A 121,896-nucleotide genomic window follows, 5' to 3' on the forward strand; every position below is an offset into this window, starting at 1 on the left:
CGTCTCTCGCTCTCGTCTCGCTCTCTCGCTCTCTCTCGCTCTCAAGGCCTTTCGGGGTGCAGAGGCCAACCTCCACCGGCCTCGCCCTGGAAACCCTTCTCTCCACATCCCCAGGGCGTGCCAGCCTGCTTCCTTTTGGATAGAGCCTTGCCCACAGGTATGGAGGAAGAGGGTGTGTGTGAGGATGGAACGAGTATGTCGTCTGCCTTTTTCCCCTTTGATTCCTTCCTTCGTCCCGTTCAGTCTGGCCTGAGGCTTTCCTTCTTCCTTGTCTGTTCTGGCCGGTTGTCTCTTTCCCTTTCTCTCCAAATGGATTGACCCCCCTGGAGTGCGCCCGATTGGGATCCCCATCCATGTCTGCCAAGGCGCGGTGCTGACCCAACCCACCCCACCGACCAAGTCAGCCCCTTCCCAAGGGGGCCAGAAGGGAGCCCGGGAGCCCTTTCTTGGGATCAGGTCATAGCGCAGCTTGCATAGGCCCGGCCTGCCTCTAGCTCACACCCTCTCACCGGTGCCTAGAAGGAAGAGAAGAGCCTCCCAAGGAAAGGCAAAGGGGGTTCCTGAGCCCTCGGAGAGACTCTGCCCCGCGCTTGGCACCGCTGCTCTCCCTGAGAGCTCCGTCCGTTTTGGCCCCTGCCGTGCACGCCTCACGCCTCGCAGGCACAGTGCGCGCACCCCGAAACCCAGGTCACGCTGGGCTTCCCAGTGGAACAGCTCAAGCACCAAACCAGGAAGGAGAACCCAAAACACCACCCAGGTGACACGTGGGGGGAGGCCTGAATCCACGCGGCCCGTATCGGAGAGCCAGACGGCATCCAGCGCCGGACAAGCACACCATCCCTGATTCCTAGAGAATCCAGTCCCAACGAGGCCGAGGGTCCTCTTCAGCCCTGTCCCGTGGCCACGCTTAGGAGGCCTTTGATGACAGCCCTGGCGGGAGTGTGGCAAAGAAGGTGCCCTCCCACGGGGTGGGTGTGTCGGCCTTTGGTCAACGCCTACGGACCCCAAGGTCCACGGCATCCCCAAAGAACCCTGGAATGACCATCAGACCCAGCACTACCCCTCACGGCCCTGTCTCCAAAAACACGTCCTCTTCCAAACTTAAACGCCCCCACTAGGTTCAGGCAGCCCTCTCCCGGAGCAACGCAAGGAAACACATTCGATGTCCATGGACAGATGATCGGACTAGGAAGCAGACGTCCCCAGACACAACGGAAGTGGATACAGCCACCCAAGTGCGCAACACAGGGGCCGGTGGCAACCACACTGTCGGACAGAGAAATGCTCCCACGGAACCAAATAGGTCTGTGAGAAGACACATACCATGTGCACCTCCGTCCCCTCGAATCGTACCGATGGCACCCAGGAACCTTCCTACAGGAAAGAAACCCTTGGACTGCCATACCGATGGGGGTTGCCACATGGGAGGGGGGGGCGGTGGAGTGCTGGGATTGGGGAGGTCCTAGATCCAAACCCTTGCCCTTGCAGTGGGTCCCAGGGACATCCTGCTGTGCAACAGAAGGGACGACATCTAGTCACTGTCCTTGGAACCCAAGGGAGGAGCATGGGAGAAAAACAGGAGGATGACATGTCCGATGGGATCACTCTGGGGCGAACCTGCAAAGGATGCCCTTCGAGTCGCGGACAGTCCAGAAAGAGCCAGACAAACAAAACCCCAAGAAAGCATCTCAGCCTTCACCGAGGAAGGCGTCCGGGTCGAGACGGCTGCCCTCGCTCGGCAAAAGAGACAGACCGAGGACTCCGCCGATTCGGTCAAGCTCTCCAAGCCTAGCCACATCGGACCCGACCTAACGACCGGGCGTGGATGAAGTCACGAGAGGAGAGACGTGATTCCCTTTGAACTGATTCACTCGCCGAGTTATCTTCCTGCACACACGTGCGGCAGCAGATCACTCTGCTCTGCCAAAGGCTCCACTCCTACGTGGAATCCCCAGCCTGGCACTTCAAACCCACTCACACCGAGGCATTGTGTCAGCAGAGATTCGGGATCGATATATCTATCCATTTCCTTAGCTATTTCTCCTATGTGTGTGTGTGTGTGTGTGTGTGTGTGTGTGTGTGTACATCATGAAGAGAGAGAAGCGAGAGAGACTGAGAGAGTGTGAGAGAGAAAGAGAGACTGACATGGACGCATGTCTTTATCCATTCAGCTCATTGGTTGCAATCGCTTCTCTTCTTTTCCCATTGATTTGGGGGCCCCCTGACACACGGAGTTGCGGTCTGGCCAGTGCTCTATCACCCAAGCAGCCCTGGCCCCCGCCACAGCACTGACCGGAGAGACCCTTCAGCCTGGCAGCCACGTGGGAACTCCCTGAGAGCTTGCTGGAGGAGACCAATCCACCACAGTCCTTAACTCATCAGACCTGGACTCGGCCAGGCCTCCATAGCCTGGTGCCCTCCTGACAAGGAGGATCCTCCGGAGAGGCGAGAAGGACATTTCCCTCAGCCTCCCGAGTGCACCCATGCACGGGGCTTAGCCCAGCTGCCCACGCTCTTGCCACCGAAGCCCCCCCCCCCATGCAGTCCTCGGCACCCTCCTCCTTCTCACTTACCGACGCAACCCCTGATGGGAGGGCTTACCAGGGCCAGCTTCTCACGGTCCAATCCCGAGGCTGTGCGGGTCTGGGCGCCTGCCTCGAGAGGACCCCCGGCACGCCAACACCCAGGACATGCTTCAAGCCTTCGAAACCCACTGCCACCCCACCAGGCTGCCCATCCACCGCCAAATCCGGAAGGCACACCTCTGCCCTCCGCCTGACAGGAGGTGTCTTGCAGGAGAGAGTCCCTGGGGCCCAGGACACAGCCGCACATCCTCTGGGTGCTTGCCGTGGGTGCGCTCCGCTCAACACTCCATCCGCCCCAAGGCGGGGCCTGCCCATTTGGAGCCTTGCAGCTTCACCGTTCCAGCTCCTCCTCGGAGCCGCACCTGGGGCCAGAAGGGGCTCGGCGCCCTCGTGTGGACATCTGCTCGAACAGCCCCTCGCAGGCTTTCCTCTCTCTGGCTCAGCAGTCCCTGGGGCTGCATTGTCTGGGGCCCAGAGGAGGTGGGCTCTCCTTTCCCCCGCTCTCGGAAAGACCAAGAAGGGCCCTGCCACGTGGCTCGCTCTCTCGCGCTCTCTCGCTCTCGCTCTCGTCTCGCTCTCGCTCTCTCTCGCTCTCAAGGCCTTTCGGGGTGCAGAGGCCAACCTCCACCGGGCTCGCTCTGGAAACCCTTCTCTCCACATCCCCAGGGCGTGCCAGCCTGCTTCCTTTTGGATAGAGCCTTGCCCACAGGTATGGAGGAAGATGGGTGGTGTGAGGATGGAACGAGTATGTCTGTCTGCCTTTTTCCCCTTTGATTCCTTCCTTCGTCCCGTTCAGTCTGGCCTGAGGCTTTCCTTCTTCCTTGTCTGTTCTGGCCGTTGTCTCTTTCCCTTTCTCTCCAAATGGATTGACCCCCCCTGGAGTGCGCCCGATTGGGATCCCCATCCATGTCTGCCAAGGCGCGGTGCTGACCCCACCCACCCCACCGACCAAGTCAGCCCCTTTCCCAAGGGGGCCAGAAGGGAGCCCTTTCTTGGGATCAGGTCATAGCGCAGCTTGCATAGGCCCGGCCTGCCTCTAGCTCACACCCTCTCACCGGTGCCTAGAAGGAGAGAAGAGCCTCCCAAGGAAAGGCAAAGGGGGGTTCCTGAGCCCTCGGGAGAGACTCTGCCCCGCGCTTGGCACCGCTGCTCTCCCTGAGAGCTCCGTCCGTTTTGGCCCCTGCCGTGCACGCCTCACGCCTCGCAGGCACAGTGCGCGCACCCCGAAACCCAGGTCACGCTGGGCTTCCCAGTGGAACAGCTCAAGCACTCAACCAGGAAGGAGAACCCAAAACCCCAACCCAGGTGACACGTGGGGGGAGGCCTGAATCCACCGGCCCGTATCCGGAGAGCCAGACGGCATCCAGCGCCGGACAAGCACACCATCCCTGATTCCTAGAGAATCCGATCCCAACGAGGCCGAGGGTCCTCTTCAGCCCTGTCCCCGTGGCCACGCTTAGGAGGCCTTTGAATGACAGCCCCTGGGCGGAGTGTGGCAAAGAAGGTGCCCTCCCACGGGTGGGTGTGTCGGCCCTTGGTCAACCGCTACGGACCCCAAGGTCCACGGCATCCCCAAAGAACCCTGGAATGACCATCAGACCCAGCACTACCCCTCACGGCCCTGTCTCCAAAAACACGTCCCTCCACAAACTTAAACGCCCCCACTAGGTTCAGGCAGCCCTCTCCCAGGAGCAACGCAAGGAAACACATTCGATGTCCATGGACAGATGATCGGACTAGGAAGCAGACGTCCCAGACACAACGGAAGTGGATACAGCCACCCAAGTGCGCAACACAGGGGCCGGTGGCAACCACACTGTCGGACAGAGAAATGCTCCCACGGAACCAAATAGGTCTGTGAGACAGACACATACCATGTGCACCTCCGTCCCTCTCGAATCGTACCGATGGCACCCAGGAACCTTCCTACAGGAAAGAAACCCTTGGACTGCCATACCGATGGGGGTTGCCACATGGGAGGGGGAGGGGGTGGGAGTGCTGGGATTGGGGAGGTCCTAGATCCAAACCCTTGCCCTTGCAGTGGGTCCCAGGGACATCCTGCTGTGCAACAGAAGGGACGACTCTAGTCACTGTCCTTGGAACCCAAGGGAGGAGCATGGAGAAAAACAGGAGGGATGAGCATGTCCGATGGGATCACTCTGGGGCGAACCTGCAAAGGATGCCCTTCGAGAGCGCGACAGTCCAGAAAGAGCCATGACAACAAAAACCCCAAGAAAGCATCTCAGCCTTCACCGAGGAAGGCGTCCGGGTCGAGACGGCTGCCCTCCTCGGCAAAAGAGACAGACCAAGGACTCCGCGGATTCGGTCAAGCTCTCCAAGCCTAGCCACATCGGACCCGACCTAACGACCGGGCGTGGATGAAGTCACGAGGAGAGAGACGTGATTCCCTTTGAACTGATTCACTCGCCGAGTTATCTTCCTGCACACACGTGCGGCATGCAGATCCACTCTGCTCTGCCAAAGGCTCCACTCCTACGCTGGACATCCCCAGCCTGGCACTTCAAACCCACTCACACCGAGGCATTGTGTCAGCAGAGATTCGGGATCGATATGTCTATCCATTTCCTTAGCTATTTCTCCTAGTGTGTGTGTGTGTGTGTGTGTGTGTGTGTGTGTGTGTGTGTGTACATCCATGAAGAGAGGAGAGCGAGAGAGACTGAGAGAGTGTGAGAGAGAAGAGAGACTGACATGGACGCATGTCTTTATCCATTCAGCTCATTGTTGCAATCGCTCTTCTTACTTTTCCCATTGATTTGGGGGCCCCCTGACACACGGAGTTGCGGTCTGGCCAGTGCTCTATCACCCAAGCAGCCCTGGCCCCCGCCACAGCACTGACCGGGAGAGACCCTTCAGCCTGGCAGCCACGTGGGAACTCCCTGAGAGCTTGCTGGAGGAGACCAATCCACCACAGTCCTTAACTCATCAGACCTGGACTCGGCCAGGCCTCCATAGCCTGGTGCCCTCCTGACAAGGGAGGTCCTCCGGAGAGGCGAGAAGGACATTCCCTCAGCCTCCCGAGTGCACCCATGCACGGGGCTTAGCCCAGCTGCCCACGCTCTTGCCACCGAAGCCCCCCCCCCCATGCAGTCCTCGGCACCCCCTCCTTCTCACTTACCGACGCAACCCCTGATGGGAGGGCTACCAGGCCAGCTTCTCACGGTCCAATCCCGAGGCTGTGCGGGTCTGGGCGCCTGCCTCGAGAGGACCCCCGGGCACGCCAACACCCAGGACATGCTTCAAGCCTTCGAAACCCACTGCCACCCCACCAGGCTGCCCATCCACCGCCAAATCCGGAAGGCACACCTCTGCCCTCCGCCTGACAGGAGGTGTCTTGCAGGAGAGAGTCCCTGGGGCCCAGGACACAGCCGCACATCCTCTGGGTGCTTGCCGTGGGTGCGCTCCGCTCAACACTCCATCCGCCCCAAGGCGGGGCCTGCCCATTTGGAGCCTTGCAGCTCTCACCTGTTCCAGCCTCCTCCGGAGCCGCACCTGGGGCCAGAAGGGGCTCGGGCGCCCTCGTGTGGACATCTGCTCGAAACGCCCCTCGCAGGCTTTCCTCTCTCTGGCTCAGCAGTCCCTGGGGCTGCATTGTCTGGGGCCCAGAGGAGGTGGGCTCTCCTTCCCCCCGCTCTCGAAAGACCAAGAAGGGCCCTGGCCACCGTCGCAACTCGCTCTCGCGCTCTCTCGCTCTCGCTCTCGCTCTCGCTCTCTCTCGCTCTCTCTCGCTCTCAAGGCCTTTCGGGTGCAGAGGCCAACCTCCACCGGGCTCGCCCTGGAAACCCTTCTCTCCACATCCCCAGGGCGTGCCAGCCTGCTTCCTTTTGGATAGAGCCTTGCCCACAGGTATGGAGGAAGATGGGTGTGTGTGAGGATGGAACGAGTATGTCTGTCTGCCTTTTCCCCTTTGATTCCTTCCTTCGTCCCGTTCAGTCTGGCCTGAGGCTTCCTTCTTCCTTGTCTGTTCTGGCCGGTTGTCTCTTTTCCTTCTCTCTCAAATGGATTGACCCCCCTGGAGTGCGCCCGATTGGGATCCCCATCCATGTCTGCCAAGGCGCGGTGCTGACCCAACCCACCCCACCGACCAAGTCAGCCCCTTTCCCAAGGGGGCCAGAAGGGAGGCCCTTTCTTGGGATCAGTCATAGCGCAGCTTGCATAGGCCCGGCCTGCCTCTAGCTCACACCCTCTCACGGTGCCTAGAAGGAAGAGAAGAGCCTCCCAAGGAAAGGCAAAGGGGGGTTCCTGAGCCCTCGGGAGAGACTCTGCCCCGCGCTTGGCACCGCTGCTCTCCCTGAGAGCTCCGTCCGTTCTGGCCCCTGCCGTGCACGCCTCAGCCTCGCAGGCACAGTGCGCGCACCCCGAAACCCAGGTCACGCTGGGCTTCCCAGTGGAACAGCTCAAGCACCAACCAGGAAGGAGAACCCAAAACCACCAACCCAGGTGACACGTGGGGGGAGGCCTGAATCCACGCGGCCCGTATCCGGAGAGCCAGACGGCATCCAGCGCCGGACGAAGCACACCATCCCTGATTCCTAGAGAATCCAGTCCCAACGAGGCGAGGGTCCTCTTCAGCCCTGTCCCCGTGGCCACGCTTAGGAGGCCTTTGAATGACAGCCCCTGGGCGGAGTGTGGCAAAGAAGGTGCCCTCCCACGGGGTGGGTGTGTCGGCCCTTTGGTCAACCGCTACGGACCCAAGGTCCACGGCATTCCAAAGAACCTGGAATGACCATCAGACCCAGCACTACCCCTCACGGCCCTGTCTCCAAAAACACGTCCCTCCCAAACTTAAACGCCCCCACTAGGTTCAGGCAGCCCTCTCCCGGAGCAACGCAAGGAAACACATTCGATGTCCATGGACAGATGATCGGACTAGGAAGCAGACGTCCCCAGACACAACGGAAGTGGATACAGCCACCCAAGTGCGCAACACAGGGGCCGGTGGCAACCACACTGTCGGACAGAGATGCTCCCACGGAACCAAATAGGTCTGTGAGAAGACACATACCATGTGCACCTCCGTCCCCTCGAATCGTACCGATGGCACCCAGGAACCTTCCTACAGGAAAGAAACCCTTTGACTGCCATACCGATGGGGGTTGCCACATGGGAGGGGGAGCGGTGAGGGTGTGAGCTAGAGGCAGGCCGGGCCTATGCAAGCTGCGCTATGACTGATCCCAAGAAAGGGCTCCCTGGGTTCCCTTCTGGCCCCCTTGGGAAAGGGGCTGACTTGGTCGGTGGGGTGGGTTGGGTCAGCACCGCGCCTTGGCAGACATGGATGGGGATCCCAATCGGGCGCACTCCAGGTGGGGTCAATCCATTTGGAGAGAGAAGGGAAAGAGACAACCGGCCAGAACAGACAAGGAAGAAGGAAAGCCTCGAGGCCAGACTGAACGGGACGAAGGAAGGAATCAAAGGGGAAAAAGGCAGACAGACATACTCGTTCCATCCTCACACGCACCCATCTTCCTCCATACCTGTGGGCAAGGCTCTATCCAAAAGGAAGCAGGCTGGCACGCCCTGGTGGATGTGGAGAGAAGGGTTTCCAGAGCGAGGCCTGGTGGAGGTTGGCCTCTGCACCCCGAAAGGCCTTGAGAGCGAGAGACAGAGAGAGCGAGAGAGAGTGAGAGAGAGCGAGCGCGAGAGCGAGCACCTACGTGGCCGGGCCCTTCTTGGTCTTTCCCGAGAGAGAGTGGGGGAAGGAGAACCCACCGTCCTCTGGGCCCCAGACAATGCAGCCTCAGGGACCTTTGAGCCAGATAGAGGAGGAAAGCCGGAGAATTTCTGTTCAAGCAGATGTCTAGAAGATGTTTCCATCGTAGCTCCTGCTCCCCCGTGTACCTGCCAAGGCTGCAGGTACATGCTCAGTGGTGGAGTTGAGTGTTTGTTGATAGGAATCCACAGCAAGCACCCAGTGGTCATTGGCTTGTTTCTTGGGCACCTGGGACTCTCTGGTCCAATAGGCCTCATGTCAGGTAGAGGATGCACACGTCCCTTTAGCATCTGGAATGGGCTTGTCAGCCTGGTTTTTGGGAATGTGCTTAGAATGCTTGAAATATTCATTGGGTGTCAGAACGCTTTGTGTTCCTCCAGACGCAGGAGCAGAGACCCCCCAACATCTGTGGTGTAATGGGAGCCGGTCATTTTCAAACCCCTGACTGTCAATGGTTGAGGTAGGTGGAGAAGGAGGCTGTTGTTGCTGCTTAATTAATGGTGGACCTAACCCTAACGAAAAAAGTAACCCTAACCTAAACCTAGCCCTAAGCCTAACAAAAACTTAAACCTAAGTCTACTCCTAAATGTAGCCCTAAGCCTAACACTATACCTAACCATTCCCTAAGCCTAAGCCTAACGCTAAAGCTAACCATAACACTAACCCTACAACTAAAACAAAACCTAATCCTAAACCTAACCCTAACAATAACCCTAATGCTGACACTAACCCTAACACTAACCCTAACCCTAAACCTAGGGATAACCATAACCGTAGGGCTAAAGCTAAACCTAAACCTAATCATAACCCTAAACCTAAACCTAATCCTAGCCCCAACCCTAAGCCTACACGAGTCCTAAGACTAACCCTGACCGTAAATATAGACCTAACCCTAACCCTAAACCTAACCCTAAGCTTAAACCTAAAACTAATTCTAAACCTAACCCTAGCCATAAGACTAACCCTAAACCTAAACCTGACCCTAACACTAAATCTAACCCTAAAACTACCCCTATCATAAAACTCTCTAATCCTAAACCTAAACCTAACCCCTAAACCTAAAACTAAACCAAAACATAACCCTAAACCTAACCCTAAAAATAACTGTAACCCTAATCTAAGTCTAACCCTAACCCTAAACATACCTACCCCAACCCAAAACTTAACACTAGACCTAACACTAAGCATAAACCTAACACTAGCCCTAAGCATATCCCTAGATCTAACCCTAAACCTAACCCTATTTCTAGGCCTAAACCTAAGCTTAAACCTAACACTAAGCCTAGCACTAAACCTATCCCTAACCTTAAACCTAACCTAGACCTAAGACTAACCATGACTCTCTAACCTAGACCTAAGACTAACCCTGACTCTCTAACCATAGATGTAAGCCTAAAGCTAATCCTAAAAGTAAATCCTAAAACTAGACCTAAGACTAACCCTGACTCTCTAACCATAGATGTAAGCCTAAAGCTAATCCTAAAACTAAACCTAAAGCTAATCCTAAAACTAAACCTAAACCTAACTCTAACACTAGCCATAAAACTAAACCTAAACTTAAAAATTAACCTGAACATAAACATACCTTAACCCATAAATACCATTAAACCTAAACCTAAATATCTAACCCTAACCCTAAACCTAATCCTATCCCTTAACCCTAGCCATAAGACTAATCCTAACAATAACTCTGACCCTGACTTTAATCCTAAACTTAAAAATACCCCAACCCTAAACCTAACCCTAACTTTCTAACCAGAAACCTAAACCGAATCCTAAGCCTAACTCTAAACTTAACCCTAAACCTAGCCCTAACACTATAACCCTATCCCTAACAATAACCCTCAATTTAACACTCTATCCCTAACCCTATCCTTAACCCTAATCCTAACACTAACCATAACACTGTAAACTGAACCCGAAACCTAAGCCTAAACATAACTGTCTAACCGTAAGAGTAACCGTAACATTAAATCTAAAACTAACTCCCTAACACCAACCACTAACCCCTAAACCAAACACTAACACTAACTCTAAACGTAACCCTAAACAATCCCAAAACCTAACACTAAATAGAAACCTAACCAGAACCATAGACATAAACCTAACACTAACTTGAAACATAACATGAAACTTAACACTAAACCTAACCCTAAAAAATCCTACATGAAAGCGTAATCCTAACCATAGCCCTAAGCCTAAGCCTAACACTAAGCCTAACCCTAGCCCTAAGCCTAACCTAAAACTAACCATAACACTAAACTTAAATTGGGCGAAGCCCTAACCCTAACAGTAACCCTAGACCTAGCCCTAACCCTAACACTAACCCTAAGCCTAAGCCTAATCTGAACCCTAAAACAACACTAAGCTAACAATAGCCCAATGCCTAACCCTATCCCTAAGCCTAAACCTAGCCCTAACCCTAAGCCTAACCCTAGCCCAAAGCTGAAATTTAACACCAGCCCTAAGCCTAACCATAGCCATAAGACTAATGCTGACACTAAAACTAGCCCTAATCTTAAACCTAGACCCAAATTGAACCATCACCCTAGCACTAAGACTAACGCTACAAATAAGCATAAGCCTCACCCTAGCCCTAAGACGAACCCTGAGCCTAACCCTAGACCTAAGGCTAAAACTAACCCTAACACTACCCTAATTCTAGGTATAAGAAAAAACATGACCCTAAGGCTAGACCTAAGCCTAAACCTAACCCTAAACATAACACTGAACATAAATCTAACACTAAAACTAATAAAACCCTACACTTAAGTCTAAGCGTAACCCTAACACTAACCCTAACCCTAAACCTAGCACTAACCTTAACCATAACCCTAGGTCTAAACCTAAACTGAAACCTAACACTAACCCTAAACCTAAACCTAATGCTAGCCCTAACCCTAAGCCTACATGAGTGCTAAGACTAACCCTGACCCTAAACCTAGACCTAAGTCTAAGCCTAACCCTAAACCTAACCCTAAGCCTAAATCTACACCTAACCCTAACTCTGAACCAAAAACTAGCCATAAGACTAACCCTAAACCTAACCCTAAACCTGACACTAACCCTAAACCTAACCCTAACACTAGCCATTAGACTAACCCTAAACCTAACCCTAAGCACTAACCCTAAACCTGACCCTAACCCTAAAACAAACCCTAAAACTACCCCATCCCTAAAAGTTACCCTTTAATCCTAAACCGAAACCTAATCCTAAACCTAACACTAACCATAACACTAATTTAAGACTAAACCTAACCATAACCCTACCCTACCCTAACCCAAAATCAAACACTAAAACTAACCCTAACACTAGCCATATCCCTAGCACTAAATCTAACCCAAACCTACCCTAAACCTAACTAAACTAAACCTAACCATAAACCTTGCCCTAAGTTAACCCTAACCCTAAAATTAAGACTAAAACTAACATAACCCTAATGATAATACTAAACCTAAACTAAACCAAACCCTAAATATAGGCCTAAACCTAAACCTAACAATAAAGCAAAACCTAGCCCTAACCCTAAACCTACCCTAGCCCTAAGAATAACCCTGACCCTATCCCTAGAACTAAGCCTAAGGCTAAGCTTAAAACTAACCCTATGCCTAAGACTAACCCTAAACCTAATTCTAATTCTAGTATTAGCCGTAAGACTAAACCTGAAACTAAACATACACTTGACCCTAACCATAACACTAACCCTAACCCTAAACCTAAAATAACCATCTAACCCTAACCCTAAGCTAACCCTAACCCTACCCTAAACCTAATCCTAAAACTCAACCTAACCCTAACCCTAAGCTAACCCTAACCCTACCCTAAACCTAATCCTAAAACTCAACCTAAACCTAATGCTAACCCTAACACTAAACCTAACCCTAAACCTAAATCTAAGCCTAACCCTAACCCTAGCCATAAGAATAATCCTGAAACTAACCCTAAACCTAAACCTAAAACTACCCCTAAGCCTAAACCTAACCCTCTAACCCTAACCCTCTAAACGGAAACCTAAACTAACCTTAACCCTAACCCTAAAGCCTAAGCCTAACCCTAAACTTAAGCCTAAAACTAACCCTAAAAGTAACGCTCTAACCTGAACACTATAACCCTAAACCTAACCATAAAGCTAAACCTAATCCTAAACCTAAACATAACCCTAAACCTCTAACCCTAACACTATAACCCTATCCCTAACCCTAACACTCAAATTAACAGTCTATCCCTAACCCTATCCTTAACCCTAATCCTAACACTAACCCAAGCCCTGTAACCTGAACCCTAACCATAAGCCTAAACATAACTGTCTAACCATAACAGTAACAGTAACCGTAACACTAAACCTAAAACTAAACCCCTAAGCCAAACCACTAACCCCTAAACAAAACACTAACACTACACTAACCACAAGCCTAACCCTAACCCTATCCCGAAACCTAACCCCAACCGAACCTAACAGGAAACTTAACACGAAACATAACCCTAAAACTAACCCTAAATTTTACCCTAAGCCTAACAAAATACTACCCCAAGCCTAAGTCTAACCATAGACCGAAGCCTAAGCCAAACCATATGCCTAAACTAATCCTAACCATAACACTAAAACTAAACCTAGACTTAGCACTAAACCAAGCCCTAATGCTAACATTAACCCTAAACATAACCCTACCCTAAAACTAACCCAACACTAATCTTAGCCCTAGCCCTAAGCTAACCCTAACCTGAACCCTAAAACAACACTAAGCCTAACAGTAGCCCTATGCCTAACCCTATCCCTAAGCCTAAACCTAGCCCTAACCCCAGCCCAAAGCTGAAATTTAACATCAGCCCTAAGCCTAAACATAGTCATAAGACTATGCTGACACTAAAACAGGCCTAAGCTTAACTCTAGATCTAAATCGAACCCTAACACTAGCACTAAGACTAACCCTGAACCTAACAAGAGACCAAAGCATAAATATAATCCTAACCCTAAACCTAAGCCCTAGGCCTATCCCTAGCCATAAGCCTAATCCTAAGCATAACATTAAGCCTAACCATACAAATAAACCTAAGCCTCAACCTAGCCCTAGGACAAACCCTGGGCTTAACCCTAGACCTAAGCCTAAACCTAACATTAACACTAACCCTAACCGTAGACATAAGACTAAACCTGACCCTAAACCTAGACCTAAGCCTACACATAATCCTAAACCAACACTAAGCATAAACCTAAACAAAGGCCTAAGCTTAACTAAACCCTACACCTAAGTCTAAGACTAACACTCGCCCTAAGCCTAACCCTAAACCTAACCATACACTAGCCCTAAAACTAAACCTAAACCTAACCCTTAGCCTAAATCTAACACTAACCCTAACCCTAACCGTAACCTAACTCTAGGCCTAACCCTAAACCTAAACCTAACCCTAACCCTAAGCCTACATGAGCTCTAAGACTAACCCTGACCCTAACCCTAAACATAAGCCTAAGCCCAAACCTAACCCTAAGCCTAAACCTGACACTAACCCTAAATATAACCCTAATGCTAGCCATAAGACTAACCCTAAACCTAATCCTAAGCCCAACCCTAACCCTAACCCTAAAACTACCCCTGTCCCTAAAACCTACACTCTAATATTAAACTGAAACCTAATCCTAAACATAAACTTAAACCTAACCGGTAAAACTAAACCTAAACCTAACCCAAACCCCAAAACTAAACCTATCACTAATATAAGTCTAATCCTAACCATAACCCTATGCTATACTAACCCAAAATTAACAATAAAACTAACCCTAACCCTAACCCTAAACTTATCCCTAGCCCTAAATCTAACCCTAGCCTACACTAAAACTAACCAAAACCCTACCCCTAACCATAAACCTAACTCTAACCCTAACCGTAACCCCTAACTCTAACCCTAACCTAAACTTGACACTAAACCTAAAACTAACCCCAGCCCTAAACCTATCCCTAGCAATAATTTTAAAGCTAACCATACCCTAAATCTAACCCTAACCCTAACCATAATCGTAAACATAACCATAACACTAAACATAACCCTAACCCTAAACCTTGCCCTAACTCTAACCCTAATGCTAAAATTAAGCCTAACCTTAAGCCTAACCCTAAGCTTAAAACCTAACCCTAACACTAAAACCTAACCCTAACCTTAAAACTAAACCTAACCCTAAACCTAACCCTCAAACCTTAGCACTATAACCCTAAACCTAACCGTAAACCTAGCCCTAACCCTAAGCCCTAAGAGTAACCCAAACCCTAACCCTCGACCTAAGCATAAGCCTAACACTAAAATTAGCCCTAAGCCTAAAACTATCCCTAACTCTAACACTAACCATAGCAATAGACTAAACCTAAACTTGAACCTAACCTAAAACTACACCTATCCCTAAAACTTACCATCTAATCCAAAACCTAAACCTAATACTTACCAAAAGCAAACCCCTAAAACTAACCCTAACACTAACCCTAACACTAATCTAAGTCTAACCCTAACCCTAACACTACCATACACTATCCCCAAACCTAACCCTAACCCTAACCCTAAAACTAGCCCTAAACATATCACTAGATCTAACACTAACCCTAACACTACTCTAAACCTAACCCTAAACATATCCCTAACCCTAACCGTAATCCCTAACCTTAACCTAAACATAACCCTAACACTAAAGCTAAATCTAACCCTAGCCCTAATCCTAGCCCTAAACCTATCCCTAGCCCTAACTCTAACCCTAACCCTAGACCTAAGCCTAAGCCTAACCATAAAACTGACCCTAAACCTAACCCTAAACCAAATCCTAACCCTAACCCTAACACTAAACCTAACCCTAACTCTAAGCCTAGACCTAACCCTAAACCTAAGCCTAACCCTAACCCTAAATCTAACCCTAGCCATAAAACTAATCCTAACCATAACTCTGATCCTGACCCTAACACTGAAACTAAAACTACCCCTAACCATAAACCTAAACCACTAACCCTGCCCATCTAACCAGAAACCTAAAACTAATCCTAACGCTAACCCTAACGCCTAAGCCTAACCCTAACATTAAACCTAACCCTAAACATAACCCTCTAACATTAACACTATAACACTAAATATAACCCTAACCCTAAACCTAAACCTAACCATCTAACTCTAACACTATAACCCTGTCCCTAACCTAACCCTCATCTTAACACTCTAACCCTAACCCTACCCTTAACCCTCATCCTAACACTAACCCTAACCCTGTAACCCAAAACCTAAACCTAAGCCTAAACATAACTGTCCAGCCGTAAGAGCAACCCTAACACTAATCCTAAAACTAACCCCCTAACCCTAACCACTAAACCCCAAACCAAACCCTAAACCTAACACTAACCAAAAACCTAACCATATACTAAACCTAAACCTAAACGTAACCCTAGCCCTAGCCCTAATGCTGACCAAACCCTAAGCCTAAGCCTAAGCCTAACACTAAACCTAACCCTAACCCAAAACTAAGCCTAACAATAGCCCTCGGCCTAACCCTATCCCTAAGCATAAACCTAGCTCTAACACTAAGCCGAACCATAGACCTAAGCCTAAACCTAACACTAGCCCTAAGGCTCACCATAGCCATAAGACTAATGCTGACACTAAAACTAGCCCTAAGCTTAACCCTAGACCTAAATCGAACCCTCTCCCTAGGCCTAAGACTAACCCTGACCCAAACAATAGACCAAAGCCTAAACATAATCCTAAGCCTAAACCAAAGCCCTAAGCCTATCCCTATCCCTAGCCTAACCCTAAGTCTAACATTAAGCCTAAACCTACAAATAAGCCTAAGCATCACCCTAGGCCTAAGACAAACCCGGAGCTTAAACCTAGACCTAATCCTAAACCTAACCCTAACACTAACCCTAACCCTAGCCATAAGACTAAACCTGACCCTAAACCTAGACCTAGCCTACAGCTAACCCTAAACATAACACTAATCCTAAACCTAACCCAAGCCCTAAGCCTAAAAAAACCCTACACCTAAGACTATGCCTAAGCCTAAGCCTAATAATAACCATAATGCTAACCCTAAAACTAAACCCAAACCTTAGCCTAAGCCTACCCAAACCGTAACCCTAGAGCTAACACTAACCCTAACACTAATGCTAACACTAAACCTACCCCTACCCTAGCACTAAACCTAAGCCTACATGAGCCCTAAGACTATCCCTTCCCTAACGCTAGAAATAAGCCTAAGCCTAACACTAAAACTAACTGTAAGCCTAAGCCTATCCCTAACTCTACCATAACCAAACCATAAGACAAATCCTAAACCTAACCCTAAAACTAACTAACCTTAAACCAAACCCTAAACCTAACCAAATAACCCTAAAACTATAACCCTATCCCTAACTCTAACCTTCATCTTAACACTCTATCCCTAACCCTCTCCTTAACTCTAATCCTAACAAAACCCTAACCCTGTAGCCAGAACACTAACCCTAAGCCTAAACATAACCATCTAACTGTAACAGTAACTCTAACACTAACCCTAAAACTAACCCCATAACCCTAAAAGCTAACCCATAAACCAACACTAACACTAATCCTAATCCTAACCCTAACCTATCCCGAAATTAACCCTAAATCAAAAAATAACCCGAACCCTAAACCTAACCCTAACTGGAAACCTAATATGAAACTTAACCTAAAAATAAACCTAACACTAAGCCTAAAAAAATCTACACCTAGCCTAAGCCTAATGAGAGCCCTAAGCTTAAACCTTACACTAAGCCCAATCACTACCCCTAAGCCTAAACCTAAGCCTAACCTAAACTTAACACTAAAACAAACCTAAACCTATCCCTAACACTAACCCTAACCCTACCCTAACCCTAATCTTAGCCTAACCTTAACCCTAAATCCAACCCTAACCCTAAGCATAACCCTAGACCAAAGCCAAAACCTAAAACTAGCCCTAAGCCTAACCATAGCCATAAGACTAATACTGACACTAAAACTAGCCCTAACCCTAGCCCTAAGCCTAACCTAACACTAAGCCTAAACCTGGCCCTAAGCCCAAGCCTAACCCTAACCATAACACAAGGCCTAAAACTAAACTTAAACCTAACCTGAAGCCTAACCCTAACCATAACCCTAATGCTAACACTAAACCTAACACTAACCTAACCGTAAAACTAGACCTAACTCTATCCCTAACCCTAGGACTAAACCTAACCCTAACCATAACATTAACCTTAACCCTAACCCTAGCCCTAAGACTAACCCTGAACCAATACCGAGACTTAAGCCTAAGCCTAACCTTAAAACTAACCCTAATCCTAACCTTAACCCTAAATCTAACCCTAATCTTAAAACTAAACCAAACCCTAACTCTAACCCTAGACCTAAACCTAAACCTAAGCATAACCCTAACCCTAGCCATAAGACTAATCCTAAACCTAACCATAACCTGAACCCTACCCTAACCCTAAACCTAACCCTTTAACCCTAACCCTCTAACCCAAAACATAAACCTAATACTAAACCTAACCCTAACGCTAAAACCTAAGCCTAACCCTAATCTTAACACTAAACCTAAACATAAACTGAACCCTCTAACCTTAACAATATAACCCTAAACCTAACTGTAACCCTAAACCTAACCCTAAACTTAATGGTAACCCTAACCCTCTAACTCTAACATTGTAACCCTATCCCTAACCATAACACTCAAATTAACACTCTATCCCTAAACCTATCCTAAACCCTAATACTAACACTAACCCTAATCCTGTAACACGAACTATAAATCTAAGCCTACATATAAATCTCCAAACTTTACTGTAACACTAACACTAACCCTAAAACTAACCCCCTAACCCTAACCACTAAACCCTAAACCAAACACTAACACTAACAATAAACCTAAGCCTACTCCTAACCCTATCCCGAAACCTAAACCTGAATCGAAACCTAACCTGAACCGAAACCTAACCTGAACCTTAAACCTAATCCTATCCAGAAAACTAACACGAAACTTAAACCTAAAATTACACTAAACCTAACCCTAAGCCTATCAAAATCCTACCCCTAAGCCTAAGCATAACCCTAGCCCTAAGCCTAAGCCTAACACTAAGCCTAACCCTAGTCCTAAGCCTAAACTAATCCTAAACCTAACACAAACCTAAACCTATACTAAGCCATAACACTAGCCCTAAACCTAACACAAAATCTAAACCTAACGCTACCCTAAAGCTATGCCAAACCCTAACCCTAACCCTCACCCTAACTCAACACTAAGCCTAAACATAGCCCTCTGCCTAAACCTAGCCCTAACTCTAAGCCTAACCCTAGACTTAAGCTTAAGCCTAAACCTAACACATAGCCCTCTGCCTAACTCTATCCCTGAGCCTAAACATAACCCAAAGCCTAAGCCTAACCATAACCCTAACCCTAAACCTAACCCTAAACCTCTAACCATAACCCTCTAACCAGAACATAAACCTAATCCTAACCCTAACCCTAAACCTGACCCCTAAGCCTAAACCTAATGCTAACCCTAACTCTAAGCCTAACCCTAACCCTACACTAACACTAACTGTAACCGTAATGATAGCCCTAAACCTAACCCTAACCCTAAGCTTAAAATTAACCCTAACAATAACCCTAACACTAGCTATAAGACTAAACCTAAACCTAAGCCTAACCTTGAGCCTAACCCAAACCCTAACCCTAAAACTATCCCTACCCCTAACCATAAACCACTAACACTAACCATCTAACATGAACCCTAACCCTAACTCCTAAACCTAACCCTAACGCTAAACCTAACACTAACCATCTGACCCTAACACTATAACCCTATACCTAACACTAAACCTGAACTTAACACTCTATCCCAAACTCTATCCTTAACCCTATACTAACACTAACCCTAACCCTCTAACCCTAACACTAACACTAAGCCTAAACCTAACGATTAAACCTAACAGGAACCCTAACCCTAACCCAACCCTAAACCCTTAACCCTAAACACTAACCCGTAAACCAAAACCTAAAAAAGCCCCTAACACTAAGCTAACGCTAAGTAGAACCCTAATCATAACCCTAACCCTGAACTTATCCCGAAACCTAACCCGAACCCTAAACCTAACCCTAACCAGAAACCTAAACCGAAACTTAACCCTAACACTCACCATAACCCAACACTAAGCCTAACAATACCCCTATACCTACCTAACCCTATCCGTAAGCCTAAACCTTGCCCTAACCCAAAACCTAACCCTAGACTTAAGCCTAAACCTAATACGAGCCCTAAGGCTCATCATAGCCATAAGACTAATGCTGACACTAAAACTAGCCCTAAGAATAACACTAGACCTAAATCAAACCCTAACCCTAGCCTAAGACGAACCCTGACCCTAACACTAGACCAAAGCCTAAATATAATCCTAACCCTAAACCTAAGCCCTAAGCCTATCAATAGCCCTAAGCCTAATCCTAACAATAAGCCTAACACTAACCCAAAACCTAAACCTAACCCTAACACTAGCCCTAGGCCTAATCCTAACCCTTACCCAAAGCCCAAGCCTAAGCCTAACCCTAAGCCTAAACCTAATCGTAAACATAAGACTATCCCTACCCTAACCCTGATCCTAACCCTAATCATAACCCTAAAATGACCCCAAACCTTAACTTAACCCTCTAACCCTAACCCTCTAACCCGAACCCTAAACCTAATCCTAACCCAAACCCTAAGAGCTAAATCTAAGCCTAACCGTAAACCTAACCCTATACCTAATCCTAACCCTGTAACCCTAACACTATAACCCCAACACTAATCCTAAACTTAACACTCTGTCCCTGAACCTATACCTAACCCTCTAACCATAAACCTAACCCTAAACCTAAACCTAACATCCTAACCCTAACAGGGACCCAAAACCTAAACATAACCCTAACCCTAAGCCTAACCCTAACCTAAGTATAAACCTAACCCTAAGCCTAACCCTAATCCTAAACCTAAACATAAGCATAAACCTAACCCTCTAAGCTTAACACTATAAACCTAAACCTAAACGTAACCCTAAACATATCCCTAAAACTAACCCTCTAACCGTAACAATATAACCCTATTTTTACACTAATTCTCAACTTAACACTCTGTCCCTAACCCTATCTGTAACACTAATCCTAACAATAACCCTAAACCTATAACCAGAAACCTAACCCTAAGCCTAAAATTGTCTAACTGTAAGAGTACCATAACACTAACCATAAACCTAAACCCCTAACCCTAACAACTAACCCTTAAAACAAAGCCTAACCCCAAGCCGAACACTAAGCCTAGCCCTAACACTATCATGAAACTAAACCCTAAATCGAAACATAACCTGAAAGCTAACTCTAACCCTAAACGGAAACCTAACATGAAACTTAACAATAATCCTAAATCTAACCCAACACTAAGCCTAACCATAGCCCTCTGCCTAACCCTATCCATAAGCCTAAACCTAGCCCTAACTCTAACCCTAACCCTAGACCGAAGCCTAAACCTAACACTAGCCCTAAGCCTAACCATAACCATAAGACCAATACTGACACTAAAACTAGCCCTAAACCTAAACCTAGACATAAATCAAACCCTAACCCTAGCCATGAGACTAACCCTGACCCTAACACTAGACATAAGTGTAAATATAATCAAAACCCTAAACCTATACACCAAGCTTAACCCTAAGCCTAACACTAAGCCTAACCCTACCAATTAGCCTAAGCCTAACCTAGCCCTAAGACTAACCCTGACCCTAACCCTAACCCTAATCATAACCATAATCATAAGACTTTGCTGACAGTAAAACTAGCCCTAACCCTAACCCTAGAACTAAATCGAACCATAAACCTAGACCTAAGTGTAACCCTGACCCTAACACTAGACCTAAGCTAAACATAATTCTAAACCTAAACCTAGCACTAAGCCTAACACTAAGCCTAAGCCTAACCCTAGCCCTAAGAAAAACCCTGAACCTAAACCTAGACCTAAGCCTAACACTAACCATAACCCTATACATAGAACTAAGCCCTAAAACTAAGCCTAAGCCTAACCCTAGCCCTAAGACTAACCCTGAACCTAAACCTAGACCTGAGCCTAACACTAACCCTAACACTAACAATAACCCTAGCCATAGGATTAAACCTGAACTTAACACAACACCTAAGCCTAAAACTAACCCTTACCTAACACTAATTCTAAACCTAACCCTAACCATAAGCCTAACACTAACCTTACCCTAACCCTAAACCTAAGCCTAGCCCTAGCCATAACCCTAAAAGTAACACTAACACTAACACGTAAACCTAACCCTAACCATAAACCTAAACCTAACCCTATGCTAAAACTAAACCTAAATCTAACCCTAGCCCTAGCTCTAACTGTAACCCTAACACTAAGCCTAACCCTAACCCTAACCATAGCTATAAGACTAACTCTAAACCTAACCTAACAATCCAACCATAACCCTTGAACACTAACACTAACACTCAATCCTAACCCTAAAACTAAACTTACTTAACCCTAAACCTAACCCTCGAACCCTAACACTATAACCCTAAACCTAACCCTAAACCTAAAACTAGCCCTAAACCTAATCCTAACCATAACCATCTAACCCTAACACTATAAACCTATACCTAACACTAAACCTGAACATAACACTCTATCCCAAACCCTATCCTTAACCCTAAATTAATACTAACCCTTACCCTCTAACCCTCACACTAACACTATGCCTAAACATAAACGTCTAACCATAACAGGAACCCTAATACTAAGCCTATTCCTAAACACCTAACCCTAACCAACACCTAAGCCAAACAATAACACTAACCCTAACACTAAGCCTAACCACAAGCCTAAAGCTAACACTAAAACTAACCCTAACCCTAAACCTAAGCCTAACACGAGACATAGCCCTAACCCTAACCTAAGTCTAACCCTAACCCTAACACTAAACCTAACCCTAACCCTAGCCTGAAACCTAACCTTAACCCTGACACTAACCCTAAACCTACCCTAAAACTAATCCTAACCCTAATCCTAAACCCAATCCTAACCCTATACCTAACCCTAACCCTATACCTTGCCCTAACATTAACACTAACCCTAAGCCTAACCCTAACACTAAACCTAACACTAACCCTAAACCTAGCCCTTAAAATAACCCTAACGCTAAGCCTAAGCCTAAACCTAAATCTAACCCTAAAACTAACCCTAATCCTAAACCTAAACATAAGCATAAACCTAACCCTCTAAGCTTAACACTATAAACCTAAACATAATCCTAAACCTAACATAACCCTGAACCTAAACCTAACCATAAACCTAAAAGTACCCCTAACCCTAAACCTAACCCTCTAACCCTAACAATCTAACCCAAACCATAAACCTAATCTTAACACTAAATCTAACACTAACCACTAAACCTAACAATAACCTTAAAACTAAGCACTAAGCCTATACCTGGCCCTAAGCCTAAGCCTAAAACTAGGCCAAACCCTACCAATAAGCGTAAGCCTAATGCTAACCCTAAGACTAAACCTGACCTTAAACCTAGACCTAAGCCTAACCCTAACCCTAAACCTATCCTTAAGATTAATCCTGACTCTAACCCTAGACCTAAGACTAAACCTAACCCAAAAACTAAAACTAACCATAAACCTAACCCTGACCCAACAAAACCCTACACCTAAGCCTAAGCCTAACACTAAGCATAAACTTAGCCCTAAACATAAGCATAAGCCAAATCTGAAGCCTAAACCTAAACCTACCCTGCCCTAACCCTGGCCCTAAGCTTAACAAACCCTACACATAAGCCTAAACCTAACTCTAAGCGTGAACGTAGCCCTAAGGCTAAGGCTAAGCTTAAGGCTAAACCTAAGCCTAAATATAACACTAACCCTAAAAACTAAACCTAACCCTAAACCCGAACCCGAACCCTATCCCTAACCTTAGGCCTAGCCCTAACCCTAAACCTAACACAATCCCTAAGAATAACCCTGAACCTAACCCTAGACCTAAGCCTAAACCTAAACATAACCCTAAGCCTAAGCAAAACCATAAACATAACCCTAACCCTAGCTTTAAGACTAACACTAAACATAACCCTAAACCTGACCCTAACCCTAACCCTAAAACTACCGCTAACCCTAACCATCTAACACTAAACCTAATCCTAAAACTAACACTAACCCTAAACCTAAACATAACCCTAACACTATAACCCTATAAATAACCCTAAACCTCAACTTAACCCTCTATCCCTAACCATAAATTTAACATAAACCTAACACTAACCCTAACACTCTAACCTTAAACCTAACACTAAGCCTAAACAGGAACCCTAACCCTAACAGGAACCCTAACAATAACCCTAACCCCCTAACCCTAACCACTAACTCCTAAAACAAAACCTAACACTAACCCTAAACCTAAGCCAAACCCTAAGCCTAAACCTAACCCTATCCAGAAACCTACCCCTAAACAGAAAACTAACATGAACCCTAAACAAAACACCATTTGGAAACATAACCCAAAACTTAACCCTAAACCTAACCCTAAACATAACCCTAAACTTAACCCTACCCAAAACTAGGCCTAACCATATCCCTATGCCTTACACTATCCCTAAGCCTAAACCTAGCCCTAACCCTAACCCTAGACCGAAGCTGAAACCTAACAATAGCCCTAAGCCTAACCATAGCCATAAGACCAATGCTGACCCTAAAACAGGACTAAGCCTAACTCTAGACCTAAATCGAACCCTAACGCTAGCCATAAGACTAACCATGAACCTAACAATAGACCTAAGCCTAAACATACTCCTAACCCTAAATATAAGCCCTAGGCCTATCCCTAACCTAAGCCTAACCCTAAGCTGAAGCCTAACACTAAGCATAACCCTACCAATAAGCCTAAGCTTAAGCCTAGCCCTAAGACTAACCCTGATCCTAACCCTAGACCTAAGCCTAAACCTAACCCTAACACTAACCCTAGGCCTAAGGCTAACAAAAACCCAGCCCTAAGTCTAAGCCTAACACTCAGCCTAACCCTTGCCCTAACCCTAACTCTAACCCTAACGTGAATTCTAATGGTAATCCTCACCCTAACACTAGCCCTAATCAAAACACTAACCCTAACCCTAACCATAAACCTAAATGTAAACCGAACCGTAAACCTAATCCTAACCCTAACACTATAACCCTAACCCTTAACATAAACATAAAATTAACCATAAACCTAACCCTAACCATCTAACCCTAATCTATAACCCTATACCTAACACTAAACCTGAACTTAACACTCTATCCCAAACACTACCCTTAATCCTAAATAACACTAACACTAACCCTCTAACACTAACACTAAGCCTAATCCTAATCATCTAACACTAACAGGAACACTAAACCTAAGACTAACTCTAAACCTGTAAACCAAACCCTAAACCAAAACCCAACCCTAACCCTACCCCTACCCCTTCAGCTAACCCTAACCCTCTAAACGTAACATCTAAACAGAACCCTAAACCTAATCCTTACCATAAACCTAACCCTAAACCTAAACCTAACCCTGACCCTAACCGTAAACCTAACCGAAAATCTACCCCAACCATAAACGAACCCTCTAACACTAACCTTCTAACCCTAACCTGAAACCTAACCCTAACCCTAAGCCTAACCCTAACCCTAACCTATATATAATCCTAAGCCTAACACTAGCCCTAAGACTAAAACTGGCCCTAACCCTAAGCCTAAACCTAAGCCTAAACCTAAACCTCTAACCCTAAAAGTAACCCTAACACTACCGCAACACGAACTCCCTAACATTAGCCCTAACCCTAAGCCTAACCCTGACCAAAACCCTAAACATAACCCAAATCCAGGAATAGCCATAGCCGAATCATGCAAATCCTGAAGGCTAAACCTATCCCTAAACCTAAGACTAAATGTAGACCTAAGCCAAAACCTAACACTGGCCCCAAGACTAACCATAGCCATAAGAATAATGCTGACGCTAATACATAAACCTAACCCTAACCATAATGCTAAACTTAACCAGAGCCCTAAACCTAACCCTAACTCTAGCCCTAAGACTAACCCTGAACCTAACCCTAGACCTAAGCCTAACCCTAAAAATAAAACTAACCCAAAGCCTAAGCCTAAGCCTAACCATAACCCTAACCCTAACCATAACCGTAAACCTAAACACTAACCTAAACCTAAGCCTAACCCTAATCCTAACCCCAAACCTAAACCTAGCCCTAAGCCTAAACCTAGTGCTAAGATAACCCTGGCCCTAATCCTAGACTTAAGCTCATACCTAACCCTAAACGTAACCCTAAGCCTAACAAAAAACAACCCCTAAACCTAAGCCTAACAAAAAACAACCCCTAAACCTAAGCCTAACACTAAGCCTAAACCTAGCCCTAAGCCTAAGACTAAGAAACTAACCCTAACCCTAAACCCTAACACTAACATTAAAACCTAACCCTAAACCAAACCTTAAACCTAGACCTAACCCTAATCTTAGCCCTAAGACAAAGCCTAAGACTAGACCTAACCCTAAGCCTAAGCTTAAACCTAACCCTAACCTTAACCAGAGCCAAAATCTAACCCTAAACTGAGCCATAAGCCTTACCCTAACCCTAAACCCAACCCTAAACCTAAGACTAACCAGGACCCTAACCCTAGACATAAGCATAACCCTAACAATGACTCTAACCCTAAGCCTAAGCCTAAACCTAACCCTAGCCCAGCCATAAGACTACCCATAAACCAAACCCTAACACTGACCCTAACCCTGACCCAAACCCTAGCCATAAGACTAGCCCAAAACCTAATGGTAGCCCTAACCATAAAACTACCCCTAAACCTAAATCTAACCCTCTAAACCTAACATTCTAACACTAAACTGAAACCTTACCCTAACCCTAACCCAACACTAAGCCTAATCATAGCCCTAGGCCTAACACTACCCCTAAGCCTAAACCTACCCCTAACCCTAAGCCTAACCCTAGACAGAGGCCTAAACCTAACACTAGCCCAAAGACTAACCATAGCAATAAGACTAATGCTGACACTAAAACTAGCCCTAAGGCTAACCCTAGACCTAAATCGACCCTAATTCTAGCCCCGAGATAAACCCTGACCCTAACACTAGACCTGAGCCTAAACATAATCCTAACCCTAAACCTAAGACCTAAGCCTATCCCTATCCCTAAGCCTAACCCTAAGCCTAACCCTACCATTAAGCCTAAGCCTAACCCTAGCCCTAAGACTAAACCAGAACCTAATCCTAAACCTAACCCTAAAACTACAACTACCATAAACATAACCCTCTAACCCTAACACTAAACCTAAATCTAATGGTAGCCCTAACCCTAAACATAGCCCTAAAACTAACCCTGACCCTAACACTAGACCTAAGCCTAACCCTAACCCTAAGCCTAACTCTAAACATAACTCTAACAGAGGCCATAAGACTAACTCTAAATCTAACCCTAAGCATGACACTACCATAACCCTAGGCCTAAAACTTCCCCACCACTAAACCTAACCCTCTAACCATAGCCCTCTAACCCTAACCAAAAACCTAACCCTAACTCAAATCCTAAACACAGCCATAGCCCTAGCCCTAGCCCTAACTCAAACCCTAACCCTAAACCTAACCTTAAACATATCCTAACCTAGCCCTAAGACTACTCTGACCCTAAACTAGACCTAAGCCTAACCATAGACCTAAACCGAACCATAACCCTAGCCATAAAACTAACCCTATACCTAACCCTAACCCTGACCCTAACCCTGACCATAAAATTACCCCTAAACCTAAACCTAACCCTCAAACCCAGCACTTTAACCCAAACCCTAAAAATAATCCTAACACTAAATATAACCCCTAAAACTATCCCTAACCATAACCCTAAACCTAATCCTAAACCAAACTGTAACCCTAACCATCTAACCATAACACTATAAGCCTAACCCTAACCCTAAACCTAAACTTTGCACTCTAACCCAAACCTTATACCTAACCCTCATACTAACACTAAACATAAACATCTAACCCTGAAGCTAATCCTAAGCCTAAACCTAACTGTCTAAACCTAAGAGTAAAATTAATATTAACTCTAAACCTAAGAGTAAAATTAATATTAACCCTAAACCTAACTCCCTAACCCTATCCACTAACCTCTAAACAAAACCCTAATCCTAAGCCTAACACTAAGCCTAAACCTAACAATATAACCAAACCTAACCCTAAACTGAAAACTAACCTGAACCCTAAACCTAACCTAACCAGAAAACTAACCAAAACCTAACCCTAAAGCTAAAACTACACATAACCCCCTCTAACCCTAACCTTCAAAACCTAAACTAAATCCAAACCCTAACCCTAAATATAACCTTAACCCTAACCCAACAATAATCTAAACCTAGTCCTATGCCTAACCCTATCCCTAAGCTTAAATATAGCCCTAACCCTTAGCCTAAACCTAAGCCTAATCCTAGACCTAAGCCTAAACCTAACAGAGCTCTAAGCCTAACCATAGCCATAAGACTAATGCTGACATTAAAAGAAACCCTAAGCTTAACCTTACAAATAATTCGAACCATAACCCTAGAACTAAGACTAACTGTGACCCTAACCCTAGCACTAAGCCTAACAAAACCCTGCCCCTAAACCTAAGCCTAAACCTAGCTCTAAACTAAGACTAACACTAAGCCTAAACCTGGCCATAAGCCTAATCCTAACCATAAACATAACCCAAAGCCTAAACCTAAACCTAATCCTAACCCAAAACTTAACCCTAAGCCTAATCCGAAACCTAACCTAGCCATTGGACTAACCTTACCCTAATTTAGCCCTAATCCTAATCCTGAACCAAACCCTACTAAACCTAAACCTAACACCAACACTAAAATTAACACTAGACCTAAAAATAACGGTAACCATAGCCCTAAGACTAACCATGACCCTAACCCTAAAACTAAGCCATAACAATAGCCATAAGACTAATGCTGACAGATAAAAGAAGCCATAAGGATAACACTACACCTAAATCGAACCATAACCCTAGACCTAAGACTCGCCCTGACTCTAAAACTAGACCAAAGAATAAACAAAATTCTAACAAAACCTAAAACCTAATACTGTACCTAGACATAAGCCTAAGTATAACACTAAGCCTAAACCTACAAATAAGCCTAATCATAACCCTGGACCTAAGAGTAAACATGACCCAAATCATAGAACTAAGACTGAACCTAGACCTAAGTCTAAACCGAACACTAGCCATAAGACTAACCCTGACCCTAACCCTAGACCTAGCTGAAACTTAACTCTAAACATAACCCTAACCCTAAACCTAAGCCTAGCACAGAACCTAACAAAACCCTAGCCCTAAAACTAATCCTAACCCTAACCCAAAGCCTAAGCTAACACTAAGGGTAAACATAGGCTTAAGCCTAAACCTAAACCTAACCGTACCACTAACTATAACCCTAACCCTAATCCTATAACACTAACTCTCTGTGCCTAACCAGAAACCTAACCCTAACACTAACCCAAACCGAACACTAAGCCTAATAATAGCCCGAAGCCTACCACTATCCCTAAGCCTAAACCTAGCCCTAACTCTAATACTAAAACTAGACCTAAGCCTAAACAAAATTCTAACCCTAAACCTAAGCCCTAAGACTATACCTAGCCCAAATCTAACCCTAAGACGAAACCTAACACTAAGCCTAACCTACAAATAAGCCTAAGCCTAACCCTAGACCTCAGAGTAAACCTGACCCTAATCCTAGACCTAAGACTGAACCTAAACCGAACCCTAAACCTGACCCTAGCCATAAGACTAACCCTGACCCTAACCCTAGACCTAAGCATAAACCTAATGCTAAACTAACACTAGGCCTAAACCTAAGCCTAGCCCTAAGCCTAAACCTACCCCTACTCCTAACCCTAACCCTGGCCATGAGACTAACCCTAACCCTAACCCTAAACCTCAAGCTAACCCTGACCCTAATCCTAACCCTAACCCTAAATCTAGCCCTAACCTAGATCTAAACCTAAGCCTAGCCCTAATCCTAAATGTGAACCTAAACCAAACTGTAAAATAACCCTAGCCCTAACCCAAACCCTAACCCTACCCTAAGACTAAACATGACCCTAACCCTGGACCTAAGCCTAACCCGAAACCTAACACTAAGCCTAATACTAAGCCTAACCCTAACCCTAAACCAAACCCTAACAGTAAAGCTAACGATAACCCTGACCTTAACCCTAAACCTAACCCTAAAAAGAACCCTAACCATGAACCTAATCCTCTAACATTAAAACTCCAACCCTAACCCTAAAACTAATTGTAACATTATCACTAAACCTAATCCCTAACCTAACCCTAAACCTAAACCTAACACTAACACTAACCTTAAACCTAACAGTAACCAAAGCCTAAACCTAACCCAATGTCTGACCCTAAGCCTAAGCCTAACCCTAACCCTAACCCTATCCCTAGGCCCTAGGTCTAACAAAATGCTACCCCTAATCCTAAACCTAAACATAGCTCTAAGCATAAGCCTAACCCGAACCCTAAATAAACACTAACCAGAAACCTAACCGGAAACCTAAGACTAAACCTACCCTAACCCTAACCCTAACAATAACCCAACACTAATATACCCATAGCCTTAGGCCTAACCCTATCCCTAAGCCTAAACCTAGCCCTAAACCTAAGCCTAAACCTAACACTAGCCCTAAGCCTAACCATAGCCATAAGACTAATGCGGACACTAAAACTAGCCCTAAGCCTAAACCTAGACCTAAATAGAACCCTAACCCTAGCACTAAGAATAACCCGGACTCTAATATTAGAACTAAGCCTAAACATAATCCTAATGCTAAACCTAAACCCTAAGCCTATCCCTAGCCCCAAGTCTACACCGAAGCCTAAGACTGACACTAAGCAGAAACCTACCAATAAGCCTAACCCTAACCCTAACCCTTGCCATAAGACTAACCCTGACCCTAACCCTAGACCTAACCCTAAACCAAACCCTAAGCCTGAGACTAAACCTAAAACTAAACCTAGCCCTAAGCCTAAAATAACCCTAAGCCTAAGCCTAACACTAAGCCTAACCCTACAAATAAGCCTAAGTCTAACCCTAGACCTCAGAGTAAACCTGACCCTAATCCTACACCTAAGACTGAACCTAAACCGAACCCTAAACCTGACCCTAGCCATAAGACTAACCCTGACCCTAACCCTAGACCTAAGCATAAACCTAATGCTAAACCTAACACTAGGCCTAAACCTAAGCCTAGCCCTAAGCCTAAGGCTACCACTATGCCTAAACCTACCCCTACACCTACCCGTAAACCTAACCCTGGCCATGAGACTAACCCTAACCCTAAACCTAAACCTAACCCTAACCCTAAACCTAAACCTAACCCTGACCCTAATCCTAACCCTAACGTTAAAACTACCCATAACCAAAACCAAGCACTCAAACACTATTCCTCTAATCCTAACCTGAAGCCTAACCCGAATCTAATGATACACTAAGCCTACCAATAGCCCTATGCCTAAGCCTAAACCTAACTCTAACCCTAAGTCTAACCCTAGACACAAGCCTCAACCCAACACCAGCCTTAGCCTATATAGCCATAAGACTAAAGTTGACACTAAAAATAGCCCCAAGCATAAACCTAGACTTATGTAGAACCGTAACACTAGCCCTAAGACTAACCGTGACCCTAAAAGTAGACCTAAGCCTAATCCATACCATAAACCTAAGCCGGAAGCCTATCACGAGCTCTAAGCCGAATGCTAAGTCTACGCTAACACTAAGCCTTAACCTACCAATAAGCCTAAGCCTAGCCCTAGCCCTAAGACTAATCCTGACCCTAATCCTAGACCTAAGCCTAACCCTAACCCTAGATATAAGACTAACCCTAACCCTAACACCAAACCTGACTTTAAAACTACCCATAACCCTAAACCTAACACTCTAAACATCACCATCTAATCCTAACCCGAAAAATAACCCTATACCTAACCCTAACCATAACACAACACCATAGCCCTATGACTAACCCTATCCCTAGGCCTAAAACTAGCCCAAACCCTAAGCCTAACCCTACACCTGAGTCTAAACCTAACACTAGCCCTAAGACTAACCATAGCCATAAACTAATGCTGACACTAAAACTAGCCCTAAGCCTAAACCTAGACCTAAATTGAACCCTAACCTAGCCCTAAGACTAACCCTGACCCTAACATTAGACCTAAGCCTAACATAATCCTAAACATAATTCTAAGAGTCAGCCAGGATACTCACCCCACACCCTGAAATCAATGACACCACTTTGTAAGTCATGTGAACAGACCCCTCATTGATCAGCACCATTCAACCCTGGGACCCAGCATGAAACCAAGGACCATCAAGCCTTTATATACCTTGTCCAGTTTTAGGTAGCTAGCTACCTTGCAACAGGTGTCTGGCAGAGGAGGAAGAGGCTTGGGGGCAGGGAAAAATGCTTGAGGAGATCTCTAGAGAGAAAGAGAAATGGTATGAGCACAGCCTGCCCCCCCTAAACCACTGTGTTGACACAGTCCGTTCACAAACAGGAGGCCTACTTTCCAGAAGTACAAATCCACATGGACCAGCCTGATTATAGCAAAGTGTAGGGAAAAATCCCAGCCAGATATTTCTGGGTCCAGAGTTTTGCATTCAACCCATTATGGGGACTCAGACTAGAGAGAGCCTGTCAAATTCTCTAGCAGTTGGGCCACCAGACCAAGGACCCATCTCCAAACTTGCCTCCAAGCCTGAAGGTGAGGTCTGGGACCTGTGATGGGGGCAGGGGGATCTCTTGTGCTCTGGTGCCAGATGGTGCTAATCTGCTCTAACAGCAACTCTCAGCATTTCCTCTGCCTCCACATAGTAACCTTGGCCTGCACTGGCCTGGAACACTTGTCAGTGTGATGTTCTTACCCCTCTCCCTCTCATCACACACAAATACACATGGGAGTGACTTACTCATAGCGGGCCAGGCCACTCACCATACCCAACTTTATGCCAATGCCTGAAGTCAGCAACACTCCTATTTAAGTCAGGACAGCAGGCTTAGAATCAGCAGCCTTCCACCCCATGACTCTGCTTGTAATCCTAAACAACCCAGCCGTGATTCATGATTCACCTTACATGGTTTTAGAGAGCTTCCTTTGAATGGGTGTCCTTCAGAGGCTGAAGAAGCTCAGGTGCAGAGGGAAGATGAAGCTCGTGGACATCTCTGGAGAAAAAGAGCTCAGCCATGAGCACAGCCCACCCAACCCCCAAAATGCAACAGCGCAGACACACAATATTCATCACCTGAAGCCCAGCTTTCCAGAAGCCAAACTCCCCACCAGGCTTATTCTAGAAAACTGCACATCCAACATTCAAGCCAGGTGGTTCCGGATCCAGAGTTCTGCTTGCAAACATGCAAAGGACTCTCAGACCACAGACTGCCTATCAAACTCCGTAAACTTGGGGCCACCCAACCAGATAGGAATTGAATTTGAGATTTAATGGCAGAACTCTGTCACCTCACTGAGTCGAGGCAAATTGGGCCACAGGGTCAGAGGCACCATGAATACAACAGCAGGCTCTGGGCACCCCCTTGAGGTTCCATGGGTCCAACTTCAATCCCCTTCTGAGCCTGGAGATAGAAACAGGGAACTGCAGAGTGGCTCTGCTGTGCTCTGGCGCCCTCTTGTGGACACATGCCCTAACAGCAACTCTCAGCCGTTCCTCTGCCTCCCACAGCAAAAGTCTGGTCTGTACTGATCTGTGCACTTGCCAGCATGATGTCTTTACTCCTCTTCCTCACAGGCGCACTGAAATACACTATGGGGCAGGAGTATAGCTTCTTCACAGTCACCCCATATACATAGCCCACACCCTGAAGTCAATGACCCATCTTTGTAAGTCATTTTAGCAAGCTTGGAATCAATGAACACCCTTCAGCCCTGGGACCCAGATAGAAACCAAGGACCACCCAGGCTTTATTCATGTTACCTAGTTTCAGGTAGCTTCCTCTGAACGGGTGTCTGGCAGAGGAGGAAGAGTCTCAGGTGGGAGGGGGAAAAAGCATGAGGAGATCTCTAGCGAGAAAGAGCACGGCCATGAGCACAGCCTGCCTCCTAAAAAGCACCAGCTTGAGAAAGTGCATTCACCACCAGAAGCCCACCTTTCCAGGAGCTCAACTCTGCATGAGCCAGCCTGATTCTGGCAAACCGTACAACCAACATTCCAGCCAGGTAACTCTGGGTCCAGAGTTGTACATGTAAACAATCAGGAGATTCAGACCCCAGACAGACTGTCAAATTTCCTAGCCATTGGGCCACAGGACCATGCAGGAATTGAACCAGAGAGGAGCTGGCAGAACTATGTCCCCTCTCCTGAGATGAGGCCAATTGTCCAGAGACTGGAAGGTGCCCAGTAACCCAGCCTCAGATCTGGGCCCTTCTTTTGGCTTCCACTAACCCATCTCCAACCATATATTTGAGTTTGAAAGTACAGTCATGGAGATGCAGAAGGGGTTCTGCTAGTGCTTAGGCACCATCTGGTGGGCAAGGGCATTCACAGCAAGTCTCAGCCCTTCCTCTACATCCCACAGAGGAACCCTGCTCTGCCCTGGCCTGGGCCTCTTGCTAATGTGATTTGCATACCCATATCCCTCTAGGCCCACTTAGATGCACTGTATCTGGTGGAGTGACAATCTCACAGTCAGTCAGGCCATTCGCTAAAATCAGCAACCCTCCTATTTAAGTCAGGAAAGCAAGTCTTTATTCAGTAGCCTTCCTACCTGGGACTCAGCTTGGAATCCTAAACAACCCAGCCATGAATCAACTTACATGGATTTAGACAGGTTCCTTCAAATGGGTGTCCTGCAGAGGCTGAAGCATCCAGGTGCAGAGGGAAGACAGAGGCTGTGGAAATCTCTGGAGAGAAAGAACTGAGTCATAAGCACAGCTCACACTCTGAAAGTGTGGACCTACTCATGGACATGCTGCAGTAACACTCCAAAGCCCAGCTTTCTAGAATTCAAATTCCTTCCCAGGTTGATGCGAAAATTGCACATCCAGGATTCGAGCCAGGTTTCTCTGGGTCTGGAGTTCTGCCTCCAAACAGCAAAGGATACTTAGACCCCAGAGAGCCAGTCAAACTCACTCATATTTTGGCCAGCTGACTTAGAGGAATTGAATTAGACATGTGATGGCAGAATGCCATCCCCTCACTGAATTGAGTCAAATTGGCCCACATTGTCAAAGGCACCACGAAAACAAACACCAGGCTCTGTGCATCTCCTTGAGGTTGCATGGGTCCATTTCCAATCCCCTTCTGAACCTGGAGATACAAACAGGGAGATGAAGGGGGCTCTGCTGGTGTGCTGTCGCCCTCTGGAGGACATGCGCTCTAACAGCAACTCTCATACATTCCTCTGTCTCCCACAGCAAAAGTGTGGTCTGCCCTGGCCTGGGGCAATTGCCAGCATGACGTCCTTTCTCCTCTCCCTGTCAGGCACACTGTCACAGTCAGCCAAGACCCTCACCCAACACAACACAACCCCACACTCTGAAATCAATAACTCCATTTCGTAAGTCATGAGAGCAGGCTCCAAATCAATCAGCACCCTTCAGCCCTTGGATCCAGCTTGAAACCATGGATGACCCAGGCTTTATATAAGTTACCCAGTTTCAGGGAGCTTCCATGCAACAGGTGTCTCCTAGGGGAGGAAGAGACTCAGGTGTGAGGGAAGAAGTTTGAGGAGATCTCTAGAGAGAAAGAGCATGGGAATGAGTGCAGCCTACTCCCTAAAATGCACTGGGTTGACACAGTACATTCCCAACCAGAAGGCCAGCTTTCTAGAAGCTCAGCTCTATGAGGACCAGCCTGATACTAGCAAACTGTTTAGCCAAAATTCGTACCAGGTAATTCTTGGTCCAGAGTTGGGCCTTCAAACAAACAAAGGGGACTCAAACTCAAGACAGCCTATCAAACTCTCCAGGCATTGGGACACTGGACAATGAGGGAATTGAGCCTGAGATGTGATGGCAGAACACACTCCCCTCTTCTGAGATGAGGCAAATTGCCCAGAGACTTGGAGATGCCCTGTAACCTGGCCCCAGCTCTGGGCACCTCTTTTGGTTTCCACCAACCTATCTCCAACATGGATTTGAGTCTTAAGTTGCAGCCAGGGAGCCCCAGAGTATTGGGCAAGGGGAGAGGTGTTAGGCTGGTGCTCTGTCACCATCTGATGGACATATGCTCTAATAGCAATTCCCAGCCCTTCCTCTGCCTCCCTCAGCACAACCCCGCTCAAATCTGGCCTGGCACTCTGTCCAATGAGATTTCTTTATTCCTCTCACCCTCTGTACTGAAATACACTACAGGTGTTTTATGACTATCTCACAGTCACCAGGGCAATTACCCTCCCCAGGTATGACACAACCCCCTTCCTGAAATCAGCCACACACACACCCCTATTGAAATCAAGTGAGCGGTCTTTGAATCAGTCAGCAACCATCAACCCTGGACCCAGTTGGAAATCAAGATTACCCATCCTTCTTCACATTACCTGGATTTGGGTGGGTTCCTTGTCACTGGGGTTGGTAGAGGCTAACATGGGAGGGAAGGAGGTGTTTTGGAGGAGATCTCTGAGAGAAAAGGCACACAGACCAGTACTGTCCATCCCAAAATAACCTCCGTTTTGAAACTCTGGTAACATTCATAACCAGAAGCCCACCTTTGCAGAAGTCAAGCTGCACTCCATAGTGATTCTAGAAAACTGCACACCCAAGACTCAAACCAGGTATTTCTGGATCCAGAGATCTGCCTTCAGACTGTCAAAGAGCACTCAGAACCCAGAGCAGTCTGTCAAAGTCTCTAGCCTTTGGACCAACTGAACATGAAGGAATTAAACCACAGATGTGATGGCAGAATTATTTCCCCACTCTCAGAGGAGGCAAAATTGGCCAGAGGGTCAGGGGCACCATGTACCAAAATGGAAGGCTCTGGGCACCTCTGTGGGGTGCCAAGAACCCATCTCCAACTTTGCCTCTGAGCCTGAAGGTGAAGTCTGGGAGCTCAGGGGGAGGGCCTCTGCTGGTACTCTGCCCCCATCTGGTGGTAAATCTGCTCTAACAGCAACTCCCAGGCCTTCCTCTGCCTCCCACAGCAGAACCCCGGTCTGTACTGGCTTGGGTAGCTTGCCAGCCTGATTTCTTAACTGCCTTGCAGTGCACTGAAATGCATGATGGGCAGGGGTAGGACTATCTCAGAGTCAGCCAGAGCACTCACCCCAACTGAGACCATCCCACTCCCTGAATCAGACACCCCACTTGGTAAGTCAACAGAGCCGGCTGGTCTCAATCAGCACCCCTCAGCCCTGCACCTGGCTTGAGATCCTGGATCCCAGGCCTTATACACTGTATCTGGATCAAGGTAGGCTCCTTGGCACAGGGGTCCCCTGAAGAGGAGTAGGCAGCTCAGGTGGAGCAGGAAGAAGGAGGATGTGGAGATCTCTAGAGTGAAAGGGCACGGGAGAAGGTGAGACCTGCCCCCAGTATACAACTGCATTGATACGCTGCATTCATAACAAAAAGCCCAGGTTTCCAGAATCCAAATATTACAGCATCTTGATTCTAAAACACTTCATGACACAAGATTGAAGCCAGGGATTTCTGGGTCCAGTGTTGTACTTCAAACCAGCAAAGAGCACTCAGGCCCTAGTAAGCCTAACAAACTCTCTAGCCATTGGGCCACATGATCATGCAGAGATTGAACCTGAGATGTGGTGGCAGAACCTTAATCCTTCTCCGAGTTGAGGTACATTGGGCCACAGGGTCCATTGTACCCAAAGGGAAATATCTGCGTACTTGTTGGGCCTCCACCAATCATTTTCCACCCTGAATCTGAGCCTGCTGATGCAGCCATGGAGCTGCAGAGGGGTGGTGGATGGGCAGGGAAGAAATGCTGCTGTCATTCTGGCACTGTCTGGTGGCCAGGGGCCCTAAGAGCAAATCTCGGCCCTTCCTCCGATTTCCACAGCAGAACCCTGCTCTGCACTTGCCTGGAGCATTTGCAAGCGAGATTTTCTTACTCCACTCCCACTCCACACACTCAAATGCATGCTATACAGGGATGTGACTCTCTCACAGTTGGCCAGGCTACACAACCCACCTGACTTTACCCCACTCCCTGAAATCAGCAACCCTGCTATTTAAGTCAAGGCAGCAGCCTTTGAATCAGCAACCTTCCTCTGTGGGTCTCTGCTTAGAATCCTAAACAACCCAGCTGTGACTCACCTTACATGGCAGTAGACATCTTCCTTCAATTGTCTGTGCTGAAGAGGCTGAAGAAACTCAGATGCAGTGGGAAGAAGAAGCTTGTAGAGATCTCTGGAGAGAAAAACCCAGCCTTGATCACAGCCCACCCCCCACAAGACCACCACAGGGACACCACAGCTTCATTCATGACCAGAAGCCCAGCTTTCCAGAAGCCAAACTCCCCACTGGGATTATTCTAAAAACTGCATGTCTAACATTCAAGCCAGGTGTTTCTGAGTCCAGAATGGCCTCCAAACAAGCAAAGGACACTCAGCCACAAGCAGCCTATTTCTCTCATCTTGTAGCCACCTCACCAGACAGGAATTCAATTAGACTTACGGTGGCAGAACTCTGACCCCTCAATGGGTTGAGGCAAATTGGGCTACAGGGTGAGAGGCACCAAGAACACAAACACCAGGCTCCAGGGACCACCCTTGAGGATCCATGGGTGAAACTCCAATCTCCTTCTGAGCCTGGAGATCCAAATAGGTGGGCACAGGGGGCTCTGCTGTGCTCTAACAGCATCTCTCAGACATTCCTCTGCCTCTCTCAGCCTAAGCCTGCTCTTATCTGGCCTGGGGCATTTGCCAGCATGATGCCCTTATTGCTCTCGCTTTCAGAGCAATGAAATACACTACAGGCTGGGATATGACTATCTCATATTCCGGCAAGACACTCACCCCCCCAACGACATCACACATCCTGAAATCAATGACCCCCCTTTATAAGTCATGTGAGCAGGCTCTGAACAAATCAGCACCCTTAAGCCCTGGGAACCTGCATGAAACCCAGGACCACCCAGCCTTTATTCACATTATCCAGTGGCAGGTAGCTTCCATGTAACAGGTGTCTGGTAGAGGAAGAAGAGTCTCAGGTGGGAGGGAAGAAAAGGCATGAGGAGATCTGCAGAGAGAAAGAGCGTGGGTTTGAGCATAGCCTGTCCCCCAAAACAACTGGGATGAGACAGTGCATTCACAACCATAAAGCCAGATTTCTGGAAGCTCAACTGCACATGGACCAGCCTGAATCTGACAAACAGTATGGGCAAAATTCCAGCCAGGTGTTTCTGGGTCCAGCTGTTGTGCTTCCAAACAATCAAAGGAGGAGTTCCCATTGTGGCACAGCAGAAACAAATCCGTAACAATGTAACAATGGTGTTGTGGGTTTGATCCCTGGCCTTTCTCATTGGGTTAAGGATCTGGCATTGCTTCAAGCTGTAGTGTAGGCCACAGACATAGTTTGGATCCCATGTTGATATGGCTGTGGTATAGGATGGCAGCTATAGCTTCAATTTGACCTCTAGCCTGGGCACTTCCATAATCTGTGAGTGCTGCCTTAAAAAGGAAAAAAAAAAAAAAAGAGAGAGACTCAGACCCAAAACATCTTGCTACATTCCCTAACCACTGGGTCACCGGACCATGCAGGATTTGAACCTGAGATATGATGACAGAACTGTGTCCCCTTTCCTGAGATGAGACAAATTTCCCAGAGACTTGGAGGGGCCTGTAACCCAACACCAGCTCTGGGCCCCTCTTTTGGCTTCCCCCAACCCAGCTCCAACTTCATATTTGAGTCCAAATGTGCAGCCAGGGAGGTTGCAGATGGGACTCTGCTGGTGCTCTAGTGCCATCTGTTGAGACTTGGGCTCTAACAGCAGCTCTCGGCCCTTCCTCTGTCTCCCTCAGTGGAGCCCTGCTCTACTCTGGCCTGCTGCTACTTCCAGTGCAATTTCCTTCTCCCCCTCTCTGCTGACTGAAATACACTATAGGCAGGGTTATGACTATCTCAAAGTCACCAAGGCAACTACCCCCACTACGACCCAAACCCACTCACTGAAATCAGACAAACAAACCCCTTTTGAAATCACATGTGTAGGGTCTGAATCAGGAAGCACCCTTCATCCCTGGGCTCAGCTTGAAATCCAGGATCACTCAGCATTTCTACACATTATCTGGATTTGGCTGGGTTCTCTGTCACTGGGGTTGGCAGAGGAGGAAGAAAGTCAGGTGGGAGAGAATAACGAGGTTGTGGGGAGACTTCTGGAAAGAAAGGTCACAGGCCATCCCAAAATAGCCACAGCTTGTAAACTCTGGTACCTTTCACAACCAGAAGCCCAGGGTTCCAGAAGTCAAACTGCACTCCTGCCCAATTCTAGGAAACTATCTCAAGCCAAGTATTTCTGGATCAGCGTTCACAAGAGAAGGTGTCTGGCTCCAAAGTCCTGCCTCTTGAAAAAAGAAAAAGCAAAAAAAAAAAAAAAAAAAAAAAAAAAACCAACAGGCAAACTGACTCCATTAAACTGTGAAGATTTTTAGCAATGTGATATGTGACCAGATGTAATTACCTAGGGGGTATGAATTTATTCATATATTAATATTTTTATTGATTTTTAAATTTACCTGTTAATGTTCCTGCATCCATTTGTGGCAGGCAGATACTCTTGGCTGAGAACTGAAGCCACACCACTGCTGTACATCTCCAGGCTCATACTTAAAACCCTTTGCAACTGGATGTATTGTGTCAGGAGAGCCTTTATGATTGACTTATTCTTAGATCCTTAGCTGCTCTGTAGGAATGTGTATATGTATTCATTGACTTATTTATCAATAGAGCAATTCTATTCTATATCTATTTTATTTTTTTATTTTTTTTTTTTTTTTTTTTTTTTTTTTTTTTTTTTTTTTTTTTTTCATATCTATTTTAATTTAAAAAGTTATTTGGATGCCACCTGCGACGTTAGGATGTTGTCTGACAAGAGATTGATCTCAAAACACAGCTCTGAACACAACTACAGCACTGACAGAGACTCTGAAGCCAGGCAGCAACATGTGAACTCCCTGAGAGCTTTCCTGATACCAATCAACCCTGCTTAATTCATCAGACCTGGTTTTGGTCAGGCCTCCATACCCTGGCTCCAGCCTTAAAAGAGAGGCTTGTCTTGAAAGGCAAGAGGGAAAATTCACTTGGTCTCTTGAGCCAAAAAGCACAGGGATTAGCACAGCTGTACAAATTAATGCCACCAAAGTCCCCAATACTTTCATCAGCACAACCCTCTTTCTCCACCTACCTAAACTCCAAACAGTTGGGAGCTTGAGAATGGCCAGCTCATGACTCAACACAGATGCTATGTGGGTCTCAACTCCTGGTTCTGGAGAAACACAAGGCATTCCAAAAACCAGTGAATCCAGCCAGCATTTGAAACACACTGCCACCCAACCAGGCTGCCAATCCACATCAAGAGCTGAAGGGACACCTGTGTCCTCTCCCTGACATGGGACATCTTGGAACAGAGAGTCCCAAGTGCATAGAAAATAACCCCAAACCTCTGGGTGCTTGCTGTGGGTTCCACCCAACACAACATCAACCCCATCACTGAGCCTGAACTTTCAGCCTTGGAGCTGCACCTGGGTCCAGAAGGTACTGGGGCCCAATCTTGTGGACATCTGCTCTAACAGCAACACTCAGATTTTCCTCCTGTTTCTGGGTAAGCGGCCCCAGGGGCTACATTGGCCATGGGAAAAATGCTCATTGGATTTCTTTCCTCCAATTTCTTGAAATACCAAGAAGTGTCCTTCCAAGTGTGCTATTTTTCTCTCAAAAGCTTTAAGAGCCATGAGGCCAACCTACACCATGCCACTTCATTCAAACACTCAGCACCTGACCCATCATGTCAGGACAGACTTCTTCTTTTTTATATATCCCTGCACTTATGTATTTATGAAGACAGCTGTGTAGGTATGTAATGATTTTTTTCTTAATTTTCCAACTGAGATTCCTGCGTTTGCACAGTAAAGTCTTATTTCTTTTCCTTTTTTTCTCTTTCCCTCTTTCCCAATTTCTTTCTAACTGTATTGAACCACCAGAAGCATGCATGAGTTGTCTGTCCGGCGATGTTTTTTAAGCAACAGAGTTTACCAAAATCCACCACAGTGACAAAGGCATGTCTTTTGCTAAGGGAGTTGGGAGGAATCTCAGTGAGTTTACTTTATATCCATCAATCTACCAGCCATAATTCCCCAGAGCTGGATTTAGATCAGGTCTTCATACCAGGCATATAGAGAGAATTTCACATGAAAAGAAAAGCATGGAGTTTCAGGAGACCACTTGGGAAAAAAACAGGGATTAGCACCGCCGCTCACCAAATTATCACTGTTTTACACCTTTCCATACACATCCCGTAGGCACTTTTTCCTGATCCCAAATCTCAGGTCAGGCTGCGGTTTCCAGAACAACTGATAATACCCAACAGCAAAATAAAACCAATAACCTCATGGAAAAAATGGGCAAAAACCTAAATCCACATTTCCCTAATCAGATATTCAGAGGGTAACAAGCACTGAAAAAATGATCACCATCACTCATTAGGAGAGAAATGCAAATAAAATAGATGCTGAGATACCACTGCACATCGTTAGAATGGCCAACATTAGAAAGTCTACAAATAACAATTCGTGGAGAGGGTGTGCAGTAGAGCATGCCCTCCTACAGTGTAGGTAGGTGTGTAAATTGGTACAACCAATAGGAACCACTGGATGGAGGTAAGTCCAAAAAATAAGTATAGAATGACTGCATGACACAGCAATCCCATTTAGGGGAATACACCCAGAAGAATGTTCTTTTGAAAAAGTTAAAGGCAGCACTACATACATGCAGCACTACTCACACCAGCAAAATATGGAAACAAACTCAATGTCCATTGACAGATGATTGGATTAGGAGAATGATGTACATACACAATGGAATACTACTCAGACATAAAAAAGAAAAAAATGCCATTCACAGCCCCATAGATGGAATTAGAAACCCTTATACTAAGTGAAAAAAGTCTGAAAGAGATACAAAAATACCAAAGAAGACCCCTTTGATATGGAATCTAACAAATGCAGTAATGAACTTTTCATCAGAAAAGAAACTCATGGACAGGAAAACAGATTTGTGGTTATCAGATTGGAAGGGGAGGGTGTGGGAAGGACTGGGATTTGGGGGGTAAGAGATCCAAAATCTTGTACTTGGTGTGGGTAAGCAATAGGATCCTGATATTTATCCCAGGGATCTGTACCTAGTCCCCTTTTTTAGAAAAAGGTGGAGGATAATGTGAGAAAAAGAATATGTATATACATGTATGGATGGGTCAGTTTGATATTAAAGACAAATTGAGCACCATATATTAGCTATAATGGAAAGAAATTATTTAAAAAATCCTAAAATTACCAGCTCAGCATCACTGGAGAAATGTCTATGTCCACACTCCTGCCTCTTGAGAAAAACAAACCAAAAAATACCTGGCAAACAGACTCCATTCAACCTGTCAAGATCTCCTAGCAATGTGACATCTGACTAGACATAATTACCTAGTGTGTATGACTTACATACACACTATTAGCATTTTGATTTACATTTTTAATGTACCTAGTTATGTTCTGTGGCAATTTTTGTCATGCAGATATTGTCTGCCCAGTTACTGAATCCACGCCACTGCCGTGCAAACATCAGGATCTTGCTTAACACCCTCCATCCCCCGAGTTATAGTATCAGAAGGACCTTTAGAATTGCCTTATCTATTAATTCCCTTAACCACTCTGTAGGAAAGGATATATGAGGTCATTAAGTTCCTTACAATTAAGCTCATTCTTTTCAATATCTATTTTTATTTATAAATTTATTTGGGTGCCACCTGTGATATTGGGATTTTGTCTGGCCAGGTTTTGATCTCCCAACGCAGCTCTGAACACAACTACAGCACTGACAGATAATCTTAAGCCACGCAGCCATGAGGGAACTCCCTAAGAACTTGCCTGAGGATACCAGTCAACCCTGCTAAAATCATCAGACCTGGTTTCAGTCAGGCCTCCATACCCTGGGGCCACCCTGAAAAATGAGGCTAATCTTGAAAGGCAGGAAGGAAATTTCCTTAAGACTCTTGAGTGAAAAAAGCTCAGGGATTAGCCCAGCCGCCCAAACAAATGCCAACGAAGTCCCCAATTCATTCATCAGCACCACCCTATTTCTCCACCTACCTAAACACACCTAGGCAAGGGGCTGGAAAATAGCTGATGATACAACACAGATGCTGTGTGGGTCTCAGGCCCTGTCTCTGGAGGAACACAGGCATTCTGAAATCCAGTGAATACTTCAAGCATTCTCAATACACTGCCACCCCACCAGGCTGCCAATCCACCCCAAATGATGAAAGGACAACATATGGCCTCAGCCTGACATGAAGATTTTGGAGCAAAGAGTCCCAGGTGTCCAGAAAACAACCCCAAATCTCTGGATCCTTGATATGGGTTCCACTCAACACATCATCAACTCCATATCTGAGCCTGCACCTGCAGCTTTGGACCTGCACCTGGGTCCAGAAGGTACTCTGGCTGCATCTTGTGGATATCTGGTCTAACAGCAACTCTCAGGGTTTCCTCCCACGCATGACCCTCAGGCACTTTATCCTGATACCAAAGCCTGGGTCAGGCTGGGGTTTCCCAATTAACAGCACAACAACTGACACCAGCCAACAGCAAAACAAACCCAAAAACCCAACTGAAAAGTGGCAAAAGACCTGAATAGATATTTCCCTACGCAGACATACAGAAGGCAAAAAGCACTGGGAAAAAAATGACCACCATCACTCATTAGGAGAAAAATGCAAATCAGAACGACTCTGAATTACCAACCCACCCCTCTCTGAATGGCCATCATTAGTAAGTCTACAAGGAACAAGTCCCTGAGAGGGTGTGGAGAAGAAGATGCGCTGCTACAGTCTGGGTATTTTTGTAAATGTGTACAACCACTATGGACCACAGGATCAAGGTAATCCAAAAAATCAATCTAGAATGACCTTATGACCCAGGAATCCCACTCTTGGTCATATTTCTGGAATTTGTTCTTTTAGAAATTTAAAAGCCCCATTATGTTCATGTGGCACTATTCACAAATGCCAGAAGTGGGAAAAAACTCAATGTCCATCGAGAGATGATTGCATTAGGAAGAGAATATATGTATACACAATGGAATGCTACCCAAATGTAAAAAAAAAAGAGCAAAAAAAAAAAAAAGCCACTCGCAGCCACATAGGTGGAAATAGAAACTGTCATACTAAGTGAAATAAGTCAGAACATGAAAGACAAATACCAAGGGATATCCCTTCTATCTGGAATCTAACACATGGAACCAATGAACCTTTCTACAGAAAAGAAACTCATGGACTGGAAAACATATTTGTGGTTACCAGATTGTAGGGGGAGGCTGTGGGATTTGGGAGTAATAGACTCAAACTCTTGTGCTTTGGTATGTGTTAGCAATGAAGTCCTGCTCTATAGCACAGGGATTATACCTAGTCACTGATGTGGAAAACAAATGGAAGACACTGTGAGAAAAAGAATATGGATATACATGGATGATTGGATCACATTTTTGTTAAAGTGAAATTGAGCACCATCAATCCATGAGAATGGGAAATAATCACTGATATAATCCCACATCATTAATGGCTTAGGACTCTCCATAGTATTTGTATTGGTAGATACACCTGCCTCTTCAGAGAAGCCAGACTGGCTCCATTGAGCCTGACAAGGTTCACTAGCAATGTGACATGGGATCAGATGTAATTACCAAGCGTGTATGAATTTATTTCTATAATAACATTTCATTTTATATTTTTTTAATTACATGTGTGGCATGCAGATACACTCTGCCCTGGAAATGCATCCACTCCTAGGTTGTCCATCCCAAGGCTTGTACCGAAAACACTGCCACCTGAGGTATAGGGTCAGGAGAACCTTTAGGATTGCCTTATCTAGCAATGCCCTTGCTACACTCTAAGAAGGAGCATATGTACTCATTTTCTTCCTTATCCATTAATCTAATTCTTTCCAAATCTATTTTTAATTATAAATTTATTTGGATGCCACCTGTGACAATGGGATATGGTTTGGCCAGAATTTGATCTCACTGCAGCTCTTTCCACAGCCACATTAGTGACAGATAGACACTCTTAAGCCAGGCAGCCACGAGGAAACACCCTGAGAGCTTACTTGATGCTACCAATCAACCCTGCTTAATTCCTCAGACCTGGTTTCCACCAGGCCTCCGTACCCTGGCGCTGTACTGAAAAGTGAGGCTCTTCTCCAAAGGCAAGAAGGAAACTTCCCAAAAGCATTGGAAGGGAAAAGCACAGGGGTTCGCCCAGCTGTGCACCATAATGCCACCAAAGTCCCCTATTCATTCATCAGCAGCAGCCTCCTCCAGCTACCTAAACCACTGACAGTCAAGGGCTGGAAAATGGCCAGCTCTGGATACAACACAGATGATGGGTGGGTCTCTGCTCCTGCGTCTGGAGGAACCCAAGGCGTTCCAACACCCAGTGAATCCTTCAAGCATTCTAAGCACACTCCCAAACAACCAGGCTGCCAATCCAGCTCCAAATGCTAAAAGGATGCCTGCGTCCTCTGCCTGACAGGAGGCATCTTGGACCAGATCGTCCCAGGTACCAAGGAAACAACCTAAAGACCTCTGGGTGCTTGCTGTGGGTTTCTATTAACACACTCTCAACCCCACCACTGAGCCTGCACCTGCAGCCTTGGAGCTGCACCTGGGTCCAGAATGTGCTCTGGCGCCATCTTGTGGACATCTGCTCTAACAGCAACTCTCAGGGTTCCTCCTCTCTATGGCTCAGCAGTCCCCAGGGCTGCATAGCCTCTGGGCAATATGCTCCTTGAATTGCCTTCCTCCTCTTTCTTGAAATACTAAGAAATGTTGAGTTAGAGGGAAGGGTTTTTGAGATACCTCACACTGAATAAATGACCTTGACTGCAGCAAGGCAAGTTTGCCTGTTATGGCTCAGCATGTGAAGGACACAATGTTATCTCCCTGAGAATGAGGTTTCCATCCCTGGACTCCCTCGGTGGGTTAAGGATCCTGTGCTGCCACAAGCTTCAGCATAGGTTGCAGATATGGCTCAGATCCAGTGTTGTCGCGGCATGGCATAGGCCTGAAGCTGCAGCTCTGATCTGACCCCTAGCCCGGGAATTGCCATTTGCCGGAGGTGCAGCCATTAAAAAAAAAAAAAAAAAAAAAAAAAAAAAAAGACACCTGACAGAGGCAGCTCAGAAGCTGAAAGAAACTTTAAGCTTCAGGACAAAACAACCAATACAACTGACACTTTTGAAGTTTTATCCTCCTTTGGATGAATTCCTCCTCCCCAGACCAAGAGGGGTGAATGTTTTTGATGCTTTAGTTCAGGGTTTGGGTCTTCCATAGGCCTGTCCTCCTCTGGCTGAGTTGCTGCTGGGCGGTGGGTGAAGCCTTTGGTTCCTGCCTGTAGAGCCAATGCAGGCTGAATTGAGCCTCACTCTCTCACACTCCAGGGCTTCGAGGTGGTGCTCTTTCCAGGAGGACTTTATGGAAACACAGACTTGCTTCTGTGTTTGGGGTTTGCCCTAATCAATTAATGTATTATATGACTCTGAAGAGCCCAAGTGCCTGGAATCTATAGTCTTCTCCTTGGTTGCATTTAGGTCTCGTCTTGCAAGACATGAAAAATTAAGTAGCAACAAACACAGTCCCTCAGACCTAATGGGCCAAGGGGAAGAGGCCCTGGCTTACTCAAGACAGGTATATTTTTAACATTGATAAGCATGCTTCTCCTGCTAAAAGCCTTGGGCTCCACTCAGATGATCAAAACAAAACCTGAGAGGAGACATTGTGTTTGTGATAGAAAACCAGAGGAGTGGTCAGGAGATGTGGGAGCCAATTCTGGCTTCCCTGGCCCCTCTCTGTGGAACATGTGGCCAGTCATGGCCCGAGTCGAGTCTTGGATTCTTTGTATGTTGGACAATGTTCATATTTTCATTATTCAAACGTTTACTTAGCTTCAACTACATGCTAGCCACTTTGCTAGCGCTAAAGGAAATAAAGAATCAAGGAGCTTATAGGCCTGAAGGCAATACCAATATGAACACCACAAAAAGCCAGACAGTGAGAAACAGGAGGGTGAGCAGAGCTTTATTTTGGAATAGGAGGCAGGGATAGAGGTGGGATAAAGCCTGTCTCAATTGAGGAACTGATTTGTTTTCTACTTTCTAAATATAACAGTGATGGTATTTAGTTTCCCCTTTGGATTTCCAGGAGCTCCAGAGCTGATCTTAGTTGGGTTCTCCCAGAAGTAAACTCTGAGACAAAGATTCCAGTGCAAGAAATTTATGTTGGAGGTGATCCCAAGGAGCAATAAGAGGATGGGGGCAGTGCAGGGAAGGGAAGCAGAATACCATGTAGCCTGTTACCCTATAGCTCTTTCTCCTCCAGGGGACTGTGAGAATATTATAGGATATGCTCAAAGTTATCCCAACTGTGGCAGAGGGTGTTGATGTATTCATTTCCCAACTCCTTGTTCATTATTGGTCGTGAGCTGCTTCTGGAGGCATTCCTCTGGCACTTCCAGCCTATACTGTGCATGGCAGAACACGCTCCCGTGATAGAGGGTTGCAAATGCTGACAGATTTCTTAGTTTTGGATACTTGTGTTCTCTTTGTGACAGACTGTTAACTGTCTACCGCTGCACAACCCCAACCCCGTCCATTCTCCTCTTTCAGAATAAGAATTTTAGTTGAACAAATGGCTATCTAACCAGAGACAGACTTTCCAACTTTCCTCGCAGTGTGACCAAATAGCCTAGTGATGGACAATGAGGTGTGCCTAGAAGGAGGAACACCACTTCCTAGTCTTGTCCTTAAACAGATGGGACAGACACACTTCTGCTCCCCCACCCCCACTCCCCACTTCCTGCGGGAGGGAATGCTGAGGCCAGAGCAGCCAACCTGGACTCAAGGACAGAAGCCACATGTTAGTGGATGGACAGTGGATGGACAGTTGGTTGCTACATCAGAGAGAAATAAACTTTCTAGTTTAAACATTATACTTTGGGGGTCTCTTTGTTATATCAGCTCAGCCTGTACCCTAACCAATACACTTCCTTTCTCTAGGACTTTTAATGTTTCCTTTTTAGTCTTACGATATTACTTTTATTGGATCATATCTTTTAGCATGATTCCTTACGTCCGTCCTAGCAAGAGGCAAGTAATTTTGTTTGGCTGCACCCACAATATGTGGAAGTTCCCGGGCTGGGAAATCCCAAGCCTTAGCAGGAACCCAAGCCATAGCAGTGGCAAGGCCGCGTCCTTAACCGCTAGGCTACCAGTGAACTCCCAAGTGGCAAGCAACATTGTACAACTATAAATGTAATAAATTCATTGAGTAATTAAAAAAATAAATAAATAATAAAAGAAAGATTAATAGGAACAAAAATAAAGAATAGCTAAATCCCTGTGATTGATATTTGTCATTTTCATGGCTGACAATCATGCTTTAAACCATCTCTTTATATTTAGGAAGCTTCTGTCAAAGAAAAACATAGCTGGACATGAGTGAAAGTGGTGAAAACAGATTTTATGCAGCAACTACTGACAGCACGGGGAAATGCTGGGCTTTGATTGGTACAGAGGTGATGGGGCATTTTAAAGGGAGAACGAAGGGATAGGGAAGGAGAGAGAGTGGGGACTCAAATAAAAATAATGGTTGCTCAGGGGACTGTGATTAGCCCAGCTATGTCTGAGAGCAATTATAGAAGTTAGCATTTTCTCCTCCCACATAACCTGGGAGACAGAGGCCCTATCTCTCCTGATGATGACATTTTAGAGGGATTATTTTCAGGTTCTGGAAAAAGACACTCCTGACTTGTAGGAGATACATAAACATCACAAAGGAACAGAAACAGGATTCACAATTGCAAGTCCTTTCTGACAAATGCCCTAAGAAAGGGAAATCAGAGATCTTTTGTCAAGTGTTGGTTAGAACAGACAGTGAATCCCTTTGACAGCCCTGAGCTCTTCTAGCCAGGGGCTGGGTTGTCCCAGGCACCCAGCCTTAGGTGGCCAGAAGCCATGTTTTTTGCAGTTCTCTGTTCCCACGTTATGGATGCCCCCTCCTCAATGTGGCAGTCAGAACTTGCATCTCCAGACGCCTTTGTAGCGAGGGTGCAGGCTCCTGACCCCATTTCTACTGTTATCTTGGGTGAGGAGGAGGCCAGGCTCAGGGAAAATGATCACAGTGGTGATGGTACTGGGATTTGGGGGCAGCAGGCTAAGACGATGTGGTAAGACAGGGTCTGAGAGTACATAATATTGCAAAGAGTACTGCTTGCTGCTCCTCCAGACAACCGCCACCACCAGGATGACGGACTGCCGCTGGCGATGCTGACAGGAACAGGAAGCAACACCCCTTTTTTCCAGCAACTGCTACCACCCTGCAAGCAAAAGAGGGAGGTAGTCTGTAGCCCCAGGACCCCAGAGTATAGAGGGGGGTTAAAACAGAGAAACAGGAGTTCCCATTGTGGCTCAGTGGTAACGAACCCAACTCATATCCATGAGGATGCAGGTTTGATCCCTGGCCTCGCTCAGTGGGTTAAGGATCAAGTGCACAGCTTGTATCTGGCATTGCTGTGGCTGTGGTATAGGCTGGAAGCTGCAGTTCTGATTTGACCCCTATCCTGGTAACTTCCATACGCCTCAGGTACAGCCCTAAAAAGAAAAAAAGCAAAAAACAAAAAACAATAGAGAGGAGTTCCCATCGTGGCGCAGCGGGAAACGAATCTGATTAGGAACCATGAGGTTGCAGGTTTGATCCCTGGCCTTGTTCAGTGGATTAAGGATCTGGTGTTGCTGTGAGCTGTGGTGTGAGCTATGGTGTAGGTCACAGATGTGGCTTGGATCCAGTGTTGCTGTGGCTGTGGCTGTGGCTGTGGCCTGCAACTGTAGCTCTGATATAACCCTTAGCCTGGGAAACTCCATATCCCTCGGGTGTGGCCCTAAAAAGACAAAAAAAAAAAAAAAAAGACAAAACAACAGAGAAACAATAGCTTAATAATCAGCAAGGATCTTAAAAACAAAGGTGTTATATAATCTTAGGTGTATGGTATTTCTTGCAATGGAATAAACCCTTTGATTATTTCCTTAATTTGTCTCTTTCCTTTTTGTCCTCTTTTCCTAAGTGATCTCCTTCATGGCTTCAGTTGTGATCTGTCTGACATTACCCCCAAATTCTATTTCCAAGGCAGACCTCTTGTCCACCCTGCAGTCCTATATATTCAGTGGCCTTCTCAGCATCTTCCCCCTTTTGTCTCTCAGACCCCTCAAACTTTACATGTTTACACACAGCACCTTTCCTTGGAGCCTGCTCCTCCTGCAGCCTTCCCCATTTCAGGCTAACATCTGAGAGCTTGATACCTCCCCCTTCTCATTTTTCACATCCATTTAGTATTGAGTTCTGCGGGTGTACCTCCTCAGTATTTCTGAATGTCTTACTCGCTTGTCTGCACATCCACCTCACCAGCCCTGGTCCAGGCCCATCATCTTTTCCCACCTGAGCCTCCTAAGTGATTCGCTGCATCCGCTTTTGCTCCCCACTGTGCAGTCAGTCCTCTTGGTGATCCTTTAAAAATCTGATCATAACACCTCTATGTTTAAAATCCTTTGCTGGAGTTTCCGTCGTGGCGCAGTGGTTAACGAATCCGACTAGGAACCATGAGGTTGCAGGTTCGGTCCCTGCCCCTGCTCAGTGGGTTAACGATCCAGCGTTGCCGTGAGCTGTGGTGTAGGTTGCAGATGCAGCTCGGATCGCGTGTTGCTGTGGCTCTGGCATAGGCTGGCGGCTACAGCTCCGATTCGACCCCTAGCCTGGGAACCTCCATGTGCCGCAGAAGCGGCCCAAAGAAATAGCAAAAAATAAAAATAAAAAAATAAAATCCTTTGCTGGTTTCCTTGTTACTCTTAAGATAAAGTCTGGAATCCTTACCGTGCCTTGCACACAGACTTTGCCTACCTTCCCAAACCACCTTACAGCCCTCTCCTTCGCTTTCTTGTTTTTTTTGTTGTTTGTTTGTTTTTTGTCTTTTTGCCTTTTCCAGGGCCACTCCCGCAGCATATGGAGGTTCCCAGGCTAGGGGTTAAATCGAAGCCATCTAATCTGGCCAGAGCTGCAGCAATGCGGAATCTGAGCCAAGTCTGTGACCTACACCACAGCTCATGGCAACGCCGGATCCTTAACCCACTGAGCAAGGACAGGGATTGAACCTGCAACCTCATGGTTCCTAGTCAGATTCGTTAACCACTGCGCCATGACGGGAACTCCACAGCCCTCTCCTTCTGCTCACTTATATTCGAGGCCTTGGATCTGTTATTGGTTATTTCAAAGTTCCATCTCTGTCCTGCCTCAGGACCTTTGTACACGTCTTTCCCTCTGCCCAGATCTCTCTTCACCTCACCATCTTCTACTCATCCTTCAAGTCTCAGCTTAAATGTCACTTCCTCAGGGAAGTCTTCCCAGATCGAACTATCACTGCCACTCGGGCTAGGTAAGGCCTGCTTGTATAAGCTCTAATACCATCCTCTAATTCTTTGTGACATTCATCATCCTTGTAAGTGTTTATTTATATAATTATTTCTTTAATACGTCTTCTCATTACACTTACGGTCCATAAAGACAGTGTCTATCTTGTTCACTGCCATAGTCCAAGCATATATCATTTACCTATGGCAACATATATATCACAGGTAGTAGTATTCATTATGAATTTGATGAATAAATGAGTGAGTGATAAGAAAGCTACTTTGAGGAGGATTATAGCATAGAAGAAATCACACTGGGGAGTTCCTGCTGTGGCACAACAGGATTGGCAGCATCTCTGGAGCGCTGGGACAAAGGTTCCACCCCTGCCCAGCACAGTGGGTTAAGGATCCGGTGTTGCTACAGCTGTGGTATAGGTCACAACTGTGGCTTGGATCTGACCCCTGGCCCAGGAACTCCATATAACATAGGGCAGGAAAGAAAGAAAGGAAGGGACGGAGGGAGGGAGGAAGGAAGGAAGGAAGGAAGGGACCACACTGGACTAATAGCCACGAGACCTGGGTTCTAAGCCTCGTTTATCATGTCATCAGTAATTTTTTTTTTTTCTTTTTAGAGCCATACCCGCGGCATATGGAGGTTCTCAGGCTAGGGGTCCAATTGGAGCTACAGCTGCCAGCCTACACCACAGCCATGGCAACGACATATCCAAGCCGTGTCTGCCACCTACACTGCAGCTCACGGCAATGCCAGATCCTTAACCCACTGGGTGAAGCCAGGGATCGAACCCACAACCTCTTTGTTCCTGGTCAGATTCCTTTCTGCTGCACCACGATGGGAGCTCCCTCCTGGGTGATTTTTACTGACCATCAATTTCATTGAGCTTCAGGGTCCGAGTCTTTAAAATGAAGGGATAATGCATGGTCTCTGAGGTTTCTTCAGTTTCCAAATGCAGTCCTACTTTCTAGTGAGGACTCCAGTGGCCTCCCAGCTCCTCCCAATCTCAGCACTCTCAGTTTGATTACAGAGTCAATATCCCTCTCATCACCACCAAACCAACAGTGGACCCATCTCGTTGACAGATTAAGAAATCAGAGAAGAAGTTCAGGTGTGTCAAGCTTCCAGAAAAGACAGGAAACTGGTTCCCCTGAAAACAACTTTCTCTCTTGGGCTTGAGAATTGTAAGGTCAATTTAGAACAAGTACCGGAGCTTGTCCTGCACCCATCGCTCTCCCCGACACCTCCACGTGGGAAAGGCTGGGCAGCGTGTGGGATGAGGAATGGTGCCTAGGGTAGAAGCAGGACAAACCCCCCACCCCCAGCTCCTTCACAACAGGCTGCAGGATGGGTTTGGGCCTGCTTGCATGTGGATGTGTCAGGCATTCTGGGAATTCATTTCAAACAAAATCATCTCCACAACAGGAAGGTCTGAATCACAAGACACTGACAAGTTGTCCGATTTCCCCTCTCTGCTCTTGCCCTATTCCTTCCCGGCCCCCAGCCCATCCCAGGAATCAGTGCACTCTGGGTGTGAGTCGAGCCCAGCTCCAGCCAGGAAGAGCAGGTTCAAAACACCACCCCGACCTCTCTCCCTCCCTTAGGCTACTGTCCATCACCAACCCCACAGTTTGAGGTTTTTTAAAGGCCTCTCTGGAGCAAAGCAATCATATCCAGAACCGCAAGAAGCATTTGCCCTCGGAGATCCTGTGGCCCAGTTGCATTATAATACATTATGCCAACTCTGCCAGCAAGGGCTCTCCCCCCACGTTCAGGAAGCTCAGGAGGAAATGTGTGAAAAAGATCACCCTACAAACAAAAATATCACATTTCCACAAAATCCAAGCTGTAGTAGACTTCCTCAGAGAATCATACTTAATTGGTTGCATTCCTAAGATGGAGTGACCTGCCAGCTTGCTCAGCCTAAGGTAGACCAGCTGTATTAAGACGGAGTGTTTTAGGAGTTCCCGTCGTGGCTCAGTGGTTAACGAATTCGACTGGGAACCATGAGGTTGTGGGTTCGATCCCTGGCCTTTCTCAGTGGGTTAGGGATCCAGCGTTGCCGTGAGCTATGGTGTAGGTTACAGACGAGGCTCGGATCCCGCATTGCTGTGGCTGTGGTGTAGGCCGACGGCTACAGCTCTGATTGGATCCCTAGCCTGGGAACCTCCATATGCCACAGGAGGGGCCCAAGAAATGGCAAAAGGACAAAAAAAAAAAAAAAAAAAGATGGAGTGTTTTATTCAAGCACAAATTGCCTGGTTTGGGAAACAGAAAACCTGTCCACACTCCACACTTCAAACCCCGTGTTTGGAAGCCACTTCCTTCCAGAGCCTTTGTCTCTTTCTAATTCGCACGAGGGCAGTGTGTGAGTTAGCAGTGGCTCTGGCCCAGGACTCTAGATCCAGGCGGGATAACAACCATCTCAGAACGAAACACACAATCATATTGTGGCTTTGCCCCTCTCCTTTTCTGAATGTTCCACAAAATATTATCTCATTTCTTCAAAGCAGTATCTGGTCATTTATTTAGGAATACATACTATCCATTGTTTCTGTGTTGGGCAGAGTGCTACCCTTAGGAGGTTACGTTAGGAGGTCGTATCAGAAAACAGTTCCCAAGAGAACACAGGTGACACTCTTAGCTTCGGATACTTTCAGGAGGAGGTCTATTAACAAAATAACAGTGTGTAAAGGTGAAGTTGTGGAGGACTGGCAAAGATAGCACCGTAATGCAGACAAGCCAAGCTGTCACCACTCCCAGGCTTAGAGAGGTGAGGGGAGGAGGGATTGCTGGTACCTGGAATAAGAGAGGATCCGTGTAGAGCAGTGCCACCCAAAGCATGATTTGGGAAACCGGGCAGGCCCCTTCCTTGCTACCAGTCTATGACAGTCTTTGACAATTGAAAGTGGACGTGCAGAAAATTCTGTTGCATTTTTATGTTGCCACAACATCAGTGATCGTGAGCCATATCAGCCAATGTTAGTTTGAAGTTTAGGTTTTATGGAGGAATATGTTCTGCTGATGCAGCTGCAAGGACAGGGAAACAGTCCTTCTGGGGCCTCTTATTCAGATTAAGAAGCTTCTGTCAGTATGTAAATGGACATGCTGCTGCTTCACTGAGAAAGTCATGCTCTCCTCCCCCCACCCTGTAGTAAATAAATAAGTCTTCATGTCAGCTACATTTTTTTGTGCTAGGTGATAGAACATTTTCAAATTTGATAGTTTTTCATCTAAAGAAGCTCCCTGCATAGGAGATTAATAGCTCCAGAGCTATGACTTAATGGGACAAATTGTTCATGTTGGCTATTGATAAAGGATTGGCAATGACTTTTGAAACATAGCATCACTTGCCTCATTTTTGTGTCAAGGTGAAAAATGAAGTCGGAGCCTGCTGAGGTTGCTTAAAACCTCTTCTGTTCTTGTCAATGTATCTTTTCGAGACTGATTCCTCTACTATAAAGTGTAATTTTTAAAAAACATTAAAACCATTTACATTATATCCCTTGGTGTCAGTGTGGTTGAACCAACCTGGATTAGATAAATTAGCAAGCAAAAAGCAAGATGTTTGTCACATTAAGGACTTGAAGTTGATATACACATTGTTCTTTCAAAGTGTTCTTAGGCATTTAACATGGGCAATGACTATATCCTTCCTAATTTTTGGTTCAGATATCATTGTATAACAGCAAGAATTTGTAAGTATGGAAGCAGTTCTTTATATTAGTCACCTGTACGCAGACCTTCAATGAGCAACATGTATACTTTTTGCAACTCTTTTCTTTTTTTCTTATGTTTCTTTTGATAATACTTTTTTGACTATAACTTTAAGACTTAAAATCTAGTAATAAAAATCTGGCCTTATATTTTACAAGTCATTGCCTTTTAAATTTTCTAAGAACTCACTTTTAAATAATTCATTTTAATTGCATTTCATAAAAGTATCATTCTGCACTTGATTGGAAAGCAAACAAAGTGACTCTTCACCCCAGATGGTTTGAGGAGGAAGAAGAGGTCCAGAAGAGCGGCTATGAACTTCACTGAGGGAGGCAGCCAGCCCGAGGCCAAATCCTAGGGTGGGAACCAGGAACAAACACCAGGCTCTCACTCCCTGCCCTCCAGTCAGTCTCCTGCTGGGGCCTCTCCCATTGGCCAAACACACCGGAAGCCAGAGAGCAAGGAAGCCTATAGAAGCAGTCCTTTGAGGTCAGCCTCCAGGGCAGGATGGAGGACAGAAAAAGTGTATCTTACTGGAGCGTGGGGGGAAGTAGAGACACAGTTTGTGTCCCAAGGTGTGGATTGGCTTTGTGGGGTAATAGCAAATAGACAACCCCTAGGCAGTGCCAGGACAGAAGGACAATGGCAGTCCTGTGAGGGCAGACACCTGATCCAGGGCACATCTAGCCCAGCCTGGACATTCATTTGGAGCCAGAGGTAGTCAGGTCTGGAGGGGGCTTCCTAGGGCATGTGATGTCTGAGCTGAGGCATGAAGGAAGAACCACCGTTGGCCAGGAGACAGGGCCAAGGGCAGTGAGGGGAAGGGGGCCCCAGAGGGAACGACCCATGCAAAGGCGTATATACTCAACAACAGGAACCAGGGACAAAGCAGGTGAGGCAGGGGAGGTGGCCTGGTCAGATCACAGGGCATCTGCTCTTGGGCAAGGAAGTTGACTGCATCTTGAAATAAATGAAGTGTTTGCTGCAGAAGGAGTGACTGAGAAGGCCCGAACTTGAAATGCTATGGGGAAGAGCAGGAAGTCTCAAAGTCTGGATTCAGGAAGGAGCAGAGATGACAACAGCCAGGGCTAAGCCTTAGGGAGGGCTTCCTCAGTGCCACACTCTGTTCTAAGTGCTTACTATGTGTTCATTCATTTAAAACTCCCAGCAACACTACCAAAGAGATGCTGTTACTACTCCCACTTTATAGATGAAGAAACTGAGGCATAGAGAGTTTGGGGAATAGCCTGAGTTCACACTGTTGGTAAGTAAAAAGAGCTAAAATTTGAATGCAGGCTGTCTGGCTCCAGCATCTGTGGTTTTTTTTTTTTTTTTGAATGTTGATAGGGAGACATTTAATAAGTTCTGCAGTTGATGAATTATACTGAACTGTAGCACAAATTTTGTACATGTGATTTTAGCAGTAGACTTAAGCAAGCAGTGTTACACAGTAGTTATACTCTGACAACTTTACAAGAATATATCTTTTCCTGTTGAACTTCAGGGCAAAAGTTACACAATAACTTTCCATTTGATCGGGCCATTTGGTCACAGGTCATGGGACATCTTATCCTCATCTAAAGATAGATTTCTATGACTTCAGAAACAAAATTAGAGTGTTTTTTGAACAATTCAATTAAATTGTACAAGCATGTAATATACCAGCAAGGAGGTATCTGAGAGGTGAGTCTTAGACAGTAAATACACACCTCAATTAACAAAATTAGAGTTTAATATCCACTGAAACATCTTTTTCTCTCTAAAATTACCCTCATTTTACCAAATATAGCCAAATTAAGACTTAACTTTATTTTTGCAAAATAAGTCTGGTTATTTGATAACATAGTCTTTTTAAAATTGTCTGTGCTGGAACTTTTCATAAGATGTTTCAGACTGAACTTTTCAAAGACTCTCAAAGCCCAGGGCATGCATCATATTCTGTCTGGGTGGATTTCTCTCCTCCAGCATCTGCGCTCTTAACCACTGTTCTGGGACAGGGGAGAAAACCAGAGGAGGACAATTAGGGGACAGGGACAGGGGGTGGGGGCACTAAGGCTAACATCTGCCTTCCCACTGTTGCCTGTGTGGAGAGCCCAGTAAGCGTGGAAACCATGGCCACACCGCCTTCCAGACTGGCTGTTCCTTGATATCTTATTAGTCCTTGCCTACACCCTTAAGATGCATAATCCTATCCTCTGTGCTGGATGAGCTTTTCTCATTTGCATTTTGCATTTTGGCTTTGATATAATGGCAAGAACACAAGAGATGGGCGACACAGAATTAAGTCCCAGCCTGATCCCGTGGTGGCCCCGTGCAAGTCACCAACACACGGGCACCTGCGTGAAACAATTTTCCTTCTTCCAGTGGCTCCTCTTTTATCTTTTTGTACATTCTGAGACAAATTTGCTCTCTGTGCCACATTCCCTCCTGTTCTGGATATGTGATGATTGATAACTACATTATGTTATCATCAGTCTCCAACAATGAGTACTTGCTTGTTCATTCGATTTGTGTTGTTTATGAAATGTTTCACCATCTACTAATACAGGGTAGTTCCCGGGTCCCTATCCATGGCACAAACAAGCAACTCAATGTGTGTGTGTGTGCTTGTGTGTGTGTGTCCATCTGCCTGTCTGTCCCAAGGGAACAGGGCACTGTTGAGTTCAGGCTGATTATTAGCTCATGGTCTGTCAGTAAACTCTGTTCACAAGAAAGCCATTTGCTGTTATGTCTCTGCGGTGACGTCATGCAGCTCATGTTTTATGTTTTTCAGAGTTCATTAGTTTTTATGAGTCCTTGGTTAATATCTAGCTCAATGGACTTTGTAAGTGGAAAGCCCCCAATCACAAAGTCACCCTCTTGAAATATAATTGAAAATACATGCACATTAATTTCCCATTGTTGGTGCTGGCTATTATAATAGTTAAGGGCACAGGACCCTGGAGTTAGATTGTTGGGTTCAAATTCCCACTCAGCCATGGTGAGCTTGTAAAGTGTTGGTTTCTTGATCTGAAGAATAGAATTTTTTTTTCTTTTTTTCTTTTTTTTTTTTTTTGCCTTTTATAGGGCCGCTCCCACGGCATATGGAGGTTCCCAGCCTAGGGGTCTAACTAGAGCTGTAGCTGCTGGCCTATGCCAGAGCCACAGCAACATGGGATCCGAGCCACATCTGCAACCTACACCACAGCTCATGGCAACACCAGATCCTGAACCCACTGAGCAAGGGCAGGGATCAAACCCGCAACCTCATGGTTCCTAGTCGGATTCGTTAACCACTGTGCCACGACGGGAACTCCAGAATTTTTTTTTTTTTATATGGCTGCACCTGTGGCATATGGAAGTTCCCAGGCCAGGGACTGAATCTGAGCTGCAGCTGCAACCTACACCACAGCTGCGGCAATGCCAGATCCTCAATCCATTGCACCATGCTGGGGATCAAACCTGTGCTACCACAGAGACAATGCCAGATTCATTTTTTTTTTTTTTTTTTTTTTTTTGTCTTTTTGCCATCTCTTTGGGCCACTCCCGTGGCACATGGAGGTTCCCAGGCCAGGGGTCGAATCGGAGCTGCAGCCACTGGCCTACGCCAGAGCCACAGCAACGCGGGATCCGAGCTGTGTCTGCAACCTACACCACAGCTCACGGCAACACCGGATCGTTAACCCACTGAGCAAGGGCAGGGACCGAACCCGCAACCTCATGGTTCCTAGTCGGATTCGTCAACCACTGCGCCACAATGGGAACTCCAATGCCAGATTCTTAATACACTGCATCACAGTGGGAACTCTCTGAGAACGGAAATTTTTAAATGAGGGAGTTTATGTGAATACTTTTAGCATCCTGCCTGGCTCAGGGTAAGTCCTCGGTCATTGCTGGCTATGCTTGTTATCACACCAACTGTGCTTGTATCCATCAGGCAGGAAAACATTCAAGCTCCACAGCCAAGCTAGGAGAGGCACACATGTGCCTTCTGGTGTTTTAGCTCAGAGCCCTTAGTCCAGGGAGGATCCTGAACTCAGAGGCCCTGATCGTACCACATTTACTTTACAGTTGAGCATCACTTCTGCTGATCAGTGAAATTGACATAATGCCTCTTTTTTTTTTTTTTTCAACTTTTTAGGGCCACATGTGTGGCATATGGAAGTTCCCAGGCTAGGGGTCAAATTGGAGCTGCAACTACTGGCCTACCCCACAGCCAGAGCAATGCAGGATCTGAACTGCATCTGTGACCTACAACCTAGCTCATGGCAACACCAGATCTTTAACCCACTGAGCCAGGGATTGAACCTGAATTCTCATGGATACTAGTCGGATTCATTACTGCTGAGCCACAATGGGAACTCCAAAACCTATTCTTTTTTCTTTTCTTTTCTTTTTTTTTTTTTTCCCAGCCACGCCGGTGGCATGTGGAAGTTCTTGGGTCAGGGATCAAACCTGCACCACAGCAGTCAACCCAAGCCACAGCAATGACAATGCCGGATCCTTAACCTGCTGAGCCACCAGGCAAGTCCAATGCCCCAGTTTTGAGGCATGTGCCCAGAGCGGCCTGTGTCAAGAAGAGCAGCATGTTTCAATTGGCTGGAGTGAGAAATCCAATTAGGGGCAGAACGAGAAATGATAATGAGAAAAGGAAAATACACAGCCTGGGTAGGGATCACTGAAAGTCAGGAAGAGGACACAGGGTGCAGTGTGTCCCTCAGGCCTGAGGGTACAGATCCTAAGAGCCCGCCTGCAGCTCTAGGCTGTCTACAAAGGGGAGCAGAGGGGTGGCCATCTGGTTGGAAGCCAGGCAGGGTGACATGACTTGAGTCCTCTGTTTTCTGAGACTGGGGGGAGGAGACTGTGCCCAGAACAAGAGACCTCACATCAGGTCTCTGCCCATCCACACCCGTTTCTCCTCTGGGCTCCCTAGACCACAAACGACAAACTCGGAAAGCCAGGCAGACTCCCACAGGGGTGCCTACTGGGCAAGGCCTGGCTGCCCTTGACCTGTGCCTGAGGGTGCTGCCTGACTCTTCAGCACAACTGTGAGAATTTCCAACTGCGGACACACCGTGCCCACAGAGACACCTGTGAAGCGTCCTTTTGGTTTAGGGAGCCGCTTCAGCAGCTGCCTTACAAATACGTGGGACTGAAATGGGATGCCCTGGAATTTTGATAACTTTTCTTCCCTCTAGCATGAAGGGGCCTCTAGTTCTGTTTGCTTTGTGAAAAGTGGATCTGTGCTTGAGTTTTTAGAACATTTGGAGAAAGATTGGTCAGGAGGCAGCTAGCCTGAGCACCCAGAGATTTTTCTCTCTTCCTAGAGCACCAGGTTTGGAGTCTTGGCTTTTCCTTCTGCCTCAGCCATTCTCCAGCCTCTGTGAAGTCACTTGCCTATGCTAAGCCAAGGCTTTCTCACCTGTGAGTGAAGGTGATGACAGGTGCACATAAGAAACACCTGTCATCAGGCACTCTCATAGATTAACAGGGAGAATTGAATGAAATAACACATGTGAAGTGCTTACTACATGATCAGGCATATGGTAGGTGCTTGGTAAATGGTGATCCCAATACCATCTTATCTTATTTTAGTCTTTTCTTGGGCTGATCCCGCAGCATATGGAGATTCCCAGGCTAGGGGTCTAATTGGAGCTGTAGCCACAGGCCTACGCCAGAGCCACAGCAATGCAGGATCGGAGCCATACCTGCAACCTACACCACAGCTCATGGCAACGTCGGATCCTTAACCCACTGAGTGAGGCCAGGGATCGAACCTGCAACCTCATGGTTCCTAGATGGATTCGTTAACCACTGAGCCACGATGGGAACTCCCCAATACCATTTTAGGAGAGGTGTTTTAGGAGAGCTCAGTGGCAGAAGCATTTGAAAAGACAGACTTGGAAGATGACTGTCTCTTAGAGATATGAACCTCCCTCCTCCACACCCTGCAGAGATGCTAGGCATTTGCTCAGTGGGGTCCTTCAGCCTCTTCACTCTTGCCCTAGGGTTGAGCAGGACCACACTGCTTACTGCCTCTGTTGCTGCAAGAACCCACCTTCTTCCTGGGCTAACAACACCTCAGCCACTTGCATCATACAGGAACTCAAAGAGAATAGAAAATGCTAACACTGAACCACAATTTATTCACCTACTCTTCAGTTGATGGGCAGTAGGTTTTTGTTAGCCTGCACAGAATTAAGAATCCTCCTTGAACGTGTCTCCTATTTCACATGTGCAAGAATTTCCCTTGGACCTAGAGTGGAATTGCTGGGTTGTGAGGCATGCCAATATTCAGCTTTGTGAGACAGAGACAAACTGTTTTCCACAGTGGTTGCAAGAATTGACGACCCTGGCAAGCAATGCATAAGAGATCTCAGGACCTATGTCCTCTGGTGTTGTCACACAGCAGTCCAAAAGAATGAACCAGATACAAAGTGTTTACATGAATATGTGACTCTTAGCAATATAATATTCACTGAAAAGAGCAAATCCCACAAGGATGTGTATGGTCTACTTAATATAATTTGGAAAACAGCTAAAAAGAAAATATGGATTACATATTTTAGGATTATATAAAGTAAAGCTAAAGCTATAGTTAAAACAACTCAAGGGGAAGAGTTTGTTTTGTTTTGTTTTTTTAGGGCCACACCTGCAGCATATGGAAGGTCCCAGGGTAGGGGCTGAATTGGAGCTGTGGCTTCGGGCCACAGCCATAGCCACAGCAACACCAGATCTGAGCTGCACTTGTAACCTACACCACAGCTTGTGGCAATGCCGAAGCCTTAACCCACTGAGCAAGGCCTGGGATCAAACCTGCATCCTCATGGATACTAGTTGGGTTCATTACTGCTGAGCCACGACAGGATCTCCAGAAAGAGATATTTGTACACACATATTCATAGCAGCATTATTCACAACAACCAAAGGTGTCCATCTAGGGATGAATGGATAAACAAAATGTAATATAGTCACACACTGGAATATTATTCAACTTTAAAAGGGAAAGAAATTCTGACACATGCCATAACCCAGATGAACCTGGAGGACTCTACGCTAAGTGAAAAAAGTTGGTCATCAAGACACCTCCCTCATGATTCCACTTAAATGAAGCAGCCAGGGCAAATGCTACAGACAGAAAGTAGAAGGGTGGGTGTTGGGGGGCTGGGAGAAGAAGGAAGGGGGCGTTGTTGTTTAAAGAATGCAGAGTTTCTCTTTCTCAAGGTGAAAGGAATTCGGGAGATTGACTGTACAAAACTGTGAATATACTCAATACTACTGAACTGTCCACTTAGAAATACTGTGACTTTGACATTATGTGTATTTTAACACAATTAAACAAAAAAAGGAAGTCAGGAACGTGAGATTCAGGAAAGTGGTTACCTGTGGTGGGGGTGGGAGAGGTCATGATGGTTAGATGGGGCGTGGGGAGGTTCCGGGAAGTGAGATCTAAGTTGCAGTCAAAGTCCTAAATTCTGCTTTCTTTTTAGGGCCCCACCTGTGCATGTGGAAGTTCCCAGGTGAGGGGCTGAATCAGAGCTGCAGCTGAGGCCTATACCACACCCACAGCAACACTGGATCTGAGCTAAATCTGTGACCAAACACCACAGCTTGCGACAATGCTGGATCCTTAACCTACCAAGCGAAGCCAGGGACTGAACCCGCATCCTCACACTGTGTTGGGTTCTTAACTCGCTGAGCCACAACGGGAACTCCCTAACTTTCATTTTCAGTGGTGAAGTCCCTTTAAAAAAAATAGCACAAAGTGCATTTTAAAAATAAACAAACACATAGCAATGCTCCTCTATGCGCCAATGATGAGAGCATGTCATCAACCAGGGATTAGATCAATCCAATTCTCTACAAGGTGCAAAAATACTTATCCTCAAGGTACTCTAGGAAAATATAAGCTGTTTTCATTTTTATTTATTTTGTTTTTGAAATATTTAGGCAGTTATTTAATGTATTTGTCATTAGAGAATCATAATACATATCAAGTTTTTTGAGGACCCTGAAATAAGCCTGGCTAAATGCCGGTTCCCAGAAGTTCAGAATGTGAGTGTAAAAAACACAACTTTTCTTTGCCCTGATTTTCCAGATACCAGATGCAACTCCTAACACCAGTTTCCTGCCATAAACTGACAATGTAAACTGTGAGTCAAGGGCTTCAGACAAAAGTTAGATGTGGTACCATGGAAAACATAAACCAAGGAGAGAAATACTATATATAAACTGTTTTTAAATTTATGATAAGAGTTTAAACTTCTCCCACCCTCATCTTCATCCTGTCATTTTTATAAAGCCTTGAATTAAAAAAGCCTTTACTTCTGCATAACCCTTTATTGCAGATAGAAGCCTGAACCAGGCAGACCCTCATCTAGAAATTTCAGTCAAACTTCTGGCACCCTGAAGATGCAAACAAGGTAGGAAGCTTGCCCTTATGGAAAGGTAAATTTTAAAACAATTCAACAGAATGTCGGTGTATTCATTAACCCAAGTGAGAATCTGATTGCAAGTTGGCCAGTCAGCGTTTCTAATTTTTCTATAAGATTAATCCACAAAAAATTTGATCGTTGACTTATTTGGACCCAAATTTGCTATAGAATAATGGTTTAACAAGGCTTTGTTCAGGTCTGTTTATATCCCAGGGTAGAACAACATAGATTTGAGAACCAGAAGTAACTGTAGAGATCATCTTGTCCAGAGATGGCAAATAGTTGGCATATACGTCAAGAGTTCCCAAACCCCTGCCCACGGCAGACATTGCTAATCAATTGTGGCACACTCTCCCCTGAAGCCTGGCCCACTCTGCATATGAGATGAAACCTATTCGGCATCTCTGATCTAGTCCAACCCTCTGCTTGTACAGATGGAGAAATAAAGGCGGTGACTGTCCAAGATCATAAGGCAATGATTCCCTTTTCCACTTTTCCACTATCCTTGAGTCCTCCTGTCTTTTAGGGCTCTGACAGAAACCAGACACCATCATCACAGGAATCTCAGACGGTGCTGCTCTTTTGAGCTGAATCCAGCCCCCGGTTATGCAGCCCCATCCACAGATGATTTTCTTTCTGGGACTCGCAGGCCTCTTGCTCACTCTCTGTCCTTTTAGCTGCAACTGCCAATGCTGGCCAGGCTTTCCATACAGGAGAAAGCATCCTTCTCATCTTTCATGATGTTCTCTTGGCATCTCCCCAAGCTCAGCCTTTACAAATAACGCTGCCAAGTCTGGGCGGGAGGTAACCTGTCAGGTCCCTCAGCAGGGACATCTTCCTTCCAAGGCTGTCTTGTCAACATGGTTCCACCTCCGTAACTCTCTACCCCACCCCACCCTCAATGCCACGAATGACCTGGGCATTATTTCTCTGAGTAAACCTACACACTTCAAATCCTTGGGCAAATAAATGGAGGTGAAATTGTGGGAACAGGTAAGTTGGAGAAAGGCAGGCAGCAGCTAAGAACCTTCCCCTCTGAGGTGCCACAGAATGGCGGCACCAAGGCCTTACCTTCATCGAAGGGGGCACTGGGGCAGGTAGGGCAGCTCGCCTTCCCTTCAATCATGTAAGAACACGGCACAACCTTGGCCAAACTGCTACATTTGAATTACACTTCAAAGCCCACGGCGTCTGCCTACGGTCCAGGACTCTTCTGCTTCTATTTCCTTATTATTTTTGTTTTTATTTTTTTGGCTGTACCCACAGCATGCGGAAGTTCCCAGGCCAGAGAGTGAACCTGAGCCACACCAGTAACAACACTGAATCCTTAACCATTAGGCCACCAGGGAACTCCATCTGCTTCTATTTTGTAATCATTGGGGCTTGCTTGGGGCCTTGGGAAATGGACGTATCAAAGCAAGCCTCGACTGAAGGCTGACCTCGATGGGTGAGTAAAGGAAACTGCGGGACCTTGCTGTTGGAGGGGGAGATTGACAGGCAGGGGCTGAAACCAGCATGGAACCAGGCCTGGTGCCACTGCTTGGCAGGTATGTTTCTCTTTTAACCCTTTCAGTAGATCTGGGAAAATTTTTTTTCATCTGAATTAGCTTTTATTTATTTATTTCATTTGAATGTACAGTTTGTGTTTTCCTTAATGAATTTTATTATATTTATAGGTGTACAACAATCATCTCAACCAAATTTTATAGCATTTCCATCCCAAACCCTCAGTGCATCCCCCCATCCTTCAACCTGTCTCATTTGAAAACCGTAAGTTTTTCAAAGTCTGTGAGTCAGTATCTGTTCTGCAAAGTTCATTCTGTCCTTTTTTTAGATTCCACTTGTAAGTGATACCATATGATGTTGGTGTTTTTCACTGTCTGACTAACTTCACTTAGCAAGATAACTTCTAGGTCCATCCATGTTGCTAAAAATGCCGTTATTTCTCTCCTTTTAATGGCTTAGTAATATTACACTTTGTATATGTACCACATCTTCTTTAGCCACTCCTCTGTCAAAGGACATTTAGGTTGTTTCCATTCTTGGCTATTGTACAGAGTGCTGCAATGAATATTGGAGTACATGTATCTTTTCAAGTCATGGTTTTCTCTGGATAGATGCCCAGGAATGGGATTGCTGGATCAAATGGTAATTCTATTTTTAGTTTTCTGAGGCATCTCCATACTGTTTTCCACAGTGGTTGCACCAATTTACATTCCCACCAACAGTGTAATAGGGTTCCCTTTTCTCCACACCCTCTCCAGCATTTATTGTTTGTAGGCTTTTTGATGATGGCCATTTGGGCTGGTGTAAGGTGGTACCTCATAGTGGTTTTGATTTGCATTTCTCTAATAATGAGTGATGTTGAACATCTTTTCATGTGTTTTTTTTTTTTTTTTGGCCATCTCTATGTCTTCTTTGGAGAATTGTCTGTTTAGATTGCCTAGATCCATTTCATGGATGAGAACGTGGGGGTCAGTAACAGTAAGTAACTTGTCTAAAATGTCCTCGTTAGAGGTTGGTTGCGCCATTTGAACCCAGGTCAGCCCCAAGAGCCTTGACCTTCCTTCCCAACACCCACTCAGGATCACCCTCAAGCCATACAAAGTCAAGCCAGTCCCTTGTGGATTTTTAAGAACCCAGAGTTAGGTAGAAGTGCGTAGGTTTCATTTTATTTGGATGATTCCAAGGCAAGCCCCGGGTAAGCAAATGAGCTTATGGGTAGGTGTGGGGAAATTTTATTTTTTATGCAGGGGTATATAATCCTTTTAGGAGAATAAAATGTTCTTAAGCCACTTGGCAGTAGTTATTTTTATAGATCCATTCTATTATAAGGTATTGCCTCTAGCTCACTGGTCTATATCTTCCAGAAAAGAAAACTTTGCAACTAATGTTTAAAATGGAAGAAATACTTGTTTGTATAAGGCATACTGTTTATCCCTATTACAAACTTGGGGAATTCAGGAGACTGGGGTCTGCTCTAAGCTCTGTAAGGGCAGGAAGACCCAAAGCTTCAAGGTGGAGCTCTTTTGCAATGCTGTTTCATAATGGGAAGATTGCTTAATAACTCAACTAAAACTTTATTGCTGGACATGTGCATCTGGCCTTTTGATCTATGGATTCCATATTCATGGATCAAAAATATTCCCCCAAAATCCCAGAAAGTTCCCAAAAGCAAAACTCGAATTTATGGTGTGCCTTTACATGTATTAGGTATTATAAGTAATTTAGAAATTATTATAAGTAAACATAGGAGAGGATGTATGTAGGTTATATGCAAATACTACTCTATTTTATATAAGGGATTTAATACCTGGGATTTTGGTATCCATGTGGATTCTGGAACAAATCACCAAAAGATATGAGGGACAATTGTATATTATTTTCATTTTTTAAAATAGGACAACTACATTGTAACAAATATCCTTTAGCTAAGTCATAGCTGATACACAATGTTATTTCTTCATAATTACTTACTAGAAACTACTGATTAGATTTAAGGCTTGAGAGATACTGCCAAATTGGCCTCCATAAAAGGCTCCAATTTACATTCTCAGCAGTGTATGAAAGGCCCATTTTCTCAAATCCTCATTAACACAGGGTTTACATTTTTTTTTATTACTCGTAAAACTGAATATTGTTTTATGTATTCATTGGTCATTTGTATCTCTGCTTTTCTGAATTACATCTTATTTCCTTCCCTCATTTTTCTTATTACTATGCTTGTCTTTTTCTCATTAGTTGACAAGTACTTGTACATAGCGGAAATACTATTTCCACACTTTGATATACTTCATTATGTAGAAATAAAAACTTCTATATATTGTGAGACACCAGAAACACAAATTAAAAGACAAAAGACAAATGGAGAAAAACAAATTTGCAATAATGTAAAAATTTTTCTTTTTAGTTTCATGTTTAGAATGTCTTGAATCATCCCCAAGATTATAGAAAAAGGCATTTTTTGTTTTCTATTCCATTTGTTAATATGTTTATAGTTTTCATGATTAACATCTAAGCCTTTATAAGAATTGGAATTAATTTTAAAGCAAAAATGATCTAACTTGATTTTTTTCCAGGTAGGTAATGAATTGCTCTAACATAACTTACTGAATAACCCTTCCTTTTTGCAGAGATTTCAAATGCCATCTTATCACATCCTAAGGTACATTCTCACGAAAATTTGGGTTTGTTTCTGGACTTACTATTCTGTTTTGTGACCATGGTCTCTTCTAAATTCTAAAGATATACCTATTCCAACAAGGGCTCCCAAATGACTGGAAATAGATTTTACATAGCTTTGGAGGTCTTTATTTATATTTTTGTCTCTTATGCGAGACGGTAAGTTCTTTGAGGGCAGATGATCTGTCTTCTTCCTCTTTGCATCCAGTGTGCCTAGTACAGTGCCAGGAAAGGAGGACATAGCAGCCTCAAAGCAAAGGGGACTAGCCCCAGGCAGAGGTTTGCCAGATGTAACAATTGAAACTACAGGAAAACTTGTTAGATTAGAATTTCAGACCAACAAGAAATCATTTTTATGTAAAATATGTGGGACATACCTGTCCTAAGAAGTTATCTGAAATTCTAGTTTAAGTGGGAGTCCTATATTTTATCTGGCAACCTTACCCAGACTGAATGTTGAGGGCCCTGGCTTCAGTTCTGCCTCTGCCAGGACTGGCTGGGAGACCTTGGACAAGCCATGGAGCCTCTCCTGACCTCAGTCTGTCATTGTGAAATCAGGGACTTGGTTCATTCTGCAGACATTTCTTTCTTTCTTTTTTTTTCTTGGCCTCCCCATGGCACATGGAGTTTCTGGGCCAGGAATCAGATCAGAGCCACAGTCTTGTCCTAAGCCGTAGCTGTGGCAATGCTGGATCCCTAACTGACCGTGCTGGGCCTGGAATCGAACCTGCGTCCCAGCACTCCCAAGACACCACTGATCCTGTTCACCACAGTGGGAACTCCAGCACAGACATTTATTTCTTAAGGACCCATGACACACCAGGCTCTCTAAGGCAGTTGTGTGGCAAAAGCCCAAATCTGGGAGGCAGATGTTCAGATTCTGGAGTTCTTTCACTGCTTAGTGGGTTAAGGATCCAGCATTGTCCCCGCTGTGGCTCTGGTTACAGCTATGGCACAAGTTAGATCCCTGGGCCAGAAACTTCCTCACACTACAGGTGCGGCAGAGAAAAAAACAAAAAACAACAACAAACCAGATCTGGGGGTTCTGACATGAGTTCCTCACCCGCAACATGAAAAGACTCATACTGGGAGAAATTGGGCCTGGCGAGCTCTACAATGCCTCCCAGCCTGCATTTCAAGGGCCCCTCCAGACATCCCCACTACAACACTCATTCTCCTCAGACCTTACACTTGGCCCAGCCCTTGCTATGCCCTCTGTGCTGGCCAATAAGAATGGAGAAGTGTCCAGCTGGCTGAGTGGGGGTGCAGAATGCAGCCTTCCGCACCTGCAGGGGCAGCGTCGCTGGCCAGGGAGACAATGACTGCAAGCCAGTCCTCTGAAAAGCCCCAGGGACCTTGACCTCAGCAGAGTGGGGCAGACGTTCTATGATTCTACAGCTGACCACACATGTTCTTTAACCTTTCTTTTGCATGCAAAGGGAAAATGGGGCTCTTCTTCGTTACTACCTCCCAGCCCATGGTAACAGAATGGACACACCCAGCAGACATGCAGGCAAGCTGGTGAAGCCGACGTTCTATTTCTCCTTCTTTCCTCCACACTTTCTTCTGTGTTCACAGGTGACACAAGCCCACACAGCCTACACACTTGGCCAAATGGCCCCTAGTTTGTGCCAAACACGATGCTAAGCATTGGTGCTACAATAGTATATAAAAAAGCGCCTGGCTCTTACTTCCCATGGAGCTCGCAGTCTAGTGAAGGAGATGGCCATGAGTCACATGATCGAACTTATTTAACTGGAAAGGTATAAGGAGATATGAGAGCATATTAGCAGGAAACTTGGATTGATGGAGTGGGCAGCCAGTTCCCCCAAACAAAGGATGTTTGAATTCACTGTCTATTCTATGAGAGGTATTTCTGGCAGAAAGAACAGTATGTGCAAAGGTCCTGGGGTGGGAGGCTATACCCTCAAGGATCTGAGGTGAGTGAGGCAGTAAGAGAGAGAGCGTGAAGCAAGAGGAGGCTGCAGAGGCTGGCAGAAGCCAGATCCTGCAGGCAAAGGGTGAGTCAAGAGCATCGAAGGATTAAGCAAGATGGCGATGTAATGATATGGGGTTTTTGAAGATGAGTATGGCTGCAAGACAAGAATGGTGGGTTGGAAGGGGCCAACGTGGAGACTACCAATGATGTCTCTGTGAGGGGGGATAGTGACCTAGTAGTGAAAAGAGGAGGGAGAGAAAGAGGCTGTATTTGGCTCAGTCCTGCTTGAAAGAGGCATCCGTGAGATGTGGCATAGCAAGAGAAGCCGTCCATCACCTATGGGAGGAGGGGTGTTAATCTGGGGAGAGAAGCAGCATTGAGGCTGAGGAAAAGGGAAGGAGCAGGAGGGCGGAAGCTGAGAGCTCTGGGGACCAGGGAAATCCTGCTACGGCCCAGTCACAGAGGTGGGGCAGAGGGAACTCTCATCTGTCATGCTTTATCTCATTTTAACCCCACAAACATCTTGCCAGGTAGGGGGCCTTAGCCCCCATTTTGCACAGGAAGCAAATGCAGTTCAAAAGGTTTCCCAGGAGGCAGCACTGGTGCAGGGCAGAGTTGGGATTTGAACTTATGACTGTTGAACTATGCTCCTTCCTCTCTTCCGGGAGCCTCCTCCTGCCCCTGGATTCATGGCAGGATGATGTAACAAGATCCAGTCATTCAAAGGGAGAGCTCGTAGGTAGGTTCTCCAGCCAGGGAGGAAAGGGAATTGGTGGGAAAGAGAATTCTCATTTCCTGTAGTTCTGAACAGTGATCACTCTGGGCACCTGGAAGGTTGGGGCCATATGGAACCAAGGCAGCCCCAGAATGGACGCAGGAAAGGGCAGTGATTCTCAACCCCGGCCAAGCATTGCAATCATCACAGGGGCTTTGAAAACCCTGGTGCCAGGCTGCCCTCTGACCCATTACTCTCTCCAGGTGATTCCTATACGCAGCCAGGTTAAGGCCCATCGGCATATCAGCTGCTCTCAACTCCACCCTCTCTTGGCCTTTCAGGCTGGAGACTCTTAGCAAAGTCTCCCACAGTTGTGTTTGGGGACACAGACACAGAACCCCAGCCTAATCTGAGTTTAGGCCCTAATTAGGAATTTTAAAGGCCCAAGACGCAGCAAACATTATTATCTGCCTTTCAGCTCTTTAATCCAAAATAAAAACAAGATGATATCATAAAATAAAATTTCTTTTTTGGGGGGCGGGGGTGGGGCATGACACTTATATGGCAGCTGAAGTGAAAATAGCTTATTTCTAGATTTCCTGGGGTATGTGTGCACCCCGCCTCGGCTGGCGCCCCGCCTGTGTAATTACTGTGTCTACTGGGTCAGTCTGCATAGTGTCTGCCCAATTTCTAGCAAATGAAAACTCGACCCAGTGCAGTTTCTGAGCAGTAGAGATGGAAGCAGACGTTTCCATTTTGGGTTTAATTTGAATTAAACTGCCAGGCTGTACTTGATTCAAGAAACTGACCATTTTCAACAAAAAAAATCTTCAGATGAGACCTGCCTCCATGAAGTGTAACTCTGGAGCTTGCTTGGAAAGGGGGCCAGCTTTGGCTGGAGGCTGAGTCAAAAGGCTTCCCCCTGAGGGGCCAACAAGGTCTGTCCATTAGGGAAGTGACCTGGGTCTGTCCAGTTTTAACATAGGAGCATGTGCTTGCTATAATTGAGGCAGAATAATAATTCAGGTAGTTAGTGTAGGAACAGGGGCTTCGATATATTCTTTGATATGGTCATTGATTAACATCCGTGACTTAAGGGTTCCAGGGAGTAGCATCCCCACTGGCCTTGTTTATTATATCTGTTTTATCCAGATATATCTGTTTTACCCAGATGAATGTTAATCTCTAACCCACTCCTCAACTGATAGAAAAGGAATGAGAGGAATAGCAACTCCCCGTCTAGGGAAAAGAAGAACAAAGAAACTTTAAAATTTACTGGGCATATTCCCCTCTAAGACCTCTACTGGACAAGGACTGATACAGGTAAACTGGGCAAGACCAATGGGAAAGAGAACTAGTATCTGGACCCTGCATTGGTACCTCTGTCTTAAAGAGATAAAAACCTCTGTAGAATAAAAAGGGGGATTCTTCCTCCCCCTCCCAATGTCTGTGCTAGGAGCTATTTGCTTTCCTGTAATAAAGACTTTTGCCTGCTTGCTGCCTGTGTGTTCACAAAATTCATTCTTTGGCTCCGTGAACAAGAACCTGGATTCCGGTAACATCTTTCTGGTAACACAATGACCAGTGCTAATAGAGGAATTAGGGACACAGGCACTGACAGGTGGGTGTACCTGAGGGGTGAACCGTTCCTGGTCTACAAACAAATGTTGGTGAGGATGTGGAGCAAAGGGAACCCTCGTACACTGTTGGTGGGAATGTAAGTTGGTGCAGCCACTGTGGAAAACAGTATGGAGGTTTCTTAAAAAACTAAAAGGAGAACTACCACATGACCCAGCAACTCCACTCGTAGGTATGTATCTGGAAAAAAAAAAAAAAACTCACTAATTTGAAGAGATTCATGTACGCCAATGTACATAGCAGCACTATTTACAAGAGACAATATATGGAAGCAACGTAAGTGTCCATCACTAGATGAATGGATAAAGAAGATGTGGTACATTTATAAAATGGAATACCACTCAGTCAAAAAAGAATGAAATTTTTCCATTTGCAGCAACATGGATGGACTTGTTGGGTATTATGCTAAGTGAAATAAGACAAATACTGTATGATATCACTTATATGTAGATAAAAAAATACAACAAACGAGTGAATATAACAGTAAAGAAACAGATTCATAGATTTAGAGGAAAAACTAGTGGTTACCAATAGGACAGGGAGGAGCAATACAGGTGTGGGAAAGTGGGAGATACAAACTATTGGGTATACAATAGGCTCAAGGATGTATTGTGCAACACGGGGAATACAGCCAATACTTTGTAATAACTGCAAATGAAAGTCACATTTAAAATTATATAAAACATGGAGTTCCTGTCGTGGCTCAGAGGAAACAAATCTGACTAGTATCCATGAGAATGCAGGTTTGATTCCTGGCCTTGCTCAGTGGGTTAAGGATCCGGTGTTGCTGTGAGCTGTGGTGTAGGTCACAGACACAGCTTGGATCTGGCATTGATGTGGCTGTGGCATAGGCCAGTGGCTGCAACTCTGATTTGATCCCTAGCCCGGGAACCTCCATATGCCACAGGTGCGGCCCTAAAAAGACTTAAAAAAAAAAAAAAGAAAAGAAAATTATATAAAACAACAAGGTAACAAGGTCCTACTATATATAGCATAGGGAACTATACTCAATATTCTGTGATAAACCACAATGGGAAAGACTATGAAAAATTATATATATATATGTGTATACATATATAAAAACTGAATCACTTTGCAATACAGCGGAAATTAACACCACATTTTAAATCAATTATACTTCAATGAAATAATTTTTAAATGCATAAAAATAAAATAAATTTTAAAACATTTCCATTAAAAACAAAACAGGTATACCAACAATGAAATATTAGAAAAGGAATACAAAAATACAATACCTTTTAAAATGGCACCTCAAGAAATCAAATACCTTGGAATACACCTGACCAAGGAGGTAAAGGACTTATATGCCAATAACTATAAAACTTTAATCAAAGAAATTAAAGAAGATGTACAGAAATGGAAAGATATTCCATATTCATGGATTGGAAAAATCAATATTGTAAAAATGGCCATACTACCCAAAGCAATCTACAGATTCAATGCAATCCCTATCAAATCACCCATGACATTTTTCACTGAACTAGAACAAACAATCCAAAAATTTATATGAAACCACAAAAGATCCAGAATTGCCAAAGCAATCCTGAGAAACAAAAACCAAGCAGGAGGCATAACTCTCCCAGACTTCAAGCAATATTACAAAGCCACAGTCATCAAAACAGTGTGGTACTGGTATGAAAACAGACAGACAGACCAATGGAACAGAATAGAGAACCCAGAAATAAACCCTGACACCTATGGTCAATTAATCTTTGACAAGGGAGGCAAGAACATAAAATGAGAAAAAGAAAGTCTATTCAGCAAGCATTGCTGGGAAACCTGGACAGCTGCATGCAACGCAATGAAATTAGAACACATCCTCACACCATGTAAGAAAATAAACTCAAAATGGCTGAAAGACTTAAATAGAAGACAAGACACCATCAAACTCCTAGAAGAGAACATAGGCAAAACACTCTCTGACATCAATGTCATGAATATTTTCTCAGGTCAGTCTCCCAAGGCAACAGAAATAAGAACAAAAATAAACCAATGGGACCTAATCAAACTGAAAAGCTTTTGCACAGCAAAGGAAACCCAAAAGAAGACAAAAAGACAACTTACAGAATGGGAGAAAATAGTTTCAAATGATGCAGTGGACAAGGGCTTAATCTCTAGAATATATAAGCAACTTATACAACTCAACAGCAAAAAAGCCAATCAACTAATGGAAAAATGGGCAAAAGACCTGAATAAACTGTTCTCCAAGGAAGATATACAGATGGTCAACAAGCACATAAAAAAAAATGCTCAACATCACTGATTATAAGAGAAATGCAAATCAAAACTACCACGAGATACCACCTCGCACCAGTCAGAATGGCCATCACTAATAAGTCCACAAATAACAAGTGCTGGAGGGGCTGTGGAGAAAAGGGAACTCTCCTGCACTGCTGGTGGGATGTAAACTGGTACAGCCACTATGGAGAACAGTTTGGAGATACCTTAGAAATCTATATATATAACTTCCATATGACCCCACAATCCCACTCTTGGGCATATATCCGGACAAAACTCTACTTAAAAGAGACCCATGCACCCGCATGTTCATTGCAGCACTATTCACAATAGCCAGGACATGGAAACAACCCAAATGTCCATCGACAGATGATTGGATTAGGAAGATGTGGTATATATACACAATGGAATACTACTCAGCCATAAAAAAGAACGACATGCCATTTACAGCAACATGGATGGAACTAGAGACTCTCATACTGAGTGAAATGACTCAGAAAGACAAAGACAAATACCATATGATATCACTTATATCTGGAATCTAATATCCTGCACAAATGAATCTCTCCACAAAAAAGAAAATCATGGACTTGGAGAATAGACTTGTGGCTGCCCGCAGGGAGAGAGAGGGAGTGGAGGGGATCCGGAGCTTGGGGTAATCGGATACAACTTGGAATGGATTTACAAGGAGATCCTGCTGAGTAGCATCGAGAACTATGCCTAGATATTTATATTGCAACAGAACGAAGCGTGGGGAAAAAATATATACATGTAAGAGTAATTTGGTCCCCATGCTGTACAGTGGGAAAAAAAATTAAAATAAAAAAATCTGAAAAAAATAAAAATAAAAAAAACAAAACAGGGAGTTCCTAGTGTAGCTCAGCAGGTTAAGAACCTGACATAATGTTCTTGAGGATGTAGGTCTGATCCTGGCCTCGCTCAATGGTTTAAGGATCTGGCTTTGCTGCAAGTTGAGGTATAGGTCACAGATTTCAGCTCAGATCTGGCATTGCTGTGACTGTGGTGTAGGCTGGCAGCTGCAGCTCCAATTCGACCCCTAGCCTGGGAACCTCCGTATGCCGTGGGTGTGGCCCTAAAAAACAAAACAAAACAAAAACAAAGAGTTGTGTGCATGTCAGTGGTGCCCAGGTTGGGCTCCTTCAATCGTCCCTTGATGCTGCCCTCTGGAAACCTGGGCAGGCTGATGGAGAGTCTTGATTCCCTCCCGGTGCCCATCAACTCCTAGCCCCCCAGCAGGAAGCCAAGACTAAGAGAACAATTGATCAAGTGAACCCAATATGTGGCCCAAACTCCCTACGATAGGCAGACTTTGAGGACAAAGAATCTCACCTATGGAATGATGACACCTCTGACCACATCTTCACTCTGAGCCCTGGGCCAAGGAGCCCAGCCTTGCTCACAGTTGGGCCTGGAGGAAGCTGTGTCTCCTGTGTTCTCGCCATAGTTGACTCCCCCCGTAGCAGTCCTCTGTCCTAGCCAGACCAGTCTGCCACGTCCTGCCATGTGGGTCAGGACTCTTTTGGTGTGAGTGACAGAAAATTCACTTGAGCTGCTTAGGCAAGACAGGAAGTTCACTGGCTCAGTGAGGAAACCACAGAAGAGCAAAGGATCAGCTGGGCCTCAGGAACACCTGCACCCAGGGTCATCGACACCACTGGGATTTGCTGGCTCCTTCCCCTGTCTCTGCTTCAGTCTGTGTATCAGCTTTCTTCTCTCAGGGCACCTTTTCCCATGAGGTTGGAATCAGGCAATGGGCCCTACTAGGCTCCCATCTTCCTGGCTTTGCCCTCCCAAAAGGATGGTGCCCCTCTCCCTTAGTTCCTATTCAGAAAATTCCAGCGAGTTTTCTTTTTCTCTTTCTTTTTGGTCTTTTTAAGGCTGCACATGAAGCATATGGAAGTTCCAGGCTAGGGGTCAAATCAGAGCTGCAACTGCCGGCCTACATCACACCAGAGCAACATGGGATCTGAGCTACATCTGCTACCTACCCCACAGCTCAAGGAAACACTGGATCCTTAACCCTCTGAACGAGGCCAGGGATCAAACCCACATCCTCATGGATACTAGTGAGATTCTTTTCCACTGAGCCACCATGGGAACTCCCAGGGGCAGTGTTCTGATTGATCTAGTCTGGGTGGCCTGTCCAGCCCAGGGCTGAGAAGCCAGGACAGTACAATGGCTGGGCCCCCTAGTACCATACAGTCAGAATAGACCAGGGCGGTGTTTTAGCTGGTGAGGGCTGCCACAACAAAATACCACAGACTGAGTGACTTACACAATGGAAATTTACTTCTCACAGTTCTGGAGGCTGAGGGTTCCCAGATCAAGGGGCCAGCAAAGTAGGTTTCAATCTGAGGCCTCTCAGAGAGGCTGGGAGGCAGCTGCCATTTTGCTCTGTGCTCAGGTGACCTTGTGTGCGAGGGAGACAAAGCCAGAAAGAGGAAGCTCCAGCTCTGTGGTGTCTATTTTGATAGGGACACTAATCCTATCAGATCAGTGCCCCACCCTTACGATTTCATTTAATCCTAATTACAGTCCTTAGAGGACCTATCTCCAGATACAGTCACAGTGGGGGTTTGGGCTTCAGCATATGGATTTGGGGGCAGGGGGAAAACGAATATTCGAGCCATAATAGAAAACACTATTTACCCAAAGAAGGCGGTTTGGTGGTCAGACAGGAAGGAATTTGGGAGCCCTGGATCCCCCAGTTATTTTGTAAAGGACATTTTAGAAAATGTCCAGCACATGGGTTTCTTGTCTCCATTACCCAGGATCCACAAGGTCTCATGTTCAGACAGATTTTATCAAACAACCTGCACTCATAGTCATACTTCATTCACTTTCCTAAGAGATACCCCAAATTACATAGAGTGGTATGTTCGTTGAGAAGATTCCAGGTCAAAAGAAAGACATTCTCTGTTTTTGTTTGCAGTACAGCCTTATTATGGATCGATATTAGATTTCCATGGGGTATGTTGCATTTGGCAAATATTGCTCAAGTTGGAAACCTAAAAAGAGCCCCAGCTTTGGAGGCAAAGACCCTTGCATTCAAATTCCAGCTGAGGGCCCATGAGTAAGTCACTAGGTGGCTCTGATCCTATCTCCCTATTGTATGATCACCTGCTTCCCATCATTAGTGAGGATGGAGATAATGCATGTGAAGCACCCACTCTGTACTCAGCACATAGTAGAAGCTTAGTAAGTTTAAGTTCCCTTCCTTTCCCACTATCCTAATGTATTTGCTAAATATGGGGGAGAAGAGGTATGGAGGAATGGGCTGGGGAGAATAACACAGGGGACGCTCTCGCTGTACCCTTCAGTCCTAGCCAATCAAGTCTCTGAATTAGGCTTCAGCTTTTAGTTTACAAAATTAGGCAGGGTGGGTGGGAAGAGGAGGAGCTTGGATTTGTTTGTTTTAGCTGGTCTTCTCTGCCAGGTTCCTGCCCACCCCACTACATCAGCTCCCCTTGCTCTGAAGTTCTTTTGGTTAAGTTTCAAGGCTGTGCAAAGAAAGGTGGCGGGAGAGAGGGAGAGGCATTTCCCCAAGACAGCCTGCAGGTGGCACCAGAGCAGCACAGGAGCTGAGCCTCCGTCTCCAGCGGTCAGGCGGATCCAGCAAAGTGGGCACGGCAGGCAGAGGTGGTGGGCACCTCCCTGCAGGGCAGCGACACCTAGCCAGCGAGTTCCATTTGAAAACGGCACAAGGGTCCTCTGGCTAATTTCCTCTCTTTGGTAGGATGATCTGGGATTTACTGTTCAAATCCAGACACCGATTCATCACTCAAAATCCAGCCGCTTCAGAGTGAAAGGGGCGCTATTAATAATTGCTCTGGAACAACAGGCTTAATCTCGTGTCCCTGGCAAAGCAGAGCTTCCTGTCACCTTACCCTCAGGTCGCTTTTTCTTCATTGTTTCTGTTTCTTTCAATTTTTTTTTTTAAATACACTATTCTTTTTTCCCAGTCTCCATTATCTCTGAGCTGCCTTTGTAATGGATAGTTTAGACCTTGAAGCATATGCTTTAGCTTCTTAAGGCAGCATGGAGTCTCTCTGAACCCACACCAATGGCTGTCTTTAGCTTCCAGTTAGAAGATGCTGTGTTCCCTGGGATAACAACCCCACGGCTCAAGAGTTAAAGATGCCAGACAGCGACCCTTATCTCAATTTCGATGGGTGCCTCTTACAGTCTTCTTTGCTAAATTTATTCCTGTCATTTTGTTCTGAGTGCTCATGCCCTTTATCTCTTTGAATTTAACTATTCTGATTTATTGAATTACAAATAGACAAGTCCCATTAAACAGGATTCTTATATTTTCCAAGATCATCCCACTACGCTATTCAATCTCAAATTAGCATGCCATTTATCCCCTTGTTTCGAAACCCTCTTCACTTAATAGCCTCATAAACATCCATCCATTGCAAAAAGGGCTCAAACTTGTTCTCACTTCCATTTTTAGTTGATTCAGCAATATCCAAGTAATGGGTTTGTCTGGGAAGTCATTGTAGAGAGCCAGTGCCCTTAGTCGTATTTTTAGAGTTGGATTTTGCTAGTCAATAGCTTATCTCTGTCTGTCATTCACACTCACCCCAAATGTCTAAAGATTTCAGCCTTAACCTAAAATCGAAGTTAGTCATGTCATTTTAGCTGAATTAAGTAGATCATGGGAAAAATAAAGTTTTAACTGAAATTTTCTCAGCTAAGAACCTCAATGGTCACAAATATGTGTGTAAGCAAGAAGAAAATTAGGGTCTAAATGTATAAAATCTTAAACTGTTATTTATAGAGACAAGGTTGCCCATGTTTATTTTTTCTTTGTTAGTGAAATACATTTTTAGGGCTGCACCAGCAGCATATAGAAGTTCCCAGGCTAGGGGTAGAATTGGAGCCATGGCTACCAGCCTACACCACAGCCACAGCAACGCTAGATACAAGCTGCATCTGTGACCTACACCACAGCTCCCAGCAATGTCGGATCCTCGCCCACTGAGCAAGGCCAGGGATTGAACCTGCATCCTCATGGATGCTAGTCAGATTCGTTTCCACTGAGCCATGACGGGAACTCCAGTACACATATCTTAAGTGTACAAATTTATGACTTTTTGCATATGTACACACTTGTGTAACCATGCCCACCCAGCTCAGGATATAGAAAGTTTCTTTCACCCTAAAAGTCTCCCTCATGCCTGCTCCCAGTTGCTATCCACTTCCGAAATAACTGTTCTGACCTCCATCATCATAAATTAGTTTTGCCTGTTCTGCAACTTCATATAAATGGAATTACACCATATGTGCCCTTTTGTGGCTAGCTTCTTCCACTCAGCATAATGTGTGTATGATTTATCCATGTCACTGCTGTGTACTGGAAGTTACTTATTTTTCATTGCTGTAGTTTTCCATATTTTATTTATTACTCTCCAATTTATGTCTAACCCAATGTCTTGTGGGGTCCGTTGGTCCTTTTGGCTAGATTGATATTAAAAATATTTATATTAATGAAGCATCAAAAATTTTAGAAGACAAAAGCCTGAGAACCAAAACCATCTGATCTTAAACCGAGTTTCTTTCTCATGACTGCTTCAGGTGGTCTTCTTCTCATGGTACTTTTCCTCACAAAATAGATAAAAAATTAAGGAAACTTAAAACCTCATTGTATTATCAGCTTAGGGATAGCTGTCATCTGGACAACAGGATAGAATAGTTACAATCTGAAAGGCTGAAATAACAATGGTGAATGCCTACATAGTACTTATGAGTGTTCGAAGTATTTTACGTCTATTAGTTAATCCTTAAAACTATGTTATGAAGTCAGTACTGAAACAGGAGGGAAGGAGGCAGGGCACAACCCTTAAAGACTGACATAGCCCTTGAGGGTATAACAAAAACTGGTTAGAACCAAGATGGCAGAAGATCTGATTTCCAGTGGACCCTGAACCTCATTATACACTCATTTAAAAACATTAGCATATGCTAAATGATATGCTCTCAGTGCCATGACAGTTTTGAAACCGACCATCAAAGGCCAAAAAGTGGGCAATGGCCCAAATCCTGGAACCCCTGCCCCTTCTCCAAAAGAGTTATAATAATCCTCCCAACCCATTAGCCTATGCTGTTACCCCGCTCATAAAAGCTAACCACACCATATTTCAGGGCCTCCTGCCTCCTGAGACAGTCCACACTCTACCACAAATCGACTTCTTACCTAGCACTTTGCCTCCTCCTGAATTCCTTCTGCTCTGAGACATAAAGAACCTCAACTTCAGGTCCTGAGTCTTGCAGTGTGATTTCAATTAAAAGACAGTGGGTTGGAGTCTCAGCTTGTGGGTTCAAGTCCCAACCTGAGTTTTGGCTGGGTTTGAATCCCATCTGAGCTTTGTGGTTTCAATACTAATATTGTTTTGTTTTGTTTTGTTTTTTGTTTGTCTTTTGTCTTCTCAGGGCCATGCCCCCACGGCATATGGAGGTTCCCAGGCTAGGGGTCTAATTGATAGGGATGGAGTAGGCACTGGTAGTTGTGGAAGTCCCAATAAAGGACCACGGATAACGAGGGAAACTTAGGGGATGTTGGGAGATCACTGTAAGTAAATAAATTGCTCAAAAAAAAGCCATCAGCACAAGGCAGTCTTGCTTGACTAGTGGAAGTGCAGGAATTGCCTCAGGTCCTTGAGTGAGTGGTGGGATGAGGCCTGCATTCTGATTCAGACCTAGGGCAGGAGTTTGAGGACCGCCCTTCTGCTGATTTGAATACACAACTTACCGGACACCAAGGAGGAGCTAGTACTCCCAGAAAGGAAAAGGCAGGCTTTCTGACCCCCACTCCCCTTGAAGGATAGAACTGTAGCCCACCGGATGCTCAGGCAGAGCTTCCTTGCCTGCTCGCTTGCATCTCTCACAAGCGTCTTTTCCTAATATCTATTTCTTGCTTATCACTTTGTCTCTTGCTGAATTCCTTCTGCGTAGAGACATGAAGAAGCTGCACCTCAGTGAGTCCAGACACATTGTGAATGATTCTAATTTAAAACCGTGGGCTTAAGTCCCAATCTGGGTTTAGGCTGTGTTCGAGTCCTGGCATGTGGGTTCAAGTCCCAATCTGTGTTCTGGCTAGGGTCAGGCCATTAGTACTGTCCATTTCATAAGCAGAGCTGTAGCTGCCGGCCCACACCACAGTCACAGCAATGCAGGATCCAAGCCTCACCTGCAACCTACACCACAGCCCATGGCAACGCCAGATCCTTAACCCACTGAGCGAGGCCAGGGATTGAACCCGCAACCTCATGGTTCCTAGTTGGATCTGTTTCTGCTGTGCCACAACAGGAAACCCTCAATACGAATATTGTTATGCTCACAATATTTTCAGTGGGGAAACTGAGACACTGAGAGGCCGAGTAAATTTCCTGAGGTGGCAGACCCAGAATTTGAACCTGAGCAGTCCAGTTTCAGAGCCCTCATTCTCCACCACCATCTTGTGCAGCGTGATGTATTTTCTCCTATTAGCCTGGTAGCACTTTCCAAATAATTCCAATCTTATAAATTTGCTTCAAAGTATATGACTAAATTGAAGTGGAAGATCTAATATGGAATGTGTGGCATTCATGAATAAATGATAAGACTCTCTGGTTTTAAATAATAATTATTTTCTTATCTTGTGACTTCTGCCAATAGGGCTATGGTGTGCCAAACTTCATTTCGCTTCTCTTTAACAGGAGGAGATGGGCTCGGTGAGAGGCACGATTTATCATAAAATCTCATCAGCCTTATCATCTGGAAAGCTGGAGACAGGTTTGTAGAGTTTTAACTGGTTGAGACAGAGCTGAATGCCACTGGCAGCAGAGTGAGTTTAAGAAAATGGGTTTTCCCTTCAATTCTATTGCACGGGGTCATGTGAGCTTTGGCCATGAGCATAAATGACTGACAGTTTTCTCCCAAAGATTTTCAGGGTTCTAGGTGAAACGATCTTCAGTTCCTTCTGCTGCTAAAAGCAGGAGTTGGGATAGACCAACTGTTCCACTCTGGAACTCTAGTTATGAGCTTGACTGGGAAACACCATGGTAACAGGGAGGGGGATTTTCATTTTCTGAGTCCTCCCCTCCCCATGCAGTGCTCCACACTGGAACTCAGCCCCTTTGAACAGCCTGAAGCCTGCACTCCAGGTCATACGTCCAGGTTCCTGGCTTGTTTCTCGGCCTCCAGCTGTGCTTGTTTGCACCTTACCCATCACTGGTACCAGATCCATCCCCCAAATACCCCTTCCCTCGTGTAACCTTCCCCTGCCCAATGCACCTTCTGCCCTGCAGGAAATGTCTCCAACCTCAGCCTGGCACTCAAGGTTCTCCCTGATGTGGCCTCACTCCTCACCATTCCACCATGTCTCGCCTCAGCCCCTGCCAAACTGGACTGATTTTCCCCAGACACAGAGTGGGCTTTCTTGTGAGTTTCCCCTAAATGCCTTCATCCTCCCTTTCCCCAAGTCCAAACTATATCCATCCTCCAAAGGCCTGGCTTAAATACTTGTCTCCAGAAAGCACACCCTCTCTCTCCTTCTCTCTCTCTTCATACTGGTCCTCTATGTATACCTTCCTTGGGCATTTTTTTATAGTCAACTTCAGGTTGGAGTTGTCTCCCTACTGCATTAATCCAATTAGGCTGGAAAGCTCCATCAGGGCAATGACCTTCTCTTTTTAGCTCTGTATGCCCTAAATACCCAGCACACTGTAGGCATTCAAAAACTTGAGTGGATGCATGAATGAATACATGAGTGGAGGTAGTGAAACAGGAATAAGAGCTATGGGAGATCAGAGGAGACGACTCGCTCCTGTTGGCCATGACTAAGGAAGCCTTCGAAGGACAGGGAGGATCTGGACAGGCAGGGGAGCAGATTAGAAAGATCTTGGAGGTGAGATCATAAAGGTGTGCTGGGGACACTGAAAATGCACATGGTAGCCAGAGCAGAAGTTCCCAGAGAGGCAGGAAATGGCCACGTCTGTGAACTGAAGAGCAAGATTTGCTATCATCCGTTCCAAAGGCAAGAGGAAGGCCTTGATGACTTTTGGACGTAATAATTCAAAACTCATGGTCAATGCCAAGTTTTACAATGAAGGCTCCAGGAACGGCTCATCAAAGATAAAGTCTTAGGTGGGAAAGCAGCGATGCCAAGCCATCTAAGGAGGAACGTGTACTCACTTATGCACTTTGGAGGAGGAAGAGCTCTTAGAAACAATCTAGTCAAACTCTCTTATTTGGCAGAAGGAGAAACTGAGGCCAAGAGAAGGGAAGACAGCCAGACAGTGATGGAGGCAGGATGAGACCACAGAGCTCCAGAGACAAGCACCGGGCGTGCCTCCCAGCTACGTACCCCCAGGGCAGCCCAGGCGGGGAGAGAGGGAGAATGGCAGTGATTTGTGGGGGGTTTTTGGTTCGACTCTTCCCAAGGAGATGAGACAAGATGAGACAAGAAAACCCCAAGTCCTTCTGCTAGACATTTAAGGTGTTATGTGGGTTTCAGCCCCAAGGGCTGCATTCTGTAGATCTAGAATTTATCTGACCCACCACCACAGTGGGATCAGAGAAGGTCTTGAATGCCTGTTGAGAGCTGGACCTTTATCAGGCAGAGAAAGGTCTCTGTGGAGAAGGGGAAGGGCAGGGATGGGAAGGCCTGCAGCAGCTGGTAGGGAGCACCCTTGGCAGATTGGGGGCTGGGGTGCTCCCTCCTTGCACAGCCAGGTAGGCCAAAGGGAGCCACCTCCCAACTGGCCTTCTCCAAGAAGAGTTTGATTTCTTTTCCCAGTCCTGAGCTTGTCTCTGCCCTCACACAGTGATAAAATTGTGTTCCTTTCCCAGTGACCAGCCAGCAGTGTGAAGCAGCAATTTAGGAAAAAAAAGCCAGCTGAGTGAATGCAGCATAGACCCATCCAAAGACCAAGATCCATCTTGCAATCTTTGAGGCCCTTGGTGTCTGGCTGAGATGGTACAAAGATATGGGATTGGATGTCTAAGTTTCTGTAGAGGCTCTACCACCAAGCTGCTGTGTGACGCTAGGCAAATGACTCAACCTCTCTGAACCTCACTTTCCTCATCTGCAGAGCGGGGAGGCTGCCACTATCCTCTCTGGGCTTGGAGGGGGATCAAATGAAAGTTCAAGTCTACATAAATACTAGTCACTTTTCCATTTACAGTGTCCCCTGATTGCTCCCCGCAAGTGATCAGTCCTCCTCTGCTGGGCTGGGGATAAGGGGACCAACCAGGAAGCAGTGGGGACTTTTGCAGAAGTGCCCCTGGGCAGCAGATCATGGGGTGTGACCAGTAACTAGGATTCTCAGCGATGAAAGAAAATGGCAGGAAGGAGGGGGAGGGAGGAAGGGAGGAGGGTAGAATCCGTTCACTCAGCTCTCATTTATTTGAGCCTACAGCGTGCCGAGGGCCACGCTGGGCCGGATAAACAAGCCTTTCCTTCACTTCTTGAACAAACCGTTGTTGAAGGACTGGCAGGTTGGCGAACAAGCATTTGGATACAGGATGGAGGTGGACAGAGAGAGGGCTGTGCAGGGTGCCCTGGGTGCAGAGGAGGCAGAGGGTGCTCCAGCCTGGGAGGCACCTCCTGCTCAGTGGCTGTGTGGAATTCTTGGCGGGAGGGGAGGGGAGGCTGGGAAAGTCAAGAAAGACCCTGAATTCCATCAAAGGTTTGGGCTACAGGGATACAGGGAGCTGCTGAGCCCCTTCTAAGAAGGAAAAGGCCAAGCTCAGGTTCTTTTTTTTGTCTTTTTAGGGCTACACCCATGGCATGTGGAGGTTCTCAGGCTAGGGGGTCTTATTGGAGCTACAGCTGCCGGCCTACACTACAGCCACAGCAACATGAGATCCAAGCCACACCTGCAACCTACACCACAGCTCACGGCAAAGCCAGATCCTTAACCTACTGAGCGAGACCAGGGATCGAACCTGCAACTTCATGGTTCCTAGTTGGACTCATTTCCGCTGTGCCATGATGGGAACTCCTAAGCTCAGATTCTAATTGGGCTGCACTTTGGCCAGTGGAATGGAAATGGGGGATGAAGCAAAGATGAAGAAACAGAAGGGGTGGGATGAGAGTCTGGAGACAGGGTGGTTGAGGGGCTGGACTCGGTGACCCCTTGGCTCCCTGGGGTGAGGAAGGGAAGTGGGCACCATGACAGCGGGTATTCACTGCCATAGGAGGTACAGCAGGGGTGGGAAGCAGAGCCTCCTCTAGCTCAGACTCTCCACTTATGAGAAAAGGGTGCCCAAATCAGTCTGGATGGGGTGGGAGGAGGTAGGGTGGACAGGTCACTTCCAAAAGTGTTCCCAGCCCTGCCTTTGGTGCTTCTGTGGCTGTGACTGGATCTCCAGCCTGGAACTTGACCTTTAAAGGTCTAAGCACTGAAGATATTATGGTGATTTTTCCCCCCAGTGGAGGGGGATTCAAAAATAAAAACAAAGCTATAAACCAGAGAACACAAGACTTTCATGGCTAATCAAAATAAAATGGTTTCTTTCTAAATTTCCCCAATGGCAACAGATGGAATCAATATTTGGAAGCTCAGTCTCTTTTGCTCTTTTTGGAGGGTGTGTGGCTTTTGCAGGTACCCTCAGCCTGCCTTGGTTCACCCATTTATTAGGTCACTCGCTCAACCCTGTGGACTTTAGGTTCCAAGTCCTCGGGGGCCCCCTTGCACACCAGGGATGGAAAAGGCTGTAGGAGCCTCTAATGTTCTTCCTGGGTCAGGGGATCCATTGATTCTTCTGTTATCTGGCACCTCCCTTCCCTTATCCTGAAGGCTCAGCAGGTTCATCCTGCTTTGATGCATTATTCAGGGCTCGCCAGGACTGGCCCTCAGCTGATTCCCATCCTGTGACTCACAGAGGCTGGAGCTCAGCTGAGTTCAGGGGAGACCCTGGTGAATAGAAGCTGTCTAGACCTGGACTAGGAACAGGGGAAAGAGAGCTCCTGATGGGGGCCAGCTGTGCTGCATGGACTGCAGGGACCCAGAAGCTTGGGGATTTTATGGCTGGCATGACCTGACACTCCTAGCTTAAATATGGGCAATCAGGGACAGAGGGATGTAAGCGACAAAGCCGAGCCAAGCCAAGAGACCCCAGAGATCCGGGCCACAGCACAGGGTGGCAGCTGGTGCCATATGAGATGCCTGGGGCAAGGCTTGTGCCTGGCACATGGTAAGAGCTCAAAAGGTAATGATAGAACTAAATTCCCACCAGCAGACCTCATTCAGGGTCATCAAAGACTCTCTGACCACTCTGGCCCACCACACTGGGGTTCTGCCTTGCTGATGCTAAAAATCAAAAGTCAATGCAAAGAATGTATACATGTATGTGTAAGTGGGTCACCATGCTGTACAGTAGAAAATTGACAGAACTGTAAACCAGCTATAATGGAAAAAATAAAAATCATTTACATATATATATATATACACACATATATATAAAGTCAATGCATACACTAGCAGCCTGTGGCCCTTTCCTCACCTGGTCCTTCCTGGCCTCAGGCCACACACCTCCAGGAAACCCTTGGTGTTCACTGTCATGTAGCTTCCTCTGCTTTGAGTGTGGTTTGAGGAGCTGTACTGAACAGACCCCAATCAGCCTCGTGGCATGGAATGTACTTGCCTAGATTCTGACTCTCTGTCCTAGTACAACAATGCTGTTCCCCACCCCCCCATCCCCGAAACATGTGGCCTCAGGCAAGCTGCTTAACCCTTCTGAGCCTCCATTTCTTCATCCACAAACAAGGACAAAGAAATAATAGGACCTGATGTTATTGCTCCTAGAGCTGTGTGAGGTTTCAGTGAGAAGTGAGGTGCGCCTGGTACGTGAGAAGCACAAATTCATATTGACTGGATGAATGAAAGAGTGAATCAGTGAAGTGGGGCCTTCCTAGGGCATGGCCTAGAGAAACATCTCCTGGCTGGTGAGGACCAGGAGAATGTGGGCCAAACCCTCTCTCCATCACTAGTGCAACAAGGACCAGCAGGAGAGGGCATAGGAGAGTGTCACAGTGGCAGGAAGACCTCCAGGTCTGGGAGGAGGAGGGCCCTTCCTGGTCCCAAGTAGTGAGGGAGAAGAGAGAGGAGGGTTAGAGACAGGAGCCATGTGAGGACTTCATCATCACCACAAGATTGAATCCCAGGTGCCTAATTTACGTGATAAAGCTCTTTTGGGAGGAAGGGAATAACTTTGGAATTTTAAGAAATGATTTATCCATGAAGAAAGACATTGAGAGACAGAAATAAAGGTGAATGCCCAGTCCAAATGTACCCCCCTCAACAAATGGTCCATCTCCCTGGAAGTTGGTGTTGTCAGAGGCATCTTCACCCCTCCCACCCAGACCCTGCCCTATGGACCCCCACTCAGAAGACATGAGGTGCCCGTCCTCTAGAAGGGGAAAGAGTTCCATGTGCTGCCAGCCCTCACTGGCCAGTTCTTTTAATTCTTTATTCTATGATCTTTGACCCCCCCCCAACTTTTACAAGCTCTAGTCCGTATGGGTCATGGGGTAACATCAAAGAGGCAAGGAGTAGCATGGTTTTGGGGATTTTAGGAGAGTTCATTGCCATCCCAGGATGTAGACTTCCCTTGCCTGGAGCTGTAGGGGACATGTCAGCTGCACTTCATAATCCTGATCCCCCGCCTCCCACCGTTATAACAACCAGGGCTCTACGAGAAGGCCTCAGCATGACATTGTGACCTCCATCCACATTCATTGGGCGATAGCTCTCCTGGGAACTCCAACCTTGACCTTGTAAACTCGTGGGGTCCTATGACACTCGTCTTGATGCCTGAGTGCCAGTTTCTCTAGCCTGATCAACAAGGTCAGATAAATACCAAACTATTACATAAATCCTCCAAGTCAATCAAAGGAAAAGTGAAGGCCAAGCATCCAAGGCGAAACGGGATTAAATGACCTATTACCTGTGGATTCACGTTAATTAAGGGAATAGAAGCTAACAAAGGATTCAGATATGGCCTGATCCAGAAGAAGTGTGGGAAGGAAATGCCTACTCCAGCAGTCTTGTCCTTGGACTCTGACAGGGAAGCAGAGTCTACCTCTGCTATCCCAATTCCACTATAAGCCACCTAAGGTAATGCATCAGTAGCCCCTATACACCATTGTTCTCAGTGTTCTAGGCTTTGTGTGGCTCTGCCCACTCTGGGCTTTGCCATGTGACTTGCTTTGGCCAATGGGACATCAGTAAGTGTGATACAAGAAGAGGTCACCAGCTCCTCTTGGAACCCAGCTTCTCTGCTGTGAGGACCTGGCCATCCTGTTAGAGAGTTAGTGACTACATCTGGAGTCCCCAGAGGGTGAGACACCTCATGAGGAAGATTTCGTGTGGAGGAGAGAGAACCAAGACACTCCAGCCGAGCTCCCAGATAAATTCAGTCACATGAGTGACCCCTGTCAATTCCCCATGAAGCAGAAGAACCAGTCAACCCACTGAATTGCTAGACAGAATAGTTGTTTCAGCTACAAAGTTTTGGGACGGCTTCTTAGGTAGCAATAAATAACCTCAGAGCTTTAGAAAAAATGAGGTGGTGAGTTCTCCATTCCTGAGGCTATTCACTAAAGCCCTGTGAAGGCCAAACTGTGGAGACATGGAGGAGGACATTGGACTAAGATTATAAAACCATCCATCAAAGCTTATTTAAATCATGCAAGCTTTCCATCCTATTGTCTCTATCAACTAGGAAAGCCTTCAAATATGTTAGCTAGGCAGTGAGTAAACTAGTCAAAGCCCAAGACCCAGACTTCCAGGGTTCAAATCCTGTCTCTGCTATTTACTAGTCATGTGACCTCAGGCAAGGTACTCAACACTCTAAGCCTGGACTTCTCCAACTGCAAAATCAGATGAGGTATGGTCTAGTTCTCACAAAGGGGTTATAAAGATAGGATGAAGTTATGTATATAAAGATCTTGGAATGATGGCTATGACAGAGACTTTAGCTCATATTACCCATAATGTTAACACTTGTTATCTCCAGATGGCCTCTCACACAGCAGCACCTCCAAAACCTCTGGTAAAGCCACAAGTCTAGAGAGTCTCAAGAGCTAAGGGGGCCTCCCAGGCTCTGTCAGTGCTAAAACTGTGGCTCCTTCCCTCCTGTCACATACCATACTGCTTCGCACTTCAGTCTTTGTGACTTATTAATTTTCATGTTCTTCTTCTTAAAGAAGAGTCCAAGAACGCAGAGGGGTGTTGGGCCACAACGGCAAAGAGCAGGACACATAGGACTAGGCTGGGACAGTTCCCGCCACATCTCATTAAGAACAACCCCAGAAAGAGAAGTTAAGAAAACAATCCCAGGGAGCTCCCTGGTGATCTAGTAGTTAGGACCTGGCATGTTCACTGCTGTGGCCCAGGTTCAATCCCTAGTCTGGGAATTGAGATCCCACATCAAGCTGCCACAAGCCATGGTCAAAAGAAAAAAAAAGGGAAAAAAGTTCTTAAAAAAAAGAAAACAATCTCATTCACATGGCATCAAAAAGAATAAAATACCTAGGAATAAATTTAACCAAGGAGGTGAAAGACCTGTACACTGAAAACTATAAGACATTAATGAAAGAAACGAAAGAAGACAAAAATTCAGGTTTCCTCCTCTATCCAAAAGTAGAGCATTTTTGTGAAACTTTCATAAGTTGCAGTGACGTAAAGAGAAGAAGCAATTACCTTAGGACACATCTTACTTGGATGTAAAAAAAAATAATCTAGATAAGGTAAGATGCTCACAGACACAGTTCAAAGCTATGATGGCTTGATGCTGAAATGCTGAGTGTAATTCCCAGGGCAGGAGCTTGGTGGTGCCACTCTTGCTACAAAACAAATGCTGAACACTACTTTCACTTCCTGCCTTTTTAAAATAAAAGTGAACAGAATTCCATTGCGGATCAGTAGGTTAAGAACCCGACTAGTATCCATGAGGATGCAAGTTTGATCCCTGGCCTTGTTCAGTGGGTTAAGGATCTGGTGTTGCCGTGAGCTGTGGTGCAGGTCGCGACATGGCTTGGATCCCATGTTGCTGTGGCTGTGGTGTAGGCCAGCAGCTGCAGCTCAAATTCAACCCCTAGCCTGGGAACTTCCATATGCCACAGGTGCAGCCCTGAAAAGCAAGAAAAGAAAGAAAGAAAAAGAAAAGGTGAAAAATTCTCTTCAAATTTCTTTCAGTTAGCAAAAACAGGTACTAATGTAGTAGGTCTTTCATAAAAGCAAAGAAGCATAAAGCAAACTTTCAAAAAGAGATTTACAGGGGATACCTGTAAATGGAAAGAAAATACATTCCTTGTTCATGGATTGGAAGAAAAAACATGGTTAAAATATACATACCATGCAAACCAATCTGAGGACTCAATGAAATCCACATTAAAATTCCAGTGGCATTTTTAACAGAAATAGAACACACAATCCTAAAATTTGCATAAAATCACAAAAAGCCCTGACTAGCCAAAGCAATCTTAAGAAAGAACAGGGCTGAGGCACCACACTCCCTGGTTTCAAACTATATTAAAAAGCTTTAGTAATCAAAACTACATGGTATTGACATGCAAACAGGCACATAATGGAACAGAATAGGGAGCCCAGAAATAAACCACATATACATGTGATCAACTAATTTATAACAAAGGAGGCAAAGATGGGGAAAGGACTGCCTCTTCAATGAAGTATCCTGGTGACACTTGACAGCCACATGCAAAAGAACAAAACTGGACCATATCTTATACCATACCCAAAAAATTAACTCAAAATTGGTCCTCGAACATAAGACCTGAAACCATAAAAGTCCTAGAAGAAAACACAGACAGGAAGCTCCTTGACATTGGTTATGGCAATGATTTTTTGGATTTGACACCAAAAGCAACAGCAACAAAAGCAAGTGGGATTACATCAAACTGAAAAGGTTCTGCACAGCAAAGGAAACCATCACCAAAATGAAAAGCAACCTATTGAATGGGAAAAAAATAATCACATCTCAGAAGGGCTAATAGCCAAAACATATAAAGAACTCCTACAATTCATTAGCAAAAGACCAAATAACCCAATTAAAAAATGAGCAGAGGATCTGAGTAAACACTTTTTTCAAAGAATATAGGTGGCCAGTAAGTACGTGAAAAGGTGCTCAACTTCATTAATCATTGGGGAAATGCAATTTAGAACCACAATGAGATATCTGCTCATATATGTTAACATGACTATTACTGAAAGGACAAGAAACAACACGTGTTAGTGAGGATGTGGAGAAATGGGAACACTTGTGCAGTGTTGGCAGGAAGGTAAATTGGTGCAGCCACTATGGAAAACAGTATGGAGGTTCCTCAAAAAATTAAAAAGAGAACTATCATATAATCCAGCAACCCCACTTCTGGGCATTTATTGGAAGAAATAAAAACACTAATTCAAGAAGATATATGCATCTGATATTCATTGCAGCATTATTTACAACAGCCGTGATATAGAAAAAACCTAAGTGTCCACTGACAGATGAGTGGATAAGAAGTGTGACAGAAAGATAGATATAGATTTGGAAACAGCTATTCCATTACATGCATACACACTGGAATATTGTTCAGCCATTAAAAAAATGGAATCTTGTCATTTGCAACAACATGGATGGAACTTGAGGTCATTATGATAAGTGAAATAAGAGAAAGAGAAAAACCATATGATCTCACTTATATGTGGAATCTATTTTTCAAAAAATAAAAACAACACCAATTCATGTGTCGTAGAGAATAGATTGATGTTTGCCAGAGGTGATGGATGATGGGAAGGGGATGAAATAGTGAAGGTGGTCAAAAGTTACAAACTTCTAGTTATAAACTAAATAATTCCTGTGCATATATTGCATAGTATGGTAACTATAGTGAATAATATTGTATTACATATTTTAAAGTTGCTAAGAGGATAGGTCTTAAAAGTTCTCATCATAAAAACATTTTGTATAGTAGAAAATTGACAGAACACTGTAAACAGCTATAATAAAAATCATTTAAAATTAAAAAGTTTAAAAAATTTTGTAGCTATGTAGGGGGACAAATGTTAACTAGACTTACTATGATCATTTTGCAACATATATAATTATTGAACCATTATGTTGTACACAAGAAACTAATAGAATGTTATATGTCAGTTATACCTTTAAAAAAAAAAAAAAAGGGGACCCTGAACCAAGACACTTGGGGCTCTGGGAAAGATATCTAAGGACCCAAAAGGGGAAACTAGATCAGGAGGAAGCAAGATGATCAGGCATGTTTGTGGGGGCTGGTATTTACTGCCTCCTAACTTCATTCAGTCCCCTAGTGGACTGTAGCCTGCTGATGACCACTCAGAAATAAAGACAGTTTCCAGGTAACTAATAGACTTGGGAGGACAAGAATATCACCGGATAAACTTGGAGGTTCCTTCTAAATTTGGGGCTCCTGTATTCAAAACTGAGAAAATTTCATTTTCAAATTCACTTACTCTCGGAGTTCCCGTCGTGGCGCAGTGGTTAACGAATCCGACTAGGAACCATGAGGTTGCGGGTTCGGTCCCTGCCCTTGCTCAGTGGGTTAATGATCCGGCGTTGCCGTGAGCTGTGGTGTAGGCTGCAGACGCGGCTCGGATCCCGCGTTGCTGTGGCTCTGGCGTAGGCCGGTGGCTACAGCTCAAATTAGACCCCTAGCCTGGGAACCTCCATATGCCGCGGGAGCGGCCCAAGAAATAGCAGCAACAACAACAAAAGACAAAAAAAAAAAAAAATTCACTTACTCTCATAGAGCCAGAATGCTGGAGAAACTAAGCAAAGCTTGCTCTGTGCATGTGTCACATACAGCCTCAAGCTCTTCCCCTAGCTTCCCAGCCCATCCTTCCTGGAAGAAGTCACTAATATGCTTGATTGTATTCCAAGGTGCCGGCAAGGTCATTATTATGAAAAGGTCCTGTACTTGGGCACACCTTGGGGGAGTTCCTCTGCCTCCCTTTGCAGGACAGGCTGACCCTGGTTGTCCAAGCCTGGTCATCTCCTCCATTTCTATCTTAGGCCAGAGCTGTCCAGGTGACTTGGTTTCCTACCCTATGTGCTTGCTGAGGGTGGTATAGTTCAGAAGTGCATGTTGGGTTAAAGCAGTGGGTTTCACATAGGGGACATTTGCTCAAGTCTGGTTATTTGGGGCTGTCATAACTCCGGGGAGGGTGCTACTGCATCCAGTGGGTAGAGGCCAAGGATGCTGCTACATTGCATCCTACAATCACAGGACAGCCCCTCACAACAAAGGCTATCTAGTCCCAAATGTCCATAGTGCCGAGGTGGAGAAACCCTGGGCTAGTGGAAGCAAGAGCTCATGTAGGCAGCCTCCAGAGAGCATGGCCTTAGGGGTTCAGGCCCCCTAAGAATGAAATGGTCCTTATCTCCTGTGGGGCCATAGGGAGCTGAGAGAGCAGCTCAGAAAGCAGGGTAGGATTCAGGTACTCCTGTATCCTGAATCCTAGCCAAAGATGGTTCCACACATAGCATAATTTTCTCTAACAATGTGGCTAGCATGGGGTGAATGGGAAAAATGTTCCCTCTCCATCCTCTAGTATATTGGATTTAAAAACTCACTTTAAAAATATTACCGAAAAGAAAAAAGAAAACATCACAAGGACATTCACTGCAGCACCATTGATACTGAAAAAGATCAAAAACAACCTAAAAGACCATTCGTAGGATCAGATAAATACTACATTCGATAGTGACTGTTACATTCACACAGTGGAATTACATGCAGTGGCTGAAAAGAATGAGGCAGCCCTAGTATCCATCAGAAAGAATCTCTAAGACATATTCAGAATGCCAGTAAGATGCAAAACAATGTGCTTGGTTTCCTAATACTTGTGCCAAAACACATCTGTAAATATTCTATCAATGTATTACTGAATATGCATTGACTCTCTCAGAAAAGATGCATAAGAATCCGGTGCCAGTGATGGTCTGGTTGTCTTTTGGGTGGGGATCTGGGGCCTGGAGGGGGCAGAAAGGGAAGACATTTCTCTTCACTCTACATCAAATCTTTTGAATTTTATATTCTGTTCATATAGTATCTGTTCAAAGATGAATACATGTTATAACATGGTGGATCCTTGAAAACATTGTATTAAGTAAAATAAACCAGACACAAAAGGACACATATTATATTCCACTTACACAAAGTACCTAAAATAGGTAAATTCATGAAGACAAGGTAGAAGGGTGGTTTCCAGGGCTGAGGGGAGGATGGAGAGCTAAGGTTTAAGGGGTACAGAGTTTCAGTTTGGGAAGATGAGAGAGTCCTGGGGATGGCTGATGATGGATGCGAATGCACAACGTGAATGTACTCAATGCTGCAGAGCTGCACACTTAGAAATAATGAAGACGGTACATTTTCTGTCAGGTACGCTTTCCCACGATGAAAAAATACTTGACATAATCTATTTTAAAAATAGATATTTTACAAGTTCATTGTCTAATAATAGTAAATATTTTAGTGTTTGCAGGCCATTTACAGTCTCCATGGCAAGCCACTACTCAATGCGAAAACAGCAACTGCTGACAACACATAAAGAGTGAGTGTGTCTGGGTTACCGAAAAACAGGCAGAGGCCGACCCGATTCAGCTCACTGGCTGTAGTTTGCCAACCTCTGCTCCATGGCTCGCAGTCCCCTTATTTGTAAGATGGGGACAATACTTTTCCTTACTTCATAGAGATGTTGTGGGAATGAAAGGGAGTAACGGGTCGAGGGCTTTGCTCTCTGACTTAGGCACAAGAGGCAGCCACTGAATGTGAGTTATTATTGCTGATGTGGTTGCTGAGGTGGGAGTTAGCACACAGAAGAGGAGGCCGCCTTTACTTAGCACCCATGTGCACATGTAGGGCTGAGTCTTAAAGAGACAGGACTTCATTTTTTTTTCCCTATTTTTTGGCCACCCCAGAGCACATGGCATTCCCAGGCCAGGGATCAGACCCTAGTCACAGTTACAACCCATGCCACAGCTGTGGCAATGCCGGATCCCTCCTTAACCTGCCACACGGGGCTGGGGATCAAACCGGGGTCCCAGAGCTCCCAGGATGCTGCCGAGCCCATTGCACCACAGCAGGAATTCCATTTTTTGTTATTTCTTATAATAACAAAAACATCTCGTGTTGGCAGAGAGCTTTGTGCATTTGGTCCATTGTCTCACTTGTTCTTGATGATTTGTCTCTGGGGTAAATTTCCAGATCAGGAAGCCAGGCCTCTAAGCTCACAGGCGAGATGTGAATCTTCCGCATCTTCTTCCAAAACCTGTGTTCTCAACCAAGGGTCGTACTGCCCACTCCTTCTCCACCCAGTCCCTACTCCCGCCCCGGGAAGCTTGGAAATGTCTGGGGATATTTTGGTGGGACGTTCAAGAATGGAGAGGCACCAGGACCCAGGAATGCTAAATGCTCTACAGTGAATAGGATGAATAGGACGGCCCTGTAAAAGGATTATCTGATCCGAAGCACCAGAGGTGCCCCAGGGAAGAATTCTGCTCCACATCATGCTCCCTGGAACAGCTCACAGTCATATAGGGAGGGGGGCTCACAGGCTCACCAAGAATGCAGAGGGATTAGCACCAGTGGTGGGGGCCAGGGGTGGGGGTGGAGGCGGGCCAGCAAGGTGGCATGGGAGTATGCAGTCAAATCTGCTGGGCGTAGAAGGGACAGCTGGCACAAGTGGCTACATTTTAAGTTCAGTGGATCCTTTAAATGTCCGTCTCAATTTGCCAGAAAGAAACAGTGTGGTATAGGAAAAAGAGCAGTTAGTTCTCTGAGGTTGAAAGCACCAACCAGCTGTGCAACTTGGGGCAACTGAATCGACCTCTCTGGGCTTTGATAGCCTCAGAGTGAAATGAAGATAATGACATGCATCTGTCCCCTTGCAGGGCTGTAGAGAGGATTCAATGAACAACAGAGAGAACGTGCATAGCGCTGTACAAAGGGAAATAATTTTACTAAATGAATCATAAAGCAATTGCCAATAAAATCAAACGCTTCCCTTTTAAACCTTAAATTTGGCTTCCACAGACGGTGCGGAGGGTCCTCCAATAGCCCAGGTGTGAGCTTGCCACCCGCTGGCCCTCCTGCCCAACAAATTGAGATTCAGCTTTGATTGCATTTCCTGCAAAACCGGTCAGCGTGAAAAATGAGCCCAGGAAAGAAGGACCATGCTTCCCATTTGCTGTAACTCCTCGGAGCAGTGGAGACGCCATCCCTATCCAGCCAGATGTTGAGCCAGAGCAGGAGCTGGAACAGCTTGATGGGGTCAACTACCGGTCAGGCCCCACAAGCTGTTTTTCCCCTGGGGGAGGGGAGAGGTTAATAGTTCCTTTGGTCAAAATGTCAGGTTGGAATTAATCTATATAAACGTCAGCCCTGCTCTGTGAGCAAAAATGAGGAGATTCATCATGGCAGAAGGCCTGTCTGCATGACGAGGTTCAGACATTTTATCTATGAATAGCTTTGATTTCTATTTTTCTACCCAGAGACCAGCTGGATCCCCTGCCTCTTTGGATGCAGCTAATCATGGTTCTAGCTCTATGATTTTACTCCTTCTGAAGACTTCCCCAAGCTATCTGCCAGGGTCTGGGAGCTGTATCTCTTGACGCCTGCTTCTCCTTTGTCTTTTGTCAACTCAGCTGAGACATTGACCTACTCTCTAGTTCCAATCACAACAAGAAAAACAATCCTAGAACCATCTCAAAGCAAGAAGAATTTGAGGATGTTTTCCCCAAGCCAACACAGCAGTCAATCTTGTTTTGCAGAAATTAGGTTTGGAGTCAGACTTCTCAGCCTAGAACTTCTACTCCCTCCCTTACTAATGGAGTGAGCTCAGGAAGTCACTGAATCACTGGCTTCAGTGTTTTCACCTGTAAAATGGGGCTGCCAATCTCTACGATAAAGAGCTGCTATGGGGACTAAATTAGATTAGTCCTGTAAATGGTAGGCACATGTTATGTGCTTATTTCAGTTAGAACGCTTAATATGAACTAGTTTAAATAAAAGGAATATGTAGGCTGGCAAAACTGCAAAGCCAGGCAGGGTTTGATCAAGGTCCTGGCTTTCTTTCTTTGCATTCCCTGCTCTGTGTAATTGCTTCCTTTTACATCCAGCTTCCCTCAAGATACAAAATGACGGAGTTCCCGTCGTGGTGCAGTGGAAATGAATCCAACACCAAACCATGAGGACGCAGGTTCGATCCCTGGCCTCACTCAGTGGGTTAAGGATCCAACATTGCCATGAGCTGTAGTGTAGGCTGGCAGCTGTAGAGCTCTAATTAGACCCTTAGCCTGGGAACCTCCATACGGGTTTTAGCGCTGTGGGTGCAGGGCCCTAAAAAGACCAAAAAAAAAAAGATTACAAAATGACTACCACTGTTTTGGGTGTCTACCCTCTGCAACATCCAGAAGAAGAAAATCCTTTTTCTTGGACCTTTGAACAAAATATTGTTCACTTTGCTTATAACACATAACGGCAAGTACTTTCTCTCTTTTTTTTTTTTTTTTTTGTCTTTTTAGGGCCGCACCCACAGCATATGGAAGTTCCCAGGCTAGGGGTCAAATCAGAGCTACTGCTGCTGGCCTACACCACAGCCAGCAGGATCCTTAACCCACTGAGCGAGGCCAGGGATCAAACCCACGTCCTCATGGATCCTAATCAGGTTGGTTAACCACTGAGCCATGACAGGAACTCCCTCAAGTACTCTCTTCTGAACCAATCGTTGTGTCTGGGGCTATGCCTTGCCCTGACTGGCTTAGGCTTAGGTGGCAGAGGGGTGGGATTACATTCAGCATCCTGAAGGACCCTGAGATCTAGGCTCATCTACATGGGATCCTGCTTCTTCATATTTGTGTCCCCAAAGCCTATTTGACAACAAGGAGATGCTCACTAAGAGCTTGTTGAATAAGTGATGATCACTGAATGATGATTACAACATCTAAGGTGAGAGGATGTATGTGGTTAGAACATCTTATTCTCTGAACGAGCTGCCCAGACAGTGGTAATTTCCCAGATACTCTCTTCAATGAAAACCCAAATTATAAATGTCAACCTTCACCTTTCCCCAGAGAACAGACTGCTTCTTCCAGTAACACCAGGGAAAGCCTAAATAACAGCCCCCCCATTGCTGGGACCTCCTGAACTGCCTTTATCCAGCTCACTCTAGCAGGGAGCATGGAAATCAAAAGTCCAGTTCCACTTTCAATCATTGGATCCAATAAAGAATATTAAATTTATCCTTAAATAGCTTTTTAAAAAATGGTTTAATGGAAATGAGGAAATTGAGGTTTGAAAGGGCAAGGCTTAAAAAAAAATTTTTTTTTTTAATTCGAGGGTGTGGGGGCCAAACCCCAGGCAGCCTTCCTAGGGGATATTTCCTCTGCTAGCACAGAGGTCTGGGCAAGGAGAGGGTATGGTGTTTCCATGGAGCAGAGCCACCGTGAAACAGCAATTCCCCACCTTTGAGAGATCCCCTGTCCCGGGCCCAGCTGGGCACCCAGCATGGGAGGAGAGGGGAGGCAGTAGCACCAGGCTGCCCAGCATTCAGCCTGGGCTGTCCCATACCTCCTCTGCCAGGACTGAGGAGCAGGATGGCCATTCAATGGTGCCCTGAGCTGGGTGGCAGTGAGGGGACCTCAAACCAGTAACTCCAACATATCCCTGCAGTTCAGACCCACATATCCTGCTGGTAGTTGCCTGACTGGCCCACTGTGTCCTCAAACTCCCCATATCCAAAGACAGACTCATACCTTGCTCCTGCCTGCTGCTCCCCGCCTCCAGTGTCTAATCTGCACCACCCCTCCAGCACCCCCAAACTTCAGGCATCATCCTAGACCGCCACCCTATTCCCATCTGCCAAGGCCATTGCTTACCAAGACCTATGAATTCTATCATCACAACATCTTTTGGTTTTCTCGCCTATGAAAGCTTCCCCACCCTCTCTCCCTGAATTGGTCTTTCTGGCTCCAGTCTCACCTCCTCCAGTCTTCTCTCCATGGGGTCACTGGATCTGGGCTTCTAGCACACAGATCATATCCTGCACATCACCTCCTCCCAAATCTTCACTAGCTCCCCATTGCCCACAGAAAAAAGCCCATACTCTACCAGACACCCGAGGCCCTTGGCTGTCATTGTATCCTTGCTGACAGGGCATGAGGCGCCCTATTTCCCCATTTCCTGCTTTCCCCTGCCTGCTCTGGACACCAGGCCTGCCTTTACCGTCTCTTCCTCCCAAATCCTACTATTTTCCAGGTTCAGTGCTGCCTCTTTCAGGGCACCTCCCTGGGAGGTGAGTGGGCAATTGTCACCTCCTTTTGCAGCTGCCCTTTGCTGGTATCTCTATTTCTATGTTCTTTTTGTCTTTTTCTAGGGCCACACCCGAGGCATATGGAGGCTCCCAGGCTACGGGTCAAATCAGAGTTGTAGCTGCCAGCCGCAGCCGCGGCCATTGCCACAGACACAGCAACACGGAATTCGAGCCACATCTGCGACCTAAACCACAGCTCACAGCAATGCCAGATCCTTAACCCACTGAGCAAGGCCAGGGATGGAACCCACATCCTCATGGATGCAGGTCAGATTCATTTCTGCTGAGCTACCACAGGAATGCCGCTATTTCAAAACATCTTTCATTTTGCCCAGGGCAGCGAGGAGGACAATGATCAGCCACCATATTAAGCATTTACATTTGCACCAGGCATTGGCCAGGGGAATGTCCATGCAGGATCTCATCTAATCGGCACAGCCAGAAGGGGTGGTTTCATCCCCATTTCACAGTCAGGAATCTGCAGCTCAGAAAGGAGATGTGCTTTGCCCGAGCACATGAAAGCAAGTTCCCTCCTGCATCTTCTAACTCTGAGTCCACCTTCCTGGGCAAGGCAGTCTTAGAGTAAGTGAACCCTCTGGAAACACATCTGCTCTCTGTTTAATTTAAAGGGCCCTTGAGTCCGAAGCCGGCTGGCTGAACGGTGCCCGCGATCACTAATTCAGGTTCACTCTCCCTCCCAGTCCCTGTCCTCAGGCCGAGGGGTGAGCAGTTCTGCATAATTTCCTGAATGTCACCAAACGCATCTGTCACTTTCGGAGCTTCCCAAACGCCATCGTGGGAGCGCCCAGAGAGGCTTTGAGCCATATGGCCAAGAAGCCCCACTGTGAAATCCATTACTGCTTTCCACTAACTGGCTTCAAAGCATGAATGGGAAGAGCTTCCTCCTTGCTTGTCCTCCTCTCCACGGGGAACTCATCTCTTTTGAAATGCCTCCCTGCCCTCTGATGGCCTGGGCCGCCTTGGCGAGGCAGACAGGCGGCTCAGTGAAACCTTTCTCTTCAGACACATGAATAATTGTGACAAGAGTGAGTTTTGAGATATTAGCCCATGTTTTTCTCTCCTTCCTGTCCTTCCTCCTCGTCCAGCTTGGACCCCACTGCTCATGTGGGGGTGGGGGGTGGGGTCGGGGGCGATGTGACAGAGTGGAGAGGGGAAGGCAAGGACAGAGGGAGAATGCCTGGCCCTCCAGCACAGCATTTCCTGCCACCCCATCATCCCAGGAAAGAGCTCCCTGGTGGGTCTAGGACCATCCTGGGCCACAGATCAGAAATGACGGACAGAAAAGATGTCAACCTGGGTGGAAGGATGACTGAGGAATGAGGTGTCTCCCCCCAACCCAAGCTCCCTGACTTTGCATAAGACCACAGGACAGAGGCACAGCTGACTGCCCAGGAAAGGGGATGTTGTGTTTTAGAAGTTTAAATCTTGCACTTAAGAAGAAAAAGGCCAGGGACACTTGTGCACCTGAGCCCTGGATGGATGCAATAGCCTAAAGAGGGAGCACATACTAGTGCTGGGGCCCTGCATTAGGCACTTTGGATCCATTCTCTCTGACCTCCCCAGCAACCTCCATGTGAAGATGAGTCAGAGACCACAAGGCGGGTGATGGTGAAGGAGAAGCAAGTACTTAGAGTCTGAGATTGGGCTGGGAACCAGGCCAAGGACCCACACCTCTCTCCTTCTGAGCACTGTGCCAACCAGCTCCCCACAGGCCAAGGGCCAGAGCCAGAGGAGTGGACATGGAGCATAGCCCCTCCCAGGGTCACTATGCTATTGCCAGAACTTTCCCTATGGAGGGACTTTTTGTACTGAGTGCTTCTACCCCACTGGGCCTGGAAGCACCTTCCGTGGCTGGAATCCTGTGATTGTCACAGTGGCCTAAGATGACTATGCCCATTTTCCACAGGGTGCAAGGGAGGCTGGGAGAAGATGTAGGAGCCTGGGGTGGGGAGCCCGAGGGAGAATGAGGGGCTGGGGAGGGGTGAGAGGAGGGCCTCTGCTGATGGCCAGCTGTCTCAGCTGGTGGGTCAGGACCCAATTCAGATATTATCCTCTGAATGGGGCCACCCATCCAGGAGACCCCTGGGCTGGGGGAGATGGAGCTGCAGTCCAAAGAAGTCATTTCTTTTTTTTTTTTTTTTTTTATCTTTTTAGGGCTGCACCCACAGCATATAGAGGTTTCTAGGCTAGGGGTCCAATCGGAGCTGCAGCTGCTGGCCTATACCATAGACACAGCAATGCCAGATCCGAGCTGAATCAGCAAATTATGTCATAGCTCATGGCAAAGCCAGATCCTTAACCCACTGAGTGGGGCCAGGGAGTGAACCCACATCGTCAAGGATACTAGTCTGGTTCTTAACTCACTGAGCCACAATGGGAATTCCCAAAGAAGTGATTTCTGGGGCACTTCCCAAGGCAGAAAGACTTACCAAGGCACCCCACAAAACAGGAAACCCAACATTTAGCTAATGGAACACTGACAAAACCTGCTAAATTTGCCAGGCCCTGAGTAATTCAGACGGAGCCAGGCCAATGCATTATTAAAAAAAAAAAAAAAAGACATGCATCTCCCTGCCAAAGCACTGAAGTGTAACATAAATTGTTAGTGGTGGTTTCATGGGGACATGGAGGAGGCATTTATGCAACACATCATGTGACACAATGTCCCCCAAATCTCCTCTAAACACGGCTCACCACAAGCCCGGTCCTGCCAGGGGTTGCCCAAACCTCTAGCCCTCTTTTCTCCTGCTCCTCTCAAAACTGAAGCTGTACCCTATGTTCTTTACCCCACCCTCCCCTTCCTGGAGGGCCTCCCTGATTTCCCAGAGCCCCCCTCCCTGACCCTCTCCAGGGACTTCCATAACTTCCTCAAATGGATCAATCTGGCCTCTCTGAGCTTGTCCAAGGCTGCATCTCAACCGTTCTCCCTTTACGACACAAGAGAGGCCGAGAGCCCGCAAGCAAGGAGTCCTCCCCTTAGAGACGGGGGTAGAGGTGATTGCAAGGACTGGGTTATGATTTTCTTCCCTGACCTACCTGTTTACCTGGGCAGCACTGAGCCCTGGTCCTGGAAAGATGCCAGGACCAGCTCCCTGGAGTGCCAGAGCAAATGGGGCCCAGGGAGCCTCGGCTCAGAGCCCTCGCATCCTGCTCTGTGGCCACTCCCACCCTGACCACTGGCTCTTCCTGTCCTCCTCAGGCCGCCCTGCTGCCCTGGCCAGTCCTGCCTCAGCCTGTCCAGGGAGGCCCCTAGGAGGCTCACCCCTTCCAAGGGGTCCTGAGAAGTCCAACATTCAGAGTCCAGCTGGGGTTTTGGAGCAGCCAGGAAGCTGATGTGGACAGGGCTGGCTCAGGCTGGAATGGTAGGCCAGGTAGGCCGGGTCTGGCCCTCAGGAGTGCCCTCTCCCCACTCCTGGCATCCTCTTGACATCCAGCCCCCGGATCCCATCCTCACGCGGCCAGGGCAGTGGATTTCCACTACTGAGCTGGGGGGGAGCAGTGGTCAGAGCTGCAGACACCCTGCAGATCATTAGCGAGTCCAACTCACTCGGGTGACTCAGGATGGGGATGCTGAGGCCCGAGGAGGTCAGGGACCCTCTCAAGGTCACGTCGCCTGAGAGAAGGAGCCAGAACCAAGATCTCCTGGCTTCTAGACTAGTGTTTTCCCCACAACACAATTTCTAAACTATGGCGGGGGCAGAGGGTGGGTGTTGTTGAACCGAGTGAACTTGAACATGCAAATTGTGGGTCCTCTCCTGGGTTATTTGCATTTTAAGTGACTTAAAGAAAATCCATGGAGACAGAAAGCAGACAGTGGTAGCCAGTGTCTGGGGTCGAGGACTGGGGAGGGACCATTTCAGGGGATCCTGGTTTCCAAAAGTCCTGGAGCTGGGTAGTGACAATGGTTGCACAACACAGAATATACTTCATGCCACTGACTTTATAGACTTTAAAATGGCTGAAATGGTCAATTTTATGCTATGTGTATTTTTACTACCTCTGCCCTCCATATACATGGGTTCTGAATCCACAGATTTGACCAACCATGGATCAAAAATATTTGGAAAAAAAAAATTCCAGAAAGTTCCAAAAAGCAAAGTTTGTGTTTGCAACTATTTATATACCATTCACATTGTATCAACAACTGTTACATAGCATTGACAGTGTGTTAAGTATTTTAAGTAATCTAGAGCTGATTTAAGGTACATAGCGGGGTGCGTAGGTTATGCGCAAACAAAGGACTTGAGTGTCCTCAGATTTTGATATCTGTAGGGGTCCTGGGACCAATCCCCCATGGATACGGAGGTTCACCTGTACAAGTTTTTAGACATCTGTTTGACCCCAGTAAGTAACACCTGTTGTGTGGCAAGGCCAGGAGTTTGTTACCCTTTGTCCAATTTCTCCTCCTTCCATCCTCCCCAGATGTGTGCTAGGGGCCTTTCTGGGTTAAGGGAGCCCTCCACCCCATGTTCAGAAAGGCCAAAAATCGGAGTTCCCGTCTGGTGCAGTGGAAACGAATCTGACCAGGAACCATGAGGTTGCAGGTTCAATCCCTGGCCTCGCTCAGTGGGTTAAGGACCCAGCATCACTGTGAGGTGAGATGTAGGTGGCGGACATGACTGGGATCCCACATTCTGTGGCTGTGGCTGGCAGCTGTAGCTCTGATTAGACCCCTAGCCTAGAAACCTCCATATGCCACAGGTGTGGCCCTAAAAATACAAAAGACAAAAAAAAAAAAAAAAAAAAAAAAAAGAAAGAAAGGCCAAGAATCTACCCAAGATAATGCTAAGAAACAAAACACTAAAGCTGCTCCTGACAACATGTCCAAACATCCAGGAAGAGGAGCAAACAGAGATCAAACCAGCCGGTCACTCTCCGGGGCACTCCCGGCTCAGTGCAGAGAGGGTAAAGCTTTCTCCCAGCCGAGGACAGTAGCAGCCATGGAGCAGGCTGGGGGCCACCATCCCCCCCACTCTGCCATTGGCCACCCTACTTCCCAGCCGCACCCCTTCCTCCCCACGAGCCCCCTTCCCTGCCCTCCTTGAAACACTGCTTCCAGCCGCCTCCTCTCATCTCACCCAGCCCCCTGGCTGAGTTCTCGCCCTTCTTATTAGGAAAACACCAGGGCCGTGACGATTTGTACGCATTTGTCTGCTTTTATAAAGGTTGACGTAGTAGATAGTTTCCCACACATTTACAGTCTCAGTTTAAAGGGTAAATCAGTGTATGTGTGTATGTGAGGGGTGTGAGTGCTGTTCCGTTTTAATCCCCTCCCTGAACCCCCATAGCGCCCAGACCGTGTCCTGAGCACAGTCAGTCATCTGGCAGGAAGGTGGTGCTCAGGCTGGGGTGGGGGTCTCTGCCCCTCAGCCCCATAGTGCTGGGGGCTGGCAGGTGTCCCCATAGGGTGGGTGGGGCTTCAGGGCAGACAGAGGCCTCTGGTCACCTCTAGCCCTGACCTCATGGAAGCTCTGCCAACACCCTGTAGAAAGGACCCCATTGGAGCCCATTCTCCCCAACTCCATTTGGGGAGAGAAGGACACAAGGGGAGAGGTTTAATTTCTCCAGCTTATTGGCCATCAGCTCTGGGTGGCCAGACCTTGAAGTCCCAGGCAGTGCAGGGATGAGGAAGCTGCTATGGGCCTTGCCGAGGCCTGCCTCCGAGGAACTGACCACCTGGGCTGGGAGGGGGTTGTTCCCCCGTGAGACTCAGAGACACACACAACGTCAAATAGCGAGGTGGGTGGAGTGGGGTGGCTGAGGCCCGGAGAGGGGAATGTGTCAAGGCTTCCACAGTGAAGGGGGCACCTGTGACCACCCCCCAGGAGACCCTCAGGCACATGTCCCTTTGTAGCCCCAATTTAGGGCAGTGTTGAGCCACTGCCCCTCCACTTCCCTAAAGCATCCCTAGGTGGTCAGCTATCCTGGTCAAGGGATTGAGTAGCCCAGCAACCCTTAGCTTAGTTTCCTGTAGCTTCTATAACAAATTACCACCTACTGAATGACTTAAAACAACAGAAATTTGCTTACAGTTCTGGAGGCTGGGAATCTGAAACCAAGATGTCAGTCAGCAGGGCCACGCTCCCTCCTATGAGATAACAAAACAAAAAAAAATATGTATTGGTCTCCATTTCCAGCTCCTGACACCTTATAATTTCCTGGATGACAGGAGTCTCTTTTATTGTAATGAGGGGACTCTGGGTGGGGTCCTGGATGGCTCCCTGGGGAGGGGGGTTGGTCACCAGAAAGAACCAGCCTCGATTAGAATGGTGGGTTTCTCAGCCCCACTGCCTGTTCTCCAGAGAGCGGAGAAGGGCTGGAAATCAAGTTAATAATTGATCAGGCCTGTGCGATGAAGAGTTCATAAAAATCCCAACAGGAAGGGGCTCGGGGAGCTTCCACATTGATGAACACAGGCAGGTGCTGAGAGAGTGGGGCCCAGAGGGGGCATGGATGCTCTGTGCCCCTTGCCCTGTGCATCCCCGTACTGGGAGGGTGACACCCCAACTCCACGGGGACAGAAGCTCCTGTACACCAGACACCCCCCCCCCTCAACTTGACTGTCTATCTGCATCTTTTACCATATCCTCTAATAAACTGGGAACCATATGCTAGTGTTTCCCTGCATTCCATGAGCCGCTCTGGCAAATAATCAAATCCAAGGGAGAGGGGGCACAGGGACGTCTGATTTGAAGCCAAGCTGGATGGAGGTTGAGGGCAACCTGGGGACCTACCATTTGGGATGGGTATCCGAAGCGGGGTGACAGCAATCTTATGGGACCAAGGCCTTAACCTGAGGGAACTGAATTAAACTGTTGGACACCCCGCTAGTGTCACAAAGAATTGCTCAGGGTAGGAAAAACCACATATTTGGTGCCTGGAGGTGACATGTTCTCCACCCCACCCACCAATTTGGCTTTTTAAATTCTCTTTTAAAATACTGTACAGGAATTCTTGCTGTGACTCAGGGTTAACAAATCCAACTAGTATCCATGAGGACGCAGATTTGATCCCTGGCCCCACTCAGTAGGTTAAGGATCCAGTGTGGCTGTGAGCTGTGGTGTAGGTCGCAGATGTGGTTCGGATCCCGTGTTGCTGTGGCTGTGGTGTAGGCCAGCAGCTGCAGCTCCCATTGGACCCCTTGCCTGGAAACCTCCATCTGCTGTGGTGTGGCCATAAAAGGCAAAAAGAAATTAAAAAATAAAAATTAAAAGCAAAAAATTATAAAATACTGTATAGTGAAAATAAATATACCTTCTCATCTACCAGACAAGTTTGGTCCTGTCTCTCCTGGGTTCTGTGTGAAAGTAAAGGAGACACACAGAAAAAGGCAGACGTGGCAGGAAGAGAGACTGAGTAGAAAACTAATACAGCCGTGAAGGAGCTCCAGCTTTTGGTGGCTCTGGGCCCTCCTTGGCTTATGGTCGTATCCCTCCAATCTGTGCCTCTTTCCTCCAAGGTCTTCTCTGTGTCTTTTCCTCTTCTCTTTTCTTTCACTTTTTAGGGCCATACCTGCAGCATATGAAGGTCCCCAGACTAGGGGTCAAATTGGAGCTACAGCTGCCAGCCTACACCACAGACACAGCAACGCCAGATCTGAGTCACGTCTGTGACCTATACCACAGCTTGCAGCAACGCCGGATCCTGAGCGAGGCCAGGGATGGGACCCAAATCCTTATGGCTACTAGTCGGGTTCATAACCCGCTGAGCCGCAAGGGGAACTCCAAAACTCTTTTGTTTTGTTTTGTTTTTAGGGCCGCACCCATGGCATATGAAGTCCCCAGACTAGAGGTCAAATTGGAGCTATAGCTGCCAGCCTACACCACAGACACAGCAACTCCGGATCCGAGCCATGTCTGTGAACCACACCACAGCTCATGGCAATACCAGATCCCCAACCCACTGAGCGAGGGCAGGGATCGAACCTGCGTCCTCATGGATCCTAGTAGGCTTCATTTTGCTGTGCCAGGATGGGAATTCCTAGAACTCTTCTCAATGAAAAGTTCTGATGTTAATTGTCACTAGTAGGTAATACAATTCCAACATAAAAAGAAAGGTACTGCTAATTTTCCTGCCTTAGGGCCTTTCCTCAAGCTGTCCCCTCTAGAACATACTAGAACTTTCCACTCCCCAGCCTTTGGGACCCAAATCTCACCTCCTCCAGAGAGGCCTCTCCTTGTATATCAGCCCTGCCCCAGTGTCTCCGACCAGCCTCCACCTTTCTGGGGGGCTTGCTATGTGACTACCTTTTTTTTTTTTTTTTTTTCCCCTCTCAGTCTTTTTGTATTTTCTAGAGCCACACCCACAGCATATGGAGGTTCCCAGGCTAGGGGTACAATCAGAGCTGTTGCTGCCAGCCTGCACCACAGCCACAGCAACGCCAGATCTGAGCCGTGCCCGCGACCTACATCACAGCTCATGGCAATGCCGGATCCTTAACCCGCTGGCCATGGATTCGAACCCGCAACCTCATGGTTGCTAGTCAGATTCGTTAACCACTGAGCCATGATGGGAACTCCTCTGTCTGCCTTTTGTCTAAGTCTTGTGGGCTGTGTGTGTGTGTGTGTGTGTGTGTGTGTGTGTGTCTGATTCTCTCCCTTAGAATGCTCATTTGAGGCAGACAATTTTGTTGTGAAATTTGGCTTCAGTCTCTTCACTCAATTTCTCTTCCTCTTTCAGTTTTCCTAAGTCTGTCTGTATCTCTCACTGTCTTGCTTTGTCTGAATGTATCTACTTGTCTGTTTTCAATCTGCTGTTTTTCTGTTTTGCTTTTTTTCCTTTCTCTGCCTCTCTATTTCTCTGTCACTGTTTTTCTCTCTTGGCCTCACCTCTGACTCTATCGTATTGTAATTTTGTATCCCCTGTTGTCACTCTTTCTCTGTTTCAGTCCCTCTCCCATCTGAGTTTCCTGACCCTTGTTCTTCATAATAGATGATGACAGCTATAGAACCCAGAATGTTAGTGCCAGACGCGTGCACACACACGCACACACACACATTCAATCTCTCTCACTCAAATCCACTCCTAGAGGAGCTAATACCTCCATGGGGACCAAAGGCCTGGACCCCTGGATACCCAGGCTGGGCTTTTTCCCTGGCTCTAAACTACCACCTACCACACTGGCTCTCAGGATTTGTAGTGCCCAGCTGGCTGGCAGGGGTCAGGTGCCAGGCACAGGACCCACCCCACCAAGGACCCTGCCCTCCCATCTGGAGTCATAGCTCTCCAGGCCCACAGCTGGGGTCTGGCAAGTCTTGTTTCTGGGAAGCCAGATTGAATTAGCTGCTGGGCCCATCTGGCCAGCCCTTACCCTAATACCATCTGGCAGCTCATGCCTCAATGCCAACCCCAGCCCATGGCCTCACGGCCAGAAATCCAATTTGCCACAGCTTAATTGAGCCCTGGACTCCCCGGGGCATTGGCCCTCAGGCCCTCCTGCCCAGCCAGCAGCAGATTTCCCGGTGATTAGGAGAAGGCGGAAAAAAACAGCAGGAGCCAAGTTAATTTCAATTACCCTCATTTTCTCCCCAGAGCAGCACACACTCCACGCTAAGTGCAGCTTTGTGTCAGCTGCAGTGGCCGTTGATGAGTATTAAGTATTTGGAGCACTCGGGGTGCCCCAGACACCTTGCATTTATCTGTTGACTGTTCAGGGAGCAGGCAGTGCCCCCCGACCCCGTGGGCCTTCAACATTTAGTCCTATTTCAAAGAGCCTGGGCCAGATGCTCAGAGATGCCATCAATGCCAAGCTGCCATATCCCTGCGTCTCCCCTGGTCATGGTCCCTGGTTCGTGTCTGCTTCTGGTAGAATCAAAGACTGGGCTCCAATAATGTTTTATGACCCCAATGGGAATCATGCCTCTGTTTCTCAGCACCCCCAAGTCCTGGAAGCTCAGCCAGACCACCACCTCTACTAAGAGGAAGCCTGTTAGCCATGGTTCTGCAGAGGGCTAGCTTAGTAAGAGGCAGCCACCTTTCTTATGCTAGAGATGCCACCTTTCTTACGCCGACAGCCTCCTCTGAGAGGCTCCAGGGCTACCCAGACTCAAAAAGACACCAGCATCAATCCTTGGGGATGATCAAGTCCAGCCCTGAAGCCCAGAGATTGGAGGACACTTATTCAAGGTCACGTGGCCAATCAGAGCTGAGCCTGGAGCCAGATTCCAGTCATATAACCCTCAGTCCCACCTAAGCCTTCTCCAGCTAATTGGGGGAAATGGACATTCCTGGGTGGGTCCCCCCTACCCCCAACTGAGCAGGCTCACTCACCAAACTCTGAGAAGTGGGGTCCAGGCAGGGGCAGCTCTGGGTCAGGCTGAATTCATAAATCCACGCGCTCCAAAGAACCTCCACAGGCAGTTGCGGGGCCTCAACTCCACACGGTGCTCGTCATCTGCTGGGGCTGCCCAGCCTGCTCTTGGCACAATGGCAAACACCAGGAGTCGGCATCAGGGGTTGGGGAGAGAGTTCCAAAAGCGCTGCTTGACCACAAGCTGCAGGGAGAGAGGCCGCCTTGAGGCTGCAGCACAATGGCCCATGTCTTAGAGTCGTCTGGCTCCTCCAGGGGGTTATCAGAGCCCCCCTGTTTCCTTCCAGCCCCCAGAACTGCCCTCCTGGGAGTGAAGCAGATGACTGTTTCTGGCCCTGCATGTAAGACTCAGAAGAGCAGCCCGAGGAGAGAGGGGCTCTGTTAGGAGCTGGCCCACACCTGGGCAAAGGAGGCAGGACCTCGGGACAGGAGAAGGAGGTGGCCGGCTATTTTACCATGGCCATCACCCGATTTCTTCCCATTGTGAGCTCTGGTGAGAGGCTGAAGGAGTGTCCCAAAATCTGTCTTGTTTGAACCTGCCAGAACCGGATCAGGCTGCTCCCGGTCTTGACAATGGGCCAGTGAGCCCCAGAGCTTCCGCATCAGGTGTGCCTGGTGGGAGCATCAGCCCACCAGAGCTGGTCTCCCGACAGCTTCCTCTGAGAGGCTCCAGGGCTACCCACCCCTCCCACGGGAAGGAGGGCTGGCCCCAGGCTACTGTGAGGTCCTGGCCCCCTCGTCTCATCCCTGACAGACCCTGGCACAACAGACCAAAAGCCAGGCACCCCGTCTGTGTTACCTCTGTCAGAAGTGGCACTTGGATCCACCCCACCCCACCACCTCAATCCTCCACTGGAAAGGTCAGGGGGTTCATCCTGTGCCAACATTTCCCAGATTCTTTGGCCTTGGGGCCCCTTTGCACTTTGAAAAGTTACCAGGGAATCCATGGAGCTTTCGTTTTTTATGAGTTCTATCTATTGATATTTACCGTTTTAGAAATTAAACCTGGGAAGTGTTATAAAACATTAATTTATTTTGAAAGAGCAGTAAGCCATTACATATTAACAGAAAACATATTTTTACATAAAATAAACATATTTTTCAAAAGTAAAAAAACAAAAAAAAAAACAAAGTTTAGTGAGAAGAGAGGAATTGTTTCTGCTTTGCAACCTCATTAATGTCTGGCTTCAATAGAAGGCACCTGTGTTCTCCTCGATGCTTCTGCCTTCAATCTACTGTAATGTGTTGTTTCTGCTAAAGTGTATGAAGATGACCTCACAGAGAGGCAAGGTAGGAAAGGGAAGGAAGCTTTTAAGTTTTTTCAGATCCTTGTTGCTATTCTTAAACACTACACTAAAAAGCAACAAGTGGTAGCTTTTTAAAGGTTAGTTGCAACATGAAACTGAAAACCTTATCACTGAAACTTTGGTACTCTTACATTCTTCTATCTTGACTGAATGACTTTCACTCAGGCATGATTTTGTAACATCATGCATTGGTCATTTGGAAAATACTGGTTCCCAGTGGTGGGGGGGGTGGAGCCTTTCAAATGTTTTTAAAATATTTTTTAAAAAATCCATATCTGGAGTTCCCTTCTTGGTTCAGTGGCTAATGAATCCAACTAGGAACCACGAGGTTTCGGGTTCGATCCCTGGCCTTGCTCAGTGGGTTCAGGATCTGGTGTTGCCGTGAGCTGTGGTGTAGGCTGGCAGCTGCAGCTCCAATTAGACCCCTAGCCTGGGAACCTACCTATGCCACGGATGAGCATAAATAAATAAAAAATTTTTAAATCCCCAACATTGGTTATTCTTACTACAGAGCTCATCAAAAAAGTCTTCAAGTGTCAGAAAGATGTTAAGCTTGTGGCCATGGAGACATGTTTTCCCAAGTTCCCATTTCCAATTAAAAAGGTCAAATTTTATTTTTACCAGCAAGGACTATGAGTCATTTTCCTTGAAGTGATGAGCTTACTTTTTTATTTTTGTCTTTTGTCTTTTTAGGGCTGCATATGGAGGTTCCCAGGCTAGGGGTCGAATCAGAGCCACAGCTGCCAACCGACACCAGAGCCACAGCAATGCCAGATCCGAGCCGCATCTGTGACCTACACCACAGCTCACAGCAATGCTGGATCCTTAACCCACTGAGTGAGACCAGGGATGGAACCAGCATCCTCATAGATGCTAGTCAGATTCATCCGCTGAGCCATGATGGGGACTCCCTTACTTTCTTTACTAAAGAAACAAAAAATGCCGGAGTTATCACAAAAATGTACAAATGTTTTTTCTCGAGACGTTCATCACACTTCAGAAGGAAGTCCAAGTGCTTTATGTGTACTTCCTATTTCTCCCCATGGATTATTAAAAAGATACGGACTCAGGAGTTGGAACTTCACAAAAAGTCTTTTTTTGCCTTCATTGAAGACAGCTGTAAATAAAACGTGATTTCATTTGCTTCAAGTGTGTGGCCATGAAGACTAAATGTCCACCAGGACAGTTTGGTACCACCGTCCTGATAGGGCACCAGCAGTTTTACCCCCAACGGAAAAACTCCCCAATTTTCTTCTCCCCACTTACTGCTTCTGGCGACCAGAAGCACTTTCAGACACCTCTCCCCGATTCCTGATTCAGGCTCCTGGTGTTTGGCATTGGTGGGGAGTTTGCTCACACCAAGGAGTTCTAAGACCTCAGCTGGGTGTCCTACAATTTAACTCAATTCTACCTGGGGTTAGCCTCAGACCCCACAGGTCAAGGGCTTAGTCCCACATGACTGCCCCCTCTGCCAACCCCCATCACAAGTCCAGGTTGTCACCTGTACTTCTGTTGACCCTCTTCCCTGGTTTGATAAGTCGCTAGAGCCACTCACAGAGCTCAGGAAAACAGTCTAGATGAGCAGTTTATTGTAAAAGGGTACAACTCAGGAACAACCAGGTAGAGATGAATAGAGCAAGGTGTAGGGGCGGGGCATGGAGCTTCCTTGCCCTTTCCAGGTGTGCCACCCTCCACATGTTCACCCAGCCAAAGCTCTCCAAGCCTCGCTCTTTAGGGATGGTTAATGGAGGCTTCATTACATAGGCACAATTGATTAAGTCAATTAAATTAATCCCAAGCCCATCTTCCCTCCCAGGAGGTGAGGGGATAGGGGATGAAAGTGCCAACCCTTTAATCACATGATTAACTCTGCTGGCAACCAGCACATCATCCTTAAAATCTTTCCAAATGTCACCACATTAATATAAACTCAGGTGTGGTAGAAAGGGGTTTGTTATGAACAACAGAAGATGCTCCTTTGGCCTCTATCCCTCTTATCACTTAGGAAATTATAAGCGTTGGAGGACTGTGTGTCAGGAACAATGAAAGAAGATCAACCTATCTTTCTTATTCTATCACAATATCACACCTCCCAATGCTTTTGCACCATCAATGTCAAAGGCAAATGTCATTGTATATTATGAAAATGATTTGGACCTTGTAGACCTCCTAGAAAGGTTTTGGGGACTGGAGGTTCATGGACTTTGAAAACCACTGCCCTAAAGTGGTGCCTATTGAACGTCTCAAGCATGCATGAGACTCACCTGGAGAGCTATAAAGATTCTCAGGTCTTCTTTCCCAAATTCTGAAACTCTAGATCTGGGGTGGGGCCTGTGTTTCTGCATTTTGGGGGCCACACCCACAGCATGTGGAAATTCCCTAGCCAGGGATTGAACTTGCACCATAGCAGCGACCTGAGACACAGCAGTGACAGCACCAGATCCTTAACCCATGGCGCCACAAAGAACTCTCGCTTCTGCATTTCTAAAATAAGCTCCCAGGTGGTTCTGGTACTGTGGGTCCACTAATCAAATGTGGAGGAGAAAAATCCAAGAGTACAATAGGAAATATTTTCCGAGGATGTGAGCAAGTGTTTCCCCCCCCGCCCCCCCAAGCATTTTGTGACCAAAGACATTTGGGAGATACCAGGTTCTTCAAATTTAAACATCTGGAGCCTTGGGGACAAAGTGCCACCTGAGAGGGGAGGCTAGGATGAGGGAACCCTGCTAGCCAGCCCTCCTTGGCCCTGAGTGGGTGGGGCAAGATGGGAGAAAGCCAAGGGCACACAGGACCTGCCAGCTGCCTGGGGAGAGACACTGCTGCTTACAGGGTGAATGGCACGGGTTGAGCTGTTTGGGTTGGAGGGATGTTGGCAGGGGACAGGAAGTTGTGGAGAACAGAGGAGGAACTTAACCCAGCCTGGCAGTCACTAACGCTTTCTGGATGAGCTGATCCGGGAGCTCCCAAAGGGAGGTGGGTAGTGAGGAGATGAGGGTCTGGGTCTGTGGCACTAACCATGTCCCGCCACATGGCAGGAAACACCAAGAAGGGGCATAAGACTCTCCCCAGCAGATAATCTGAACCATCTAGGAATAGAAGGGATGAAGGGGTGTTCCAGGAAGAGGGGCCAGCATCGTCCAAGGCTGGGACGCATGGAGGAGGCTCCTGGAGAAACTACAGAGAGATGAGGCTAGAGATGCCAGCAGAGTTCAGCTCACAAAAGGCCGTAATGTCATGCTATGGATTGCAGTTTTGATCCTGGCAGCTCTAAAGGTCAACTGAAGAGTTCAAGCAGGAGGCACCCCGCTCAGATCTGTGCATTTGGAAGGTTGCTCTGGCTGTGGCCATGTGTGCCGGGAGGGGGGAGGTTGGAGGCGGCAGTGCTCAGATTAGCCCCAGCAGGACAGCGAGGCTGAGTTAGGGCAGTGGCTCCAGGAACAGAGGGAAGAGAGGTGCCAGGAGCATCACAGGTGGAGTCCCAGGTGAGGAGCAGGAGCCAGGAGGCAGGGACCTGGCTCAGGTGTAAAGAACCCTGGAAAAGCTGACAACAGATAGCCGTGTGTGCGTGTGTGTGTGTGTGTGTGTGTGTGTGTGGTGTCAGGGTGTGCAGAGCATCTTCATGGAGTGGCCTGGTGATCAGGTATCCAAGGACTCAAAGCTGAGGTCGGCACTGATTGCATCCCTGTGATGACTGGACAAGCACTTGGTGAGGTCCCAGGACAAGCAGAGTGTAGTTCAAGATGGAGACAGAGAAGACAACTTCATATGCCTGTTTCATTCAAGTGATGGGTCAGTGGTCCAAAGGTCTAGACTTAACAATAGCAAAGAGCATGCAAGGGGGTTCTGGAAGATGGAATGGAGGTGGAGACCTTTTAGAGAGGGAGCAGAAGCCCATAAAACATGCAAAGGGGCTGGAGCCAGGAGGGCTCACCTGTCTGGCAGCAGAGCCTGAGCTTATGGCCATGAGGGCATGTATCACAGTGAAAAGTGGGGCTGGAACAGGCAGGCCCCCAAAGCTCCAAGTGTGAATATTCTGTGTCCCTTCTGCCAAGTCATGAATGCAGCCAGACACCTACCTGCACTAGGGAAGAAAACCAGAGTTTCTCCTCTACAGACTACTGAATTAGCTGCCTGGTGAGCCTGGGTGCTGCTAGCATGTCATCAGCATTCTTGAGTAAGTCCCCTTTATTCCAGTATTGAGGGCCTGTAGTTACCAACTGGTCCCCCATCTGTTCACTCTAGGCTCTGCCCCTGTGTACGTATCTCCAGGACAGCCTGCAAAATACTAAAAAATGCCAGGTAGCCCCATACATTTTGAAGGAGAAAGAGAAAATGCAGAAAATAAAAGACAACTTTAAAAAGAGAGTAGAGGAGTTCCCATCATGGTGCAGCAGAAACGAATCCGACTAGGAACCTTGAGGTTGTGGGTTCAATCCCTGGCCTTGCTCAGTGGGTCAAGGATCTGGCATTGCTGTCACTGTAGTGCAGGCCAGTGGCTACAGCTCTGATGGGACCCCTAGCCTGGGAACCTCCATATGCCACGGGTGTGGCCCTAAAAAAAAAAAAAAGAGAGAGAGAGAGAGAGTGGAGAAAAGGGAACCCTCTAACATTGTGGGTGGGAATGAAGAACAGTATGGGGTTCCTTTAAAAACTAAAAATAGAGTTACCATATGACCCAACAACCCCACTCCTGGGCATATATCTGGAAAAGATGAAAACTCTCTAATTCAAAAAGATACATGCACTCCCTATGTTCATAGCAGCATTATTTACAATAGCCAAGACATGGAAGCAACCTAAATGTCCATCAACAAAGGAGTGGATAAAGAATATGTGAATATATATATATATATGTGTGTGTAAATATATATGTATGTGTGTATATATGTGTGTATATATATATGTATGTATGTATATATATTGCTCAGCCATAAAAAAGACTGAAATAATGAATTCAATTTTTAGCAACATGGGTGGACCTAGAGATTTCATACTAAGTGAATTAAGTCAGAAAGAGAAAGGCAAATATCATATCACTTATATGTGGAACCTAAAAAATGCTACAAATGAACTTATCTAAAAACAGAAATAGCCTCACAGAAAAGGTAACTCTTTTACAGTGTTGGTGGAAATATAACCTAGTGTAGCTACTATGGATAAAAGTAAGGTATTTCCTCAGAAAACTAAAAATAGAGATGCCATATGATCCAGCAATCCTACTCCTGGGCATACGTCCAGACAAAATGATAATTCAAAAAGATACATGCACCCCCATGTTCATAGCATCACTATTTACAATAGGCAAGACAACAAATGCCTCCCAATAGATGAATGGAAGTGCTATATATCATGGAATATTACTCAGCCAGAAAAAGGAATGAAATAATGCCATTTGCAGCAACATGGATGGACCTAGAGATTATCACACTAAGTGAAGTCAGTCAGAGAAAGACAAATATCATATGATATCACTTGTATGTGGAATCCAAAATACAACACAAATGAATATATCTATGAAACATAGAGTCCTATCAGATATAGAGAACAGACTTGTGGTGGCCAAAGGTCAGGAGAGGAGAGGGAAGGATTGGGAGTTTGGGATTAGCATATGCAAACAATATATATAGGATGGATAAACAATAAGGTCCTACTGTACAGCACAGGGAACTGTATTCAATATCCTGTGGTAAACCACAATGGAAAAGAATATAAAAAAGCATATATATTATATATGTGTGTGTGTGTGTGTGTGTGTGTGTGTGTATACAGCAGAAATCAACATAGCATTGTAAATCAACTGTACTTCAATAAAATTAAAAAAAAAAAGAAATGGAAAACAAACTTATAGTTACCAATGGGGGAAGGGGGAGGGATAAATTAAGAGTTTAAGATTAACATATACACATTACCATCCATAAAATAAACAAGGACCTACTAAATAACACAGGGACATATAGTTAATATCTTATAATAACCTATAATGGAAAAGAACCTGAACAAAGAATATGTATAAAACCCAGTCACTTTGCTGTACACCTGAAACGAATACAACAGTGTAAGTCCACCATACGTCAATAAAAATAGAAAGGTTAGTATTCCAAAGAATGCCCAAGAATATACTGCCCCTTAAAAGAAAGAGAAAAAAAGAACAATTAGAAAAAAGAAGTAACTTTTAAAAAATTGTGATAGAATATAAGCAATATAAAATTTGTGATCTTAACCATTTCTAAGTGTACAGTTCAGGGGCATTAAGTACTTTCACACTGTTGCACAACCATCACCACCCTCCAGCTCCAGCATATTTGCAAAATGCAACTCTGCAGCCATCAAACACTAAGTCCTCTCCCCTCCCTCCCCCAGCCCCTGGCACCTACCATTCTACTTTCTATTTCTGTGAATTTGACTAGTCTGTGTACCTCATACAAGCAGAATTATATAGTACTTGTCCTTTTGTGAATGGCTTATTTCACTTAATGTCCTCAAGGTTTATCCATGTTCTAGTATATGTTAGAATTTCCTTCCTTTTTAAGGCTGAAAATTATTATATTGGATGTACATACATTAGTGGACATTTGGGTTGTCTCTGCCTTTCGGCTATTGTGAATGATGCAGTTATGAACACAAGTGTACAAATTTTAAAAATCTTTTGAACATTAAAAATAATTTTGCCGTAATAAAACTTTTAATAGGAAATGTTTGGAAAAAAATGTTGGTGAAATCTCCAGAAAATGGAACAAAATGTCAACAATAAAAATATACAAGAGGAGAGATACTACTTAGAGAAATTATTCAAGAAGTTCAGCATCCAACTGGTTGACCTTCTGGAAAGAAGACAGGGGAAAAAAAGCGAGGGGGAAGGGGTTACTGAAGAAATAATAAAAGAGAATTTCTGAGGGCCATGGTTGGCCAGATTGAGGCTCTACTATGTGTCATATAATGTGTGGCTTCTGGAGCAATAACTGACACAGTCCTGCCACATGGCAGAGAGTCTTAGGAGAGAGAGAGAGACAGACAGAAACAAAGCAGTTACATAAATGAATGTAAAACTGTAACTAGAGCACACATCATAAAGAAGCTATGGAAACAGGGAAAGGCTTCGGAGACGGGGCCATCTGAGTTCTCAAGGGATCAAACAGGAGAGGGAGGGAGGGGCGTTTGGGGCAAAGGTCGCACCATCTGCAAAGACAACAGCATGATGAGTCTGAGAAGCCAGAAGTAGGCCTGTGTGGCTGGAGGTGCCAAGAGGCTTCCCAGCTGGGGTGAGGGGTGAGGATGGAGCTGACCACGTGGATCTTTGAGGGCCCGAAAGTGGTAAGAAGCCAAGTCATAGAAACACAGGCGGGTTCCTAGGGAGAATCCTTCTGGATTCCAGGACCAAGAAGCAAACACAACTTAAATCCTCAGCGGCTACCTGGTCTTCCCTGATCTTTGGTGGGACATCCAGCCTCACCGGAAAGAGCTAAATCCGGCCCTGCCATGAGTGCCACGAGGGGGCGCTGTGAGGTTCAAACCAGAGAAAGACTGGGAACTGGCTTGCTCTTTAAGGGAAATCAAAGGCACACTTGTCCTAAAAGCCTGGGTGGAAGAGGACTTGAGTGACTGTTGGAGTGAGATGCAGGAGAGGCGGTTTGGACTCATGGATGCAGATTTAGGCAGTTTCTATTGCCTACCGTGATGCACGCCCATTAATGCAATCATTCTGTGCATCAGATTATTTCTTTAGGATCGTTCGATTTCCAGAGCTGGAATTTCTGGTGCAAAAAGAAGGAAAGCTTTAAAAGCTTTCACCCTATGGAACAGTTGCACCGATGTACAGCCCCAACAGCAGTTATGTGAGAGTCTGTTTGTTCACTCATCTGTCTGGGTGTCATTTAAAAATTATCCTCTGTTCTGTGCCAGTTCAGCTGGAAGAAAGACGTTTCTCATGGTTTTAGTAGCATTTCTTTTATTATCATTGCAAATGATTTCACATGGTTACTGGGGATCTGTACTTATTTCTAAACCACATGTGTGTTATGGTCAGTGTCCATTCCTGTTGGGCTGATGTCTTTTTTCTATTAATTTGTAACCCTTTGTCAGGGTTAATATTAACCCTTTGTCAGATATATGTTGAATTCTCCCAATTTATCATTTGCTTATTCATTTTGTTTATAATTTTTTTTTGATGTGCAAGACTTTTTCACTGCCATATTTTCCCATCTTTTCTTTATGGTTTCTGCTTTCCGGGTTAAACTTAGGGTGGTTTCCTCTATACTGACATTAAATATTTTCCTCTATTCTCTTTTTGGTATCATTGTTACATTTAACTCTATCCCATTTGGAATTTATGTTAGTATGTGGTTTGAGGAAAAAATCAAATCCTTAATTTTCTCAGCCATTTTTATTCATTTCTAACCCATTTTGAAATGGCACATTTGTCATATTCTAAATATTTCCCATATATTTGGACTTCTGGGCTTTCTATTATATTACATTGGTGTATCTTTTATAAGTATCATAGTCCCCTACAATATTCTTCTGGGTTTTTTTTCAGTATTTATTTGACTATTTTCTCCAATTTACCAGTGATATTTAGACTGGATTTATCAAGTTCACTACCACTGCCCCTGCCCCCCCAGCCATTCCTTTAGGATCTTGCTTGGGATTTATAAATTAACTTGAAGATAACTTTGCATCTGGAGATATTGTTCTCTCTCTGACTCTGACTCTCACATTAGCGCATGTTGACAATGAACAAGGTCAAAGGTGGTACATCCAGCGGGCTCGTGGTCTTGCTGGGAAGCCCAGCTTCTCCAACCCTCCCCCTGCCCCCAGGCCTTGAAAAGTCCATTAGGAAGAGGTCATCCTCCTTCCTCATTAACTGCTGTGCCCAGCGGGCGCAGCAGAAGTTCTAGGAAGTCAGCTCTCCCCACAGGCCGCCTGCTCCCTCTAAGCAATGGGCATGTTGGGGAGCAGCTGCAGAGTCACCGCACCCTGGCCGCCACCCCAGCACAGGCATCCGGAGCCGAGAGCCATTGGGCTGCAGGGAGAGGGAGGGAGCTTGCCTGCCTGCCAGGACCCTGGGGTCCTGATTCTGGAGTGAACTCCCCTGGACAGGACAAGAAGGCAAATGTCCTGTAAAATGGCACTAACCATGCCTACCTCGCACACTCGATGGGAAGACAGAGGGAATGTTTGCCAAATGCCTAGGAGAGCGTGCTGGTCCCCTGCTACGTGTTTATTAGAAAAAATATGGTGAGTTACCACAAATACTGCCAACAGGTATTTTTCCAAGCCAGGGGGATGCTATGTTGCTTCGGGGCAGGATGAGAAGGAGCAAGTCACTGATTAATTCATTCAGCACATATTTACTGAGCATCATTCTCTATCTGGCACTGTGCCAGGTGCTGCAAATGTATATAGTGCTCCCCAAACCGGTTTCTGTCAGTACTCACATCCTAAGGCTGTTGTGACAAAGTACTAGAAACTGGGTGGCTTAAAGCAACAGAAATTTATACTCCCCCAGTTCTGGAGGCTCAAAGTCCATTGTCAAGCTGTCCTGGGGAACTGGTTCCTTCCTAAAGTTCAGAAGGAGGAGCTGCTCCATGCCTCTTGCAGGACTTTTGTGGCTACTGCTGGGCTTCCTTGGCCGCAGCACCATAACTCCAGTCCCTGCCTCCAACACACAACATTCTCCTTGTGTCTGTCTCTGCATTTCTATTTCCAGCTTCTTATCAGGACACCAGTCCTTGGATTAGGATCCAGTCTAATTTAGCATGACCTCATCTTTACAAGATGACATCTACAAAGACACCATGTCCCCAAAGGGTCACATTTGCAGGTTCCGAGAAGTGTCAAACATAAACCCAGACATGAAAGTGGGAAGAGTAGACTGTTCAGTGCTAATTACTGCCATGGGGAAAAGCACCCACAAACTCAACTTCAATCTGT

The 121,896-nt window shown here is 46.1% G+C and overlaps 2 long non-coding RNA genes across 4 annotated transcripts; both read right to left on the reverse strand.

The window, feature by feature from the left end:
* Positions 31,810 to 34,331, reverse strand: LOC110261710. 2 transcript variants are annotated; one of them, XR_002346175.1, is made up of 3 exons: positions 34,246 to 34,331; positions 32,552 to 32,639; positions 31,810 to 31,896 (listed from the first exon to the last, which is right to left on the reverse strand). It is a non-coding gene; the product is annotated as an uncharacterized LOC110261710 (long non-coding RNA). The 2 variants fall into 2 exon arrangements; XR_002346176.1 differs by having other exon boundaries at positions 32,547 to 32,639.
* On the reverse strand, positions 37,597 to 111,740 carry LOC110261711. 2 transcript variants are annotated; one of them, XR_002346177.1, is made up of 4 exons: positions 110,620 to 111,740; positions 106,381 to 106,438; positions 39,816 to 39,946; positions 37,597 to 37,791 (listed from the first exon to the last, which is right to left on the reverse strand). It is a non-coding gene; the product is annotated as an uncharacterized LOC110261711 (long non-coding RNA). The 2 variants fall into 2 exon arrangements; XR_002346178.1 differs by lacking the exon at positions 39,816 to 39,946.

The sequence above is a fragment of the Sus scrofa genome, chromosome 7, assembly GCF_000003025.6.
Source record: "Sus scrofa isolate TJ Tabasco breed Duroc chromosome 7, Sscrofa11.1, whole genome shotgun sequence".
Lineage (NCBI taxonomy): Eukaryota > Metazoa > Chordata > Mammalia > Artiodactyla > Suidae > Sus > Sus scrofa.